General features: G+C 34.8%; 14 protein-coding genes across 15 annotated transcripts; 12 read left to right on the top strand and 2 right to left on the bottom strand.

Moving 5' to 3' along the window:
• Window positions 1-6,507: 6,507 nt before the first annotated feature.
• LOC113692167 (protein cornichon homolog 1-like) lies at window positions 6,508-11,667 on the bottom strand. Of its 2 annotated transcripts, none has more exons than XM_027210536.2 (4): window positions 11,380-11,667; window positions 10,222-10,403; window positions 8,266-8,388; window positions 6,508-6,926 (listed from the first exon to the last, which is right to left on the bottom strand). In XM_027210536.2, the coding sequence occupies exons 1-4, from the start codon at window positions 11,452-11,454 to the stop codon at window positions 6,857-6,859; spliced, it is 450 nt and encodes a 149-aa protein (XP_027066337.1). In that variant the 5' UTR covers window positions 11,455-11,667; the 3' UTR covers window positions 6,508-6,856. The 2 variants fall into 2 exon arrangements, with proteins under 2 accessions (XP_027066337.1, XP_027066336.1); XM_027210535.2 differs by lacking the exon at window positions 6,508-6,926 and adding an exon at window positions 7,896-8,175 and having other exon boundaries at window positions 11,380-11,650.
• Window positions 8,819-9,541, top strand: LOC113693864 (fatty acid desaturase 4, chloroplastic-like). Its single transcript, XM_027212612.2, has one exon. It carries the CDS (start codon window positions 8,819-8,821, stop codon window positions 9,539-9,541), a length of 723 nt encoding a protein of 240 aa, XP_027068413.1.
• Window positions 11,668-14,255: 2,588 nt separating the features above from the next.
• LOC113691497 (OVARIAN TUMOR DOMAIN-containing deubiquitinating enzyme 4) lies at window positions 14,256-20,072 on the top strand. Its single transcript, XM_027209645.2, has 6 exons — window positions 14,256-14,754; window positions 16,115-16,739; window positions 17,347-17,468; window positions 18,324-18,364; window positions 18,648-18,746; window positions 19,682-20,072. Exons 2-6 carry the CDS (start codon window positions 16,193-16,195, stop codon window positions 19,851-19,853), a joined length of 981 nt encoding a protein of 326 aa, XP_027065446.1. The 5' UTR covers window positions 14,256-14,754; window positions 16,115-16,192; the 3' UTR covers window positions 19,854-20,072.
• A 4,061-nt stretch (window positions 20,073-24,133) lies between these two features.
• Window positions 24,134-28,881, top strand: LOC113694320 (receptor protein kinase-like protein ZAR1). The gene is made up of 2 exons (XM_027213235.2): window positions 24,134-25,786; window positions 28,115-28,881. Exons 1-2 carry the CDS (start codon window positions 24,358-24,360, stop codon window positions 28,744-28,746), a joined length of 2,061 nt encoding a protein of 686 aa, XP_027069036.2. The 5' UTR covers window positions 24,134-24,357; the 3' UTR covers window positions 28,747-28,881.
• An 8,727-nt stretch (window positions 28,882-37,608) lies between these two features.
• Window positions 37,609-40,524, top strand: LOC113692070 (transcription factor bHLH130). The gene is made up of 6 exons (XM_027210410.2): window positions 37,609-38,439; window positions 38,972-39,309; window positions 39,394-39,561; window positions 39,801-39,866; window positions 39,950-40,018; window positions 40,124-40,524. Exons 1-6 carry the CDS (start codon window positions 37,887-37,889, stop codon window positions 40,193-40,195), a joined length of 1,266 nt encoding a protein of 421 aa, XP_027066211.1. The 5' UTR covers window positions 37,609-37,886; the 3' UTR covers window positions 40,196-40,524.
• A 2,722-nt stretch (window positions 40,525-43,246) lies between these two features.
• LOC113692525 (ras-related protein RABA4d) lies at window positions 43,247-46,733 on the top strand. The gene is made up of 2 exons (XM_027210945.2): window positions 43,247-43,840; window positions 46,049-46,733. The coding sequence occupies exons 1-2, from the start codon at window positions 43,611-43,613 to the stop codon at window positions 46,494-46,496; spliced, it is 678 nt and encodes a 225-aa protein (XP_027066746.1). The 5' UTR covers window positions 43,247-43,610; the 3' UTR covers window positions 46,497-46,733.
• A 696-nt stretch (window positions 46,734-47,429) lies between these two features.
• Window positions 47,430-48,252, top strand: LOC113693017 (2-oxoglutarate-dependent dioxygenase DAO-like). Its single transcript, XM_027211608.1, has 2 exons — window positions 47,430-47,761; window positions 48,147-48,252. The coding sequence occupies exons 1-2, from the start codon at window positions 47,430-47,432 to the stop codon at window positions 48,250-48,252; spliced, it is 438 nt and encodes a 145-aa protein (XP_027067409.1).
• Window positions 48,253-51,033: 2,781 nt separating this feature from the next.
• LOC113692199 (protein POLYCHOME) lies at window positions 51,034-54,385 on the top strand. Its single transcript, XM_027210566.2, has 3 exons — window positions 51,034-51,168; window positions 51,541-52,004; window positions 53,523-54,385. The coding sequence occupies exons 2-3, from the start codon at window positions 51,552-51,554 to the stop codon at window positions 53,907-53,909; spliced, it is 840 nt and encodes a 279-aa protein (XP_027066367.1). The 5' UTR covers window positions 51,034-51,168; window positions 51,541-51,551; the 3' UTR covers window positions 53,910-54,385.
• Window positions 54,386-62,243: 7,858 nt separating this feature from the next.
• LOC113694074 (cytochrome P450 93A3-like) lies at window positions 62,244-64,066 on the top strand. Its single transcript, XM_027212927.2, has 2 exons — window positions 62,244-63,183; window positions 63,335-64,066. The coding sequence occupies exons 1-2, from the start codon at window positions 62,272-62,274 to the stop codon at window positions 63,983-63,985; spliced, it is 1,563 nt and encodes a 520-aa protein (XP_027068728.1). The 5' UTR covers window positions 62,244-62,271; the 3' UTR covers window positions 63,986-64,066.
• A 3,681-nt stretch (window positions 64,067-67,747) lies between these two features.
• Window positions 67,748-69,970, bottom strand: LOC113693016 (uncharacterized). Its single transcript, XM_027211607.1, has one exon. The coding sequence runs from the start codon at window positions 69,968-69,970 to the stop codon at window positions 67,748-67,750; it is 2,223 nt and encodes a 740-aa protein (XP_027067408.1).
• Window positions 69,971-76,561: 6,591 nt separating this feature from the next.
• LOC113694073 (cytochrome P450 93A3) lies at window positions 76,562-78,409 on the top strand. The gene is made up of 2 exons (XM_027212926.2): window positions 76,562-77,488; window positions 77,643-78,409. Exons 1-2 carry the CDS (start codon window positions 76,577-76,579, stop codon window positions 78,294-78,296), a joined length of 1,566 nt encoding a protein of 521 aa, XP_027068727.1. The 5' UTR covers window positions 76,562-76,576; the 3' UTR covers window positions 78,297-78,409.
• Window positions 78,410-87,173: 8,764 nt separating this feature from the next.
• On the top strand, window positions 87,174-89,624 carry LOC113691516 (cytochrome P450 93A3-like). Its single transcript, XM_027209675.2, has 2 exons — window positions 87,174-88,220; window positions 88,755-89,624. Exons 1-2 carry the CDS (start codon window positions 87,288-87,290, stop codon window positions 89,394-89,396), a joined length of 1,575 nt encoding a protein of 524 aa, XP_027065476.2. The 5' UTR covers window positions 87,174-87,287; the 3' UTR covers window positions 89,397-89,624.
• A 9,792-nt stretch (window positions 89,625-99,416) lies between these two features.
• Window positions 99,417-102,163, top strand: LOC113692185 (cytochrome P450 93A3-like). The gene is made up of 2 exons (XM_027210554.2): window positions 99,417-100,465; window positions 101,397-102,163. Exons 1-2 carry the CDS (start codon window positions 99,557-99,559, stop codon window positions 102,033-102,035), a joined length of 1,548 nt encoding a protein of 515 aa, XP_027066355.1. The 5' UTR covers window positions 99,417-99,556; the 3' UTR covers window positions 102,036-102,163.
• A 14,275-nt stretch (window positions 102,164-116,438) lies between these two features.
• LOC140008639 (3,9-dihydroxypterocarpan 6A-monooxygenase-like) lies at window positions 116,439-117,192 on the top strand. The gene is made up of 3 exons (XM_072053475.1): window positions 116,439-116,762; window positions 116,814-116,945; window positions 117,100-117,192. Exons 1-3 carry the CDS (start codon window positions 116,439-116,441, stop codon window positions 117,190-117,192), a joined length of 549 nt encoding a protein of 182 aa, XP_071909576.1.
• The last annotated feature ends 2,294 nt before the right edge of the window (window positions 117,193-119,486 follow it).

The raw sequence follows: 119,486 nt of genomic DNA, 5'->3' as shown, positions 1-119,486 counted from the left end.
ACGTGTCAACTGTACAAATAAGAGACAGAGGGGACAGAAACTACTTTGGGAATAGAAGATTTGAAGCCCGCACAATGATGGTTATGGTAAAAAGAATTTATCAAGCAAAACTTCATATTCTTGAGATCCTACTAAATGATGTGAAAAAATAAATGTAACATATTGTTAATCATAAATTTGATCAGCTTATGTACCAGACAATTGTAGTTAAGTGGACAGATAAACAAGAAAGATTTGCACTATACATACGATACATTTTTTTTTTTTGCAAAGGTTTTTCTATCACATATAAATGCGTTGTCAGTTACCTTAATGACAGTATTTTCATCTTTTATATATCACATCAGAAAAAGTGTCACTTTTATGACTGTATTTTCATCTTTCATATATCACATCAAAAAAAAGTATTACATATTAATTTTTAAAAAAAAGGGTTTCTGAATAATCTTTTATCCAAATTACAAAACCCATTTATTGGTTTATAAAGCAGCAGATTTTTCAAAAGATTTCCAAGTCATGACAAATTCTGCATTTAACAATGCGGATTTCTTTTCATATTTATTTGTCTTTTTAATCATGAAGAAGGATTTTTTGATTAAGTTAAATTTTCAATTATGGGTGTAAGTTTTAAGTAGTTGGACCAGAAACCCACATTTTCTGTCCCATAATAAGATATGAATATAAAAGATACTACCAGAAAATATGTTTTTCTTTTTAAAAAAAAAAAATTTTTTTTGGGAGCTGGCCATAGTAGTGGTCCCATTTGATTGTGCCCTTCACATGAGCATGGCCCCTGTTGTCGACGTACATGGTATTTTCTACTGTGCAACTATTCATGGCATTGCATGCTTTAAAATGACCTCTTAATTTCCTCCATCGATATGTATGGCCAACAGGCAACAGCCATTACCCATTCTGATCTTCCTTCACCAGGCGCATCAATAAGAGGATTCTTTTCTCTTTCACCCTTACATCAATCAGGGCTTCTGCCTGAAACCTGAAGGGTGTGTCGTCTTCAGGTTTCAGCAGAATTCTTTGCTGATATCTTAAGTTTTTTCCGCAGTCCAAAGTGCACAAAATCAAATTAATATCTTGGAGTAGTTACCCCATTTTGAGTATCAATTGTTAAGGATCAAATGACTTGGGTTCTTCTATTACACATCTCCCTGGTGCACTTATTGCACAACTTCTTCTTAAATTGATAAGTGTTACGTTGTTGATCAGGAGAAATGTTTCTAAAAACTTGTAAATGGTTGGGGTAGTCCTCCTCTTAAAATATGAATTGGGAAGGGGATTTAGATTCCTAATGTGAAAGAAAAATCATATATTAAGCGAGATACGACATAAGAGATGGAAATAAACTAATGAATAATTTGTGATTTAGAGTCGCTTTTTATAGGCGAACTCAATGTGAAATACATGTTTCATGAGTTTAGCTGCAAAATGCAATTTAAAATCACAACATTCTTAAATGATAAACACAAATATAGAATCCTTAACATCAAAAAAGTGAGTCATCTGTTAACTCTAAATGATAGACACAAACATAGAATCTCTAAAATCAAGGAGGTGAACCATCTATTAATCTATTACTATTGCTTAAGTTGTATTGTTGCTTAGTATAGGATTTTTCATAGTTCATTATAGGCTATACATGCAATGTGTCGAGCTCGTTAATTGAAAAAACTAACTGTTTATAAAATTTTTCCATATCAAAATAAATAAATAAATATACATACATACATACATACATATATGTATATATATATGCATATATATATACACACACAGATATATATATATATATATATGTATGTAAAAACTAAAGAGGGTACAGCTCATTAGATGAAGTTAGGTATTAATGTTTATAAAAAAGTTGAGTTAAATTGGAGAATTGTGTAAATGTGAACGAGGGTGATGATTGCAAGCGTGTATTTATATTTATACGTTAGGCTGTAATTCAGGTGTATTATTGAGTATATGCCACACATTCGGTGAAAAAATTGTTTGACGATAACCCCCATTTGGATTGCATTTTCTATCAGTTTTTATGGAAAAATACAGTAGTGATTTGATGTATGTGAGGGAAAAAGATAATAGAAAAATGTGATCACGAAAAACGACGCAATTTTTTGACAGAAAATAGCAATCCAAACAGGGCCTTTGGCATTCCTATACAAAACAAAATGAAACTAAAGTCGCAACAATTCATTACAATTCCTACTATTTTGAAAATGACATTTCACACTTACATGTACAACTAGTATGGATGAGGGGTTTGGAGGCAAAGTGAGAGAAAGGAGGATCTATTATCATGTTTGGATGTTTTAATGGATGAAGTAAAGAAAATTAAAAGGGAATTGAAAGCTTTCTCCAACGAAAAATGATCTAGTCGATATAGTACTCATTAACACGGTAAGATTAAAATGGACCAGATCGCACCATGTGCTTGGCTATGCATGTTAAGGATACTAATTGCAAAAGATATTAGTTACTAGACTATGAAAATAAAAATAAAATAATTGATGGCAAAAAATGAAAATTTATATTTTGTGAATATATTCTGAAAAAATGGAATAGAAATAAAATAACTCTAAATGTTCTTGACTTTGAGGAAATAATTTGAAGAAAAATAAATTAAGCGTTTCTTTTTATATTAATTAGTAGCAAATTTCACATGACATATTTTTATGGTGCAAACTAATTCAAGAGAGTGCTTATTATCTTGATTAACTTAAATAATCGGATGATTCCATATTCTATATTGTTGTGCTTAAATCATCAGCACAATTTACAATGTGATTGCATACTGAACCTACTTTTTTTAATCCAATGAGCTTAAATACTTGTATTAATTAAAATTCAACTAGTTACTGACTTGCAGAGTCACCACTACGCCTGCCACAAACTATTGAATTACCAACGATTGATGTATAGTACTTTTTTTGGGGGGTCTTAATTAATGCTAGCAAGTTCATTTATTTAAACATATATACATGTATAATATTTGGCTTGTAATCCTTATGAAGAGGTTATTTATTTATATGTCACAAATATAGTACTGCAAGTAGTAAGAATATAACTGAATCTAATCAAATTAAACATTCGAGCGTTCAAACTTACATATTTTTTTTTTAACGAACTTAAAATTGTGCTCAAAATTGACTTGTTCATTTATCAATTCGAATTCAAATAAGTTTTTATCGAACTGAGTTCGTGTAGTTCGAACGAAGTCGAATAGAGCCAAGTTAGATTCGAACATTGAATAGTTTCATTCGTTTTTCATTTTTCAGCTCTAGTGAATAAGACGCAATAATTTTTTAAGTAGTATATTTTGACCACGTATTTGCAAAGATATACGTGGAGATGTATTTGCAAAATATAAATGGCTTTTTGTACCCTTTAAAAGTCGCTATTATGAATGATGAACAACAGCTGTACAGTTGCATCGGAAGATATCTCATGGATATTGTTCCAACGGTTGGGGCCCATACACTATGACCCATCGAGTACGATACCAACTTTTAGAACACCCAACACAAATTAATGATATCGGGCAACTATGACCCACATTGCAAACAGGAAGAAAACTCCTGTCCAGTTCAGGCCCTGACAAGGACCCAACATGATGTAGAGAGGGCCAAGGACCAAACACATCAAGAGGGATTTAAAAAATCCAATCGCAGGCCCCATTCCCCTATGTACATGGCCTACAATTAAGTAGGGCCTTCATTGTTCTACAATTAAGTACAAATGTTTAGCCTATAAGCACCATCTTGTCGTCCTCTTACTTTAAACCATTAAAACCATGGGATGGACATGGTGTGGAACCACTCGAGTCGTAGTAAAACTTACTTAAAACCATTAAAACCATGGATCGCTATGCGCGTGTTGTAAGGTTTTCGAGTTTCAAACTTTATAATGGCAAATTGGTTACATAATGATCTTAATGGTTTTCATAGTGCAGAATCACCATCTTGGGTGGTGCCTACCAATATTAATAGATCATATAGACCAATGTGGGCTATTGATTTCTTTGTGTGTTGATTTAGTAATATTCCTTTATATGGTTTGTGGCTTCTTCAAATTTAACCCAAACAAATGGGTGTTAGTAGGGCCCATTGAGCATTATGAGATGACAAATAGGCCCAATCGGATTCGTTATCAATTGTCACTGAAATTTGACTTTCCAAGAGAAAGCCACCGTACCAATGTGTTTCAGGGGGTTAGCCCATCCTCTGTCGGGTCAGGCGGGACGTGCCCATTTTGACAGTTGTCAGATAGAGTGGGCCCAAGTGATGAGAATCTTCACTGTTAATGTGGACCTGTACGATTTTTGGGTCCAATTTTGGAGGGTTTGGAGGTCACCTAAGGGCCCGATATGGGATCTGGGATCTGGTCCTTTAAAATCAACCTGTTGCAATTTACAGCACCTTGTTTCCATTTTTTGAATGCCTATGGTTTGGTTTGTTTCGGTTTCAGTAGAAAGTTTAGGCAATGTTTTGAAACCAGCGAGGTGTTGGGATCAATTGGTCGGACCGGTTCAATCCTGATTCAATAATTTTTTTAAAAAAATAATTTATATAAATATATATGTACAAAATAAGATATGCAATGGACTAATTTAAGACTTTATATGATGAAAAATATAATATTTTCAAAGAACTTGGATTTTAATAAATAAAAATTTAAAATTAAAAGTTGCAACAATTAAATTTTATCTTAATTTCAATTGTATCTACCAAAAAAAATCTTAAATCCAACCCAAAAATACCACAATATTCTAAAATTATACAAAATTCACATCCATGGGAATTAGACATTGTGAGTTTAAATTTTTAATTCACGTTTTTGGAATTTAGAAATTGCAACTAACAAAAAAAAAAAAAAGTTTGGAGGAAGTTAGGAAAATAGAAAATAGAGATGCAAACTTCATAAAAGGCAAAAAATGAGAAGAAAATGAGTGGATGTGGCATTTAATAATTAGTCTTTAGGGTTAAGAAAAATCTATTCTTGATATATATATATATATATATATATTTCAATTTAATAGACAAAAACGAAAAAAATCGCTGGTTTAACGGTTCAAACGGTTCTTACCGATTTTTAAATCCAATCAACCCGAGATATTTATCGGACCGGAGTTATGACCGGTTTGCAATCCGACCAATCAAACTAGGCGGTCTGGTCCAGTTTTCAAAACAATGAGTTTAGGTGACCATGGTTAATGGTTCAACTAATATATTAATTAGTTTGAAGATTTATTGGGTAAGTTTCCAAAATATAGGTTGGATAATTAATTTTTTGTGATAAAATGACACCAAGACCTAGTTTAATAATCTAGTTTAGCATTTAAACTTAATGTGTTCAGATCTTAACATACTCCAATGTATTTGATAATAAAAAATAGAACATTTAAATTAATTAAGTGACACTAAATTTCCTAACAAAACTTGCTCCAAACAATAAGTGATAAACTATTCACTTATCACTTAATATGATATACATTCAAATGTATCAAATTTAGTATTTAGTAATTAACCTAATGAATTCTAGTTTCAGACTTCATATTTTAGTTTTCAAACTTTAATTTTATCAAATGTACCCCAAGTTTTAAGAGTTAAAATACTAACTCGATAGAATTGTAAACGAATCGAATCAAAGTTTTGAACTGTTAGGGTCGATTAGAAATTTTGATCTTGAATCCTATACGAATTTAAAATTTGAGTTCGACTTCGATTCGATATAGCATTCAACAAGTTCAAACTTGCTCAAAATTTTTTATTTTCTTATGTTTATCATTAATTTATTAATAATACATACATAATCCTTATATAACAAAATAATAAATAAATACATATTTCTGAAAAACATAAAAAAATTAATCGAATCAAATTGAGCCTAAATAAGTTGAACATGCATAAATTGGAACTCGATTCAAAACATTGGTCGAATCTTAATTCTTGTTCGAGTTTGAGTTCAACCTCACCAAAAATCGAACTCGAATTAAACCCTTAATGCGTCTAATCTGAACTATTCATTAAGAACTCGATTCTTTTACAACCCTAGGACTCACTAATTCTTTTTTTTTTTTTTTTGGGGGTCGCGAGAATAAGGTTCCATTGGAAAGAAATTGCGTAATTACAACTTTGCGAGGACAGTTGTATTGCAGGAAATCAGTGAAAACTAAAAATTATCATGCTGTGCTTCTGCATAAGGGGTTAACCAGATGGTAATGGTTTCTCAGCTCCGCAGAAACAGTGAGTGAGATCAGAACAAATCCAAATAAACCAGACCGATGAGGCAAATGCAACAATTTCATGGCTATCCTATAGAAACAAGTTGTCCAAAAATCACAATTTGATTTGGGCTTTGACCAATTTTGGAATCAATTCTCCCTCAAAAGTACGAAAAGAAAAATTGATTTATTAGATGGTTGTGTACATTAAGATTGACCTCCTGTATGTAACTGGTTTTTGAACTTCTGTAATGCATGACAAAGGTTCGTTTCGGCAAAGAGGGCAAGGCAAACGCCATTGTGTTACGCACTTTAATAAGATCAAGTGCACCCACTCAAAGTCAAGATGGGTAAAAGAAATGATTATGCTGAAGTTGCCATCCACATCGGTAGCTCTAATACCTATAGGCGGTTCCTAATCCTACATGCTTCGTGTTATGCATCATCATGCAAATAGTAATACGAGAGGGTTAATAACTCCACAGCCATCTAGAAAATTATGTTAGTAACTTGGATTTGAGAGTTATGTGTTTGGTTGGTCAGACTCCAAATCCAGGTTCACAGATGTTTCTGCCCAGTAGGAAGGGAGATAAATCACATCACTAAAGCTGGAAGAGTTCAGAACAGGCCAAAAAGGTGAGTAGCTTCACTTTCATCCACTGCAGAATTGATGGTAACAAATACAAGCCTGCAAATTAGTTTAGTAATTAGAATCCTCACAGAAAAAGGTCGAGGTCTGCTTCAGTTGAAGCATGCACATGTCAGGCAACAGCAATTAGAAGGCATCAGTCCAAGTTTAGAAAAGCACAACACCATCACACCCAGAAAACCTTAAAAAACTCTATCAATGAACACCAGAACTTCGGAAGAATGTGGTGGCACGATTATAAAGCACCAACAGCTAACAAAGATCACAGATAACGTTTAGCAATTACCGCTGTACCTATGTTGCACATACACTATCTTTACTTCGGTCCTAAATTTGACAAAAACAACAAGCCTGATAATAAGCTGAAAGTTATGACGACTTAGACCACTTTAAACCCAGTTGATGATACCAATGTGCCAACAACAGATGAAGCCAACTTCTCCGTACTGTGCTTGTTACTCTAATTAGTATCTTCTTAAGGCCATTGACATTCTCAGGAATCTCTCTCTTTTTTTCCTTCACTTGGTCAGTAATTTCTAGGTCATCACCGAAAAGATTACAATTCCTTCATCATCCAGTGCATCTTATCGGTGATAAGTCCTTCACTAGCATTTCTTTTTCCTTTGTTTCTCCTCTTCTCTCACCTTAAGAATTGCCTTCATCATCTTTAGCCTCTGGCTTACCTTTTCTTAATCCGTTCCTTCGGAAGTTACACCACTCTCCAACCCAAATTTAAACCAAAGCATTTGTCAACCTAGCTTGGGGATATACTAGGCTTCTTGAATATGTATGGCAGATTTGAAAATCATAAAAGACTTTAAGACTCATTGTATCTCTAGCAAAGCTATAGTTAATCCCAAAGATGATAATACTTCTGAAATTTAGCTTGCAAACGTGTTGCATAAAGTGTTACATAAGAAAGCTCACTGTCTACTCTAGATACGCTTCAAGTTTCCTGGGTAATACCAGTAAAATCATACTATGCAAAAGAAAATAGAAAATGAAAAAGGTCCCAAAAAGAAGAATACAAGATGAGAATAACTACTTGCGTAACTTGTCCTCAGTTTACATCAAAACTTGACATTTACATCCATTGAAAGAATATTTTCACGCAAACAGTTAATCATCAGTCCCCTAATCATTCTAAGAAGAATTATTACAATATGTAGAGCTAATATAATATCAAAATTTTCCTCAAAATTCCAGAATGGAAGATCGAATATCTAATTCTTCATTATCTGAATGGAAGACGGACATCACAACAGAAAATGTCCCAGCAGCATATATTCTACAAGCAAACACCAAGTCTTTAAGCATAATTAAAAACAAGAAATGCATGCATCCCCAGCTTCCATGAAAAAAAAAGTTTGGGGCAAACCTGGTCATGACAAGTACAAAGAGAAGTAAATAGAATCCCAGCTTGACTACCCGAAGCTTCTTCTCTACACTAAGGACTCTGAAAACTTCAGTTACATCAATAAGATGTTCTCTCTTCATAAATCTGAAACACAAGAAACAACATAAATGACAACAAAGAAAAAATTTGGAGTTCATTGCACATAAATCAAATGGCTTCATGAAACAATAAAGGGAAAATCACCAATTTAGTCCTTGAACTATTTCACTAAAGCCGATTTGGTCTCTTAACATTTTATCGCATGCATTAAGTCCTTTAACTAAAATTTTTGTGCCAATTGAGGACCTATACGGTGTCACCACCCAAAACATATGTTTCTGTACCCAAACCAACGGCGAGGCAGGTGCTTTTTTGGAAGTAAAAAATACGATTTTTCCACGGGAAGCAAGATTTTCTACGGGAGTTTGAGGACTAAATCCAGCCACAACTACCATTGCACTTGATGACCCAAGCTTGCAATCAACTGATCCACCACCAGTACTGAAAACCGAGCTCCCCAGTCACAAGCACTTCTATGCTCAAAGATCCAATCTTGAAATCAAAATGGTATCACCGTGCATGGGTGGCAAGTGGATGCACGACTGTGCTAGTTTCTCTAGCCAAGTCGGTCACTGTTGCAGCTGATTCGGGCATATGGCTACAGCCCATTTTAGCAGGGCTAGTCGGCTACATGCTGGCAGACCTTGGCTCTGGAATCTACCACTGGGGCATTGATAACTATGGCGATGAAAACACCCCGGTTTTTGGTAGTCAAATTGAAGCATTTCAAGGCCATCACAAATGGCCGTGGATCATCACAAGGCGCCAATTTGCTAACAACTTGCATACTCTAGCTCGAGCTGTTAGTTTCACAGTTCTCCCTATAGACCTTATCTTCAATGATCCTGTGCTGCATGGTTTTGTTGGTGTCTGCTTAGGCTGCATCATGTTTAGCCAGCAGTTCCATGCCTGGGCTCACAGTACAAAGAGCAAGCTTCACCCATTGGTGGTGGCACTGCAAGATGCTGGAGTGCTGGTATCTAGATCAATTCACGGAGCTCATAACCGTCCTCTATATGACAGCAATTACTGCATCGTAAGTGGCGTTTGGAACGAGCTTTTGGATACATACAAGGTTTTTGAAGCCCTTGAAATGATCTTGTTCTACAAACTGGGAGTAAGACCACGGTCCTGGAGTGAACCTAGTCCCAGCTGGACAGAAGAGACAGATACCTCATCTCTAATTGCAGAGTCATAATTCAATTTTTTTTTATTACTTATTCTTTTCTGCATGCTTTGGATGAAAGCATTCTCACAGCAAAATGGCTGCTGTTGATGGATCCTTCTCCACTGTAAAGTAATTATTGATTAACCAAAAAAAATTAATCAACCACAATTCAATTCTCTTGAAACACCATCCCCCTCCCACCCCCCTTCGCGGGGCCTTCTTTGGAAAAAAAAAAAAAACTTTTCCAGCTGCATCAAACACCCTGCAATGGTATCTTGCTTCCCGTAGAAAATTGTACTTTTTACTTCCAAAAAAGCCCCTACCTCGCCGTTGGTTTGGGTTCAGAAACATATATTTTGGGTGGCGACACCGTGTAAGTCCTCAATTGGCATAAGAATTTTAGTTAAAGGACTTAATGCATGCAATAAAATGTTAAGGGACCAAATCGGCTTTAGTGAAATAGTTTGAGGACTAAATTGGAGATTTTCCCAACAATAAATGATGACAAAGCATATTTGGCTCAACAGAGAACACCTTTCATGGGACTAAGTTAAAAAAAGACAGTCAGTTCGCGTAAAGAAAACAGGATAGGATGGAATAAATGCAGAATTACAGAGAGTACAGTTCAGATTATAAGTTACAACTCCAGCATATGCATAAACGGGCCAGACAATCAACCAATCTAGAACCTGATAGTTTAAAACCCTTACTTCCTCAAATTGATGTAAGCTGCTGGAAGAGTAGCCAGGAAGAAGAACCAGTGCCCTGACAGAAGAAATAGAATGGAGAATGCGCCATGCAGCAAATACTCAGGAATCACCACATGGTTGATGCGAGATGATGATTCATATGGGTTTAAGTAGTCAGCCTCCAAATCTGATAAACTCACAATCTACAGAAACCCATTACAATATTGAGATACAGGCATAGATGCTTAATAGCAAGAATATACAAGAATGTAACTGGAATCTGTCCAAGAATGGGCAAGCATATGAGATGTTCAACCACTTAAGCACAAGATATAGAAAAACAAAATGCGGATAAAATGAAAAATTGCCTTCATAGCAGAGTGTTTGAAGAGGTAATTTGCAAGTGTGTCCTCCACTGACACGTCTTTTGATTTGGATACCGATTTGTAGTAATAACAAAAGGCAGCATCACTATCTCCTATCAGGCTTGTCTTTTAACTAACTTAAGGCTTCTTGTCCTTTAATTCTCTCAGCAACATGACAATTGACAACGTACAGTATGTAAGAGGTAAATAGGAACTAACAGAAATCCAGCCTTCCCCTTTCTTTTAGTTTATTCTCTATAACTGCTTTAACCCCGCATGCATTTGTCGTAATCACAAGATTTTTAACTTTCCCTTAAACTTATCGCTGAAAAGGACACCTGATCACATCAAAAACCAAAAAACTTCTCCCTTTTTCTCTCGAATCAAATTCGTTTGGAGGAGAAGAAAAGCAACAAAAACCGGGCCAGGGACAAAGTACAATCTTCTATAGCTTACATTTTTATATTCTTCTTCTTATTCTTCTATTTTTCATTTTTTCCCCCTTGATCTCTTTACCAAACAAACAGAAAGTAATGCTACACCAAAACAAAACAAAAATTTAAAAAAAAAAGGCTTTTGAGCATCAGAATTTCGCAGAATCGATCTTTTTTTCCCCTTCTATTAGTGGTGAGAATTCTTATCGTTAAGCAGAAGAAAGTAGAAAAAGCAACAATGGCATTGCCTTCCTCCCAAAACCACAATAATTTCTCCAGTAATATTACATGAAAACAGTGTGAATGAGCATAAGGAACATAAAGGGCTTACAGGGGTTTCCTTAAAAATTAAGGAAAACAAAAGGAAAAAAAAAAGGTACCTGGTAGAGATTCAATGCGATGAGACCCATATTCATGAGGAAAAAGATAATCCAGAGAAGGGGTTCCAAATCCATCGATTCTTCTTAAACTAGCTAATCACTCTCGTGCTGAAAAAAATAGAAGAAGTTTGATATAGTAGTACTCGATGGTAAATGAAGGAAGCTTTCGAGGATTCTTTGCAAGGGTTTATGAGTTATCACTCGGCACTAGCTCAGTTTAAGCCTTAAAGGTTACGAATCGAACTAGGATACTTCCATTCCCACCTTTTTCATTTCTTCCGTTTAGGTGATTTCCATTTTTCTAATGGCTGTGCCTAAAAGGAAAAGGAAAAGGTAAAATTAGAATCATTAACGTAGGAAAGGTGACTTCTTAATCCCTAATTTTTGTTTATATAATTTGTTTGGATCGTGAATTATTTGTAAAATTTTGTCTACTTGCACATTTTTTAACATTTTTTTTTATCTCACATGCATTATATCAAAAAAATATTACTGTACTTTTTTTCCCAATTTTTTTTTCAAATAATCTACTATCCAAGCACACTGTTTATCTCTCCCACAAATTGACAAAAAAAATTTTGCATATTTTTTATCTTCTAATTATTTTACATTATTTAGATAATTATACTAATACATTTAATTTACATAATTATATTTACATAGTGATAGTATATATACTTTTGTCATTCGATGCGTGATTCATATACAAAATTTATATTTTAAACTTAAATTCAGATGTCATGCAACAAATGGTAATAGTGTGTATGGTATCAATGTATGGAAGATTAATCTAATATATTTTATGTTTAACGGTAGGAATTTTTGTAATTGAGATTATGTAATGTATATTGCTATGATCAACTTGTATTTTAATACTAATTTTTTTGTGCAAATGTTTACTATTTTGATTCATACGTCATCTACGGAAATACGAAGTTCTCATATTTATTGAAAGTCAAAGTAGTATGGTTACGGCATTGTTAAGACCAAAAAGCCCTTGATTCATGTTTTCGATTCAAAATCTCCTATCAATTTAAAGCTGTTAATCGAGCCGAGTCGAGTCGAGTATTTGGCTGCCGAGCTCGACTCGATTTCGTTAGGAAAACGAGCTTTAAAATGTGTTCGAACTCGCTCGTTAAATGTATATGTGACTCGAGTTCGAATTCGTGCAAATTAACCTTAATAAAAACCTATATTTTTTAATTTTTATAATTTCGATTTCTAAAATGACAAATATGATATTCATTAACGAGCTCTAACAAGCTACTCGAGTATCAAACGAGCCGACTCGACTCGTTAACTAAACGAGCATGTTTCGAGTTCGAGCTCGACTCGTTAACCAAAATTAACGAGCCGAGCTCTAACGAGCTTTCGAGCTACTCGATTGACTTAACAGCTTTACCTATCATTGCACTATGCGATGATATATTTATTTTTAGATTATAAAAGCATTACAAATACTATACCTTTTAAAGTTATAGATATATGTACATTGTACAGCTCCCTCTTTCAAAAGTTACTTTGATTTGGCCATTATTTTATATTGCTCGCTAAAGTGTCTACAAAAGAAATGTTTAAACACCTGCACAAGTTGATGCGACCCTGATATAGTGATCTTGACATGGTGACTAAAGTTAAGATTTCAGAATTGTTGAGCTGCCTATTGATGATACTGGAGTCAGTAGTATTTTGGATGCGAAGCTGGGAAGTTGAGTGATATCTTGTTTACTTTGATTTGGTTGCTTGAGGCGTGGCTGAGTAAAAGTATATGCTATTTCAAGAATTGGTCTCAAATGGACATTTTGTATTATGGTTGCTTGCAAAAGATGCATGGGACCAGTTCCTAACTTCTTGAACACCTATTATTCTATAGAAAAAAGAAGAAAACTCAGCTTGTTATCCTCAGAGATCCCAAAACTCTGCCAGATAATAGCATTCATCTCAAGGGAAATTGTTCTCGAAAGTTACTCATAAATATGCTAGTGCATAATTGAAGTAACTCGATCTCCAGTGGGAGTCATTAATGGTAGGAACATTTTTAAGGGGTTCATTATATAGCGGATAGCATCCACGACTTCATTTTTGTGCCAACGTAGATTTCACATTTTCACGTCCTACTGTAATTGTATGAAGATATATATATATATATATATATTGAGAAGAAATCACGGTGAGGAAAAAATAATATTGAAACTTTCAAAGGCAAAAGGAAATAAAAAAGTGTAGGACGAATTTGGCCATTTTCCCATTCTAGAATATGTTCATGCAAGAGCTTTCTGTTTTTGTCTTCTTCGTTACAAGATCAAAAGCTAAAATGGAATCTTGAAGCCCAAAAAACATATAAAGATGAAACAAAAACAACTTTGACTAGACATGCCCAAGGCTCTACAACCGATGGTTTCGGTTTAAAAATCGATGGATTCAATCCTTTTGAAACGTGGAATTTAAATTGAGTCTTATAGAGACGGTTATAGTTACGGTTCTTGAATTTCTAATTTTGATTCCAATTTTTTTCGATTACGGTCCAATTCTTTTAGTTATGTTTAAATACTTGTTCTTATAAAATTGTTTTAAAAAAATGATGATGAATGTAAAAAAAAAAAAAAAAAAAAACTTAATTGTATTATCATGCGCAAGGAAAAGTAAAAAATAATGCAAATTCTATGAAAAAAGTCTTATTATTGATTACATTAGATTGATCTTGAATTTAGATTAATTACGAGGTATAGACTTACTAACGGGATCGGGATGGGACAATAGATTGTAGCGTCTGAATTGAAACTGTCCATATTAGATGCTTATTATTATTGATAATAAACTCTATACTGGCAAATAAATTTAAGTAGCAAATGTTTTATTTAGATGATTTGAGCTGATCATAAATCACTACTGATTCCGGTTTCGATTCAAAATTTTGGTAAACCTGAGTTTGAACCTTTAGTTATGATTATGACTTCGATTTGTTCCAATTCCGATTTAACAAATTCCCGGATCAAATGATCAATTCCAGTTCAAAACTGAACCGTAACCACCCCTAACTCCGGTTTGTTTACACCCCACAGAAGCGTAAAACGGCCACCGACCAAAATCCTCCGAGCCCAATCGCGTCACAAAAAACTGATCGAGTCAACGACGACGTTTGATACGTGTCATTTTGCTCCAGTTCAACTGAAATTTCGCTTCAAAAACATCCTAGCTCTGGGCAGACACCCAACTCCAGAGCAAAGACTTGAAGAAGATTGAAGAAGCTTCCAAATTAGACCATTTTCTTTTCATCACAATTCAACCGAAACCTAACTTGTGCTCTAGCCTCTAGTTATACTTTTCTTCTTCTTCTTCAGTAAAATCTGGAATGTCCAAAGTATCTACTCACTGGTAATAAATCAGCAATCCTTTACTTCGATATGCTTCTATTCTCCACTTTTTTTTGTCTTTAGCTTGTCTTTTATTCCAATCACACTGGCAAACTCAATTCATATGCATTTCCTGATGTGGGTTCTTCTCTATTTTCTTTTGCTTTTAACAACTGACTTCTCCTTGGTTTCTTGAGAAGGTTTTGTGTTTTATTTCTTTTTTCTTCATGCTCGTTTCCTATACTCATGTTGGCTTCTGCCTGTTTCCTTGCATAAGAGTGTAATGATCTTTTTCAATATTTTGTGGATTTTTTTGATGTTTTCTATTGTTCATTACTTCGCGGGATTAAGGTTTAGATGTCATGAAACACTAATGCATTTGACATTCTTGTCTTGGTGTTGGTGTTTTGTTTGTAACTTCTCATTGATATATCTCATACCTCGGTTGATTCCCCTGGTAGTTCATTTGGCTAGGCTGGAATTATTCTACTCGTCTATCGGTTTTCTGGTATTCCTGGTAACTGATAACCTGACTTTCTAGAGACTAAACACTTTTCAGCTCTAAATTGTTGCAGTGGTTAAATTGGTGTTTGATTAGCTTAGATAATAAGACAATGTGGTAAGTCCTTTTAAATATAAGTTTCTTAATGACTTGCATCCAATTAAATGGCGTATTTTAGCAGATTCCTAGTACGGATATGTACGGTACTCATGTTTTGTTTCTCATTAACTAAAGAGTTGAACTTCAAGCCTATTGGATGTGTTCAACAAACTTTCTTACTTTTGGCTTTGATGGGAAGTCATTATAGTAAGTGATATCTTGGCTTCAGTAAGAGCTAATTTCCCCAGATGATCTGTCATTTAATGCATAGCCGAGCTTAGTGCTCCATTGCCGTTAGATGCAACTGTTAACTATATTTGATAGTCAACTAGGAAAGTTTACTGATGACCTGAAGTGCAAAACTTTAATGTTGAAAGGTGGATCTGTTTGGGTATCTGCTAACTCTAGCAAATCATCTTTTCATGAACTAGAATCTAGCTGTAAGCAAAATACCTTAGATTACTTCTTCTTACATGGAACTTGGAGATGCTATACTGCAGAAAAGGGTTGCAATAGCAAGAAGATCCTCTAAACATGTCTGTTCTTGTCAACTTGATGCATACATACCTGTGCTTGAAATGAAACTTTGTTACAACAGTTTATTGTTCTCAAATGTACTCTCCTATGTGCCTCTTTGGTGCTTCTAATGAAATACTTTGAATTCTTAAAGAGTGAAAATGGTATCTCTCTCAGGGAAGTAGACTTCGATTTTAAACTCTATGTGTGTTGGGAAGAGTATTGCAAGCTAAGCAAGAAGAGTGACTAAACTTTTGTTTTCCAGGTGACCGAAAATTGGCCGTAGTGTAGTCTTTGACACGGCCTTTCTTGTCATGCTTGCTTGTATGCCCATGTGAACATCATGGCTCGTTCTTCCATCAGCATATATGTGAGAAACATGGTCCTTCCCAGTGGGAGTGTCCACAGTCAGATAAGCAACAGTTATTGCAGTGTCACCTTGCGTGCACCGTCGAATTTGTGCTTTTTGCATGTCTCTACAAAGCATCCAAAACTAAAATTATCAGCAATCATGCCTCTACGAAGGACAAGCTCATATTCATCTCCTGTTGGATTCCAAGCCTCCCAAAGAAGCTGTTTTGGGTCTTGCATCTCCAAGCCGCTGAGCAAAGGCCATTCCTTAACAGTTAGAAGCAGATATGACCATGGATCTTTGGTGAAATCATGCCTTGACATTTCACTCAGGTCCCCAAAATTGAATGTGCGGCTTCTGGCTCCTTGTCAAACCAGAATCCAGTGGTCACAGCGCTTAGCATCTGCAGGGCTATTCATTGGATTGGTTTGTTGTTCGAGTTCTGAACCTGTTCGTGCAGATGCACTTGAGGCTAAGCAGCACCAGGAAGCATCTTATTCTCACGGGAAAATAGTCTGTAATGACTATTCTGTAATTGGTGAGCTGCAAGTTCTTGTTGTCTTCCTTCTGAAACTACTCAATAAGAGTTCAAATTGTAGGTCGGGTTGGCAGAATCTCCTTGTTACTGGGCTTGGAAATTCCCAAAATCATACTATTTGCAATAGAAAAGCAAAATAATGGCTGATTTATACAGCATTGCTGAGATAGTATGAAAGATCACCGCTTCTTTCACTTCTAAGTTGATGCACTACCAAGCGTCACTGTTAGGATTGTCTAGATCTGGTAAAAATTTGTACAGAAAATTTAGTTGAGCTCCTTCCGGGATTCTTCCACATCCTTGGGCATGAATTTTGGGTTGAAAGAGAGTTAAGGGGTGCATGTAGTTGATTCTTCATGTAATTTGAGTCTGAGGATCTGAATTACATCTCTGATTAAACTCAATTTCCGAATTGCAAGTGAATAGAAAGTGAAATGAAATCTCAGTTGTGCAGTGATCAGTGTGCTGACCCATAATGATACTTTCTGGGAATACATAAGGAATTAGGTTGTAGTTTTCCTTTTTGTGTTATTTGATTGCCTAGCTGATAGAGGGTGATGTTAGTTGCATTGGATCCGTCATAAGACAAATGCTCCACAATTTGCAGGCATTCCAGGAGATGGGAGATGCTTGTTTCGTTCTGTTGCCCATGGGGCTTGTTTAAGAGCAGGAAAGCCTGCTCCAGATGAGAAATGTCAGAGGGAACTAGCAGACGAGTTACGAGCCAGAGTATATTTTCTTTCCTCTTTTTGACTGCATAATTGATGTAGAATTTCTTTGCCAAAATCAGATAAAGGGCTGTAGTTGTGTCCAAGTCAACCCTTGAGTTGGAAGAAGAGTTGATTTCTGCTTTTCTTATTGACCTTGTTCCCGATAAAAATGCCAAAAATTTTCATCCACTTTTTGATTAACTAAATATGAGTTTAAAAACCCTATTTTATTGCTGGAAACCATCGGCTGCTGAGATATTTCTGATATAAGCTATTCAGGGGGGTGGTGTTAAGACATCTGTAGTAAGTAGATTCTGCAGGTGGTTTGGTGAACTTAAAACTTCAGCATGCATATTCCGTTGAACTTTCCAAAGCTTTCGACATGATCTGGACATCAAACTATATTTTAGCCTTAAGGTTCATTAACTCCAACAATTAACTGTCTTCACTAAAAGATGTAACCCTAGGATGTATGAGTAGTTCATCTTCGAGCTTTCATCTTTATATCTTGCCTCTAATGCATGTATGTCCATTCATATCTTGCACAAGAGTTGAAATACGTGTATTAGCTCAACATCAGTATTTAAGAGCTACAAAACCACATACTACTGGCCTATTTTATAGCTTAAAACATGTTAACATCATATTGTGTGTTTCTTGTATTTCTCTTGATCATTGACCTCTCCTTGGGTAAACACTCTCAAGCTTGTATTCATTGGAAGTTTGTTGTTAGTTCCTGTTTATAGATGGAGGACTTAGGGGTTAAAATTTTGCTGAACTATATCAGTTACAATCTGCATGTCTCTTTCGAGGTTAAACTTTTCAAACACATTCCATGGACACTCTTATGACTTTGGATCTGCTGATGTTGTAGGTGGCAGATGAGTTTGTCAAGAGACGCAAGGAGACAGAATGGTGAGCAAAATATTTGTACTTTAATTATATGACTTGACTGATTTTTCCTTCCATGCGGGTGTGTTATACATTTTTCCTACAGTTGAGATCATGCCTACTTACTGGCATGGAAGTTGCATGACTGTATTTAACCATATCTGCAGTAATTGTTATGATAAAAAGGCATCATTGGATTTACTTCTGCATGATTGTGTCATTCTATCTACAAGTAACAGTGTATTATTTCTTATCCTTCGTGTCTACATTTTTTAGTTGATTAATCACTGTATAACTCTATTTTCAGGTTCATAGAAGGTGATTTTGACACCTATGTTTCAAATATGAGGAAACCTCATGTATGGGGAGGTGAACCAGAATTGTTGATGGCTGCTCATGTTCTGCAGTGAGTACATTTTTCTTTCTAGTTGTACCATGTAACTCTGCGCGTCTCTGTGTGCATCTCATTTGCCACTTATCTTTAGTGTTAGATCTAGTCGGCCTTCACAGTTCACATTGTGAGATTCTTAATTACGGCAATAATGAGTTTTGTGCTTATTCTAGAAAGTCTGGCATGCCTTTTGGCTTATAAGAGTATTGAAAATTTTTTTTTTTTTTACCTTTCAAAAATAGAGAAATATTGTGGGTTTTGCTGGGGCTCCCAAAATTGAGAAATCAACGTCTAGGAAGTCAACTTTTAAGGCGATCTTATAGAAATCTACTTCTTGTTTTTACTTTTTTTCTCTGTTTCCCCTTTCTTGAGTGACTGTTTTTCTTTTTCTTCTCAAACTCCTTCCACTCCTCCTCAAGTCTTTTCTCCCGTTCTTCCAACCAAACAGTGAAAGATGCTGGGGGAGGTGTGTCTCACATGATGTGCTGTTTGGCTGGTCTTCTACTTTATTTTTCCCTTTCCATATGTCAATAGAGAATTTACTGAGAAGACGAGAAGAGGGGGGGGATCAAATGAAGCAGAAGAAAATGGATAAATAAGAAGAGGAAGAAGTTAGATGTCGCTATGTTGGGAACCCAAGTAAAACCAACAATATTTCTTTAATTTCCAATAAAGATATCAATGTTTGGGTAAATAACTTCACTCTCCCCACTTTTCTTTGATTTTTGTTTTTTGACCTTTTTTTTTCACGGCAGTTTAATTATCATATTGATGATAATGTGACGCACAGCAGAGATTATTTTAAGTTTCTTCCAATGCAAAATCCTGTTCACACGTTTTTTCTACCTTTAGATAAGATGAGCTTCTCATAGTTTGTATAGGCCTTTAGGAGTTTGAAAATTTCTAGTGCTCTTCCATAGCTATGAGGTGAATGTTTCATGTGAATTCAGGATGCCGATCACGGTCTACATGCGTGACCAAGACTCTGGTGGTTTGATATCCATTGCCGAGTATGGGCAAGAATATGGGAAGGATGATCCCATTAAAGTCCTGTATCATGGCTTTGGTCATTATGATGCTTTGCATATTCCTAGGAAGACTGGTGCAAGATCTAGACTTTAAACTCTTCTTCTAAATGCTACTAATTAAATTAGATTTGGTTCATGGTCGATTGCACTTCCTTTTCTTCACACCATAAAATTGGATGGTTTCTTAGAGCAGGTTTTTCCCATATTGTCATTCTAACTGTTGCTAGAAATGAATGAGTTCAGCCTGTCATGATCTGTACCATATTCTTTGTGACCATATAAAGCTTTTTGCCATTGGTGCTTTCATTTGGAATTTTTCTGGTTAAGTCGACTGACATTAGACATTGAAAACAATACTGAGGAGTCATGCTAAGGAGATTTTGCTGTTATATGGCTGTATTTATCTATTCCTTTGCATGCTCAGGTAAGTAGATGTACGTCAAAGCTTGTAGAGATCCAGGTTGAGGGGAATGAGATCACAGGATCTACATAAACTAAATTGAATTATTCGTGAAGTTAGTAGTCCATGCTTCTTTACAAAGCTGTTCCAAGATCTACTTCTGAATTTTAAGCAGTATATATAGACTGCACGAGAAGGTTTACTATGGTCAATGAGTAAATATCCAGCAACTAATTGCAAATGATTGGATTCTCAATTAAATTGTGTACTTTTATCACATGGGATGCAATGTATAGTCCTTGCTAGTTGCTCTACTTGATAGACATGTTAAGATGTCTCTGTAAGCTGGGCTTGGGTCATAATTGCGAATTGAATAGTAATAGTGGGAGCATGTTTCTCAGGAGTGTAGGATTTGTCAGTAGGACCCAAAAAAATAAAACAATAGTAGAGGATGTCTAACAGTATGCTGGATTATAAATGGGGCACCTATATGATCTGCAATCTTTCAAGTCCTCCAGTGGTGGTCCATCATGTTTAATGGGGCAAAGTTGCCTGCAATGATTGCCTTTTCTCACTGTTTCCTTTTTAACAAACCTTAGATCAAGGAGGTCGGGATTCGAATTCACCTGCAGTGAAAAAAAATCTAAAGGAGGTGGTAGAGCATTTCTTTGATCTAGTCAGGTTTGTGCACCTGCTGCTAACTTTTTACACAGTCTCTTCCCGTAGAATACAATAGATTAGGTTATAAGAATATTATTGTTTCGGCCAAAAAAAAAAAAAAAAAGATCAAGGGGACTGGGGTTTTGCTTTGCTAATAAACAGTTAGAGATGCCCAATTCAGCTGATAGGGACAAAACTTTTAAGTTGTTTGACTCTCAAACACCCTAATTTTCCCTTCTAATCTGCAGAATTGCTTCTGTCCCAAATGAACTAGGATGAATTGCTCCCATAGTCACATGAACCAAACAAAGGTTTTTGGTATCACCCGTGAAGATGATCATTTCTCTATGTCTGTACCAATCATAACTATCACCACTTCATTGTGACTAATTAACATGACTACAAAGTTTTCATCATAACAAATTAACAAGAAAGGTAATATGGTGTTTATTGGTTTTGTGATGGTATAGAACTAATGATGTATGAAATAACTGTGACAGAAAATATGGACATAGTAACTAGGATGAAAGAAGGTAGATGAATAGTCAAAGTCAAATTTATTGTCCAGCTGCAGGTGCCTGCAGCGAGAAATAAAGGAGGTGCAGTTATTTCACACCCCTGTTGTAGGATTTTGCTTGACAATGATCCCCCTCACTGAATATTAGTTCGGCCCATGTTGCTTGCAGAGAACTATTCCGCGCTGTTTTTGGACCCATTCGTCGCCCTTAACGGTCGCGAGCCTTAAAATCGGTAAATGAAGAGGCCCTGCGGTTAAATGGACCAGGACCACACCGACTCATCATGGTCCACTGTCTGAGGCTTGCGCTGTTTCTGCAACCACTGAAAGAGAAACCCAAGCCTTGTAGTTCTAATCTATAGATGACTTGTTTTAACCTGGATACTAAGGCCGTGTTTGGATTATAGTTTTTCAGTGAAAAATTTTTACGTTTTGTTCTGTGAATATATTTCTCATTCATCTTTACTTCACACAAATCAAATCGTTACAGTAAATTATTCTACAAAAACTCCTAAAAATAGCAATATAAATAGGTCTGAGGAAAGTCTATATAATTGGACAACAAAAATTCGACAGCCACTAATAAACTCTTTAACTCTTTACTTCCAATTTTTTTTTAACCATATGTATTATACTAATACAAATTTTTAGTTAATCACTGTAGTAACATCCACACTACTCTTATTCTAATATACATTAAAAGCAGGCCTATCTGCGTCAAGAAAGATCAAAAGAAGAAGACTCACTTTTGAACAATTATTTGAATCCCACCTCTAAACTCACTTTTGAACAAATATTTGAATTCTTACGTGGTGTTTGGATTGCAATTTTTCTTTGAAAAATTGTTACGTTTTTCATAAATATATTTTTAATCACATTTTTATCTCACTTATATCAAATCGTTATAATATTTTTTTCTACAAAAAGTTTAAAAAAATGCAATTCAAACAAAGTAGTACTGCATCGTATGTTTTTTTTTGGCAATTATAATTTTAGTGCAAGGAAAATGTTTTTTCCATATTTGTTTGTCTAGAGTTTTTGGGCATGTTTCTCTTTTGTCCTTTGTCAAGATACAGAGTGAAACCAAACGCCGAGAGAGAAAATGCTGCGTAATGATTCTAGTTGTCCTATTGGGTGGATTTTGCTTGTGTTTGGCAGATTTACCGAAACACCCCTCTAAGTGGAAACCGGTGGTACTCTGAAAAAGAGTGGATCTGCAAGTGCCCTGTCCTTTTATTTTGAATCATTTTCTGACAAACTTTATATGAAAGTGGCTTTAAGATATGATGTCTCTTATGGTAAATGACAAACTAGTTCTTGCAAGCATGCTTCCATATTCTTTTGTCTATTTTCAGTCAAAATAATTGATCTCTGTGCCACAACATGAGTTTGAAATTGCTCATGCTAAATAGAGAAAAAATTCAAAAAAAAAAAAAGAAATTCAATCAATAGTAGTGCTAATTAGACTTGTAAGTTTACTAAGGAACTCCACTAGAAATTGTAGTAAGTGGTCATAATTATTAGTAGTGCTTAGGAAGCTCGATTGTATTGATATTTTTAGAAGTTTTTATAAAAAAGTGTACTGTAATGATTTGATGTATACGAGGTAAAAAGATATTTAAAAAATATGTTCACAAAAAATATAAAAATTTATTATAAAAAACAACAAACCAAACAAGATGGTGTCGAAAAATTTATGGTTACATAGAAAATTATCCTGCTAACAACTACGATTAACCAATCTAAGAAGTCTTATAAAAAGATGATTTATTGAAAAAATATATGGTACAGCCATCTTGGAGAAGACCTTCTCAAATTGTTGAAATCTTTAAGCTATATCTTTTCTGAATATTTGGAATTTTTTTATTTAGTTGATTTTAAAAGAAATTTATTTTATTTGGTTCATTGTTGTGAGGACTTTTTTTTTTTTAATTTTCAAAATTTGTTATTTAGCAAGGATTTTTCATTTTTTTTGAGGACTAGATTAATTATTTGAAAAATGCCATTCAGAAAGACCATTACTTAAATTTAGAGAGTAGACACAAGAGAGGTGATTACTTTTAAATGCCATCGTCTCCTTTTTATAGGGAGTAATTTTACTATTGCATTTAAGAGAAAGGGGAAAAGATAGGGTGAGTTGTTTGTAAGTGAAAGGTGGAATCCCCCCACTTATACTTAAAAAAAAAAAAAAAAAAAGGAAAGCGTTTAAATATTTTGTTCCAACTCATTGCAATAAACCTACACATATTCAAGTGGTCTGCCTGCTTTTTATTCAGGTGCTTTTACTATTTTGTAGTTAAGTAAACATTTAGTATAATATTTTACACTATCTTGGGGTTCCACAAAAGGTGACTAGCAGTAAAAAGGTGTTTGAGATTCAAAGTCATATTAACACTTATCTAATTTTTGTTTGAAACATGAAAAGGTATTCTACATTTTAGTGTTGTTTGAATTGAAATATTTTTAACAAAAATTTTTTTACATTTTTATAAATGTATTTTTAATAATCTTTTTATTATATATATAGATATATATATATCAAAATCATGAGGATACATGTCTTCTGAAAAAAATTTCAAAAAATACGTAATTCAAATTGCACCCATCTTCCTTTGGTAATTTGACTAGTAACAGTTGTTCAAAGTTCAAACCACGTTCAAACAATAATGAATCAAATAAATCAAAGATACTCTCATGCTACTCCTTTGCCATTCTCCATCCCAGTGTAATCCTCATTGGTTATCTCAAATCCAGAAAAAAAAAAAAAAAAAAAGAGAGAGAGAGATCTGTCAACCAGAATAATTACATCCATAAAATAATCCATCAAACAACTCCCTAAGAATCCTGCCAAACCTTACATTAGCCATTAAAAAAAAATTCAAACTTGTATAGCCACTTTATATTTAGTCCACCATTCATAGCTCCTCCTTGGGAAAACCGACCCAAGTACAGTTCAAATCAAACTCAAAACACCGGCCCTCTTCCTCACAGACAAACTTCTTCTGCAACTCGTGTTTGCAGATGCCATGCATGCATACTTGTTTGAAAGTAAAGATTGAAACTTGGCCATTATTATTCCGTAGACTCCAAACCATGAAGCTAATTAGTAGAAGTCTGCTGGTAATTGGCTTTAAGCTGGTTTATTTCTTCACATTTTCCATTTCTTTAACTTCTTCACTCAATTCAGATGGTATTTCACTCTTAGCTCTCAAAGCAGCCATAACCACAGATCCAAAACATGTTCTTTCCACCTGGAAAGAATCAGACTCCACCCCATGCAGGTGGGCTGGGATCACCTGTGATCAGACCCACCAAAATGTCGCCTCCATTTCCCTCTCCAACAAAGGCCTCACCGGCTACATTCCCTCTGAGCTTGGTGCACTTTCGTCACTTTCTTCCATCACTCTTTCCTTCAACAACTTCTCCAAAATTGTCCCTCTTCACCTCTTCAATGCTACTTCACTGAGCTCGATTGACCTCTCCCATAACAACCTCTCTGGACCCCTGCCACACCAGATCATTTCCCTCAAGAACCTCACTCATCTTGATCTTTCCTCAAATCAGCTCAATGGGTCCCTCCCTGAGGCCTTAAGCAGCTTGACTAAGCTTTCAGGGACTTTAAATTTCTCATGCAACAGATTTTCCGGCGAGATTCCGGCGAGTTTTGGCCGGTTTCCGGTGATTCTGAGCTTGGACCTCCGGGAGAATAATCTGACTGGAAAGATACCTCAGGTGGGGTCATTATTAAACCAGGGCCCCACTGCTTTTTCTGGGAATCCTTCCCTTTGTGGGTTTCCACTGGAGATTCCATGCAGTACTCAGCCTGAAGCTGCTGAAAATCCAAGAATTTTGCCGAACCCGGAAAAACCGAGTCTTTTATCAGATGGGGTAGTGGCGAAAGGGAAAACGAAAAGTGGGTCGATGGTGATTCCCTTAATTTCTGGAGTTTCAGTGGTGATTGGGGTGGTGTTTGTATCAATGTGGGTGCTCATGAAAAGGTTGAATCTTGCGGAGGGTAAAACGGGAGGAGAAAAGTTCGAGAAAGAGAAGGAGATGGAGAGGGATATTGGTTTTGCAGGTGGTAGTGAGGAGGGGCGAAAGGGTAAATTTGTGGAATTAGATGAAGGGCTTGGGTTGGAATTAGAGGATTTGTTAAGGGCATCTGCGTATGTGGTGGGGAAGAGCAGAAGTGGTATCGTATATAAGGTGGTCGGAGGGGGGAGTGGTGGGAGGAGAGCTGGTGTGGGTGGTTCTACTGTTGTTGCTGTGAGGAGGTTGAGTGATGGAGATGGTATATTGAAGTTCAAGGAATTTGAAGCTGAGATGGAAGCTATAGGGAGGGTTCAACATCCCAACATTGTGAGGTTGAGGGCTTACTATTATGCTAGTGATGAAAAATTGCTGGTTTCTGATTTCATCTGCAATGGAAGCTTGCACAATGCCCTTCATGGTAAACTTAGATTTTTAATTCGTTTTCAAAGTTTTGGAATCCTTTATGTAATGCTACGTGATTGCTGACTTTTGGTGATTATGTTACTATTTTAACTGACTAACTTGTTTGGCAGTTCTGCACATTACCTACCATGTATTGTCTATCTTGTAAAAATTTGTATCCACCATAAAGCCAAGGTTCACTACAAAATCCCTGCTTAGTGTATTGTGCAAAATCCCTGCTTAGTGGCCAAAGAAAAGTTAAATAAACCGATGTTAGGATGTGTACATGGCACAAACTAGTCTATCTTCTATTAATTAGTTAATCAGATAATTAGATGTGTTGAGCTTGGAATGTGGAACAATGGTTGAGGATTTGATTAACAGTGAGCTCGCACGTCACATTGATTGGATACACAGAATTGCTGACAAGAGTGGTACAGTACACCAAAAATTGGTAGCAGAGATAAGTCACAAGTGACTGTTGGTGAAGACTGAAGGGGGAGCTAATTTGCTTAGGAGATTTGGTTAGAAATGTTAGACATAGTTATACTCAGGTGTTAGCTGATTTCAGAAAATTTGCTTGTGTTTTGCAAAATCATGAAATCATGCTTGTGTATTGTGTATGTCAAACAAAAATGAAGAATGCAGCTTAAAACTTGAGGATACTAATTATGTTACCAGACACTGGTGATTTGTATAACCATGAGTTTGTATCGTCGTCTCATTTTGTGGCGTTATTGACATGGCATCACGCATTTGGTGAACACACGAGTGATGGTCATCCTAGTATCCCACTGTTTTACTGGTGTTTTATAGAATGATTACTCTTCAAGTTCTAAACAGTTTCATATGTCCTAAATGCAAGTACGCCATTGTTGAGGTATTATATGTTAAGTCAACTCTGATTTACTTTTATAAATTGTGTCAAGAAACATTCTATTGCGATCATGCATGCAAAATAAGATATGATCTACCGTCTTTAGAAAAAATTACCTTTCGGACAAGGTCATAGTGAAGATGATTGAAATACTACAAGGGACATACCAGAAAAACTAGTAGCTTTTGGATTGTGGTATGTGCGAAGTCTAAGCTCTCTCTGACATAGTTTTCTTCCCATATTAAGATTCTTTAGCGTATTAAGTCATGACAACCTACCTCTGGGATCCAACAGCTTTGCGACTCTCCTTTCAATGTACACACGAGGAGTACACCACTTGTTCCTAGTACCAACACCCTTCTTTTGCCATCAAAGAAAGGCAGCAGCATACATGACACCAATCTTTTGAGCACTAACTTCTGATTCATCTTGAAATTTTACCAGTTTTCTTTTCACCATGCGGTTAGTATGCTGAATAGTTTGATTATGGAAAGCATTCATGCAATTTTAATAAATGATTTTCTCCAACCAATTTGAAGCTGAGACCTTCAAAGCTACTTGATTCACTAAATTGCATTTAACAGGGGAGAAAACTTTCAGGTGCTCTTAAAAGTGGACCTTCTAAGTTGCCAGCAAATGAAAGTTGAAGTCTTGCCTGTTTCAATCATTTGGATTGTAATTTAAATAAGAGCTAAGTTATTTTGTGACACATTTTTGTACCATTTGATCTGTTACAGTCATGATGTAGGTGATCTGCACTTATATTTTTTGCACGCATAAGGGTTGCGTTTTATTAGTAACACTTCAGCAATCTCTTTTCTTCTATCACCCTACTTTAATTGTTTGATTTCTCTCCTCAATTTTCAAGCCTTCACAGTCTGTCTTATATTCACAAAAAGCAACAATAATTTTAATGCGTCTGGCATCACAAAGAGTTTATGGACGTGAACTCAAAATCTGATGTAGTGACGTATGTAAATTGATGAAATTTTACACATTTTCACTTTCTATTTCTGGAACTTGATGTTTATAGCTTTCTTCACTCAACAGTGGTTAGCTGCTTGAAATTTTAACACAAGTTAGCAACATGAGTTTGTTTTTCAAAAATGTTATCTGGGTAGACAAAAGTTTTATCTTCTTAGAATCCTCCATATATATGCCTTCTCACTGGTCTTTTGCCAAGTTTTTGTGTTGCCCCTTGCTTTATATTTCACTGCGTTCTTAGCAGAAATGTCTACAACTTGGAACTAACTATTAAAGTGTGCAAATAATTGAAGCATCTGTGCATCATATAAGCTAATTGAGCAGATCTTCATATTGTGAGGACATCTCTCATTGCTTTCATTTGTCTAATCCCATTCAGGGTATGAGTGGTTGTCCTTTTTTCCTCACTGTTTCATGTAACTATTCTGGTTGAGTGGCACCAGCAACTAGTAAACTTAATTCTTTGTGCTTTTGATATTTCAGGAGGGCCTGCCAATTTGCTGCCACCATTGTCATGGGCAGCAAGATTAAGAATTGCTCAAGGTGCAGCCAGGGGACTAATGTACATTCATGAATGCAGTCCTCGAAAATACGTTCATGGGAACATAAAATCCTCAAAAGTCCTTTTAGATGAAGATCTGCAGCCTTATCTCTCTGGTTTTGGTCTGACTCGTCTGTTATCAGGCACGACAAAATCCTTGAATGCTGCTTCCAGAAGGCAGAGCTCCAGCCAAATCACGGTGAGCCCAACAAGTTCAGCTCCCTCATCTGTCATGTACACAGCACCTGAAGCTCGAGTACTAGGCAGCAAGTTCACACAGAAATGCGATGTCTACTCCTTTGGAATTTTGCTTCTGGAGATTCTAACTGGTCAATTGCCACATGGTGGGCTGGATGACGATGACAAGGGGCTTGAGAGCAATGTCAGGAAGGTGTTCCGCGAGGAACGGCCCTTGTCTGAGATTATAGACGCTGCTCTTCTTCATGAGGTTCATGCGAAAAAGCAAGTACTTGCAGCTTTTCATATTGCGCTCAATTGCACAGAACTAGATCCTGAACTTCGACCCAGGATGAGAATGGTTTCCGATAGTCTTGATCGGATCAAGTTGTCATAAAGTCAAAAAGGGGACAGATTTTTGGTGTCATCTCAACTTTGTAGCTAGTGTATTGCTGCAATATCTCCTAGGATGTAGAATAGTTTTAATTCCTTGTGAATATAACTGTGCCTCTTGGAAGTTTTTGCTCTTGAATTCTTTTTTCCGAAACGGAATAAACTCATACACACACAATTAGATTAGAAACACTTGGAAGTTACGCTGTTAAATCTAAGTGGACCTCACAGAGAATTCACGTCCAGTCAATTGGTGACAGGACGAGGCTCTCGAGGAACTGAAGTCTAGGTTGAAGAATCCACACACGAGTGATGTGGGACGGAAGCCTGGACACCTCCTATCCCCCCTCCCCCCTCCCCGAGCACACCCTCGCCAAACATATATGTTTGTTCATGGGAGCACACTCTCGCCAAACATATATGTATGTTCATTTTTTTCGAAATGGAATAAACTCACACATACACACAATTAGATTAGAAACACTAGGAAGTTACACATTTTTTGCTCTTGAATTCTGATAGGTAGGAAACTGGAGAGTGGTAGCTATTTCTTGATAGGTTACCAGATCATGAGGCCAGACTAGGTGACACCCCAAATCCTGATTTGTCAAATTCCATTGTTATGTGGTCCGTGGCTTTGCATATTTATCTTTTTCTAGCCACCAGATTGGATACCATGGGATTGAGTCGTACAACTTGGTGCAGCAATTGCTAAAAGCCCTTTTCAAGTAGTAGTCAAATTCATATGATCGATATAACAGTCCCTGCCGGAAAGTAAAGGTACCAGTTTACTGCTAGGAATGGGTCTACCAAATCCAAATGCCACTACTATTCTACAGGCAATTAAAAATGTTCTTTCCCTACTCATACTGACAATTCCACCAAAATAATTGGTTTTGATCTAAAGGTATATCCAGGGGGCTCCGCCGAACTCCCCTCTGGATGACCATTAGCTAGAAATCAATTCCCTGCTTATTATCCTTGGACCTTGATCAGGATTCAGGGGTTTTAAGTAGTATTTTCTTGGTGGTTAATTGGTATGAAGTATTGCTCGGTGATCTGGCTTTAAGCTAAAGCTGACAGGTTTGTCTAGGCTAGGACGAGGGGCCTGGACGGTTGTCTCTGACAACCGTTCAAGGCAGTTCACGGCCTGGATGAGGTCTCAAAAATTTGTGCAGCTCAGATCACGTATTGTAATTCGATTTTCACGTCGTGTGGGACCCACAAAAATATTGTTCTAATGTTACTCGCTGTTGTTCTATTGTTACACTTTGTACAGATAATGTTACACTATGTACAAATGGTGTTACACCTTTCGGAGCGGTTGTCAGAACAACCGCTCCAGCCCTGCGTCCGGCTAGGTTAGCGTTGGACAGTCTTAGGGCGTACTTAGGAATATGCATCTATTTACACAACTTATTCAGATACCTAGGTCCCAAACTTTTTTTGGATTGTTTACGCTTTTCGTGAAAATATTTTTTTATTATCTTTATATTTCAGATATATTAAATTGATACTGTACATTTTTCTAATAAAATACTAAACAATAGCAATCCAAATGGGTTGCCCCATTTATTTATATATCCCCATCCTGACTAAAACACGCTTAATTATACTAGAAATTTGGCTGATTTTTTTTTTTCATTTTACCCTCTATGGCCGATTATAATCATTTTAATTAAGAATGCAAATCTAAACACCGATGTGAAACAAGCGGTCGAAACTTGTTAGACGCTGCAAGATTGTTCAAAGGTGATCAGCTGCGGTGAGAAGAAGTCTAAAATGCATAACAACTTTAAATGGTCAATGGTAAATGCAAATCTGAACACCAATGTAGAACAAACTGTCCAAACTTAATTGAGTATTGTAGGATTGTCCAAAGATGAGCTGGGTGAAAAGAAGTCTAAAATGTATAACAAACTTTAAATGGTCATAACTCAGTTCTTGAAATACGCCATAATGTGTTATTGACCAAAGATGGCAAGATTATTGTTTGTCTTCTCCTCTTTGTTGCTTCACGTCCAACACCCTAACAGATTGAAGCATAATGTGTTATTAAGAATGGAAAATAAACTATGGCATGAAAATATAGAAAAATGTTATTCGCACTTTCATTTTTATTGATCATACTTCCATTGTCATTTTAATCATATAGTTTTTATTTATTACTAGTAACAGTTCACCTGCTTTGCATGTGATTGTAATATCTTAAAATATATTATTCTTCAAATACTAAAATTTTTTATGAAATTTTGATCACCAACATAATAATAGAGTATTTTTATGTTATTTATTTTTTTAAGCTAGTTACTTTTAAAAATTTTATTAAATAAAAAGAGATAGAAAACATTCCAATGTAGTTGACATGTCCCTTAAGATTGAATTTGGAATCATGAAGCAAACACTTTTTGATTTATAGTTTGAATTCTAATATATCAAATATTGATAATATCATGTTTTATCAAAATTATTGTATATTCATGATTCTATTATATTTAAACCACAATCATCACAATTTTTTATAAACGAAGAATATAATTGAGTTAGAAAAATAAACATAAGTGTAATTTGAATTCTTCGTATTATGTTAATTCTATTTGTGTCAATAATGGAGTATAAATGATCTACCAGGTAAATTTTTTTGGCTTGCACATTCTGACAATTAAAATTTTATAGATAGAGATAGCTGGAATTTTTCTATTTTCCTTTTCTTTTATTCATATTATTAGCAAAATATCCAATGCAAAGCAAAAGCAAAAAGTCTACAATATTTTTGGTTTTAGTATCAGTTTTTTTTATCATGGAATTGGAATGAGAATTGTGGCTAATTAACAATTTAATATTAATTTTTTGTATATTGCAGTGTTTTATTTTTAAATTTTCAATTTTTAATCCATAACCACTATTATTATTATCAATTATTGGAATGCACTAAATCTATCTAATTACAATTGTCACCATAAATGAAATGTACTTAATTTTAAATCTTTTCATTTCATAACCGTTTCCATTATTCACTAATATTACAATACAATAAATATATGTAATCATTAGAAGAATAAGGGTATTTTGGACATCACCAAAAACAATTTGGATATCATTTTCATTTTATCATTCTTTATTTCATTTTAAATGTACTATTATTATAATTCTTATTTTATCATTGGAGATTGCTTCTGACTTGATGGATGGATTTGATTTGCTCAAACCAATACAAATAAAGCATTACTATATTTGTCTTCTCCTGGATATCAATAATTTGAATGTTGTCTTTGATATTATTTGAATTTTGTTCTACCTTTTTAATTCATTTGCTATTTACTTTATGTCATTTTATAATAGTTTTCAAAATTTTTCAATTTTTTTATTTTGATCTGTTGCTATTAATAATAATATTGGTTTGTATGGTACTTTTTCAGATTTCTTTTTTCCAATTTAATACTGCTATTTCAGTTATAAAGATGTCATCATTTTTTGTATATTGAAATTCCATCAGGTGCAATATGAAAAAATTCTTCATATTGGTAAAAAGTGCATAATTGTAAATACTCGTGATATTTGTATGAAGATATACATATGAATAAGAGTTCTTTTGTCCTTGTATATTTCTCCATTTTCTAGAGAGTATCTATTTTTTGAAATTCAATTTTTTTTTTACAATCTGAACTACTTTCTATTGAGAAATTTTTCATACTTCAATTGAGAAATTTTGATACGTATAATAATTGTAGATGGAATCGAAGGGCAAGTAAACAGTTTTTAAAGAGCAATTTTTAATTATAATTACCAATACTATTAAGATGTTATCAATTGGAGTGTTTTATTTCTTTTAACTAGTGCCACATTAAAATGCAATAATTCTAATTAAAAGACATGAAGTTAATTTAGAAATAACAAAAATTAAAATAAAAAAGTGCTTACACTTTCAGTCCCTAATACCAAGATTTATACTTTTTATATAGTAATGATAATGATATTATATGATACTTAAAATAAATGGTGGGAGTGAAAAATAATAAAAAAGGAAGTGCAAATAAAATCTTTCAGAATATAACACCAACCTAAACTAAATATAATATGTATATCATTGGCCTACTCTGATCTCTATTTTAGCCTAAAAAACGGAATCCCCTTTGTCAATTGAAGCCTTAAAAAAATTTTCAAGTCCCGCGGGAATGGAACAAGAGGAACAATCACATTAAAGGAGGAGTAAATCTAGGTAGTTGATTGGTGCTATAAATGTACAGATACCCAAGAGGCAAGAAGACAAAAGAAATGACAATTGCTCAAGTCTTAAAAGGACCACAAAAAGAAAAAATACACTAGCAAATATTAGGGAGTTCTATTGGTTTTCTGGTCCCCCATTCCTATCTTTCTTACGGACACACCGAAATAAAACAAAGTGGTTGCAGGAAATTCAGTGCGGAGCCTAATACTCTACTCTTCCAAGTCTTCTTAGCTTCACGTATCCGCATGTACGTTGGATATACCTTCACACATCCCTTCTGGTATATTACAGCCCACCTTTTAAATTTTCATTAGGTATAGAGATTTGAATAGCTGATCCGTAGTTAAATGAGCATTTCATACTTTGCTTGGTGGCCAATTTACGGGGAGTTGGTTCTTACCTTCAAATAGAAGGTCATTACTTTTTGACCTTTTCCGTTATTAGGCCTCTCAATCGGGCCTAATAAATTGGAATTTCATAAGTTCAAATTCAACATATTTAATTTGTAATACTTTCGGGTTTTGTGATATGAGATTCAAATTAATAAATGTGAAATTCATATTTAACTCACATAATATTCAAGTGGTGAGCCCTATTCGAGATTAATCTAAACTCACTTATTATTCAATCTTCTTAATATAATTGTTATAACTATTAAGTTGTAAAACTAATTTAACATTCACAAGACTACAATATTAAAACTAATTATAAACGAGTAATAGTTCTTAAAAAGTATATAAATCAAGAATTTTTTCAATAATATTTATATTTAATTCGTTCAAAGTATATAGAAAATAGTAATAAAATATGTGATCATAAGCCAATATATTTTCAAATATTGAAACTTCTTCATAGCCTTGTAACTTGAATCCAAACATGCCAACACAAAAAAAAAACAATCAATATTATGCCAACACAAAAATTTACTCAACGAATAAGAAAAAATTTACTCAACGAAAATATTATATAATTGGATATAGAATTGATTAATTGTATAAAATATAATACCAAAACATAAATATTATATATAATACCTATATATAATTATATTACCAAAATATAAATATTATAAATATTACCTATATTATATTATATTAATATTATATATATATATATATAGGACCATGTCTATATTGGATTTGAACCAAGTAAAACCCAAACTCGGCTTATATTTAATGTGAATATGAGCCTAGTTTTGAAATCCAAGCTCAGCCTGACTCATTAATATTATAAGGCTCATCAAAGTTTTTATCAGGTCGGATGGATCGGGCTTGACTGGCCCAATCTTATTGACAGTCCTATCCGTTATGCCTGTCGATCTCCAAATGCAGAAAGGGAGAAAAAGAAAAAGAAAGAGAGAAAGAGTGAGGAAGAAACTAGACAATTAACAAGCTTGGTTAGAACAAGGGCATTGAACCAAATGTTGCCTCACGTGTTCTTGTTTCCCACCACACAAACACTGCACCACTTTTAATTAGGGATGTAGTACTAATATCGTCAAGAGTAATGTGAATGCCTCTGTCTAGTATCTTTCACTACCAGCCCGTACTATTATTTTCCTTTTGCCATGCTGACGAATGGACTATTAATATTATTTGTATTTGTAATTCACTCCGACTTAATTCTGCAAGATTGTTTTGGAGGGACCACTCCACACTAGAATTGAAGGCTCAACCAAGAAAATATTTTAATAATTAAAAGTTCGATTGATTTTGACTTCGATCACCATCCACAAGCATAATTCACCAAATTGGGAATTTAAAATTATAATTTTTTTTTTTAAAAAATGATCCGTCTTTATCGATTGAATTAATACAAGTTAAAGATTCAACAATTACGTAAAAATAAATCTCTAGGACGATTATTTTCCACATGTTGAGATCACATTCCCAAATAGAACATTTCAAGGGTAATAATGTACGAGTATTGTAATTGAAGTGTTGACAGGCTGAGGCCCTCCTAACTCTCTACATCTTTGAAATGGATCTTTTTGGCCTTTTGCAACTTTTTGCAAGTTACCCCAAGCGCCGGGTGCAGCCATGTCCGTGCACGCCCGGCTTCATCTCCTAATCATCATGAGTTTGACTGATGGCGCAGCCATGTTCCTCATGCTTCTATAATGCTAGTGCTGCTGCATGTCTGCATGATATCGACTTTGTAAAGATCCAAAGGGAGGTGGGGAGACGTGCCATTGTTTGGATTCCGGGAAAGATCAAACGGACGTATTTTTTAATCATCTTTTTATTTTAAGAGATTCGACGGATAATCTATAAGTTAATAGGCACGCGTATTAAATCTGAATAACGCGGCTCTCACTTTTTTTTGTTTGGTGGGAATTATGCGTACTATATGTATAGTTCAACTAAGAAATGGAAGCAAATGCTAAAGAAGTTGCAAGCCAATACTTCCCAACTTGTGCGTAACGAAGTTGCAAGCCGATTTGGATACCACATGTTTCTAGTCGAACAATTATCTTATTCGCCTAATATTTGTGCTTATCCACCGGGGAATCAATCAATCAATCAATATAGTTTCTATACTCTCCTTATTCGCTTGTTTTTCTTCTCATCCTCCTGATCCAATTCTCTTCTGGAATTTGTCTACCAATTGGAACACTGACATATTAATTGATGGTATGGTCCCTGACTACCTTAGTTAGCCTTTATCCTTGTCGATTTCATCTTCGAAAATGTCCTAACAAGTCAACCATGTGTATGGGAATCTAAGCACAAATTCCTGCATGAATCGATCCCATTCCTTGATCAAGAACTACTACTTGTTCGTTTATTTCTTGTTTCCTCTTTTACGGTCTATATAAAGCCATTTGTTCATTCCCCTCCAACAATATTTTTATTCTTTATGACAAGAAAGCTATGAAATTTGTAAAAGGATTTCGAGGGCATACGCCATAAGTATTGCACTTTGTAAGATTCCACATGTATGTGAAGAAAACGCGAATCTGAATATCAGAATCCGACATTCTCCCAGGATTAATTTAGAGGTGCAAGATTCTCCTCTTTCTTAATTTGTTGGGGGCATTAGCCAAGAATAAACACACTTTCTAATCCACGTACGACAAAACTCAAGTACGCTGATTAGTGAAAGCTTGAGTTGCCTTCCATTGAACTGTCTTTTTGGACCGCAAAGTGGAAGAATTAATGCCAAATTACTAGTAATTGTCAGAAAAAAAAACTATTGTAGAAGTATGGCGTATGCACGATGGACTTGGAAATCTGGAGATAAGGTACCACGGGAATAACGAGGATAATGCAATCTCTTCTTGACTTTGTCTCCTCTCCTGTTAATTATTTAGGTTTGGTCCCTCTATAAAAATTTTTGCTTGTCCATGAGCCATCTAATGATAAGTTTGTCAATTTGATACTCTATGCTTAAACAAACCCTTCAAAGAATGAAAATTAGAAGAAAAAATTTAACACAGAGGGCCGATCAGTTCTTCCCACCCCATGCATGAGAATGGAAGATCGAAAAGGATTTACATCTAAATGTTGAGTTTTATGTTTTACAAAAAGGTTCTTAGTATAAATTTGACAAGAGTGGGGATTGGATTGGACGGTAAGACGGGAGGAATTGTAATTAAGATATTTTGGATTAAAATCCTCTCATTTACCCCCAAAAAAAAAAAAAGGTATAAGTTTGATATTCTTTTGCACGCACTCTCACAACAACAATATGTCCATTCTTATGTGTATCGAATCTCAGAATAATTTTTGCCATACGTGATCATCTCATAAATGAGTAAGAGGTACATGAATATATCCATTTCATTGTGGCACGTGGCCTTTTACCTGATATAAAGTCACTTGAAATGGATATAGGTATCAAAATGGTACTATTTATATATGCAAGGGACGAATTTCTATCATTTTATAAGTGAAGGACTATAAACACACATATGCAATATGCTAGAGGCCATTTGCATCATTTTCCTTTGGGATACTTTGAGTAACCTCCCTTGAAGTTTTTGACAATTTCACCTAATATTCTTGAGATTTTCAATATTACACTTGCCTCCCTCAACCCTATAATCATAATAACCTTACCACGTCAATATTTTTCATACAATTAAACAATATACTCCTAATCTTGTGCGTACAAATGCATTTTACACAATTAGACTTTAATGAAAATAGAAACAAGATTCACTCATAGAATAACTAATTATGTTCTAAACATAATTTTAACATTACAAATTAATTTTGGCTTTAGTCAAGCATTTGGAGATGAATAGGAAAAGATGGTCATGGAGGGGCTAATTGTGGTGATGGTCATGGAGATAGTCGTACTGATTTCGGATATGAGAATATGAAAGATTTAAAAGGGTAGAAATGAGAATTGAAATGAGCTTATGATGTTGTCTATGTTTCAAGTTTTTAAAGATTTTGATGAAAAAGTAAAATGAACTTCACGATTTCACGAGGACATGAAATTACTAAAAACCTTGGGGGAGTTTCTTGAAATTATCCCTTTTGCTTTTTTGGCAGGGATACTTCACTTGGTTCATTGCCTCACTAGAACAGAGTGAGGACACATGTACCTGCTGCTGGTGTCATTATCACTTCAAAATTGAGTCACTCCCTACTTTCCATTCTCTACTTAATAACAAAAGGGCCCTCAAAGATCCCGCTTAATTAGCACACCTTCCCTCATTCTCCACCATTATCATCCTAACAGGCCTACACGCTCTCCTCTCTTTTCCCCTTTGAGGCCAGAAAGCCCCACAAAAGTGGCCAAAGATCTATGTATCTAAGCCTCTTCTGCACATACAAGTGATAAGGAAAAAGAACCAATATATCCTCAGTTGCTTCTACTACAAGACTGAACTTGAAAAACTGCTTAACAACGAAGCAGATTTCAAGAAAAAGACCCCAGAATTTTCTTGAAGAAACGCTAAAGGAATGTATGGCGATTCCCAAGCATTATCTTCTGACGACAGCTCTATATTTCACTCAAGCTGGAATGCTAAAGAAGCCTTATTTGCACAGAGCAGGGAGTTATTCATGGACTCTGTCTCTGCTAGTAGTACAAACTATAGTAGTCTTGAGTTCAACAACCAATATACTGGTGCTAATCAAAATAGTTCTGGGCTACTAAGATTTAGGTCTGCTCCAAGTTCTCTGTTGGAGAGCTTAAGTGCTGCTGATAAGATTGTGGAAAACAGTGTTGAAAATCGAGGGTTGACCTCAAGATTCAATAGTTCCTGTGAAGCACAGAGCAATCAAGTCTCTCATAGTAGTAGTACTAAAGGTTACACTCTGAAATCACAATTACCACCTCAGTATCCGCGGGCATCAAGAGGAAGACTTGCTCAACTGGGCTCTGTAAATGGAGTGTATAGAGTTCCAGGTTCAATGGCAATGGATCATCAAAGGCAGCCCAAAATGAGTCCTACTCTTACTAGGCAAAATAGTTCACCTGCTGAATTGTTCTCACACCTCACTGCTCAATCTGGTAATGCTTATATGTTGAATTCTTGGATTTATCTGACATAAATGATTTGTTTAACAAAAAGTTCATGGATGTGAAATAAGTTCATGAGGCCTTTTCTGTGGGATTTATTGGCAATTCCAGCAGGCCTTTCTAGTTGTCCGTGTTTCAGTTTTTAGTTTGGATGATGTTTTCGCTTTTTCTTTGGCTTTTTCCTCTTCTTCAAGGAATTTTCATGAAATTTATCAAGCCCCCTTACTATTGTTTGCAGCTAATGATTGTACCTTGACACCAAAATCTCAAGTTAATGCTCATCAAAATATTGGTGAAAGATTGATCAATATCTATCACTCAGTTTCCTGATTAGTTGTCAAATAAATGATGAGGGGAACCAGGTTGAATAAAATGAAGTTGAAGGGGAAGGTGGCATATTGAGCTTCACCTCATAAAAATTACTACTGTGTGATCTCAGTGCTACTGTTTTCGTCTTGCTGCTTCTTTAATGAATTTTTGTACTCCTAAAACAAGCTACTTTAATTTTATCAGCAATATGCAGGCTATTCCACAATGAGAGGTGTTGGAAATTATAGACTGACAAATGGAGCTAGTGGAGATTTGAGTCCATCTTCAAATAGGTTCAAGGGACCGATGAGCTTCTCATCCGGGAGTCCAACGACGTTAGGGATGTTGTCTAGAATATCAGAAGTTGAGAACGAGACTGGTGGTGCTGACGGCTCTAATGATGACAAACTAGGAAATACCAATGGGGATACTCAATTGTATGGCTCTGGCTTCGGTTTTGGATCTTGGAACAGTTCACCAAAATTCGCTGAGAACTTAACCGGCCTTAAGAGAGAAATTGACTCTGATCAGAACTTATTTCCTGATAGTCAGGTAACAATTTCTGTTGTGTTGTGCATTGAATGTGATATTTCATCGATAGTTTTGATTTGTATTAGAACTTTTGCCTGCAACCAGGGTGGAGAGCCTAGAAATCGGCCTAATATTTTGTCCCACCACTTAAGTTTACCAAATACAGCTGAACTTGCTGCTATGGACAAGTTAATGCAATTCCAGGACACAGTTCCTTGCAAAATCCGTGCCAAACGAGGTTGTGCTACTCATCCACGAAGTATAGCAGAGAGGGTAATTTGTTCTCATATTTGATTTCGGTTTTGATCTTATCTTCACTTTCAAAAACTGTTTTTTTGGACTGTCTTGAACCTAATCCTGCAACAAAAGTTCTTTTTTTTTTTTTGGGTTCTTTTCAGTTATTCTTTAGTACGTGTGCCACAACCCACAAGACCACACAAGAAGTTTAAGATACCTTTGATCGGATAATGTGATTAAAGCATGAATTAAAAAAAATACTACTGTTTTTTCAGGTAAGAAGAACCCGGATCAGTGAAAGGATGAGGAAATTGCAGGATCTTGTTCCAAACATGGACAAGGTAAGATTTTGTACGCCTCATCCAATAGTCTCCAAGCACTATTTGGTTGCAGAAATAAAAGTTGTGGTATATCTTGTTGGCAGCAAACCAGCACAGCTGACATGTTAGATTTGGCTGTCGACTACATTAAAGATCTCCAAAAACAGTACAAGGTATCAAGGGATAGAACCTAGTATTATGCTAATATACTGTACTAAACCAAATATTCCTATTCATCAATGCTACACTTTAGAGACATCCATCTTATCTATCTGCAGACACTCAGCGATATTCGGGCAAATTGCAAATGCTCAGCCATGCAGAAGCCAGTTCCAGATCAAATGGTTTGATTGCTTCTGTACAGTAAAAAACACTACAAAGGGACTAGATGGAGAAGCAGTTCAATCAACTAATAATTTTCAATTTCTTTTGAAGCACCAAGGATAGGAGTATCAGATACTACTGTGATTTTCTAGTATTTTTCAATTCTAAGATTCTGATGTATTGTAGACTAGTATAACCAAGGTTCCCTACAGCAAAGTTGGGTTAGAGAAAAAAAAAGAAGAAAAGTATAAATCAATTGTACAGGGCATGTGAAAGTTACAATCCTTGTTCAATGTAATAATCTTGTTTCTCATTAACAAATCTATGTGAAGATTCTCACTCTGATTAAGCACCAGTATTATTCCTATGTTGGAGGTTAGATTCTTCTTCTTTTGTCTATGTTTAGGCCAACCAAGATATAGATGTTAGATTTCTTGTTGGTTGATTGCTGCAATGGTCAAATAAATATCTCTGGAATCCAAAGCCCACATGATTCGTTACGCTGCAACGTCCTTTCTGGTGAATTTTGTGTCAGTTCCTCCTATAATGGGAACCTTATCTACTTCCCTATTCTGCTTCTGCTTATTTAAGTTGTCATCGTCACCCATAGAAAGATATTTTCTTTCTCAACGGTTCATCTGTATTTTTATCGCAGAAGAGGAAGAAATGGCTAGTTGTGCAGTCATGTGGGGTTTGGTTTCTGAGGAAGTTTCAAGAAAGCAGAATTTGGTCCACAGCAGTTAGTGTCTGCCGGAGTTGCAATGGACCGGGTTCTTCCACTTTTAGACCGCGGAAATTAAATTAAAAAAAAGTTCATATATATGCTTTGCTTTGTTTGGATTGCCATTTTCCTTTGAGAAGTGTTTATGTTTTCTGTAGACACATATTTCAATAAATTTTTTACCTCATATATATCGAATCATTACGGTATATTTTCTAACAAAAACTTCAGAAAATAGCAATGCTCTCTTCCTTCCTTATTCTATTTATTTTTAGGTGAATGCCTATATGATTTACAACATCTTTGGAACTTTAAGTAAAAAGGTACTACATTTTATGCATGTGTAGCACTTTTAAAAATCAAATAATTTATATTTGAAAGTCAATTAAAAATGTAGTTATTATACATAAATTTCTTGCCTAATTCTTGAAAAATAGATATTTATCACTTTAACCAAAATATTGATTTCTTTAATTGCCTTAAAAATTTAGTACGTTGAGAAAATATTTCCTTGTTAGTGCCATCATGTTTGAGATTTTTTTTTTTGTTAAAAATTTGAGAAAATGTTATGTGGATGCTTAGATCATTTACTTTAGTGAAAAGTTAGGGACAAAATGTATAAAATTTAATGTCAAGTGCCATAATTCGATTGGATGCTTTTTAAATGAGTATTGAATATAATAGTAATTACGTATTCTTGTATCAATGTCCCTTCTTTTTAAATGTACTGTCTTTCTACTTGGGACAACGATGGTACTCTTTCATGAACTTGTGCAAAGGGAACCTGTTGCTACAAGCTTTTGGCACTCCTATTGCATTACTTATTTACTTATAGGGATCGGCTTCATCAGTTGATTTGGCTCAATTTTTTTAAAATAATTTTTTGGCATAAACTTATGCAACTTTGATATAATCATGAATTAGTTGTGTGAGTTGATCAAATATAAATTGTAAATTAATTGTACAAAAAGCAAATTATCTGGATGGTCATTGAACTTTTGGAATCGTCGAGTTTTGGCTACTGAACTATTAAAAGTTTAATTTTGGCTATTAAACTATTTAAAGTTTAGCTGTGTGAGTTGATAAAATATACAACTTTTGGCCACCGAATTAGTTGTGTGAGTTGATAAAATATAAATTGTAAATTAATTGTATAACAAGCAAATTATCCGGATGGCTATTGAACTTTTGGAATCATCGAGTTTTGGCCATTGAACTATTAAAAGTCTGATTTTGGCCACTGGACTATCTAAAATTTAGATTTCGGATCATTTCATCAATTTTAGTTGTTAACTATGAGTTTGTTTGGATTGGGCTTTATTTCTCAAAATTTATTTGCTTACATCATCATTACAATTTCCAATACACCTTTTTACCTTCCCAATTACTTTTTTATCTCACATACATCACATCACAAAAAGTGCTACAGTAAAAATATCTCTAATAATTCACAATCCAAACAGACCATATGTCTTTTTCTTCTATCTCGTGAATCGTGCAAGCACTCGGATTTGTCAAATTTACCGATTAAATTCAATGGAATCGCCTAGAATCTAAAATTTAGATAGTTCAGTGGTCAAAACTAGACTTTTAATAATTCAATGATCAAAACTTGATAATTCCAAAAAATTTGGTGTCCATTCAGATAATTTGCTCTTGTATAATTTAATAAACTTCACGATTATGCTACACCAAATGTTGTATGAATTATATGACTAGATGGAAGTGGACAAAAGTTCAACTAGAAATTAGAAAGATTCCCGATCTTACTTCTAAACGGATTTCTAAATTTTCTTCATTTCTTTTAAAAAATGAACTACATATAACAATTTTCGCTTCTTATGGCTGCTTCAGAGTCTACGCTTCTTAATCCCTCTATATTTTTCCCCTTCACTTTTAGGTTCACGCTTTTAACAACAGTGGGAGACTGAGTTTACTATGTTGAAAAAACTAAACGCAAAATCGAAAAGCCAAAACTTGAGGGAGGGAGTATAAAAGCCTTTAAATGCTAGCTGATCCGGTGAATATATAGCCTTTAGCCTGTAAGGCAGTTGAAATAATTGCGAGGAAGGGAATCAGGTATAAAATCACATATTGACGTGAACGGAAGGCGTGATCGCCTGACAGCTTCCAACAGCGCCAGATCAAGAAAACTTTGCTGCTGAACCACGCCTTCAGGCTCGAAATGGATCAATCACCCCACAGCACCACAGCTCTGAGAATAATGCACCAAAAGAAGTTCCCCAGAGCTACACGTGCAATAATGAGAAAATTTCTTCTTTTCTAATGCTCCAACGAAACTGTTGATTGGGTCCCACACTAACCGTTGTCCTTCCTAAGTTTTCTCATTCGTCCAGCTCCCAGAAAACTACCTTCGAACAATCCCATGTCGAAAATTTCTTCCTCTTTTTCTTAAATCCGGACAACTCGATGAGCTTATACTATTAGCCAAAATCTGTTGGTTCCCTTGATCAACCCACGTTACATAATGTCTCTAATCAGAAATGGTTATTGTCTTTTTCTCTAATGTATGGGTGCACGAGAAATCAGCATTTGGGTCATAAAATTGGTTTTTTTTATAACGATCTAATGAATGCCACTTTTCCTTTTTCTGACGAATTTTGGTTCATGTAATAGTGATTTCTGTGTAAAATCTGTACGACATTGAAGGGTTGTGCTTGAAGAGGAGAGGCTGCCAAGATTTGGATTAGGAATTCCTAATGATGTCGAACTTGTATGGAGATTTTAATCAAAAGATTGATTATGTTTTCAAGATTGTATTGATTGGAGATTCTGCAGTAGGGAAATCTCAACTGCTAGCTCGTTTTGCAAGAAATGAATTTAGTTTGGATTCAAAGGCAACTATTGGTGTTGAATTTCAAACAAAGACTCTGATTGTTGATCAAAAGACCGTCAAGGCACAGATTTGGGACACTGCTGGCCAAGAAAGGTGTGTTTTACGTCTTGGCTTTTCATCTTTATTTGGCAAACATGCATCTTATTAATATTTTCTTTTACTTTAACATAATCACCTGCTGTAGCTTAGTTATTCATGAAATGTGGAGTCAATTGTTGTCTACTTGCCGATCAACCGATATTGATATATAGGTTGCAAGCAGATCTTGTTAAAAAGGGCTAGTAAATAGATGTAGATGATTGGTTTTGATTAGTATTATATTAGTCTGTTTAAGCTTCGGTCTATAGAGTGAAATGTTGATCATGGCAATTAGGAGTAAGCTTAAAGGGAACCAATGGAGGTCCTTTGAGTTAGCTTGATGCTACTTCTCTCCCTGCAAATCAAACGATTTGACATATCTTTGTTTTTCCACTTTTTTATTACGGATATGAAGCAGTTTATTTTGGTAGTTACCAATTAATGTGTATGAAGCAGTTGATTTCATTTGAAGCAAAACTTAGCAGCCTGGTTCTTGAAGACTATTTGTGCTTGTAACATGTGAGTTTATGTTTCTGCTTGGTTAGTGCTTGAACCACGTTTTACCCTATACATTATTTAGTGTGCCTAACAGCATGTTGTATAGGCTTGTGGTTGTCTTTTTCCTTTATTGTCTGTGATCCACTTAAGGGTGTTGGATTGGGTTATTTTGTTTTCTTATGATCAAGACTAGGATTACATGATGAAAGATTACTAATAAAAATGTTGTCCATTTCCCTGAATTGTGACAGCCTTTAAAAATGTCAGTAGAAGCTCCAGCTTAGAGCTTGGTGTCTTGCAAATGGCTTTCTATCATTATAAATGATATTCTTAAGTCAAGAAATCAACCACATTCAAGAACATTATCATCATGAAAAGCGCTGAGTTTAGGTGACTAACAACTTTTGGATTTGGAAATTCTTATTGGATGTGAAGCATCAAGTTGTGATCTAGTATTAATTTATTTCACCAAGATTTTGAAGAGAAAATGCTCATGCTACATTGGTAAGGATTTGACATGGTTGTCTGAGGTGCTGCAAGCCTGCAACCATAATCTCTGATGTGTAAAATCTGAAGCTTTAAAATCTTCTGTCATGCATATGGTCATCATGCTACTACTCTTTGAAGGTCTTGCCGGCTTTTAAAGCAGCTGACTGATTGACATTCTAATCGTGTAAATAAGAAGACAACTTTAAGACAGATAATTTGTTCATAAACTTGTGTTGGGGGATTATCCTATAAAATGCTACACAATCATCTCCAGCTTCTGTTGAAACAAATGAACTTGATTCCTAAGAGCCTCTATAAATTTTTTGAACTTACAAACCTTTTCCCTTCTGCTTGGCTTTATATGATGAATTAGTACTCTGATCCTGAAACTAAAGACAAAAGAAAGTACCTCTGTTCTGAGTAACGAGTGAACATAATGTTCCTATGTTGGCCTGCTCAGTGCGAGGGAACTGTGTAATACTGTATCAGTTAAAGTATGGGCATTACAAGGTTCATTTTACCTTGAAACTCTGCCTTAGATGCATGGATTTGTCAAGATTAGTTCTCATTATCATTGACATTTGTGGTTGAACTTATGCCAGAACTTTTCTGCACGATGCTCAATGTGAGGATCCTCTTCAAATGTAACAGGTGCATAGTCGGCTGAAACTTCAGAAAGTGAACTTCTCTGAAATGATTTCATTCTACCCTAGGGGTTGGGGCTGGATAGAAGTTGTTGAATCCTATGTTCTGACGAAGCAAGCTTCTATCACAATTTACGATAGCATACGTTCCATCTTTGCACATATTAGTGCATCAATAAGATGAGAATTTTCTAAATGACTCAAAAGCATCTCAAGTTATTAGTTGTACAAGGATGTGCATACCATATTATTTGTTAAAAGGTTACTTTCATGCCCAGTTTACCCTTCATTGACAAGCTGATATGAGATTTACCAATGATAAGGGGGAGTCTATGGGATATTGACTTATAGTTTGTGTCTCTCAGAGAAAGTTAAGAAGTGATTTTACCTCATTAACAGTATTTTTTTAAAGGTCCTAGCTGTAGGTAAATGAACTAAGGATTGGACCAAAAGAACACCTTTGACTGTCATTTTTTGCATGTTCTCAGTGACTCATTGTTCAGCCAAGATTTGTTTTATATTGTTTAAAAAATGCAGTTAAATGGTTTTCTGGGCATCTAACCTGTTGTTATCCTGCATTCTTCTCCTTCAGGTACCGAGCGGTGACAAGTGCCTACTATCGTGGAGCAGTTGGTGCAATGTTAGTTTATGACATGACAAAACGGCAATCATTTGACCACATGGCTAGATGGCTTGAGGAACTCAGAGGCCATGCTGATAAAAATATTGTTATAATGCTTATTGGTAACAAATGCGATTTGGGGTCTCTTAGAGCTGTACCAACTGAGGATGCTCAAGAGTTTGCTGAAAGAGAGAACTTATGCTTTATGGAGACATCAGCACTTGAATCCACAAATGTCGAAAGTGCATTCATGACAGTCCTAACCCAAATATACCGCATCATAAGCAAGAAAACACTAAATGCAGCTGATGGTTCTGAATATGAAAAGTCAGCATCTTTGAAAGGAACAAAGATCATTGTTCCTGGCCAAGATTCAGATCCTGGTGGTAGAAAAGCTGGCTGTTGCAGGTCCTCATGATTGTTATACTTAGAAATGCTGAACTTTTATCTTTTCTTCACTTGCCGCTTCAGATTTAGTTGTTTAGGTAGCAAAGCTTGTTTTGACTGGAAAGTCAAGGTGTAAAAATGATATTTTAGTAACATATAGGATGAAAAGTGTAGCAGTAATTGGATCTGCCTAATTCTATGTATACAGTAATTAACTGCCTAGGGAAGGCATCAATAACAACCAATCAAGATCACATTTTTCCAGGACTGTGGCATGGACTCTAGACAGTCTAGTGTTATGCCGTAAGTAATTTATTTTCATCTGCAAGCATTCCGGGGCATCAGCTCTTGTGATTTTCAACTCCCAACTTATAGTGATGAAGAAGAGGAACACATTAAGATAAATTTTGACACCTAATTCTACTGAAGTTTGCCCAATTAGAGAGTATTTTCTGTTATTGTGAGAGTAAAAATAGCTTCTCTTGCATGATTTGTAAGCTTGTATTACAAATGTTTCATATAATTTGGACCCTTGCAGTTGACAGGTTACACCATTACAGCTGATATGAACACATCTCAAGTGGCATAAATCCAAATTAACCTTCATTAAGCAACTGGTCTAATGCAATATCTAACGTCAGACCAATGTGCAACCATTCATGATTCAACTTGATGCTTTTTTCTTGGTATTATTTTTCAATTTTTCTCTTAAACCGGGGCTAGAGCCCAGATTCCCTTTAAAGGTCAACTACGGAACTGGAGACCCGCACAACATAATGAGGCACAAGGACAAAAAGAATGCAGTTCCATATTTGATTCTAGTAGCTTAAATTAACCATAACTTTCACTGTTGGTGGCAAATAAGTACGACTGAAATGCGACGAATTCCTGTGATATAAAGGGAAAGGAGACTTCAATAGCAGCAAACATAACAGAATCGAGATCTTTGTAGAGATGAAACAACATGGTTAATTCTTGTATTCCGGTTCTTGATATGCAAGGAATATCAGGGCAGCTTGACAAAGTTGTAAAAGCATTATGGAGGTGGGGATGCTTCAGACTCTTTGATCATGGGATTCCCTCAACTTTGATGTCTGATATGAAGGCAGTATCGCTTTCCCTTTTCGATCTTCCTCTTGAAATCAAGAAAAGGAATGTTTATCCTCAACGTTTGATGGGGTACATTCCTAGGAACACTATCAATTCATTCTATGAAGCCCTTGGAGTGTATGACATGCTCACACCTGAGGCCGTGGATCAATTCTGTGATAAACTTGATGCTTCTCCTCATCAAAGGTAATCCATATCCACCTTTAGTTGGCAGAAATCATTAATTTCAAGTCTATGATTAAAACCTCAAGAGAATCTAGTAGCGGAATTTACGAGTTTTATACGGAAGACACTTGAAAATGTACAGAGGTTAACCTAAGAAACTCTGGAATTGGCATGCAAAATGGACTTGACCTAAGAAACTCTTGGATTGACGCATAAACTTACCATTTTGTTTGGATTGCGATCTTTAGTACTCTTTTGAAGCATTTTAGAAAAATAATACTGTCACACTTTTTAAAATATGATGTAGAACGATAATAATATACTATTAACATACGATGTATGTGAGGTTGCAATTAATTTTGAAGTATGTTGTATTTGGTGGACTAACTTTCTTGATTTGTTGAAGGGAAATAATGCACGAGTACTCTGAAGCTATTGATGCTCTTGTGCAAGAACTTGGGCGCAAGATCATGGAAGGTTCTGGGCGGAGTCATCCAAAATTTTTGTATTGAAAAAAAACCTTCAAAAACCTCAAGGAAGCAATTTTACGTTGTTTCATTTGTATCTAGTCGTATGTGTCGTGCATGATAATATTTTCCTTGATTCACCACGTAAAGCAATGTGTCAATCCAAAGTTGCTGCACATATTACTAAAAAAAAAAGATTTTTCTAAATTTGTGTCCTAAGCATGCAAAATAGGGAGGTGGATCCACTATAAATTTTAGATATTATTATCAACCCTCTCGGTATTGAAGAAACTTTAACAAGGAAATTCAGACTTTTATAAAATAGGGGAACCCAAAAAAAGGAAAAGAATAATTATGCATAAAAAATTACCTTTTTTTTTTATTTAAAAAGAGGACCATCAATAGTGATTTCCCAATTCGTGTGACCTCTCGATTACAGACGAAGTATTTTAAAAAATTTACCATTTCGCATACTATTATTCAGTCAAAAAAATAATATTTTCAAATAAAGATCTATTTTCTCCCACGTGGTAGCTTTGGAGCAATAGAGGGCTTTTGCATTGTGAAGCATAGAGTACAATCTAGGGAACCAAGGGTACAAGCCTTAATTGCATATTTTGTACTGGGACGAAAGGGTGGAAACACTTGTTGCATTATTGGTGGACAGTAATTGCCACAAGTAAAAGAGTAAATACAACCAATGTCATCCATAAGCAGATCAGCTATATATAGGTTTAAATGGATTACTGCAAGATACGTGTGCAGAGCCGAATTCATCTAAAATTTTTTTTTTTGTATAGTAAAAAAATTATTGCAAGGTCTCTTTTGAGGTTTTATAGTGGGAGTGTTTGGATACACACATTATTCCAAATAATATTTCGCTTGCATCATAAATACATTTCCCAACCCACCTTTTTATATTCCCAATCAACTTTTTATCTCACATACATCACATCATAAAAAGTGCTACAGTAATTATTTCAAATAATATTTCAAATAATACCCTATCCAAACAAACCCAGTACTATGTTTGGATAGCACAAATATTTTAAATAATATTTCGCTTGTATTATAAACACATTTTTCAACCCACCTTTTTATATTCTCAATTATCTTTTTATCTCGCATACATCACATCACAAAAAGTGTCACAGTAATTATTCCAAATAATACTCTATTCAAACAAACCTTTTTTCAAATAATATTTCAAATAATGCTCTGTCCAAACAAACCAATTAATAATACTAGTGTTTCTTTAAAGATGAAAAAGGCTACTCCTTTATATTAGTAAATAGAAGGCGTTCAGGAAGGGGATTTATGTTTGAGTAACAAGGATGATGAAACGTTTTCACCCAATTTTACAAAAGTATTTTAACATAGTGTTTAATTATTTAGAGTACTAATAGTAATTTGGAAGAGACTTAAAATGATACAATTGCTCAAGATGCACAGTAATGTGAAGAAATATAGTGTTTCTGTTAATAATATGTGACAATTTGCTTTGATTTCTTTGTCTTTCAATAGTATGTAAATGTTAGCACTTGCGAGGGCTAAAATATTATTGGTTTGGCGGAGGTAAAAAATTTTCATCAGTTAACTTCTTTTCCCTTTTTTTTTTTGGTCGATTGGCATCTCCTACCTAGGGTTGCAAACGAACTGAATCGCTCGAGTCAAGCTCGACTTGAGTTCGAGCTCAAAATATTAAGCTCAAGTATATATATATATATATATATATATTATTTTTATTTTAATAGTAAAATTACATATATGTCCTTTATATTTTATTATTTATTAAAAAAATATTTTTTTTATTTTTTAAAAAATAAAATAATTATTTTTTTTTTCGAACTCGAACTCTTTAAATTGCCAGCTCATCGAGGTTGAGCTCGAGTTCGAGTTCAATAAAACTAAATCAAGACTCAGTTCGATTAGGATAAAACTCGATTCGACTTGACTCGTTTGCAGCCCTACTCCTATCCTAACCTATATCAAAGGAGGGTCCAATTCTAAATCAAAGGAATGCATTACTGTACACCTTTTGAATATTGGTGCAAGTACAGAAGTTTAAACTCCTAACTTGCAACCAGACATGTACCTTATGTTTCATCTGGTGACCAACTCACCGTAATCAGAGTTGGTTAGAATTGTTAACCGGCACTAAGAAACCCCATAAGACACTTCCAAGAAAAAACTGTGTAACCAAAATTAACAAAAACTCTATACAATGTCATTAGAACAAACCGTTTTAGCTCTCATCAATCATCATCAACCTGATTCGGATTTGTCTTTGAATGGATCATTGGATAGAGTATTATTTGAAATAATTACTGTAGCACTTTTTATGATGTGATGTATGTAAGATAAAAAAGTGATTGAGAACGTAAAAAGATGAGTTAAAAAATGAGATATTTTTGCTATCCAAACACTCATATCCAATTGCCATTCGTCCGAACCGAATAGGCAAAGAAAACGTGAAAGCCCAATAACAAGTAGCACAACAGCTTTTCAGGCTGTTATGGGCTTAAATTCTGGAAAAGGTTTAATTACGCTACTAACTACCGAGCTGAAACAGGGCCTAGGTCGAATCCTTTTGGCAGTTAATTCCAGCAAGCAAAACCGTAAAAGGAATGAGGTCAACCCTCCCTCCCATGACCAAAAATTTGAAATTTGAAAATTTCACTTTTCCCGAGCCCACGTGTTCACCCTCAAATTTTCATTTTCAATTTCGCCATAATTTTCTCAAAAATTTTCCAGAAACTAAAGCAGTTACCAGTATAAAGTACCGCCCAAATTTTCATTTGAAAAATTTGCCAATTTGCCCTATCTCAAAGCTTTCTCTCTTCATTAACCCAAGAAAAAGAAAACAGCCCCACAGAGCAAAGCCACTCACATTCATCATCTTCATCATAACCATTGTGAATCTTCATCAGAGCTTCCCTAAAATCCACAAGATTCCTGAAGGTAGCTCCATTTTTCGACTTTATTTTTAATAAGCAATTCATTTTATGTATGTAAAATGTGGTTATTTTTCCATTTAATCGTCTTTATACCTGAAATGTGATGTTTGTGTAGCCGGAAAATGACTGTTTTTTACTTGGGTTATCCGAAAATGAAGTTTTTTCATCTGGGTTCTCCAAGAATTTGTTCCTTTCTGCCTAATTTCTCATCTGGGTCGTTGAGAATATTCATTTTTGGTCAAGATTTGATCAATGAGTCGCCGGAAACTACAGGTTTTCGGGAGTTCGTTTCTGGAAAATCAAAGAACATCCATTTTATTGTTTCAGCTTGGGTTCCCCTGTTTTTATTTACTTAATTTGTTTTCTTGATTGAAAGGTTTTGGTACAATGCCGGAGGCCAGAGACAGAATATCTAGGGCAGAGGACTTGGCGGCCATTTACACTCGTCGACGACAGTCAATAATCTCAGGTGGAAGCGGAAATGGCAATTTAAGTGGCGGAGGAATCAGTGTTTTAGCTGATGAGGCAATGGATGTGAGTCCCACCACTCCGTTCCGATGGGGGGCAATGGCTATGACGGGAACTCGTGGAGGAGGAATGGGAGTGGCCGATGGTTCTGTTGGAGGTGGATTTGAGAGGGGCAGTCTGGGAACACCAAGAATTTGGCGTGGCAGGCATTTGCAGATGTCTTCAGTAAGAGTTATTGGCAGGCAGAACATGTCTCCTACGGTCAGAGGTAGCCGAGGCCGGGTTAGAGGTCGAGGCAGGGGTCGTGGTGGTAGTGTTTTGCCCAATTGGTACCCCAGAACTCCCCTTCAGGATGTCACTGCTATTGTGAGGGTAATTCGTCTTTAACTTTTCTTGATATGAGAGAGAATTCTTGGTATTAATTGTAATGAATATAAATTGCTGTTATATTTATTATTGTTTGTCTAGCCTTGATGATTTAGTAAGGATTTACGATAAAACATTGTATTTTATGAACTTGTTCCATTAGGAAATTAATTATCTCGTATATGAGATAAAAATGTGTTTTTACTTATTTCTGTATCTTTTACTCCTAGGAATTGGCATTTGGTTTATTTCGTTGTAGGCTTCGGTCGCCCAATTTCTCAGTCACAAACTGAAAAGGAAGATATGGAAAAATCTTGAACAAGATATATTAGGCGTATTTTGGTTTATTTGATTGTGCAAAATGTAGAAAATGGTCCATTTTAAAAGGTTTCTGATGACTCAACTATTGTTATCTCTTGTGCAGTTTTGATCTATTAGAGGGTTTTGGTAAAATCTTGGATGAAGTGGCTGTTATATTATGGCATTCTATGTTTCCTATGATTCATATCCATCTTGTTAAATCACACTTGGTTTACTAAGTTGTTTGTAGCACTATATAACCGTCTATGCCACTAGATGACTGAATGGTTATAAGTGTAAGATGATCTTTTTTGGTGTAAAACCCCCGGTGTATGACTGTAAGATCTTCTATGGAACATAATGAGCTTATTGAATTTATAACATCACATCAAATGCATCTCTTTTGCTGACCTTTTTGTAGCAATAGGCTTTTGGTCCTTTTACTGAAAACTAACTTCTCTCAAACGAGTTTTTTACCATACCAAACTATTTAAATGAACTTATCTCAGTTTTAAATAGTTCTGCATCTGCTGGTTCAATCTTATCTTGGTCAACCAACTAATTTTCATTTGCATTGGCATTTCCATTAATTTAGCCAACTTTCCATGACGATGCTCATTGCCTACAATTTATGTACCCTGGTTTGTTTTTTATGCTCCTGAAATTGCTCTGATTAAAGATTTTTCATGTGAATTGATAACCTAAACTTTTACATATGTTGGACTTCATTCTAGTGCTAATGCCATTGATTCTACTGTGTCTTTAAATAATAACTGCTACCAGTCACCTGATGTGCTTAACTCATTAGCAGTGTATATCTGTGGTGGTATCTGAAAGGGTAGAGATGAGTTCCATCCTTCCAAATGCTGATTGAATACCTTAAACTAACTTGAAGTTCTCTTGAACATGTCCAGACCTGTTGCCAAGTGCTCAGCTAATGTATGTATTCATGTTGTCTGTTAGAATGTAGGCTACAACTACTGAAATTCTTGTATGCCAGTTGCATCTTGGTTTTTCACTTTGAGGTGCTTTTTGGCAACCAAGTAATTAAGTTAGAAAGTGATCATTTAGGCTTACCTTCTTCAAGTTCTGAGTTAGATGAAAGGGTATAAAAATCAATACTTGGCTCTTTCCCTTTTGTGGTTCAATTTGCAAATAGCTGGGGTTCTCCATTAAAAGGTACTGTATTGGATGGAGCTGAATTCGTAAAGATCCTCTTTACAGGCTATTGAAAGAAGAAGAGCTAGCTTGAGGGAAGGTGAAGGCCATCAACTTGAGAGTCCGATCCCCCAGGAACAGACTGTTCATGATCCTACTGTGTCTACATCAGGTGCTCAACTCGAGCACGATATTTCTATGATCACTCCATATCCAACAATAAGAAGTAGAGCCTGTCCAGTATCTGTTGGTAAAGTGCCGAAAATATTGCTCGATATCACCAACCAGAATGCTGGAGAGACAGCTTTTCTCACTCCAGAAAAGAAGCTGTTGAACTCCATTGATACAGTTGAGAAAGTGGTAATGGAGGAACTGCACAAATTGAAAAGGACTCCCATTGCAAAGAAGGCAGAGAGGGAAAAGAAAGTTAAGACTTTGATGTCAATGCGTTAAATAGGACCATATGGTTTGCATTCAAGCTCAATCAAGGTTGAGGATACAGAGTCAAGGATTTGGAGGAAAGGAGAATGAACAACTGACCTGTGTGGCATGGCCGATCATCTCTTGATGATCCATGGTCTTCTCTTGTTGGTCCATGATCATCTCTTGATGATCGAGTTCTCAAATTGATTTTAGCTCGGACAACCAGTTCTATTTGTTGCTTTTTTTTTTTTTTTTCCTTTTTTCTTGCATATATGACTTGGGTGTTAACCTTTAGCTGAATGCCTGAGTTTAGGCATGTCATAGTAGTTTCATTTGTTGAAGTTCTTGATGCAGTGCCAGAGCACAGCATTATTTGTTTCCTGTCTCGTGCAGGAATAATTGCAGCATTTTAATCTGATGTAGATAATAGCCATGCAGTGTTGTTTCCCATGTAAAAACCTCCTTTGAAATGATAAAACGTGCAAGTACAATTCAGTGGAGGGCAAGAGATTGATTTTTGTTGCTAAGGCTGGGCCTGTTCATATGTATGTTTTTTTCTGTCTATCAGTTCACATGTATTGTTGTATCAGTTTTGGGCTAAAACAAAAAAGAAAGAGCAAAGGTAGTAAGAACTGATTATTGCGTGCTCTTTCAGCCACTTCAGCTTTCAAATAGCTATTGCTTCCAATTTCAAAGACTTTCACTTCACCATCTTCTATCTTTTGAAATTTCAACGACAAAACGGGTTCAGAGTCATATTTGTCAGGCAATATTAACGTAGGAAATGTTTCGACGACTTCTTTATGCCCAAGAATTAGGTGGTCACTAACTCACTAGCCAACGGAGGATAATTGTTTGGTTTTTCAATTTTCAACAAAATATTTGTCTGGTTTTTCAACTTTCAGCGATATTTTGTTGGACAATGTTACTTATTTGCCCCATGACAGATAAAGAATGCCCGAATTTGTTTGGATAGAGTATTTTTTGAAATATTATTTAACATAATTATTGTAATACTTTTTGTAATGTAATATATGTGAGATTAAAAAGTGATTGAAAATATAAAAAAATGAATTGAAAAATATGTTTATAATGCGAAAAAAATATTATTCAAAAAAATTTTGTTGTCCAAATCAGTAGTGTGTTCTGATAGTAGATAATTTAGAATAATTTTTTTAAAAAAAGAATATTGTAACACTTTTTTGATGTAATATGTGTTAGATAAAAAATATAATTAAAAAATGCATTGACAATGCAAACAAATAAAAATTAGCAAATAAATAACAGTCCAAACAAATCTTATGCCTCAACACACAAAGACCAGCATCATTTTGTATTCTATTGGGCAGTGAAAATCTCGAAGAGTAAATCATTTCCTTCACGTAAACAATAATGTGGGTGTGCCTGGATAGGAGATTATATGAAAATATTATTTAAATATTACTCTAATATTTGTTTATGAGATGATGTATGTGAGACAAAAAGTTTATACAAAAATGCGTTTGTTATACAAAAAAAGATTCTTTTTTGCAAATTAATTTTTTTTGTAGTTTTTCTCCAAAAAAATTCTTACATTTTTCATAAATACATTTTCTAATTATTTTTTAATCTTACATATATTAAGTTCTATAGTATATTTTTCTTCAAAAATTTTAAAAATTACAATCCAAATGAGCTCTTAGTCAAGAGCTTTTACATCTAATGTCAAGCAATCCAAATGGGCTCTTAGTCAAGAGCTTTTACATCTAATGTCAAGCAGTCTAAAGAGACTGTGTACAAGAAGTTAGTAGGGATTAACAGGTATAAGAACATGACTAGAAATTCTGTACAAGGAGCTCGTAGATAGGTGGGGTTTGAACCGCTAATCTATAGTCCAAAGATCTTTGGTGACGATCGAATCAAAGCTCAATGGTTATGTTTGAAGTTTCTCGACAAATATTGTTAGATAGCTAATTGTACACTTAATTTGTTAATGTTTTCCCTTTTATTTTGCTAAAATATGAGTTTAATTCCTAGATTATACTTATATTTGGATTTTGACGTCATTTCTACGAATTTGTGGTGAAAAGAGAATAAAAATTACATTAAAGGCTGAATTTTCAGAAGGCTTCATTCTACCAGGCGTGAAAACGTCAGTGCATTTAAAAAGTCCATATTTTGCGGGACTGGATTTCTGATTCATTGCTTAAATGACCAGGCACCATCCAATTGATCTCGTTAATTGGGAAAGAATTTAGATTCCTTATTGGTCCGGAGAATTTCGATTCTATCACAAAACCAGTTGGCTATATCTTATGTTGATAGGAAATAGAATCATTGTTTTAATATTATTCTTTTTCCTCTTTTTCTCTCCAATAAACCATAGTATTTTCTTGTGACAGCGAATTCACCGTGAGGAGTGGCTAAACTCTATCTCTAGTTGAAGGGTAATTGAAGCTTTGGTTCAATAATACTGTGAGATCTAATTTGATTTATTTATTTTATTTATTTATGAGTATTCATATATTTCCTGTTCATTCATGATTATGATTATTTTATATGATTAAATAACTGGCCACTATTTAATTGTAGGAATAATCTACTGTCATCTAAAATATTAAATCCATAATTATTTGATGGTTTTAGTGTTTGTGGCCAGTGATATAATTTGATTATAGAAAAAACTTTTGAATTTGTGTCACAAGAATATGTAACCTAGTTTAAACGAACCGAGCTTGTGTGTTTGTTGGTTAGAATTGGTAGTTTCTCTAATTATTAATGCTGTTAATAGGTTAAATCCTAAAATCTTATTTAGGATTGCTTAATTGGTAAGAGAAATAGTGACAGAACTTGTTGTAGTTATCGAAACAATAATAAGAGGCAGATTGTCAGAGTTCGTTGACAATCATAACCAATTTATTTATGAATAATTGATTTTACCTTTGTATCGATAATCAGTTAAATGAACCAAAGTGGAGATTAGACATTTGACTAGAGTATTGCCTTTTCTTGGTTTAGTTTTATTTAATTTTGTGTTATTATCTTTTTATTTTTATTCAAGTGAGCTATTTAGTTAATTTCTCATAGTCCCCTTTTTTATTTATTGTTTTCATAAAGAAATAAATCACTAAATTCCTGTGAATACGACCCTACTCATCACTGCATTCAGATTCATATTTTTAGAACAGAAATTTTATTTTTGCTAGTTTGGCAATCCAACAAATACATTTTGTTAAGGTAGGAAATATTTCGACGACTTTTACGCCCAAGATTTAACGAGGTCACTAACTCGCTATCCAAATTCCAACGCAATTTGCAGGATAATTCAGGTTTTTCAACATTCAACGATGTTTTGCTGGACGAAGTGACTTATTTGGCCCCACGATAGACAAAGAATGCCCAAAACGATAGGGTTGTTGAGATATCTTTCCTTCCCCAAACGCTTGAGTGGATGTGTCCTCCATTTTGCCACACTATCTCAATAATTCAAGAATTGATAGTGTGATAAAATTTTAACCATATAATCTACAAGATCAAGCTAACCCAAGTTTTTGCCTTTTCCCTGTGGTTGAATGGCAAAAAGTAATCCAGATTTTGGGTTATTTTAACTTGGCTGATTTTGACCCAAAGTTGATTGATGATGAAGACTAAAGTAACATTAATCTAGTGTTGGACAATTAGTGCTCATTGTACACTTGTAGCATTCCTCCAGCAAAGTTGGCATTGGTATATATAGTTCTAGTTGGTGTTGGTATATATTATACTTCTAGTAGCAATCATTTGTTTTATTTTTCTAATAAAGTCTCTTTTAATTTTTGTTAGTGAGAATTTTCTGTTTCTTCTAGAAATTCCAAGTGAGAAATTTCTGTTCTCCTAGGAATTCCTATAGATATTTTGTGTTCAAACAAAATAAGCCAACAGCCTTTGGGCAGTTGGTCATCACTAAGAAAGTCTTGGTGTGGTACGTGGGATTCTTGACCTCCTGCTTTGCTACTTAATTGTGACTGTCACTTCCAAGTGACTACCTCCAATAGGATTCTGTTCGATAAAAAAAGGACTAAAATAGAAAATTTTGATTTTGACTCCTTTTTTATATGGGATAATTTCGGAAAACTCCCATGAGGTTTTTGACAATTTTACTGGGCTTCTCTGAGATTTGAAAAATTACACCTACCTCCCTTTATTTGATAGTTTTAGTAACAAAACCTTAAAATAATATTGACTTGGTCAAATTTTTAAATGAATACCCAAAAGTGCCCTTGTGTAATGAGTTTTAATTTATTTTTCCATACAATTATAAGATTATCTAGTATAATTATAAGAAAAGGTGCCAAATTTTTCATGTTCATACCTACTATTTGATAAACAACTATAATAATAATAACTTCATCACTACGATAGAATACTTTGATGGTATTTTATTATGAATTTAACTTTATAAGATAGAAAAGAAAAATGTTGAAATAATTCATTTAGAATTTATGAATTTTTCGAGTAGTGAGATTATCATAATATAGTAGTGATTTTAGGCAATTTCCTGTTGATTATTGTTAATTTTAATACCAAAAATAGAAAACAAAGATCAGCAAAAACATTGGATTGCACATAAAGTTAATTCATCGAAAAAATCACCGGTTCGACATTTGGTTACAATAGAAACTAGAGGTAACAGTGGTAGTTCTACAAATTTATTGGCAAAAAAAAAAAAAATAAAAAGGAAAAAGAATAAAAAATAATTTAAAAAGTCATTCTAAGTATAAACATGCCAAACAAGTGAATTTTATTAAAATATTTAAGGGTAGTATTGTCATTTTAAATGACAAGGGAGTTATGTGTAATTTTTAAAATCTCGAGAGAGCTAAACGAAATTATTAAAAAACTCAAGGGAGGTTTCTGAAATTATCCTTTTTTATAATGGAAAAAACAGTTGTTCTTCTTTTAATATAAAATACTACCCAAATCAAACAATATTTGAACAATACTACTACATGAGTATATATTTCGGAAAATTTTTCTCTACAAAAGCTTTTATGTAAAGCCACATGTGGACGGGGACACCATGTTATGGGCCTGACGGCACTGGAGATGAGATGCTTACTTTACTCAAGTAATTTTTTTTTTTTTATACGACAAAGTTTGAATGGATTCGATTCCGATTATTATTATAAATTTAAATTAGGCCATGCTCCTAAAATCATAAGTCGATACAATACTCGTAGCGAAATAATTGTCCAAAGTTTTTTTTTTTTCAAGTATTCAATTGTCCATAGTGTGTTTTAAAAGTCAAACTTGTACAAAATGTTTGGTCTTTGGAGAAAATCGAAATAAAACAATTTTGACCCTTTAGATAAAGCCTATGAACAAGAGCGAGGTGTCGACACTCCACAATTCACAGTTGGAGCAAAACGAAGAAAATTTATCTTGAAAAATTTGTTATATTAGTTTCAATCTTCAATTAATGCATCTCGTGCATTCGTTTTCTCAGTCAAGAATCCTTTCGTCCTTGTACAGTCAATTGCTAGAGAATCCGGCAATATCGCCCTCCATGATAGCTAAAGACCAGAAATCAACAATGTCCGCGCGTTGGCACATACATAATTACGTATCCCACATAGAACTCTGAAGTATCATGGCATAAGCTGGTTTGGTTTAAAAGATGTACTCCCAGACTTTCTTAATTTCATTGTGGGGTCAGTGTGTAAGATTAGATTAGCTACTAAAGATGGGCTAATCTTGGAGCAGGGAGGATTGTCAGGTCAATCGTTAACATTATTGTCGGTATAAATTGTAATTTTTTCTTAACAGTTTGTACATCCTTTTTTTTTTTTTAAACCATGTCTACTCTCGTGGTCAGTTTGTACGTCCTTACAATAGAAATATGATATTTTGTTAGTGCTCGTGTGAATCCTATGCATAATAATCGCATGTATGTTGTGAAGCATTACCGGTAATTCACGTAGAATTACAAACTGTTTAAAAAAATTTACACCGTTCAAGGACAGTTGATCTGACAAATGTGCTTTCTCAGTCTAGTGAAAAAAAAAAAAAATTACAAATGTGCTTTTTCAGCTTATATGTGGAGTTTCAACATTTGTTGTTTGATCTACAGTGACGTGTATGGACGCAATTAGTAGGAACTTTGATTGGTAGACAGGTTTTTTTTTAAAATAAAATTTCTAGAAAATAAGCAATTCAAACGGGATATACTTCTTGAATCTGGAGAATTTTCCGACATAAAGCTGCTACCGCTGATTCTATTATGCATCAAGCAATCCAGACCGCGAGGTTGCTTGCCTTATCTTGGAGGACGGTACCAAAGTCATGGGCCACGTGGGAGCTTAGCATAGCTTGGGATTTTGATCGACACATCTTCAATTTTGATAGAGCGCTTGTATAGTGTTTTTTTGGTTCCTTTTTTGTTTAGTTTAATTTGGTTATGTACAGGCACGTTGCTTCTGCTTGTGACTATTCCTTGCTATATTCATGAAAGTTATTATTTTCCCTAAAAAAAAAAAAAGAGAAGTAATTTGGGAGGCAATCTTTTAATTTACGTAAAAAAAAATTGTGAAAGAAGAGCCAATAGAAAAGTTTTACAAACCATACATTACATTAGCCTATAAGTTGGAAATAAATTGGATTCTGACAGAGAGAGCATAATAATTATTGGAAATTTTTAGGAAAAGAATAACTATTTATAAAATTTAAATGAATTTGTATGTGTAATATGCTAAAATTTTGTGATATAGAATGATTAAAAATGAAATTGTCAAAACTTTAGAATCACAAATAAATAATCAAGTCAAGTAATAGAAATAAAGCAAAGATATTTAGAGAAACTAAAAAATTGAAAACTATGCGTTGATTGATAAAAAATCAAGAAAGGTATCATCAACGTAAACGTATCTAAAGTAGGGAATTAATAGATTGATTGTAGTTTATTTTAAATAAAGAAAAATAAAAAGACAGGAAAAAAAGATAGTTAGTCTAAATTTTTGTAACAATAATGAACAATCAATCCAATAATAGAAATAGAGAATGTGCTTGGAGAGAATTAAAATAAAAAAGAAAAGATATGAGTTGATTAAAAAAAATAAAATAAGATACAATTAATACAATTGTGTATAAGATAGGTATTTGATAGTTAAAATTTACTCTAAATAAGGAAGTAAAAAAAGGACTGTATTTAATTATAACCAAAGAACAAAAAGAGTAAAAAAAAAAAAAAAGAATGAAAATCTACCAACAAACATAAAACAAATACAATTTTTTTTTTCAGTTGACAAAAACATTTTGTTAGTCTACTTGAAGAATGTGAGGACAGCTAGCATAGCAATCTATTAAAACGAAAGCTGAACAGTGAATATATATAGATACAGGAGCTCTTCTTGAGTGCAACTCCACAAGTGTTAGTTTAATCAAAAAGTGAAATTAAGTTAAGAAAGTGTGTGAATGCGAGAACTAAACATGACCATGCACGGTGTTGGACACCCAAGGACACCTTTGGTTTTTTACAATTTGATGCAAACGAGTTGAGCTAAGTTGAATTTGGTCTCAACACAATTTTATCAAATTTGAAATCGATCCCGATCGACCTCAAATTCGAGTCTAGTCGAACTTGAATTTGAGTAGACTCGAGCTTAAAAAAATAAAAAAAATAATTTAATTTTTAAAAACTAGACAAAAAATTCATTTTTCCTCAATAAATACTAAAATATTAGATATATATACATATATATATGTAATTTTACTATAAAATAGAACTAAATAAATAAATAAATATGTGTGTGTGTGTATATATATATATATATATATATATAATCGAATTGGTTGGCGAGTTACCATGCTGAACTTTTCTATGTTCAATTCGAGTTTGCTAGCTTGACTTGGTCTGCTTGACGTCAAGATATTGATTGATTTCGAGTCCAATTTTGACCGAATCGACTCGCAAATGACTTGATTCGTTTACAACCCTAAGTGCACACAGCAAAGTGTGGGGGCCTATATCGTTCTTTCCATGGGTAATTTTTTCTATTAGAGTGTTGCAATTTTTGCGCATAAGTGGTAATTTTGAAGTATTAATAGTCAACCATTTAAAGGATATATGCAAAATGATCCGCCAACAGAGATAATATATGGACCCAATCAATTAGAGTTATTAATTTTGACAATCAATCGTGTATTCTCCATATTTTGCTAACGTCAAAACAGATGAAAATCCTTGATCCACCAACATAGTACTGAGTGTCGCGTTTTAGTGTAAAACTGTAAATAGGAGTGACATCTACAGCAGCCGTGAAACACCAAACCCAAGTATGGTTCAGGATACCTCGACTTTTCCAGACGCGAGGTTTCTCTATAAATACGTTAGAGAAATTGAACCAATTTTAGGCAGGAAAGCCATCAGCAATCAACCATGGCCAACTCCTCAGATATTCTTTTCTACGGCCTTTTGTTCTTCATTTGGTTCGCTACCACCACCTTCTTCCGTTACGTTCTAAAGCAACGAAAAAACGGTTCTAAACAAATTCGACACCCTCCAAGCCCTCCATCACTGCCCATCATAGGCCATCTTCACCTGCTTGGCTCCGTAGCATCCAAGAGTTACCAAACCTTAGCCAATCAATACGGGCCGCTCATTCGGCTCCGTGTCGTTTCATCCTCAGTTGTTGTTGTCTCCAACGCTGCCATTGCTAAAGAGTTCTTGAAGAATAATGAGATGAATTTTGTGTCCAGGCCACAATTCGGGGCTGCAGATTTTAATATCTATGCTGGCTCTGAATTTGTTAACGCGGAATACGGCCCCTACTGGCGTTTCATGAAGAAACTTTGCATGACTGAGCTTCTTTCCGTGACACAAGTCAACCGGTTTGTTGACATCAGGAGGCAAGAGATGATGAAGTTGTTGAAGATTCTTGTTGGCTTTTCAGAAGAAAGGAAGGCTTGTGATTTGGGAGTGGAACTTATGACCACGACGAATAATGTGATTAGCAGGATGGCTATGAGCACCAGATGCACGCCTGCTCTGGATGAAGGTAGGCGCCTATGGGAGTTTGTCAAGGAGATTTTTCAGCTTTCGCCCAAATTTGCTTTGGGAGAATTATTTGGTCCTATAGGCAAACTTGATTTGTTTGGATATGGGAAGAGTGTGAAGGCCTTGATCTCGAAGTTTGATTCATTGGTGGAGAAGATAATGGTGGAACATGAGAACGAGTTGAACTCCTCTAATAAGGAAAGGAAGGACATGATGGATATTCTCCTGGAGATTCACGGGGATAAAAAGGCTGAAGTCAAGCTGAGTAGAACTGACATAAAATCCTTTCTTATGGTAAGTCTCTCTCCTTCTACAGTGTACATATATACCTTTTTTTGTAATAGAATTGGAGCATAACATAATTGTCAAATTTTTCTTGATTTTCTCTTGCTTAAGTTTGTAGTATGAGATTAATTTAGATCTAGCTTCATCGAAAAATGGACAGGAACTCTTCATGGCAGGTACTGAAACAGTAAGTGTGGCACTGACTTGGACGCTAGCAGAGCTCATAAATCATCCAAAGGTGTTCCGGCAGCTTAGAGATGAAATCAATACCGTTGTGGGATCAAAAAGACTAGTCCAAGAATCTGATGTTCCAAAGCTTCTTTACCTGCAAGCAGTTGTTAAAGAAAGCCTAAGACTACATGCTCCTGCACCCTTGATATTTCGTCGATGCGGTGAAGATTGCAAGATCAACGGCTATGATATCTTGGCTAATGAGAGGGTAGCATTCAATGTCTTTGCTATTATGAGGGACCCAAGTTCATGGGACAATCCGCTCGAATTTCAACCAGAAAGGTTCATGGTGGGCTCTAAAGGCGCTTATGATGATTACCAGATGGATATTAAGGGACAAAATTTCAATATTTTTCCCTTTGGGAGTGGAAGAAGAGGGTGCCCTGGTGCATCACTTTCCTTAGCAGTGGTTCATTCAGCAGTTGCCCTGCTTGTTCAGTGCTTTGATTTTACAGTGCAGGGAGGAGAAAAGATAAAAATGGAAGAGGGGTCTGGTTTATCTGCTGGCTTGGCTCATCCACTTATGTGCTATGCTACTGCACATCTTAATCCTTTGGAATTAGTTGTTAATTGCAGCTAGAAGCTGTCTATGTTATTAATTCACGTAATACTTAGATTTCTTTGTTTATAAATAAAGAATATTTGGTGGTGTTGTGAGTTTTTTTTTGTTTGCCTGCATGTTCCTCTCAAAATTGATACTCCCTTCGTCCAACTTTGATAGTTTTGATTTTTTTTTTCACACAATTTAAGAAAAAGTAGTTAATTTTGTTGGAACAATCAATTTAGGTAGCTATTTTTCTAAAATACTCTCATATTAATTAGAGTACAACTTTATGGAAACTTGAATTGATGATAAAAAAAGAATCAACTCTCATTAAATGGAGTAGATTTATAGTAACAACAATTTACATTGTATAAGGGTATTTTAGAAAAATTAAAATACAACTATATTTTTTAATTGGAAAGTGGATTATAATTTGAGACAGACGAAACAGGAAAACAGGACTATCAAAGTAGGACGGAGGGAGGGAGTAGCTTTTACTAAAACTTGTACGTTCGCAAAAATTCTTGTCTTGAGGCGCCCACCAATTTTTTGTTTTGTGCTTTTAAACTTTAATCGGACCGGTTGGTTTAACCGATTCAATCGTGAGTCGAAAATTGGGTTTTATTCCATTTCTTTCTTTCACAATTTGTTTTAGTTACTGATGCTTCATTTTTTGTTTGAAATCACAAAGGAAAAGTTTTAACAAAATAGCAAGAAAAGAAAGAAAAAGTAGATTTAAAAACTTATGATTGTCATCTTCCAAAAATCCATAATCTAAAATTAAAGGTAAAAGGAAATGAACAAAAGAGAATGAAAATAAAGAAAGAGGAGAAGGGTCTTACCCGTACGAAGACAGGGAATTGAAAAACCAAATTGTTGTGATACAGAACCTAAAATGGTGTTTGGTGAGGAATGTATCTGAAATGTGCTCAATTGATAAGAACACGAATTATACTCAAGCTGAATGGATTCCAGGAAACAATTGGACTTTTATTGAACAACTTCAACTTTCTTACAGAAAAGGAAATTGGCGGGAAAAAAGAAGAAGATGAGAAAGAATGCAGGAAAAACTTAAAGAAAGGATAACAGAAAGGATATTCTCCTTCTGATTACAATTCAGGAATTTTCTCTACCAATAACAATTGCATGATCGTAATATTTATAGTAATCTATCCTAACTAACTTGCCCACTAGCTAATGACATAGATATTGCGTGTGAGTGAATCTTCTAGATCCTCCTGTCCACTTGCAGCAAGAAGGACGTGAACCTAGAATGAGCGTGCTTCCTTGCTCGCGCCTTTGCTGTCTCCTGGCGCCTTCTCCCTTTTTGCTATCACGCCTTCATTTACTTCGTGTCCACTTGTTGTCTGAATTCTTTAATCCACGTCTTCTCTTCTTTCCTCTCTGCTTGATCGCGCTTTCCTTTGTTGCCACTTCACGCCTTTACTCCTTTATTTTCCTACTTCATTACAATACCTTCCCCTCCACAGCAAACCTTGACCTCAAGGTTGGAAGGTAGGGAATTGTCTTTCGATCTCCTCAGCATCCTCCCATGTAGCTTCTGCAGGGTCCGTACCCCACCAGTGGACTAGCCACTGAGTGGCAGCTGCATTTTTTTTCTTCACCATTTTTCTATCCAGTATGGCAATAGGCTCCACTCTCCAATGACCCTTTTCATTTGTTTCTGGTAAATGGAGGGTGGGGGTGATCTTGTCTCCCACCTTTCTTTTGAGCAACGACACATGGAAGACAGGGTGTACCTTTGAAGAGCTTGGCAGTTCCAGTCTATAGGCTACATTTCCTATTCTTTCCTCCACTCTGTAAGGGCCAAAGTACCTTGCTGATAACTTGGTGTTCCCTCTCAGAGCCACAGAGCTCTGTCTGTATGGTTGCAACCGTAGATACACCCAATCTCCTTTACAAAATTCTCGTTCACTCCTCTTCTCATCAGCATACCTTTTCATTCTCTCCTGAGCCTGCTTCAAATTCTGTTTCAGCATGTTATCCATTTGTTGCCTTTCTCTGAGGTATTCTCCTACTGCAGCTACCCTGGATTGCAGGTAAGGTCCCAGAGCCAATTGGGGAGGGGCTAGACCATATAGAGCCTCAAAAGGAGTCATTTGGATGGCAGTGTGGTGAGAAGTGTTGTACCACCATTCTGCCAGAGATAACCACTGATTCCACTTTTTTGGTTCCAAATGAGTCAGGCACCTGAGGTACATTTCGAGCACCTGGTTCACCCTCTCAGTCTGACCATCAGTCTGAGGGTGATAAGCTGTGCTGTAGTTCAATTTGGTCCCCAATGAATTGAATAGTTCTTCCCAGAATTTACTGACAAAAATCCTGTCTCTGTCTGAGAGCATGCTTTGGGGAATGCCATGTAGTTTACTGATGTAATCAATGAAGAGTCTGGCCACCTTTGGAGCATCAAAAGGATGGGATAAACTGATAAAGTGTGCATACTTGGTAAACCTATCTACCACCACCATAATAGTATTCCTTCCTTCTGATTGTGGTAGTCCTTCAACAAAATCCATAGAAATGTGGCTCCATGAGTGTTGGGGAATAGGAAGTGGCTGCAGCAATCCTGGGTAAGCCACATGTTCATCTTTACATTTTCTGCAGGTATCACACTCTAGGACTGCCTTCTTGATTTCCTGGTACATCCCTGGCCAATAAAATAGCTGTTTGGCCCTCATGTAGCTGGCCTGAATGCCTGAGTGTCCTCCAATTTGGGAATCGTGTAGTGCAGTAATTAACTTCCTCCTGGTATCACCTTGGCCCCCTACTACTAGCCTCTTCTTGAACCTGAGAATGCCATCCTGGTATGAGTAGTCAGGTGCTAGTGTGGGAGTCAATAACACCAGAGCTATGGTCTTCTGAGTCCATTCATCCCCTTTGTAACTCTCTATCACCTCCTGCACCCAGGTTGGCACTGCACATGATATAGCTGTGCACTCCCCTATTTCTTCCCTGCCCTGTCTAGACAGTGCATCAGCAGCCAGGTTATCCTTACCTTTTTTGTAATGGATCTCGTAGCTCAACCCCAACAATTTAGTGAGCCATTTCTGTTGGAGTGGGTAGTGATCCTCTGCTCCAGGAGATACTTCAGGCTTTGATGGTCAGTATGTATGATGAAATGGTGTCCTTCTAAGTAGTGCCTCCATTTGATCACAGCTGTCACCAAGGCCAGTAGTTCTTTTTCATAGATTGATAACCCCATGTTTTTCTGTCCCAGAGCTTGACTGAGGTAGGAGATAGGTCTTCTATTCTGCATTAGCACAGCTCCTATGCCAGTGTAGCATGCATCAGTCTCAATAATGAATGGCTGTGTGAAGTCAGGTACTGCTAGAACTGGGGTGCTACACATGGCCTCCTTCAGTTGCTGGAAAGCTTGCTCTGTGTCTTCACTCCAGTGGAAGTTGTCCTTCTTGAGCAGGTCTGTCAGGGGTCTGGCTATAGCCCCATACCCTTTGACAAATCTCCTATAGTACCCTGTTAGGCCCAAAAATTCCCTTAGTTGCTTGATGTTGGATGGTCTTGTCCAGTTTTTCATGCCTTCTATCTTCTCAGGGTCAGCCTGTACTCCCTCTGCTGAAATGATGTGTCCTAAATATTTCACCTGTAGCTGAGCAAAATAACATTTACTCATTTTAGCAAATAACTGGTGTTGCCTCAGAATACTCATTACCTCAGTCACATGCTTCACATGTATCTCCAGTGTGGGGCTGTAGACCAGAATGTCATCAAAGAACACCAGCACATGTTTCCTCATCTGTTCCTGGAAGACCTGATTCATCAGGCTCTGGAAGGTTGCGGGGCATTGGTCAAGCCAAATGGCATGACCTTGAATTCATAGAGTCCTTGATGAGTCCTGAAAGCTGTTTTTGGTATGTCTTCCACTTTGACCCTGATTTGAAAGTATCCTGCCCTTAGATCCATTTTTGTGAAATACTTAGCCCCATGCAGTTCATCTATTAACTCTTCGATCAGGGGCATGGAAAATTTGTTCTTCACTGTCAGCTCATTCAACTGCCTGTAGTCTACACAGAACCTCCATGTCCTATCTTTTTTCTTAACCAGTAGCACTGGGGAAGCAAATGGGCTGCTGCTGGGTTGTATGATGCCTAGTTCCAGCATTTCCTTCACCAACTTCTCAATTTCTGACTTCTGCACGTAGGGGCACCTGTATGGCCTCACCTGGAAGGGCCTGGCTCCCTCCTTGAGGACAATCTGGTGATCATGGCTCCTTGTTGGAGGCATCCCTTTTGGTTCTTCAAAGACATCCTTGTATTGATCTAGCACATGGTTGATTTCAGTGGGTATCTGTCCTGGTCTTTCCTCCTTCCCCACTGTCACCAGTTGTGCTACTGCCCCATATTCCTGCTTCCTTAGCCATTTTGCTAGCCTGCCTCCTTTGAGTATCTCCAACTTGGTGCTGATCTCCTCCCCCTTCAGTATTATTTCTTGCTTCCCCTTGAGGATCTTCATACTGAGTTCCATGAAATTGAACTCTATAGGGCTGTGTTTGGCTAACCAATCCACCCCCAGTATCATGTCACATCCCCCCAACCTCAGAGTGTTGAAGGTATGTTGGAACTGATGCCCTTGCATTTCCCACTGCATAGGTTTATCCAGTCCCTTGGAGTCCACCTTCTCACCATTAGCCACATTGACTACCAAAGTTGGCCCCTGTGTACACAGTTTCAACTCCTTTGCCAGCTGCTCATCCAAGAAGCAATGGGTACTACCACTATCAATCAGTGCAGTGACTTGCCTTCCCTTAACATAACCCCTCAGCCTTATCGTTTTGTGCCTTGCTCCTCCTGCCAAGGCATGAATTGATACTTCTATGTGTTCCCCTGCCAGACCTCCATTAATGCAGTCATAGAAAACTTCCTCCTCTGGTTCCCTACCCCTCTCCATGTCTTCATCCTCATCAGCCAACAGTAAATGTGCATGGGCTTGTTTGCAAACATGCCCCAAGGTATAAGGTTCTGCACATTTATAACATAGCCCCTTTTCCCTCCTGTGATTGTATTCTGTGGGAGTTATTTTTTTAAAAAAGTTCTGGTTGGAAGTGTGCTGATCAGGGGGTTTGTTGGTGTGTTTGGGGTAGTTTTGGTTCCATTTGGTGTGGGGTGTATTTTTGCTGTGGATTTTTTGGCTATTGAAACTGGTATTGACAGGTTTCTGCATTTTTTGGATTGCTTTGAGGTTCTTTTCTTGGAGTTTTGCTATTTCAATGGCAACAGCTAAGGTTTCAGGTTTAGATATTTTCACCATATTAACTATTTCCTCTTTCAGTCCACTCATAAAACATGCCTTATAATATGAATCAGACAAGTGAGGTAGAGAAGGCATTACCAGGGCTTTGAGCATCTCAAATTTCTCCAAGTATTCAGCCACAGATCCTGCATGCACCAGTTTATTGAATTCTTCGATGGCCTCTTCTGGACTTCCCTCTCCAAATCTGATGCATAGAGCAGTGGATAATTCTGACCAGGGAATAGCCTCCCTTCCATGAAAAACTCCATGGAACCATATGTCTGCTCTGTCTCTGAAATAGAGTTCAGCAACCTCAGCCTTCAAGTCCTCCTCTATCTCGTGTAGCTTGAAATACTTGTTAGCCTTCCTGATCCACTCCCTTGGATTGTCTCCATAAAAAATTGGCAGATCCATTTTTGGCAATCTACCATGGACTCTGGCCTCTCTCCTACTACCTGCTTCTTTTTGTGGCTCCATCCTGGATTCATTTGATCGATCATCCTTTTTTGAACTGCTACTGCCTTCTGGTTCCTTTCCCTGGTCACTGATCTTGGCCACCAACTGAGCCATCATGTTCATCAGGCCCTCATACTTCTGATCCAATCCTTTCAGCAGTTTTTCAGTAGCATCCTGTCTAAACTCCATTGACCTCATGGCCTGTTCTACTCCCTCACTTTTGTTGGCGAAGGTCCTGACCACACTCCCTAATTCCACAACCTCTCTTCTCAGATTTTCGTCCTGGTTTTTTGTCATCCCTATGGCTCGCAACGCAGCTCTGATACCACTGTTGTGATACAGAACCTAAAATGGTGTTTGGTGAGGAATGTATCTGAAATGTGCTCAATTGATAAGAACACGAATTATACTCAAGCTGAATGGATTCCAGGAAACAATTGGACTTTTATTGAACAACTTCAACTTTCTTACAGAAAAGGAAATTGGCGGGAAAAAAGAAGAAGATGAGAAAGAATGCAGGAAAAACTTAAAGAAAGAATAACAGAAAGGATATTCTCCTTCTGATTACAATTCAGGAATTTTCTCTACCAATAACAATTGCATGATCGTAATATTTATAGTAATCTATCCTAACTAACTTGCCCACTAGCTAATGACATAGATATTGCGTGTGAGTGAATCTTCTAGATCCTCCTGTCCACTTGCAGCAAGAAGGACGTGAACCCAGAATGAGCGTGCTTCCTTGCTCGCGCCTTTGCTGTCTCCTGGCGCCTTCTCCCTTTTTGCTATCACGCCTTCATTTACTTCGTGTCCACTTGTTGTCTGAATTCTTTAATCCACGTCTTCTCTTCTTTCCTCTCTGCTTGATCGTGCTTTCCTTTGTTGCCACTTCACGCCTTTACTCCTTTATTTTCCTACTTCATTACACAAATCTTCAAAAAAAAAAAAAAATGGATAACAATGATGAGGAAGGCTGGAAGCCGGGAACCGTCGCCTGAAGTTGCTGAAGACGAATGGGGAGATGAACGCTGAGAAGACGAAGGATAACAGGATGTTGCTTTTCGAGTTTGAAACTTTTTGAATATTTGGTTTTAACTCCCTAATGTTTTAAATAATCGTAAATACACTTCCAAACTTCTATGTGTAACTGTGACCCTTATACTTTTACAAATGAGTCTCAATTTGTTCATCCCCTTGAAAAATTTACAATGTGCATTTGAATCTTAAAAGCATTAACCAATTAATTAAAAAACTTGATTTTTTTTTGCTTTATTTAAAATTCTTATTAAGTAGTTCATATTAATTTATCATTTGTTGAGTTTACAATTAAGTTATCTTGTTATGAACTTGATGGGTTAGTGGGTATGATGGTGAAAATGAATTACTACTATATTTATAGTCATTTTTCTATGTTATTCACTCAAATAAAATTAATTTATGCATTTATGATATTATGATGATGTCATCCAGCTCTTGGACCGGGCCGATTTCTATCGAATTCCTTGATATCTGACCCTTGAGGTTGGTCAAGTCATTGTCTGGTTTAAGTTTTAAAACGTAATTTTAGATAGTAAAGAAGACAAATCGAAGAGTGGCTTGACAGGAAAAATCTTAAACGTTTCGTGTTACTACCAGGCATAGCCATGTGAACTTAAATGCATCAAAGCAAATCAAAGCCATTTGGATAGTGAGTTTTTTGGATATTTGTATAAAACTTTATTATAATTTACCGTGGAAGTTGTAAAAAAAATTTGCGAAAAAATTGAAATTTTTTTCCTTTTTTTTATTATTATTTTTTCTTTTTTTCTCCTCTCTTCTTCTTCCTCCTTGCTATCCCCATTACTTCAGTCATTAGCGGCTGACAGTGTGTTTAACAACCACATGCCCCAAGTCTTCAGCGTGCAAAGGGCGTTGGAAATTAGTTATGTTTAAGTTGTTAAGATTTTCCCACTCAATCCTTCATTCAACAGCTGTCACATGTGGTCCTTCATTCCCAGTTGGTTCTAGTTAGAGGGATCTATCCGTTTCTTTTATTTGGTTTTTAGGGAAATGGATATATGTGGTTTTTGTGGATAATCCATATAAATCCATTTAATTTAATGGTTTTATTTGGGTCAACCATTTAAAACCAATACCATAAATAGATAATCCAAATCCATTTAATTATGGATTATATAGATGGATAAATGGATTTCAATCCAAATTGCCACGTCTAGCTGACACCATTGTCGACAGCTCCTTTTTTTGTTTCCTCTTCTTTCATTCTCCTCTCTATCTCTCTCTCCTCCCTTCTTCCTCTTCCCCTCCACTCCCTTCCCTTACCCCTTCCTCCTCCTTGCCCCTTTCCCCTGCCATCCCCTCCGTCACTCCACCCCTTTGCCCCTCCCCACCGATCTAGTGACCACATATTAGGTGTGTGAGATACTTTCATGTCCAATCCTTTCTTTATTGTCCTCTAACAGTGTTTTCTACTACGTAAAAGCTTGTAATTTTTCTACTAACCATAGTGACAATTGACAAAAGTGAAAACGAATTTAAGTAGACAACTGTCATAAGTTGTATGATTTTACAACCAATCCAATTCAGAGATTAGCTCAATAATTTGTTGGACTAAGTACCTATACAATAAAGAGATAGTGCAAGTAAGTAATGTAATAGCCTATCTTTATGACGCACCTCCCCTTTTAGCAAATAGTAGCAGTATTGATGGCTACCTTAATGATTTTCCATCTTTTTTCACTAAATCCACTCTATGTAAATTGTATAACCTCCACTTTCTTTTGAGCCCAGAATATTAAACCTATATGGGTTGTTTGGTTTGATAATGTGATGTTTTAAGGAATTTATCCCACCAAATAGGCAATAATTCATGGATCCAAAATACCAAATAGAATCAAGAGAACCTATTAGGAAGGTACCATAATACATATTAATCTTAATGTTTATGCATAATCATACTTGCAAAAAATTCACAAAAATAATATGTTTACTTTTTCACCTGGTTAGTTGTCATTATTACATGCAACAAGGGTTCAAAAATCTCTTATTATTTATATCATAATAATTAGGAACTCACTTCATAGATGGAATATTTCATCATAACAAACTTCAATAAATTTCTAGCTCTTTTTTTGCTTCTATATGTCTATTCATTATGTACCAAAAGAATTACAACTTTTTAGCTAAACTTCTTGGAGGGCCTAAGCTGTGCAAGGCACAGCCATTTTCCTCTAGTAGTAACTAGAGTTGTTGAGAATTCAAAAAAAAAAAAAAAAAAAGAGTTGATGAGAATTTTTCCCTCGTGATTGAATGGCTAAAGTAATCTAGATTTTGGGTTACTTTAACTTGGTTGATTTTGACCAAAAGTTGGTTGGTGGTAAAGACTAAGATAACAAAAATGTGTTCGACAAAAAATGCTCATTGTAGTATTTCTCCAACAAAGTTGCTATTGGTGTATACTTCTAGCAGCATTTCAGAATGTGACATGTTCACAAATAAAGAATAATTAAAGCTCAGAGCTTTTACTGCAAAGTATGACATGAACTTTATTTTTTAGATAATCTTCATTTTCAATGATCTCTTGTACTGAAAGATAGTTTCCGTGCTACTTGTTCGATTAATTATTTTAACTAACTGAATCAAGTCTACCCTTGTGCTGCCTGTTGCTAGTTTGTCAAACTTTGTAAGATCTATACAGTAATTTTCAAGGACTTCCTTTTGGTGTAAGAAAATACCAATGGATCTTAGCTAAATTATATAAAAACGGATGGCATCTCAAATTCTAAAGTAGGTTTAGTGAGAAGTTGAACATAATTTTTGTACTTCTAATGTAGCCTTAACCTCTTCTAAGTTGATTTTGTGAAATTGCCAGGTAAGCAAATTATTTCATATTTACTTTTTTCCACATATCAAAAGATAGAAATGAAATACTGTTGGACAACATATAGTGTTGTTTATGTGAAGGAAATATTTACTCAGTGAGGTTTTCACTGCCCAACAGAATACAGGTCCAGTTTGACAAATGAGTTTTTTAATTGTTTGTCTAAAACTTTTACCCCGTTTGGCAGGTGAGTTTTTTAGATGTTTGTTTAAAACTTTGTTGTAACTTACTGTAGAAGTTTTTTAAAATTTTTTTGAAGTGTGTGTGTTTTTTTTTAATAATTTAAAGTGTATAGTTTAAAAATTTTGAAAATTTTTTTGAGGTTACTGTAGCTAAAATTTTTAAAAAACTTGTAACAGACAAACTTGGCAAAAAACTTATCTTTACTGTAACTTACTGTAGAAGTTGTAGGAAAAATTTTTGAAGTGTGTAAATTTTTGAATATTTTGAAATGTATAGTTTAAAAACTTTTAGAAGTTTTTTGAGATTATTGTAATTAAAATTGTTAAAAAATTTGTAACAAACAAACTTGACCGAAAACTTGTTTACCAAATAGTCCCACAAAATGATACTGGTCTTTTCTATAAGTATATGAAGTGCTAAATTGGCTGAAATTTTCATCGAGAGGCATTGTCAATCTCCATACCGTTTATACAAGTTTGGCTCTGAACGCTACCAAACATTTGTTTGCTCCCTCACCGAATTGTACTTAGTTATGACAGAATTTTCCTCTCAAATGTCAAAACGAGTTTTACCAACCTATAAGAATATTGTGTGAGATATTCCTTCATAATGGTGTTCAGCCAAGCAGAGAATCTAAAATAATTGGTTCTTCAACTACTTAATGTAACCAAGTCCAACCAATAATGTTGTTGACTGGCGGCTATTTTGAGTGTTGACTGATCGAACTAGTAGCCTAGCATCACTATCTATTTATCTGATACTTCTTTGAGCGTAAGATGCATGGAACAACTTCTCTGTCTGACCAAGACAAAGTAAGTTTACTTTGACTTATCAAACAATTGCTGAACAATAACACTGCATGAGATGGTGTGTATATTTCGAACAAAATTTTCTCTACAATAGCTTTTACGCTCAAAATGCAATCTAAACACTCTTTTTAAAGAACATTTTCAGTATCAATTCTTCTTTATTAAATTGAAAAGGATATGAAGTGTGGAAGCAAAGCTATCTGGGGACGAGAACAGCATGTTATGGGCCTCATGGCACCAGAGATGAGATGCTTACTCAAGTATTCAATTGTACAAAGTGTTTTTTTTTTTAAGTCAAACTCGTACGAAATGTTTGATCTTTGGAGAAAATTGACACAAACAATTTTGAACTTTTGGATAATTCCATCAACAAGAGCGGGGTGTCCACACTCCACAATCCACAATTTGGACCAGAAATCAATGTTGTCCGCGCGGTGGAATGCGTAAAATTGCGTATTCCACAGAGAACTCTCGGGGGATTCAATAGTCCAAAGGTGGACAATAATTCAATTTTGGTTTTCATTTTATTATATATCATAATTAATTGCCTTCATTGTACAATTAGAACAAGGGAGTGCAAGAGGCTAAGTGCCACATTCTTAGCTCTTTCGACAGGGCCACCACTAAGGGATTGCAACGAGCTAAATGTTGTGCAAGGTTGACTTATATTACCACGTTCAATGAGACTCACCTCTAGAACCTATAAGATCAAATGTCACATTGGATTGGATCACCTCTATGGCTCATATAAGCAACTTCTAAACTTCGAGTATGATCAAGTGGACAATTTGAATTGTGACAAGCTTTACGTCCTTATACGAGCCACCTCTAGAATCTGATTATGGTGGACTTTACAAGGATGCAAAGTCCTTAAGTGGAAGGGAGTGCAAGAAGTTAAAGTGTTGTGCGGGATTAAATGCCACATCTGATGCCGAAGCCAAGGGGGTGGATTGAGGGGGGCCATGGCTCCCCTCTCTCCCCAAGTTTTGAAAATTTTAATTCATAGTGTGTAAATATGCACGTAAAATGAAGTTAGCCCTCCTAATTTTTCACAATTTTAGTTTGCATTATGAGAGTTTATATGTATATATGAATTAGCCACTTTTGAATTAATTTTTTCTTCAAAGAAAGTTATTTATTTTTATTGTGCTAGTTATTTAACTTTCAAAAAGTAAACATATAATCAATAATCCATAGTAAATTGACCCAATTTGATATATTATAATAAAAGACCCAATTCATAATTATCAATGGGGGTAAAACAAAAGTAATTACTTTATTGGCTCACATACATACATACAACTTAGTCCAATTGATTAGACTCTTTTCCACTCTTCTTGTATCCACTATAACTACATAACGGGCATTTTCAATTATGAAGATAATCAAGACAAAGTTCCGAAACAAGATGGAAGATAATTTCTTGAATGATTGTCTAATTGCATACATAGAAAAGAAAATTGTTGAAAAATTGAGCACTGATTCAATCACAGATAAATTTACATCTAAAAAGAACGTAAAGTTCAATTTACTTTTAAGAAAAAAAGTTGAAATTTCAGTATGTTAACATAAATTTTATCTTTTTTAATTAAAAATAGTTATATTTATATTGCATAGTTATATATATATTTTGCATAGGCAACATATTGGAGCACCTTTTCATAATGTGTAACTTGGATGGTTTGTGATATTATAAGATATTTAATTAAAGGTTATTTTTTGTTTTAATTTTCGTTATGACTATGCTATATATTTATGGAATAAATATACCTTTATAATTATAGTTAATATTTGATATTTTTAGATGTCATATATTTAAATAGATGGAAATTACTCTGAATATAGCATATTAAAATAATTTTGTTAGGAAAAATCTTGGCCTCCTAGGAAAAAAAATTCTGGCTCCTTTATTGCCATTAATGATTTGGGTTAACCATTTTGTACATGTGGATTTCGCTCAAAAGTTCTTTAGGCCTTATAGTTTGTCTATAAATACGTTACAGAAATTGAACCAATTTACAGCAGTCAACCATGGCCAATTTCTCAAATGCTCTTTTCTATGGCCTTTTGTTCTTCATCTGGTTCGCAGCCACCACCTTCTTCCGTTATGTTCTAAAGCAACGAAAAAATGGTTCTAAACCAGTTCGACACCCTCCAAGCCCTCCATCACTGCCCATCATCGGCCATCTTCACCTGCTTGGCTCCATAGCATCCAAGAGTTTCCAAACCTTAGCCAACCAATACGGGCCGCTCATTCGGCTCCGCATTGTTTCATCCACAGTTGTTGTTGTCTCCAACGCTGCCGTTGCCAAAGAGTTCTTGAAGAATAATGAGATGAATTTTGTGTCCAGGCCACAATTTGGGGCCGCAGATTTTAATATCTATGCTGGCTCTGAATTTGTTAACGCGGAATACGGCCCCTATTGGCGTTTCATGAAGAAACTTTGCATGACTGAGCTTCTTTCCGTGCCACAGGTCAACCGGTTTGTTGACATCAGGAGACAAGAGATGATGAAGTTGTTGGAGATTATTGTCAGTTTTTCAGAAGAAGGGAAGGCTTGTAATTTGGGAGTGGAACTTATGACCATGACTAATAATGTGGTTAGCAGGATGGCCATGAGCACCAGATGCACGCCTGCTCTTGATGAAAGTAAGCTCCTGTGGGAGTTTGTGAAGGAGATTCTTGAGCTTGCGCCCAAGTTTGCTTTGGGAGAATTATTTGGTCCTATAGGCAAATTTGATTTGTTTGGATATGGGAAGAGGGTGAAGGCCTTGATCTCGAAGTTTGATTCATTGGTGGAGAAGATAATGGTGGAACATGAGAACGAGTTGAACTCCTCTAATAAGGAAAGGAAGGACATGATGGATATTCTCTTGGAGATTCACAGGGATAAAACTGCTGAAGTCAAGCTGAGTAGAACAGACATCAAATCCTTTCTTATGGTAAGTCTTTCTCTCCTTCTGCAGTATACATATATACCTTTGTTTGTCAATGAATTGGAGCATAAAATAATTGTCAAATTTTTATTGATTTTCTCTTGCTTAAGTTTATAGTATGAGATTAATTTAGATCTAGCTTCATCGAAAAAATGGACAGGAACTTTTCATGGCAGGCACTGAAACAGTGAGTGTGGCACTGACTTGGACGCTAGCAGAGCTCATAAATCATCCAAAGGTGTGCCAGCAGCTTAGAGATGAAATCACTACTGTTGTGGGATCAAAAAGACTAGTCCAAGAATCTGATGTTCCAAAGCTTCCTTACCTGCAAGCAGTTGTGAAAGAAAGCCTAAGACTACATGCTCCAGCACCCTTGATATTTCGTCGATGTGGTGAAGATTGCAAGATCAACGGCTATGATATCTTGGCTAATGAGAGGATAGCATTCAATGTCTTAGCTATTATGAGGGACCCAAGTTCATGGGACAATCCGCTCGAATTTCAACCGGAAAGGTTCATGGTGGGATCTAAAGGCGCTTATGATGATTACCAGATGGATATTAAGGGACAAAATTTCAATATTTTTCCATTTGGGAGTGGAAGAAGAGGGTGCCCTGGTGCATCACTTGCCTTAGCAGTGGCTCATTCAGCAGTTGCCCTGCTTGTTCAGTGCTTTGATTTTAGAGTGCAGGGAGGAGAAAAGATAAACATTGAAGAAGGGTCAGGGTTATCTGCTGGCTTGGCTCATCCACTCATGTGCTATGTTACTCCGCATCTTAATCCTTTGGAATTAGTTGTTAACGAGGCCAAATAACTAGAGAATTAGAATCTTGTTTTTTATTGCAGCTAGAAGGTGTTCATGTTACTAATTTCCGTAATGCTTAAATTTCTCTTTTTATAAATAAAGAATTGTGTGTTATTATGAAATTTTGTTTGTTACTTGAATGTCTCTCTCAAGTAACGTGGGTTTAAATTCCTGCGACATATACAAAATTTGACATTTAAATTCAAATTCGAATGATGTGGCATTCATTCAACCCCGTTAGTACTGACAGTGTAGGAAAGGTTAATTCTTTATTAAAACCTTAACATTGGCAAAAATTCTTGACAATTTAATGGAATTTCCACTCCCTCTTTTTAGCATTGATGGAAATGTTGACAAAAATGCTTGTCCAGAGTGGGCACCAACTCCATGAAGTGTTATTCTCGTACTAGCTTTGATATTTTATTTGGATTGCCATCTTTTACGAAAAAATCTCTTAAAAGTTGCAATCCAAACACCTTCAGTATGGAAGGCAAATCAATATGGTTGATGCTAGAGGGGGAAAAAATCTTAAACGTTTCATGTTAATACTTGACATCACCATGTTAACTTAAAATGAGTCAGGGCAAATGTATAATGACATTGGAGATGACGTAAGACTTGTGTCGAGATGTCATCTTGAGGAGTTTCTGCCTCTTTTAATGTAGGTGCTTCTTCCTTTTTGCTTCATCAATTAAACGTATGTGCTTTTAACCATTGAGCTTAGCTCAATGGCCACCAGGGTTCTTGGGCTGTAGGTGAGGATTCAAACCTCACATACAGCAAAAAAATTTAAAGGTAGTATCATAGCACTTTGGTCTCCAAACATTTTTGCTTTCAATTTTGTACGGCAGTGTGAGAGTCAAGTCTCCTGAGTATGATCAGGGAAACTTTGGCAGCCAATTGCGAATAATTTCAGATATGATAGCCTCTAAAGTTATGTTTAATGGGTAGTCTGTCTTCTTCATTTTCATTTGATGTATCGTTTCAAAGGTAATTTTCAAACTATAGCCAAAAAAAAAAAAAAATGTGACAGACTTTGTAACTCTTAAAACTGCAGACCATATGTTTAGTTATTGATTTTTTAAAATATATCATTATTCTATGTCTTTATTGTTTTTTAATTTTAGACGCTTTTATAAGTATTTAAAATCTCAAATGAGAGAAATAACGATTGAACGAATTTCATACATGTTTGTAACTCTTATCTATCGTGTTATTGAAATCTTATAGCAAAAACAAAGCAAAACCCAAAAAATACAGTCCGTCTATAAAAGGAGATAAAGCTCAAGCTCAATTATTCGTCATTTTCACTCTCTTGGAAGTGAAGTTTCTTCTATAGAGGGAAAAACAAATAATTATTGCTACAATTACAAAAGGTTAGGACGTCGCCAACTCAGTCGCTTTGTGTACATCTCCATTGATTGTGTATCAATATCGTTGAACATCAAAGTTGATTTTTTGAGTCTAATGAAGCGTAGTTATTCTCCATTTATCACTATCAGTGCTGTTTAGAATTTTCTTTTCATCTGTTAGTGCTGTTTAGTTGTTAGTTGGCATTAATTGTGAAGGGTTCCGGTCTCTATAAGCTGTGAATGTATTTGCTTCTGGTCGTGACTTCTGCGAGCAACTTGGTATTGGTTTGTCTGGATAGGGTTTATTCTTGGCCATCATTTTCACAACTTGGTATTGGTCATTGGTTTGTGTATTCTGTTCCACACCATTTTTTTAAAACAAAAATACATATAGGGTTCTAGTTCAACACAAATGCTTAAATAGTTAATTGAATAGTTAATGTGGTTTGTGTTATTTTCTAGTTCAACATATATAAGGAAAGTCAAATATGGTCGAAAAGAGAATTTTAATTTTGTTCATGACTAATATCACCTTTGGGTTTTGGAGGAGTGGAAACTTAAAAAGGCGCATATGTGGTCTATCCAATTGTTTTTGTTATTTGTAGTCAATAATACTTTTTTCACAATCCAAATTTCTATTAAAACTTTTAGTTTCTGAAAAATCTTTTGAGATCATAGAAAAGTTTTATGAACACCTCTTAAGGTTTTCGAAAATAGCAAAACGAAAAAGAAAAGAAAAGAAAAAACTCCTAGTTTGCTGCTTAACAAGATTTGATATCAGAGCGTACTTGGATAAGAGATTGTTTGAGATGATTTTTTGAAAAAATACTGTAACATTTTTTTGATGTAATATATGTGACATAAAAATGTGCTTAAAAAATATATTTATAATGTAAATAGATAAATTTGTATAAATAATTTGCTATCCAAACACACAGACATGACTTTTTCTCAAATATGTGTTTTCAAGGACGAGTGGAGAGCAATGAAAATAACTTTGAAAATAATAGACAGTTTACTTTGACAATAGACCTAAAAGTCTTACATGGATGGCCAGAAGAAATCTCCTTTGGCTTTTTCTTTCCGCTAACAAGAAAAAATGGAAGTTTCGAAAGTGAGTTAACAACGACCCGAATTGGAAAAAAAAACACAAACAGAAAGAGCTGACCTAAAGTTTGTGTCAAGATTTTCCTCTTACTTTGTCATTTTCCAATTTATTGTTCACTTGATAACCAAGTCAAAGAACGCTTCTTTTCTGCTTTCAAAAATAAACGACAAAATAAGGGGTTAGAAAAATAAATTAATTTTTTATATACTGATAATATAGTAGTAAATTTTTTTTTTTTTAACTTTAGCAGTTATAGATACATGTTGCATATGCATAGTTTCAATTTCAAATTTAAATTCATATTATGTACCATTCATAATATAGATTAACTAGTGTACACTGTGACAGTGTATAAAAAATTACTCTAAAAAAATAATCATGCCTGCTTGCAAGTGTATGTACGAATTTGGAAAATTCTTTTTTTTTTTAAATGTATGTATGTTTTTATTTATTTATTTCTTTATCTATTTTTGTGTACGCCTTATGCTTAACTAGAAATTGATGCAAAAACTTTTCAATGTTAGTCCAGATAGCAAGTGCAGTTGTGGAGTGGATGATTGCGCTTATTGATAAGTATAACCCGAAAGTGTTCAAGAAGCTTAAGCAGGAAAGTCTTAATACTTGTAGGGCTTGTAGGATAAAACATTTAACAGGGTCAGTTGAGAAATCAATATCCCCACCCTTCCTTACTTGCGAGATAGTTGTTAAACAAACAAAGCTTAAGGTTACATACTTCGCAAATGCGTAAGAAGATTGCAAGATGATCAGTAGGTATGATATTGGCAAATGACAGGACAATTAATGCAATCTACATGCCACTGTGAGGGATCCAAAAATTAAGGGATCATAAATTTTCGCAAGAATTTTGCACCAGAGACAGAAAGGGTCCAGAGATGAGACTTTCTATGATCATTAGCTTGTTAATGATAAAATGATTTAGCTTTGCCTTGGGAAAACGCAGATGAAATTGTTCTAAAGCCAAGGAAACCGTACAAGGTGCATGTAAAATCACACATCAAACGGGGAAATGCGATTGGGTCCGGTACATTTTGATCCACTTATTGTACTTTTTAAATTATTTGGTGTACAATTATATTATATTATTGTACTCGACAATTTGATATAAATATATATATGTTTACTACAATATTATGATATATTTGTAAACAAAAAATTTGAACATATATAACGACATGATGAAACTGCATAAAATACAATTGTACTGAATACTTGTCCCATGAAACTTGAAAGGGAGACCAAGATGATTTAAAAAGTCAAGACTGTTGCTAACCTTATGATATTTTTCGAGTGATTAAAAGGGAGATCAATATTGTTAGTTTTCTATTCAATATGTTAAAGCTGAAAATTAATTTCGGGACTTTTTTTTTTTGTTGGGGTGTAATTCCTAATTCACTTTTGGGCTTTGAATTAGAAGGACAAGTTGTGAAATAGCTTGCTTCTTTGCTAAATGATATCTCGAACTTTACAATCACTGACAATGAGTGGAAAATTTCTCACACCAATTATTTGGGCTTTACAATCTATTCTGGGTTGGGTTCTGTTGTGTTTTAGGACGGTCCAACAATATTACCAGTATCTTTTTTATTAGAATTCTTCATTGAGAATTCTAAATTTATTATGAAAATTAAAATTCATTTCACAAATAGCTAGGGTAACTGTAGCGATCACAATTTTTTCAGAATTTATGTCAGTTGTCATTGGTTGTATGAATGAACAATAGAGCTTTTACTCCAGTCCATCTTGGATCACTGAGGCCCAACTGCACTCGCATTTGGAAGCCCCATATTTGTTGGCCCAAAACAAAATAAAAAATGAACTATGTTCTTGTTTAATTAATTCACCTAATTATAAATTCTGATTTTAGATGATCAATTTTTTTTTTTTATAAAAAAAAAATCATTTTTTGTTCTAATTTTCTGCCAAAAAAAAAAAAAAACTGAAAACCGAATTCAGCCAAATAGTAACTTTAGCTAATTTTGATTATTCTTTATATTTAGTTTCTATAACGAGACACGAATTTTTGTAATATCTACAGCAATTGAAAACAAGCCATTAAAAATGCCTGTAACACATAGTTTATGGACCATGTGATTAACAATAATCTAGCAACTGTGGTGCAGTATAATTCTTTTATCAGAGTCCAGACAAAATTCTACTGTACCAAGGGATGAAGGCAAGAAGGTATCTAAATCCTTCTTTAATTAGGCCATAAGGCAGATTTTTGTAGTAATCAAGAATCTGGGCTGTCTTTGCTACAAAGATGCTTGATTGTGATTGCCGTCTTTCATGCTCAGTCATCGGCCAAAGATTGGGGACATCCATGGAAAAGGATGCTCAACTAACATTTGCAGGCCTCATCAAACTCATATAATAATTCACAAATTGATCAAGTTTCCAATACTGTATCCGATAGGTGGTTAAAGGTTGAGTTCTTAATTAATTAAATTCAGACCCAGTCTTCGATAATGCAGTAAGCGTACATTAACAATGGTGCAAATCCAAAATTTATTTCCGACAGTTCAAATGTCAATCATAGAATGCGTTTGAAGAAATTATTTCGATCGTGGCATGCCAACTTGTACGATAACTAATGGTCGCTTGATGAATTTCCAGTTTGCTCAAAGTGATGAAAGGCCACCGGCAATGCTGATTGCAGAGGTAAGATAATCTCCTTCAATTATATCAACCAATCAGCCAAGGAGAATAGTTGCCTTCTGCAGGCCCCAAATTTGGTGCATTGCAACTTGCTAGTCGGTATTGTGTTTTACCATCAAGCTGATGAGAACTTGAGACAAGGGCTTGGTCTTGTTTGGTGGGACTTGGTTGTCTACATTTCAGCCATCCTATGGAAATGTGACATCCAACTTCAAGAATCAACGACAGGGACAACTAAGCATCCTGGTTTTCTCTCTAGCAAAAAAAACAAGCTAGTGAATCTTTTGTGTTGCAAAGAAACTTTCTAATAGGGAACTTCTAGCCAAAGAAAGTGTCGTTTCTGAAAGTTAATGTTTATATGTGTATTAGGCTTATTGCCACTCTTGTTCAGTGCTTTGATTTTGAAGTCCAGGATGGGCAAAGGTTAAACATGGAAGAATGGACAGGGTTTTCTGGTGCCATGGTTCGTCCACTTCTATGCTATCCCGTTACGCATTTGAATCCTTTGGAGCTTGCTAACAAGATTTAGAAGTCTTTTCAGTTTGATTACTACCTGTGGGTGGGGTTCTTGAACAAGTTTGAATTGTGTGCTTAGTTAACTTCACTTATGAAACTCTTCAATGTAACATTGACCCTACTCTCTCATCTTTTCGTACTTTGAACTTTCAGTTTTCAAATGTCAATGATGCCATCATATGCAATTTTATCAAGTCGACCATCATAGTCAAGCATGCATGCTATATATGTTAACATTCAATTAACATGACGATGCCAATTAGCTATATCAGAATGGTTAAACATAAATGTTTTATATATTGAATTGGCATAGATCGATGAAAACATTGGCGAAAAAAAGTAGCATAACTTCAATTTTCTTAGGGGTAAATGGAGGCATCTGCTTGAGGGCAAAAACCGATACCGTAAAATGGTGAGGCATGGGTGGGATACAAAATGGGATAAATTTTCTTATCAATTCAAAGAAAGTAAAATGTAAAATTTACCAAATAGAAATATAATTTTAGCTAATTATGATTACTCTTTGTGGTCAATTTCTATTATCAGTTTCTGTAATATCTAAAGCAAACCAAGACGTACAAGGCCGTTAAAAATGCCAAAACATATGCCTTTTGATGGACAATGTGATTAACAATCTATTCTAGTACTACATTGCAATTTTCCGAAGTCTAGTGCATTATAATCGTGTTATCCAATTATTTTCTCTAACCTTGTTTCAATGTGGACCAGTCCTAACATTTGGACTTTAACATAGGGGTGCATTTAGTTCTTCATGCTACCAAGGAGCATGCCCGTTTTAATCTCATATATAAAGTTCGAAATCTCTTAAGCCTAAATTGGGAATAAAAATTATTGCATTTTTTTTTTTTGGGAAGGTAATTCTTATGTGGATGTTTTAGCTAAGATCAGCCTTAGTCTCTTTGACCGAAGAAAGAATATAGCAACACTTTATAGATGAATTCATAAAACAAATAAGTTATATTAAGTCGGACTATCTTTTCTATTTTAATTATTTATATCAAGATGAAAAAAGTTCTTCCACATTTTTAAAAGTTAAAAACAGCAACACATTTCTTTAATAGAAAAGAGGAAAACAATTATAAATAACTAGAATCTTTTGTTGTGGGAAATGTACAATTAATTATTAATTAAACTTACAAATAGTCTAAAATATTGTATTTGATTAAAGAGATTTATGTATATTAACTTGACTCAATTATTCTGATAATTTCAATATAAAGCTGGAAATAGCTTTCCCCGACATTTGTTGAGAATCAGGATTTGCAAGAAATAATATGAATGAACTTTCTAGCTTGGAGATTCCAACTCGAAATGAAAACATGATAGTAGAAGATACAAATTAAAAATTGAAATAGTTTTCCATTCTAGATCATTTCCACATACCAAACATAGGATTGTTATATTAGGTTTGCCACTGCAGTTAAAGTTGTTAAAATCTGGTAAGAGACAAATTTGTCCAAAAATTCATTTGCCAACACAGGCCCTAGATATGCTTGGGAGATTATGCAAGAAACATGTCACTTGACTACTTCAATCAATGCTCTAATACCAATGTCTTACACCAAAAATTTGACAGAATCCTTAGCATTATTGAGAGTGTATTGTATCCAAGAAATGTGACAAAGGATCAAGAGGAAAATGAAGTGCCTTGACACAGAAGTGGTTCAACTTGACACGACAAATGTCATGCAGTCACTTCATTGTCCGGATTGTGAAGTGACCGCATACCAAACGAATCCTATATGTCCGTTTAGATTAACTGTTTTTTGGAAGTATTTTTGAAAAATTTTGCTGTAACAGAGTTTTTAGAGTATATTTTGGAATACTTTTAGGAAATATTTTAGAATATTTAAGAGAAGAAAAGTTTCTAGAAAATATTTTGAGATATTTTTTTTAAATTTTAAAAAAATTAACTAATTTTAGATTATTTTTTAGAATACTTTTTAAAAATTTTTATTGTATTTGAAAAACACTCCAAAAACAGGGGATCCAAACAATGATTTGCTCTTGTTTTCTCCAAAGAGACCAACTCTTGTTGCTGGGCTTTTCTATATATGATATAGTTAACTATGGAGAGCTTTTCTATATATTAGGTTTGCCACTGTAGTTAAAATTGTTAAAATCTGGTAAGAGACAAATTTGTCCAAAAATTTATTTGCCAAACAGGCCCTAGATATGCTTGGGAGATTATGCAAGAAACATGTCACTTGACTACTTCAATCAATGCTCTAATACCAATGTCTTACACCAAAATTTTGACAGAATCCTTAGCATTATTGAGAGTGTATTGTATCCAAGAAATGTGACAAAGGATCAAGAGGAAAATGAAGTGCCTTGACACAGAAGTGGTTCAACTTGACACGACAAATGCCATGCAGTCACTTCACAGTCCGGATTGTAAAGTGACCGAATACCAAACGAATCCTATATGTCCGTTTGGATTAGTTATTTTTGGGAGCGTTTTAAAGTATATTTTAGAATATTTTTAGAAAATATTTTGAGATATTTAAGAGTAGAAAAGTTTCTAGAATATATTTTGAGATATTTTTTAAAATTTTAAAAAAAATTAACTAATTTTTAGATTATCTTTTAGAGTACTTTTTAAAAATTTTTATTGTATTTGAAAAATTAACTTTTGAAAAACACTCCAAAAACAGGGGATCCAAACAATGATTTGCTCTTGTTTTCTCCAAAGAGACCAACTCTTGTTGCTGGGCTTTTCTATATATGATATAGTTGTTTTCTATATTTTAGGTTTGCCACTGTAGTTAAAGTTGTTAAAATTTGGTAAGAGACAAATTTGTCCAAAAATTCATTTGCCAAACAAGCCCTAGATATGCTTGGGAGATTATGCAAGAAACATGTCACTTGACTACTTCAATCAATGCTCTAATACCAATGTCTTACACCAAAAATTTGACAGAATCCTTAGCATTATTGAGAGTGTATTGTATCCAAGAAATGTGACAAAGGATCAAGAGGAAAATGAAGTGCCTTGACACAGAAGTGGTTCAACTTGACACGACAAATGTCATGCAGCATTAATTTTGGTTAAAACTATTCCACCCAAAACTTGATATTTTTGATGTGATATGATAGGATTCGTTTGGTATGCGGTCACTTCACAGTCCGGTCCCCCTGCAACCGCAGGAGAGCTGAATCCTATATGATATAGTTAAATTGCTCTTGTTTTCTCCCAAGAGACCAACTCTTGTTGCTGGACTTTTGGGAAGTTAATAATTTGCGCCTATATATGTTTCATAAACTTCAGTTCATAAACTCGTACCAATTTCTGATATCTATCCGGATATACTTCTGGAATTTTAAATGGCTCTGATGATGGTATCAGAAATGTTTCTGTTCAATCCGCTTCTATTAATGTTTCTTTTGTTCTTGGCCGTCTCCCTTTTTCTTTCCCATGCAATAAAGGGGCGGATGAAATCTAAAACACCAATCCAACACCCTCCAAGTCCTCCGGCATTGCCACTCATTGGACATTTTCATCTGCTTGGTCCAGAAACAGCCAAATCCTTCCAAACCCTGGCCTCCCGCTATGGTCCCATCCTGCGGCTCCGGTTGGTTTCAAAAACTTCTGTAATAGTTTCTAGTGCCATGATTGCAAAAGAAATATTGAAAGACAATGAGATGAATTTCATCTCGAGGCCTGTAGTGGGATATTCATGGTTCAATATATACGACGGCTCAACGTTTGTGTTCGCGGAATATGGGACGTATTGGCGTTTCATGAAGAAATTGTGTATGACTGAGCTTCTTTCCCTAGCACAGGTCAGCCGATTCACTGATATCAGAAGAGATGAGACGATGAAATTGTTGGAAACCCTTGTTAAGTGCTCTTATGAAGGTAAGTCATGCGATCTTGGAAAGGAGTTTTTGAGACTCACAAACAATTATACATGCAGGATAGTGATGAGCACGAGGTGTTCCGCCAGTGAAGATGAGAGTAAGAAGGTCTGGGAGTTTATTAAAGAGATAGAAGACCTACTGGCCAAATTAACCTTTGGCGAGATATTGGGTCCTTTGCTGGGGAAACTTGATTTATTTGGCTATGGGAGAAAGCTGAAGACTTTGCTTTCAAGTTTTGATACACTGGTAGAAAAGATAATGAGTAAGCATGAGGAGGATATGCGCTTTTGTAGAAAAAAGGAAAGGAGGGATCTTATGGATTTGCTCTTGGATGTTTACAGGGATGAAAATGCTGAAGTGAAGCTAACCAGAAAGAACATCAAGGCCTTGATCTTGGTGATCTCTCACACCTAACTATAATTTACTTAAGCTGTCATTAACTGTAAAAATTGTTTCTGATACACAAAATTGAATTGTTAAGAACCAAGCAACGTATACAACTCATTCAAGTCATGCACCCGTTGCATATAGGTTCTATTGTTTGCATCACCAACTTCCATTTTAGAAAATTTGATACTGTAAAAGAGACAATATTATCTGCATGCACTTTTTTTTTCTTTTGGGATTTTAGAAAATTTGAAAGTTGTGAAAGAGACGGTATTCTCTTTCCTCAGAACTCCGAGTTAATTTTTGTCAAACAATTTGATGTCGATCCATTTGGATCCCTTTTGTTGTGTGATTGATCTCTAGTAACATCCGAGCTAGGTTTCATACGTTCTCTCAACCTTCCTGAGTATTTGAAAAGAATGCATGGAATTTCCGGGACTTAAGACTTAATCAAGAATTCTAACTAGCTCGTTCGTTCGTTCAACACACTAAATTTACAATCCGAAACAATCTAAGCTTGACGATTTTTTGAAACTTGAACAGGAACTTTTTACAGCAGGCACCGAAACATCAGCCAAAGCCTTAGAGTGGACGATTGCGGAGCTTATCAACCACCCTCAAGAATTCAAGAAGCTTAAAGAAGAAATTCATAGAGTTGTTGGTTCACAAAGGCTTGTTGAGGAATCAGATATCCCAAATCTTCCTTACTTGCGAGCAGTCATTAGAGAAAGCTTAAGACTACACCCTCCTTCAGCCGTGCTTCTTCGTAGATGCGTGAAGGATTGTAAGATCAGTGGTTATGATATATTAGCGAATGAAGGGGTATTATTCAATTTGATTGACATCATGAGGGACCCAAGTTCATGGGAAAATCCGCTAGATTTTCAACCCGAGAGGTTCATGGAGAAATCCGGAGGACATTACGATCCGTATCAAATGGATATTAGAGGGCAAAATTTCAAGATGTTGGCCTTTGGTACAGGAAGAAGAGGGTGTCCAGGTGCGTCTCTGGCTTTAGCTGCTGTTCATGGAGTGATTGCCGCACTTGCTCAGTGCTTTGATTTTGAGGTGGAAGGAGGGAAAGAGATAGACATGGAAGAAAAGGCTGGGTTGGCTAATGCAATGGCTCATCCGCTTCTCTGCTACCCCATTACACATTTCAACCCTTTTGCAGTTCACTCGTAACGAGAGTCAGAAATTTCTTCTCAAAATCTCAGGCTGCTATTCTGCTTCTCTGCTATATATCCCATACAAGAATTCCTTATTTTAGGTGCCAATTGTGTGGCGTTCACTTTTTCATGTCCTTGGTTTATGGAACCTATTTCACGAACCAAAAGCATGATGCTGAATCAAATTTTGGACCATGGAATAACTTAGGAACTAATTCTGTGCCGAGTTCCAAATTTTTAACAATTCACTCAGGCTTGCTATTAAAAAAGAAAGGAAAAATGGAAAAACGACTCAAACTGACTTACTTACGATTAATTTTTTCGGGTTTTATCTATTTGTGTCTTGGATTAACCATGTAAATATATAGATGAAGTTTATTTATAATTTATGTATGGTATTAAATGCAGGCCTATTTAATTAGAAAGCAATTAAACTAGAATTAATCTTTCCTATGCTGACAATGTATACACTATCAGCGTTGGATAAATGACAACTATGCAAAATTTGAATTTGAAATTTAGCTTTTGCATATATGTCATAAATCAAGTCATGATAATATATACACTATCAGTGTATATAAGATTTACTCATATAACTATACCATGTGTTTCAATTTGTATTTTAGGTTTTTTTAAAGATTTTTCCTATTGTTTGGGATTTAGGGAAGAAAACAATGACGAAAAAAGGTCGTGTAAAGGATAATTTGTATTATAGTATTAAAATCAAAGAAAAAGCTTAGCAACTATATGTGTAAATTAATGTGACCTTAATTATTTAGAAAGCAAATATAACTATATCATGCTTTTGAATTTGTATTTTAGTTGTGAATTTGTACTTATTGACGAAAACCCACCTCCTCCATTCTTGCTTCTGACAATAATGGAGGAGAAAGGTTACTAGCACCATTCAATAACTAGAGCTTGGCCATTTTGGATATCACAGCGCAAGAAAAGAATCGTAAGATTCATCTTTGGGGCTTGTACCAAGAATGATTACTTAGTTCTGTGCTGACTGCTGATTGTTGTATAAAAAGACAGGATCTTTTCTTGGGGGGAACTGATGCAAGAACTGTCAATGGCAGAGCTCTTTAATCATCCAAAGGTGTAAATGAAACTCCAAGAAGAGCCATATAAAGTCAGTTGTAGGACTTGAAAGGCTAATTTAAGACGGATCCTATGTTCCAAAGCTGCCATACTTGCAAGCTATTGACAAAGAAACAATAAGATTTCATCCATCTCAACCTTTAACGATCCCAAAATGTACGGAAAACTCAAAGCCAATGGTTAGAACATCGGTAACAATTCCAGGTTCGTGGTGAAGTTGAATGCCATCAACCGTGATCCAAATTAAATGGAAGACACTCCCTAATTAAGCCTGAAAAGCATATGGTCAGTTCTGTGGAGAATCAATCCATTCGATTCACCACGACTGTAAGGAAGGTACAAAAGTGCAGAATTTTAGCTATGTGTGCCGTGCCATTTGGAGTTGGAAGGTGAGGGTGCCCTGCTTCAGGACTTGCGGCAGCAATAATGATCCCATGCTGATTGGAAAATTAAAGGTGCTGATAAGATTGACATGGAAGAAAAAGCTGCAATCTATGCAGGCCGGCTTGGTTCATCCTTTTGTTTGTTAACCAACTATGTGTATTAATTCTCTGACAATTGCTTAAGTTTGTTTACCACTAGAACACATGTATGGTACTGGGGTAAATTACCAGCTTCAATTGAACTCAGAACTATGAACACATTCTGTTTAAGGATTCATAGATTAGTTCCATGCAATGTAGTACTACTCGATACTGTAGTCTATTATTTGTGAAATTTTATTTACTTGCATCATCAACACATTTTTCAATCATTTTTTATCTCACATACATCACATCAGAAAATGCTAAGTTATGTTTGTCAAAAAATTATTTCAAATAATCTACTATCCAAACACACTCCAATATTTTCTCCTTCGTGGCATTAAAACCACTAAAATATATTTCTGTCATATTTCATACTTTTCTGCTAATATAATAAATGTCATATTTCTGTCAACATATACGGTATGTACAAAGCATGAACAAGACAAAACCAGTTTCAGTTTTTGTTGGGATATCAAGTGTGAATTAATATCCCACATCGGAAAGAGATGAGTAGAATGAGAAACATATAAGTGGGAATTATTCATAGACCCAATACCTTAAGGTTTTGGGTTGGATGTGGTGTCAAATCCATAATTGTGGTTCCCATTCTAACTCATGGTTAAATTCTCCCCGAGTTTGGCTCTCTCAGAGCCCAACAAGTGGTATCAGAGCCGATGGTTCGGTTGGATAGTGACTTCAGGATAAAAAGCCAGTGGGAGTGGTAAGGTGTGGCTTGGATAAGAGCGGCAGAAAAAAAAATCATGTAGACCTGCAGTGAGGCAAGGGCATGTGGGCTCTTGAGCAAGAATCGTACACTCCAGATTGAAGTGGGCTTGATGGAGTGGATGGGCTAGGGAGAGAGGTCCGATGTGGAAGAGATTCACAATTGAGGGGGAGATTGTTGGGATATCAAGTGTGAATTAATATCCCACATCGGAGAGGTGTCAAGCCTATAGTTGTGGTTCCCATTCTAGCTCATGGTTAAATTCTTCCCAAGTTCACTATTGAGATGCAACATTAGATGGTGATACATTTATCGTTCATCTTTGAATTGAACTTACTATCGAAAAAGAAAAATTTTGCTTCTTAAATCCCTAACATTTAGTATTATTTGCACTTTTCCCTCTTCATATTATTTTTCCCTAAATTTTCTCCCCTTGACTAATGATTTAATAGAAAAACATTAATGCTCTCAAAGTAACAATTAGTATAATAATACTTGAAAAGAAGAGCCAATTATTATTTTTGTTTCGAGAGAATATTCTTAAAAATGAATCCTCAAATAATATCACAATAGAATATCATGTTATTTTGGCAACAAAAAAGTTTTTTATCGAAATTTTCAAATATCTACGATATGCATATGAGAGATATTTTACCATATTTGTATCTCATATATACTTATTGATGTTAATTTGAGGAGAATATTTTTTTATAATAGCAATGTTTTGAATTTAATTAACAGGTTGAGATTTTTAAAAAAAATAAAAGTGGACTATTGTGGGTACTTAGTTATTGCTTTTCTTAAAAGAAAAAGTTTCTTCATTTTAATAATTATTGCCATGGGAATTTCATTTTCTAGACCAGCTTTTATCAATGTAAAAGTAGTGTCATTATAATTGAAGTGCCGTTAACATTGTTCTATCCAAATGCAACTATTTAAACTTAGTATTGAAATAAATAATAGGTACTTTAAAAAAAGAATTGGGTACTTAATTACTCGGTCTAACCTGCAAATTCCTTTATGCATAACTGGTATATACTAAAATATATTTCCATTTGTTGGAAATCACCATTGAACATCTTTAAAAAAAAAACACATTTTCATTTTTGTATTGCAACTAAAACCACTTAACCCTTAATATGTATCATATATCGACTAATGACTAAATTATTTATTCCTTATATAAATCATATCTAAACTCATGATGAGATACCTATTGTATTTGCTCACCTTTATACTTGTACCTAGAGCTGGCAATTTGTCCCAAGTCCCAATGGGCTACCCATGCCCAAAGGAACTTTGGGCGGGATGGGTATTATAATTTGGTATTGGGTTTAAGTTGGGACACATCCCAACTATACCCATTAATGAATGGGAAAGGATGGGAAATACTTGGGTACCCATTGGGCTCAAATGGCAAGGGCTCCGTTTGGATTAGCTGTTTTTGGTAGGTGTTTTTGAAATATTTTATTGTAGCCGTGTATATGAAAAATTTTTACTATAAAATTTTTTTGAAATATTTGATATACTAATATGGATGGGATATTTCTTGAGTTATTGTATATTACTGTAACATTGTATTTGAAAAACTTATTTTTTGAAAAAATAGTCAATCCAAACGAAGTCTTAGATTCAAAAATTATCTTTAACAATTTTTATAGTCATACCAGCGAATATAATCTAGTAGTCTTTCTAGTCATTATCCACAAGAATTTCCAGCATTTCAGTTAGTTTAGACCTGTCATCCTTGGACAATGATGAGGATAAATATTCAACATCCTAAGGACCTTGGCCATCTTGATATATGTTGGAATATGGCTGTATATCTATCTTTTCCTTTATTTGTTAATCCAATTTTTGGTGGGAATCTTGAGTATAAAGCACTTGCATGTTTATTTAATAAAACTAAAAGAAATTTAATAAATCAAAAATATTAAAATTATATAAAAAAAATGAATTAAAGGAAAAAAATTATGTAGAAAATGAATTTGGGTATTGGGCGGGATGAATCTAAACCCATCCCAAAATGATCCCGCCCAAGTTAGTCCCAAAACACATATGGGTAAGGTTGGACCCAAATCCATATGACTCGGTTCCATCTCAAACCCAAGCAAATCCCGCCCATCCCGCCCATTTTGCCACCTCTACTTGTACCCTTGTCTTTTCTTTCTATTTGTTTTGTCAACGCGCAAAATTCTTTTCATTATACTGGTGAAAAAGAATACAATATTTTACAAAATTTTCCAGTTTATCTAGGAAATGTTCCTACTTTTAACAGAAACTATTGTAATGTAAGAAAGGTTTACTAATTTCATAGTAAACACAAGCACTATATCAAAAAGGCAAAAAAAACTTCATTTTCTCGTGCTTTAGTTAGGAGTATTTTACTAGAATGATGGGAATAGTGAGCTTAGTGCAAATTTTAAAACAACAAGCAATGTGTACTTGATTATGGTAGATCAAATCGAGGAGTAAGTTTTAGTCATTTATGAAATGATAATTTTAACCGTTTGTGTACCACTAGCCTTTAAACTTAAGATTGCTATAAGATGATATTTTGAGCAGATTACATAATATTTATCCATAAAAACTTAAGATTATTCTTATCAATCCTACAAATTCTTGTCATGAGTAAGCTTCACAAGTGTAATATTAAGTTTCTACAATATAAAGTAATAAGCATAGTTAGTAAAATATGGGATGGATATAATATGAAATATAATACATACCTCTATTATACATGATTAAAAGCTGAACGCAAAAGATATGTTGAGTTCGACAAAAAAATTGTATAAATCCATATGTGAATAATACGAATATATTTAAGAGTTAAGGATCTAAAATAATAGGCAAATTACTACGATTCTTAAAGATTATTTACATTAATATAAAAAACAAGCTTCTAGCTGATTGATTTAAAGATTATTTACATGTATGGGTATGGAGTTATTAATAAAATGTTATGATACGAGTATAATTGATGGCATAAGAAGATTTCATTTAAGGTAATCAATATTATTTTCCTTAATTTGGGTATGTGTGTATGTCGCACTTGCAATTTTTGTCTTTTTTAATTTCCTTTTTTTAAGGAAAAATTACATTTTGCCTCCCTGTGGTTTAGCTTTTTTTTACATAACTCCCCTATGATATCAAAAGCTATACATAACTCTCTCATGGTTTGGATTAAAGTGTCAAAGTGACGGAAATAATCATTCATAACGGAATTTCTAAAAATGTCGAAATTACCCTTACAAATACATGACGTATTAACCACGTATGATTTTTATATTTTATCATAAAACTTCCTTATGGTTAAATACTTTACCATATAGCACCTTTATGGTTTTTAAAATATACACATAACCCCCCTTGGTTAATAAATAATTTTCAACTTTACATAAGGGTATTTTTGACATTTTAGGCAACTCCGTTAAAAATAATCATTCCCGTCACTTTGACACTTTAATCCAAACCATGAGGGGGTTATGTATAACTTTTGAAACCATATGGGGGTTATGTAAAAATAAACCACAAGGGAGTAAAGTGAAATTTGTCCTTTTTTTAACTATCAAATCCATAAAAAATGGAGAATAAGCATTCAAAAAAATTGATGACAACCCCTTGATTACACCCATCGATCGAGTCGTACAGCATAAAGAATGTTCCCATTTATCTTGTGAATTCCTTCCAACGCCCATTCCCCAAGTCTAACTCTCCTTTATTTTCGGTTTCCTTGTTTCTCTCCAAATACGGGATCCTTTTTTTATTTTTATTTTTTTAACTATCCTAATGTAAGGAGAAACCAGAACAAGAAATCCATTAGTAATTGGAAAGAAAAGACTTGGAAGAAGAATCAGATATTGCAAAACTTCCCTACCTTCAGGCTATTGCTAAGGAAACACTAAGGCTTCATCCACCAGGGGAGGGAGTTATTCTGAGACAGTAAGTGAAGGTTGCACTGTTAAAGGTTATCACATACCATCAAAGACTGGACTTATATTCAAGTTTTGGGGTATTCCTCCTAGGGACCCTAAGTATTGGGAAAACCCTGTTGAATTTCAACCCGAAAGATTTCTCACAGAAAATGGAAGCCTAAAAGGCCAATTGGATGTAAGGGGACAACATTTATCATCTCTTGCCATTTGGCCTGGAATTTCACTGGCACAGCAAATTGTTCAAACAAGCTTCGCTGCTTTGGTTCAGTTATGTTTTGAATGGAAGATCGATCGTAAAAGAAAATAGCAAAATTGACATGGATGAGGGAAAAGGTGCAACTCTTCCTAGAGCTCATCCTTCGGCTTGATTATCAGTTGCAAGGTTCAATCTAGTCCCGCTCATTTGACCAATTGCTTTGCATGATCAACAATTACCTGTAACTTCACGCAATTTCGACTTTCCAATACAAAATAAGTGGAAACGTCTAATATTGAGAGATAGATTTTCACTGCTAAGTCCTCAATTTTGAAAAATTAGAGTTTCCAGTTTTTAAAATTAAAGCAGTACTATCAGTTTAGTCCACCACATTATCTTTTTAGCCACCTTATCCACACTATTAAGCCAACATAGCATGTTAAAAAAATTTTGAACAAAAAGATCCTTCTCTCTTATATAGCACTGTTAGATGGTCAATGTCACATGTCGCTTTATCCTCTCAAACAACAGTCCCACTATTAATTTATTAGGGATGACAACTAGGTTTTTGGGACAGAGGAACCCTACCCCCTGCCCCGTTATCATATAACTTCCCCCCGCCCCTACCTCATTCCAATCCCCTAGCGAATGCCCACAGAGGCACCTATTCCTAACACCTTTATTATTGGAAAAGGCTAATACTGCCACCACCAATACTACTAATAGTACTATTATTTGGAAAAACTAATATTAGAAGTACTAGTAATAGTTTAACCTAACACAATATGACAAAAATAGATGTATTAATAATTTAACATGAAAAAAGAAGTGTTAGTAATTATATATATATATATATATATATATATATATTTAGAGGACGGGGTAGGGAATAGGTCGGAGTTATGCTTCCCCGCCTCCAACCCCATTTAAGATGGAAGAAGAAAATTCCCCCATCCCCTTCCCTTCCCTTCCTTCCCCTCCCCCAAGTCCACATGTCTCCCTATGAACACTTGCTTCCATTGCCATCCCTATAATTTACTCTTTAGTGTTTTTCTTTAACTATTTTATCCCACTATTCAATCAACTTAGCATGTTGAAAAGTTTTAAATGAAATATCCTTGGGTCGTATATAATTTTTAAAAAATTAAACAATTGGAATGGCTATTCTTTTTTTTTTTTTTTACTCTAAGAGTACCAAGAAAATAAAAGAAAAATAATTTTTCTTCTTTCCTTTTTTAATATTATTCATACCAAGAAAAAAAAGAAATGGGTAAGAGAGACATAGAAAACTCAATTTTGAATAGGAGAAAAGAATAAAAGAATCCAATATTATCATGGTTTCAAGGTAGGTAAGAGTTGAGTGATGGATGGAAGAGTATGGAATGATTTTAAAATAATAAAATATTATATTCTTTCTTGTTCTTCTTTCTTTTTTGCAATTTTGTTATCTCTCTTTTCTTGTTTTTCTTTTAGTATCAATAAAAGTGCAAGGAAAAAAAGGGAGAAGAACACCTTTGACTTTTTTTTCTTGGTATTAAAAAGGGTGAAATAATAAAGGAGAAGAACCATTCTAAATTCTTGATTTTTTTAATTATAAAAGAGAGGAAAGTATCTTCTTCTAAACCCTTTCAACATGCTAAAATCACTTAACAATGATGTAAAGTACCTAAATAATAATATTAGGGGGTAAATTAATATTAAACTTATAGTTTATGGGGTAATGTAATAATAATTTTAAGAATTAAACATCTTTTTTCACTCGAACTAACAAACACCGTTACGTTAGACAATTAGTTTTGAGAGTAGAGCAACTAACAAAATAAATTAATGTTAACGAAGAAATTAATAGTAGTTCAAAACGTTAGGGGGGTAAAATACAATAACCCTTTCCAATTAGATTTTGCGTCGAAGAGCTTAATAAATTTTCGTTAGGGATCCTTCTAATTGAGTACTAATTTACTTTTGGATGAAAGCAGGACAGCGCCAGAAGAGCAAGGCTCTCTTTGCATTGTTAGCGAGTGGCCCAATCGGAAGACGGAGGATTGGCCCCGAGTTTAAAGTGAAGGGCCGAAGGCAGGGGATTAGATCTCCTGAGTCCTGACTTTGCAATGATTGATTTGGAAAAGTCTTTCTTGATAGCCACTGACGAAATAATTTGCGTTGATCAAGTAATTAAAGTCGTTGTCTCCATCCCTCCTCGGTTGATCGTTGGATTTTCGCTCTGGATTTAAGGATCATCAGAGCACTTTTCTATCACCAATTGACTGGATGATTATTTTTTCTGGGTTCCTTCTTAAATTGCTTTTGGACCGATTTAACTGTTAACTCTCGTGTTTAGTCTAATTAAGCAAGCCATAATTTGGTGAGGGTGTGCATGGGGGGTTGGGTCACCATTCCACATCGATTGATCGTGGGGTCTTCACTCTGGATTTAAGGATCATGAGAGTATCTTCCTGTCACCAATTGGCTGGACGAGTGTTTCTTATGGATCCCTCATTAGATTGCTTTCGGGCCGATTTAACTGTTAACTCTCGTGCTTAGTCTAATTAAGTGTGTGCGAGTTTATTTCAATTTCTGAAAAAAAAAAGTAATTAAAGTCGTTGTCTGAGGTAATTTTTAGTTTCTGCCCTGACTTGGAGTCTTGGACTGTAGAAAATTGAGGAGCAAAATTAGAGAAGAATGAAAACGACATACATGAAAAGTGAGTTGCATTATTCAACTACTCGTTTAGGGACAAAAATTATGACCAAGGAGTACAAACAGTAGCGATTTGTCTATTATTTCAAGAAAGTTTGCCGGCCAGAATGGATTTTCAGGAAACCAAAAGTGACATTAGGCAAGAGAATATGAATACTAGAACACTGACAAATTGTATAACAAAAAAAACTGAAGAATAGTAGGACGATACGTGAATTTTAACAACAAAAACATGCCTGGATTGAAAACCTTATATTGATTTGCAGAGAAATATTTAGATAGGATGAGCGGTTAGAAGCTCAAGTAGTGCAAACAAAATAGGATTCATTTGGATTGAGGGCGAATTGCATAAACATTGATTTTGGAGTGGAGGCTGCATTTGGATTGAGGGATTTGATGAAAGATTTAAAATCCTCCTAAATTCTTCTAGTTGTTTAGATTACTTAGTAAAATTGAAAAGATGTTAAAAAACCATGCAAAATTTACTCTATTCAGTTACAAGAATATACATGACTAGAACAGGCAACAAGTGTGAGGAACCACTGAGTCTGAAATCCATCACAACACGAGCATATCAGGAATATGTGTAGAAAATTCTATTTTTTTCCCTTTTTTTATAAAGAATGAATTATGTAAAATTGAATCAGGATTTATAGCTGATTCAGTAAGAATTCAGCTAAAAACTGCAACAAAATCTTATCCTTGTTGTCTGGATGCAATTTTAGAAACGGTCAAGGTGCAAGACAAAAGCAGCATGCAGTTGCAAAAAGCACAGGGTTAATTGGAATCTTTAAAAGATAAATATCGGTAAAATCAAAGAAGTGCAGGAAGGAGAACCTTGGAATATGAAGATTTACCAACTCTTCGCACCTCCGAGACAAGACAAAGGCTTTAACGAAAAGGAAACATCAACTGTGATAGTTTGATTATTCAATATAAGCAGCAACACTGGAATTTCAGCTTTACAAAGTCAGTTCACATTAGCATTCAATCATGGCCGGTATCCAGGGCTACATTTTTCTGTTCCTTATTTGGCTAATCCCCACCGTTCTCCTCCGTGTACTATTCACAAATCGAAAACTTTCTCGCCTTCCTCCAAGCCCGTTAGCCTTTCCGATCATCGGTCACCTCCATCTTCTTGCTCCAATACCCCATCAAGCTCTCCACAGGCTCTCAAATCGCTATGGACCTTTACTTCACTTGTTCCTTGGGTCTGTTCCTTGTGTTGTTGCTTCTTCACCCGAAATGGCGAAAGAGTTCCTCAAAACACATGAAAATTCCTTTTCTAACCGACCCAATTCTGCTGTTGTTGACTACATAACATATGGTTCACAGGATTTTTCCTTTGCCCCCTATGGACCTTTTTGGAAGTTCATGAAAAAGCTATGCATGACTGAACTTCTTGGAGGTCGGACACTAGACCTGTTACTTCCAGTTAGACGCAATGAGATAACGCGTTTTATGGAGCTGCTATCGCGAAAATCTAAAGCTGGTGAGGCAGTTGATGTTGGTGCAGAACTCATTAGGCTAGCAAACAATTTGGTATCAAGAATGGTTATGAGCAGACGATGCTCTGAGAATGAAAATGAGGCTGCAGACATAAAGACAATAATTCATGAGATAGCAGAGCTCACTGGGAAGTTTAATGTATCTGATTTTATCTGGTTTTGCAAGAATTTGGATTTGCAGGGATTTAAGAAGAGGATTAGAGATGTGGCTGAGAGGTTTGACGTAATGATTGAGAAGATCCTAGAGGAACATCAAGAGACAAGGACGAAGCGTCGGCATAACAATGATGCAGGTCAACAAATGAAGGATCTACTTGATATATTGCTCGATATATCCGAAGATGAAAGCTCAGACATAAGACTGACAAGAGAGAACATCAAGGCTTTTATCCTGGTAAAACTCATGGCAGCCTCCTCTTGTTTACTTTTACCTTTTATTGTCGCAGTTGATTTCTGCAACAAGAATACCGCATCTACTACCATCAGGGTAGTCAATACATCAGACACAGGATGTTCATCAAAATAGTCAAAGGTCGAAACTAGATGATTGTTCATTTGATCTGCTCAAGAAATATACGGTACACACAACAATTTTGCAGTTAAAGTATACTAAATGCCCTGTTTTTGTGGCAAGTGGAGTGAGAGTGCTTAAATTTTCTGCATGCTCCAGTGACTTAGGAACTTTTTCCCGTTTCCTTGCTTCCATGTCCATATCAGTGGCATGCTACTCTGTACCACAGGGTATTTTTAAATGAATGCATGCTTTGAAGTGCCGGCTTCCAAGTCCCAACCCCAAGTACCATATTCCTCGTCAGGAGAACATAAAAGAATTCAGAAGCTGTCAAACGTAATTAGGGGAGTTTTGGACTCAACATTAACCAACTAAATGAAGATTTCTAAGATGTGAACTCAGACATAGTACCGTGTGGGCCAACTTGGATTCTTGACTTCTGATTCAGATGATGTTCGGATGCTGATAGGCTTGCTTAACTTGCAGCAATTGGATTAAATATTTAATAAAAAAAAAAGATAAAAGAGAGAATTTGTTGCCCATGGATCACGGAATTCATGGATTTGTTTCATGGGCTTTTTAGTTAAACTTTTTCTTCACCTCAATCATCTTCCAAAGATCAAATTGCACGCTGAAAAGACACACCTAAAAAAATTTTTTGTCAAGTTCAGAAAATTCTTGGAGCTGGTTGAGAAACCCTCGTATTCTGAGTCAGTAAATATCATGTCTGTAGAGATCTCGTCCGATGAATGTGATAGGAAGTATGGCAGTTCAGTCTGATGATGAAATTGAAATCTGTTTCAAATTCTTGCAGGACATATTTGCAGCTGGGACTGACACTTCAGCCATTACACTAGAATGGGCACTGTCAGAGTTAATCAACCATCCACACATTATGCAAAAGGCAGTCCAAGAGATTGACTCTAACATAGGAAAAAACGGACTTATAGATGAATCAGATATTTCAAAACTTCCTTACCTTCAAGCTATAGTAAAAGAAACTCTGAGGCTTCATCCAACAGGGCCGATGATCGTAAGAGAGTCTAGTGAAGACTGCGAAGTTGCAGGTTACCACATACCAGCAAAAACTCGACTTCTCGTTAACGTATGGGCTATTGGAAGGGACCCCAATTACTGGGAGAATCCACTTGAATTTCGTCCAGAGAGGTTTGTTTTTGAAGTGGGGAATGTCAGCAAAAGCCAGCCAGATGTAAGGGGGCAGCATTTTCATCTGTTGCCATTTGGGAGTGGGAGAAGAGGTTGCCCTGGAACTTCATTGGCTTTACAAGTTGTTCAAACAAGTCTTGCAGCAATGCTTCAGTGCTTTGAGTGGAATGTTAATGGTGAAGGAAATGGTAAAGTGGATATGGAAGAAGGACCTGGTATTACCCTTCCGAAAGCTCGTCCTTTAGTTTGCGTCCCAAAGGCTAGGTTCAATCCACTTCCAATATGAAATTAACTAGTATTGAGAAACTGCAAATAATAAATTATGTTTGAGGAGGGTAAGGAAATTATATGTTTATGAAACTCTTCTCTTTTGTTTTGAATGAACTTTGATGAAATGCTTGTCATTTTGGATTACGTTCTTGTATTTTTTTTGTTTTGTTACACCTTAATAGGAAAGAATTATGCTTTGTTTTTTTTTTTTTTTTTTTTTGTATTTTCAGATTATGGCGAACAATTAGACCTCAACTTATAATGATTTCAGGGACAATGTTGATCATTTCTCGGCCTACTATAAAATGTTTTTGGTTGATGCTCGTATAAACATTGGTGAATCATGAGAAAGATCTCACGAATTTTTTTTTTTTTTAAAAGACATGATATTTATGACTTGTGTAATTAAAGAAGGCGTGTTGTCAAAGATTAATTCGTTTCACAATCTTTATTAAGTAATTGGATTTCTAACACTAAGATGTGCCTGAGATTACACCCTCGAACATATGCAATGCCTCTTGATAGTCATAATGTATATTTAGTACGCTTAACCTATCAGCAAAAAATCCATTTAACATTCCAAAAACGAAAGTGTATAATAATTGAACAAAGTTTGATACACTTATAGGAAGAAGGGTTTTTATCACTTTACCCCATTGACGTTTGGTGTCACTATTAATTTCCTCATTAACGTTATCTTTTAGTCACTTTATCCCAAGACCAACGGTCAAACTTAACGAAATTTGTTAATTAAAATGAAAAGACATGTTTAACCCTTAAAATTATTATCACTTTACTCCCATAAACTATAGTCTTATTATCAATTTACCCCCTAGGGTTATTTTTTAGACAATTTATCCTACCATTAAACCAACTTAACAAGTTAAAAAAAGGGTTAATCACATTTAATCCCCTTAAGATATACCTTATTTTTCAGTTTACCTCCTAACCTTTAATTTTGCTCACTTAACCCCCTATAGGACAAAATTGCTCTTGCATTATTTTGACTTTTTATTTACCTTGTTTTCCTTTCTTTTATTTTTTTCTCTTTCTTCTTTATTTAATTGTTCCTCTTTCCCACAAAAATTTTCACTTTAATGATTGAAATTAAAAAAGAGGAATTGCAAAGATTTATCTTCTCTTTAAATGATTAAAAAAATATTCAAATTTCTTTCCTAAAATACAATTTTTTTAACCTTTCAATTCTTTTAATTTTGGATTTTCCTCTTTCCTTTCTAGTTTCTCATTTTATTCTCAAGAAAATATTATAAAATGAAATTGTTTCCCTTTCTTTTATTTCTTTTTCTCTTTCTTCTCTCTTTCATCCTTCCCAATAGAAATTTCATTTCAACGAAAATTTTGTTTTGAGTTTGTAACTGAATATTTCTGGGTGAAAGTTTAAAAGGTATCAAAAACTAATTTTGATTTTTTGTATGATGCCACATGTCACAAAATTCAATTGATGATTATTAATCAGATCACAATTTCATCTTATGATATTTTCTTGGGAATAAAATGAGAAACTAGAAAGGAAAGAGAAAAACCCAAAATTAAAAGAATTGAAAGGCTAAAAAAATTGTATTTTAGGAAAGTGATTTGAATATTTGTTTAATCATTTAAGGAGAAGATAGATCTCTGTAATTCCTTTTTTTTAATTTTAATCATTAAGGTGAAGATTTTTGTAGAAAAGAGGAAGAATTAAATAACGAAGAAAGAGAAAAAGAAATAAAAGAAAGAAAAACAAGGTAAATGAAAAGTCAAATTAATGCAAGAATAATTTTGTGCTAAAGGGGGTTAAGTGAGTAAAATTAAAGGTTAGAGAGTAAACTGAGAAATAGGGTATTCTTTAAGAGGATAAAATGTTATTAACCCTTAAAAAAATAGAAAGATCGGAAGGGGAAGGGAGAGGGGGAGGGAGAGATAGAGAGAGAGAGGTCAATTCTTTTTTTAGAAAATACAAATAAAAAAGAATTAGATACTTTTATTATTTGAAAATTATTTCAATTTACTATTTATCACCATATTTCAATTCTAATCCCAACAACCTTAAATTAATACGATAATTTTAGACTTTTTTTTCTTTGTAAAATCTAATTTTCTGTCTCTTTCTTTCCTATCTCTTTTTCTTTTCATTGTATTAATAAGTGTGAAAAAAGAAATTTGAGAAAATCCTTTTATTTTTATATATTTTGATCTCTTAAAGTGAAAAAGAAGAATAATCATTCTAAATTTTTTATTTTTAATTATATATATAAGGGTAAATATATTTTAAAAAATTTTACCATAGTTGTTAGATTAATGATGAAGTAAAATGCCGAGAAAATAATGTTCGAAATTAAATCGATTATATTACTATAATTTAAAGGAATAAAGTAACAATAACAGTGTAGTAATGCTATAGAATAAAAGGGTATTTTTGTCCAAAATTTCTTAACATGTTGAGTTGAATTACTTATGAGGGTGAAGTGACTAAACAATAGCGTTAGGAGATAAACTGATAGTAGTGATATAGTTTAAGGGGGTAAAGTGATAATAACCCTTTGCTCACCTTTATACTTGTACCATTGTCTTTTGGGTTATTATCACTTTACCCCCTTAACGTTTGATGCCACTATCAATTTCCCCCTTAACGTTATTTTTTAATCACTTTACCCCCAAGACTAACGGTCAAACTTAACGGAGTTTGTTAATTAAAGTAAAAAGACAAGTATAGCCCTTAAAGTTATTATCATTTTACCTACATAAACTATAGTTTCATTATCAATTTATCTCATAGAGTTATTTTTTAGGCAATTTATCACATCATTAAATCAACTTAGCAAGTTAAAAAACTTTAGAAGAAAGTATCCTCCTCTTTGTATAATAAAAATAATAAAAAATTTAAAGTGGCTCTTCTCCTCTTTAGTATCAAGAAAAAAAGTCAAAATATTAATTTATTTCTTCTTGGCAATCTTATTAATATTAAAAAAATAGAAAGATCAGAAGGGAGAGAAAAAGGGGGAGAGAGAGAGGTAGAGAGAAAGAGCTCAATTCTTTTTTTTAGAAAATACAAATAAGAAAGAATTAAATACTTTTATTATTTTAAAATTATTTCACTTTACTATTTACCATTAGATTTCAATTCTAATCCCAACAACCTTAAATGAATACGATAATGTTAGATTTCTTTTTTTTTTTTGCAAAATTTAATTTTCTGTCTCCTTCTTTCCTATCTCTTTTTCTTTTCTTAGTATTAATAAGTGTGAAAAAAACTTTGAGAAAACCCTTTTATTTTTATATTTTTGAATTTCTTAAAGTGAAAAAAAAAGAAGAATAATCATTCTAAATTTTTTATTTTTAATTATATATATAAGGGTAAATATATTTAAAAAATTTTAACCATAATAGTTAGATTAACGATGAAGTAAAATGCCAAGAAAATAATGTTAGAAATTAAATCAATTATATCACTATAATTTAAAAGAATAAAGTAATAATAACAGTGTAGTAATGCTATAGAATAAAATGGTATTTTTGTCCAAAATTTTTTAACATGTTGAGTTGAATTACTTATGAGGGTGAAGTGACTAAAAGATAGCATTAGGGGGTAAACTGATAGTAGTGATATAGTTTAAGGGGGTAAAGTGATAATAACCCTTGTCTTTTCTTTCTATTTGTTTTGTCAATGCGCAAAATTCTTTTCATTATACTGGTGAAAAAGAATAAAATATTTTACAAATTTTTTCAATTTATCTAGAAAATGCTCCTACTTTTAACAGAAACTATGTAATGTAAGAAAGGTTTACTAATTTCATAGTAAACACAAGCACAATATCAAAAAGGCAAAAAAGCTTCATTTTATTGTGCTTTAGTTAGGAGTATTTTACTAGTAATGATGGGAATAGTGAGCTTAGTGCAAATTTTAAAACAACAAGCAATGTGTACTTGATTATGGTAATTCTTAAGGTAGATCAAATTAATATGATAAATTTATGCCATCGAGGAGTAAGTTTTAATCATTTATGAAATGATAATTTTAACAGTTTGTGTATCACTAGCCTTTAAACTTAAGATTGCTATAAGATGATATTTTTAGCAGATTACATAATATTTATCCATAAAAACTTAAGATTATTCTTATCAATCTTACAAATTCTTGTTATGAGTAAGCTTCACAAGTATAATATTAAGTTTCTACAATATGAAGTAATAAGCATAGTTAGTAAAATATGGGATGGATATAATATGAAATATAATACATACCTCTATTATACATGATTAAAAGTTGAACGCAAAAAATATGAGTTCGACAAAAAAAAATTGTATAAATCCATATGTGAATAATACGAATATATTTAAGAGTTAAGGAACTAAAAATTACTATGATTCTTAAATATTATTTACATTAATATAACCTTAACTCCTATTTTGGTGTCTCAGACAGTAAATTCATTAAAAACTTGGTGACCTCATTATGTTCATAGTACAAAAATTGTGATATATAGAAAAGTGATATTTCATATATAACTATTGTTATTGTTATCCAAATTTTCAAAATAATTGAATTATAATTCAAAAATTATTACATGTTTTATACGGTTATATGGAAAATATAAGTATTTTTCAGAGTAGCTTTAAAATGTGTTATAAAATATAATTTTTTTTAAAAATTATATGTACAATAATTTATTATATGGATATAACACGATTTATTAACTAGAATACCAAGTTTCATTCATTAATCAATTCTTTCTTCTACTAACAGAACTTGCTTTTCAATTGCAAAATCTTATCATTATTTCAAATAAACTTCCCAGTGCCAATTTGATGTAAGTTTTTCAAGTGGAATAGTAAATTTATGCAGTAAACTAGGAAGATTTAGTCACTAATCAAATTTACTATCTTATCTGTAAAATTTACCATTTATCTATAAAAGCATACTATTGCTTGAACTAAACTTACTCCTGATAAAATGGTAAGTTTAGGCTATAAAGTAATAATTTATTTCTTTGAAAAAGTAAGTTTTATATTTATTCTAATTTATCTTTCGAGACACAAAAGTTACTAATTTTTTTATGTTAACTTATTATTTCAGATGAGAAATTTATCACCAAATTTTTAGGCATTATCCTCTTTAGGTAGAGATGTTTAATAGGTAATCAAATGGTTAAAAACTGTCTCGTTATAGATACTGAAGCATTTTCCTTAAATGTGATCAATTGTTAGATGACGTCAAGTTTTAAAAGAATAATGGGGAAAGCGAACCGAGCTTAAAATACTGTCACGAGAAAGCAAATTGAAAGCGCCAAGCAACATAAATAGTTCCAACTTCATATATATGATCCATGAGTAGAGAAGAATTGACAGTACAATTTTCATCAAGTAGAACTCTGATCATCGAAACAAATCTTATCTGCAGTTTGATCAGTGTTAGAGCAAATCTCGTTTTCTGTCCAGTTTTATATGGCTTAAAGGGTGAGAAAAAGTTTTTATCCTGCAAGCAATACAATATTCAAGATCGAGAGTGCTTCTTGGAAAAAGAATACAAGGAGTTCTTTTCATATTATTGCACTTGACGGCATGCTACTGTTGATTGGTAACTCTTCCAAAGTACTAAATTAACAAAGCAATGGCCGCCCGAGTATGTTAACATCAGGGGAAATGCCTAAAAGATGCCTAAATGGTAATCGAATCTTAGTTAGCATTGTTTCAAAAATTACAAATGTCAACCACAAATAAAATTGTGTAAGGATCGAAAACAATCTAAGAGGGGGTGAATTAAGTTGATTAAAAATCTAATTAAGTTATGGGCACTTTTGCTCAATATGAAATTTATCATCTTTTCTAAGTGATCACACAATGAATCAATTAATGAATGAACAAAATCATTTGAGAGAAGTAGAAGAGATAAGCAATGTAAAGATCCCAAACATAACAATAAGTAAATAAAATTGCAAACCAATTAATTACCCAACTCCTCTTGAGCTTGTAGATTAATTCAAACAAACTTCTTTAAATTGATGAATTACAATCACTCTTGTGTGTAAAGGAATGTTCACTTCCTCCTTACCCCGAACTCCACTCGGTCAAGTTGGAAAGTTTTACTATCTCTCGGGACAACCCTCACAGAACTACACTCATGAAGTATTTACTCACAAATGAAAAGTTTACAATAAATTTCACATCACCAAAACCACAAATCTTCTTTGGAGAGTGTTTTCTCACTAAAAGTATTCTAGATCTTTTGTATCTTTAATGTGCAAAAGTTGTTTGAAGTTTCTGACCATCCACTATTTATATAAGACCAAAAAAGTGCTTCATTAATGTTTCCAACGGATAGAAAGTAACTGAAGAATCAACTAACCGTTGGAGTATCGGACGTCAGGTACTACCCAAGCATGCGTCCGACAGTGGGCAGTGACTTTGAAAATTTTTTTTCAATTCTATCGGACGTTCGAACCATGCATCCAACATCAGGCAATAAGTTAAAAAGAATATCTCAATTCTATCGAACGTTCGGTATTGTTTTTGTGAGCGTCTGACAGCTTTCGTCGAGTTTGAAAAATCCTATCGGACGTCCGATACTTGCGTCCGAACGAGGTCAGCGATCTAAGGGGAATGTTTTATTTCTTTCGAATGTCTGGTGGTGGAGTTCTTCATACGTCTGAAGTTGCACAATGATTATCGGACGTCCGATCCAGTCTTCACAAGCGTCCGACAGCTTTCAGCACCTTTTGTCTCTTTCAATTGTATTTAATTTTTGAACCTGATTTGTTTCACAGCTGAAAATGTTGACCTTGGTCGATCAATCCTTGGTTTTGATGATTAACAAATCAAAATGTAGATTTGGGTTAATGTTTTTATGTGAGTAATTTGTTAGAACAGATTCTTGTGGCATAAAAGAAGAAGCAAAAACAGGGCACTCATGTCGGACGCTATCGGACGTCCGAAAGAATGAAGAACATCAAGAAGGAAACTCTGTCGGACGCTCGTGAGGAAGCATCGGACGTCCGGAAGGATCGGACGCACGCCTCGGACGCACATCGATCGCATCGGACGTCCGAGAAATTTCGCAAAGATTTGATGACTCTCTGCCTACGTTCGGTTCGGACGTCCGACAGGTGGTTCGGACGCAGGGTTCGGACGTCCGACAGGTGGTTTGGACGCAGGGTTCGGACGTCCGACAGGAGGTCTCGGACGTCCGACAGGCCAACGGCTAGTTTTGACAGCATTTAATATTTGACCGTTGGAGAGTCTTTTGGAGTCATTTCTCACCTTCTATAAAAATTCCAAAGCACAAGAAGACAAGAGACTTTTGCCAACACAAAATACAAGCTTACAAGTGAGATTTTTGAGTAGAAAGATTCTTTGTTGGTTGTATAAGGGGTTGGGAAAGTTGGGTTGTGAGGTTGCTCAAGTGAAAACCTTGGTGAAGGTGAACCTATCACTTGGAGTGGTAAAACCTTGGTGAAGGTTGCCTCATTTGTATAAAATAGTTCTTAATTGGGTGAGTGATCTTTCAAGTATAGGTTGTTGAGGGTTAACTAGAATTGTTGTAAAACTCCTTGGCTCAACCAAAGAGTATTTGGGGTGAGGAAGGAGTGAACCTTCACTTGTACATTTTGGTTAGCATCGCCATCAATTGAAGAGGTTATTGGATTGATATTTGGTTTGCATTTCTTATCTTTTCTCTTTAATTAAGTTTTCTTTATTGTGCTTAAATTTGATATATCTTTGTGCATCATTGTGAAATTGTTTGTACTCATTGGGTTGCACCGGGCATTACAATTGGTATCAGAGCTTGGTCTCTTTTGATCAAGCTTAACCGCTTAGAGTAAAGATCATGGCAACCATAAAAGTTTCTTTTTTAGAAGGGCAATCTATTGATAGACCACCTATGTTTAATGGTTCTCATTTTAGCATGTGGAAACAAAGAATGATGATTTTCTTACAATCCGTTTATATTGAATTATGGTATGTGGTAGAAGATGGTCCTTATGAAGTTAGAATAGTTGACTCCACCACCAATTTGAGTAGATTAAAGACTAGACAAGAATTGAATGAAAAAGACAAGAGATACCTTTTTTTAAATGGCAAGGCCATGTGTATATTGTACAATGCATTAGATGTAAATGAATCTAGCAGGATTAAAGGTTGTAAATCAGCTAAAGATATTTGGGATAAATTGTGTGTATTTCATGAAGGTAACCAAGATATTAAAGAACAAAAGAAATCTTTGCTTGTTTCTCAATATGAATTTTTCAAAATGCATCCTCTTAAAAATGTTGATAAGATGTGTAGTAGATTTTGTGACATTATTGAAGATCTTAAATTGCTTGGAAAAGAATATTCTTTGGGTGAGAAAAATAGAAAGATTTTGAATGGCTTGCCAAAAGAATGGGAAAACAAAATAAATGCTATAGAAGAGGCAAAGGATTTAAATTCTATGTCCATTGAATCTCTTGTGGATACCCTAACCTCTTATGAATTAAAGCTGAAATTCAAAGTGCAAGAGGAAGAAAATGCAAGAATGTATAAGAGAGGCATAGCTTTTAAAGCATTTCAAGTGGGGGATAACCCATCCTTTATGGGTAATGAATTCATGGAAGTGGACAATGATACAACTCCTCACATCAAAAGTTCCAAGAAGACCTTCAACAAGAGATGCTCAAGAGGAGATTGCAAAATTACATGGGATGAATGCAATTCAAAAAGAGAAAAAGAAGAGTTGGCTCAAATGGCACTAATGGCCGTTGGAGAAGATGAGGTAAGTTCTTATCACTCTTCTTGTGATGAAGATAATGAAGATGATGATGTGAAAATTCTTATGATTAAAATGCATAAAAGTTTGAGAAAATCTTATGCTAAAAATAAAGATTTGAAAACAAAAATAAATGATTTGTTGGAAGAAAACTCCAAACTGTTTCAAGAAAACAAATGTTTGAGAATGGAAAATGATGATTTAAAAAATCAAAAAAGTGTTTTTGATTGCAAAAATAATTTGAAAAGGAAGTTAGAAGAGAAAACAAAGTTTTATGAAAAAATGTTGGAGGAACAAAATGTGTTAAAGAAAAGAATTAATGACTTGAACGAGTTTCTCCAAAATGAAAAACAAAAGTTTTCTCAAACAAAAGAAAGCAAATCTTTTCAAGGCACAAATAAGTTTGCTATGATAAGAAATAAGAAAATTAGTTGCATTAAATCCACCTATGTGCAAAATACTTCTATCATGTGTAACTTTTGTTACAAATTTGGACATATGCAAAATGATTGCTATGTAAAGAAAAATATGAGAAAAGGCATGAAATTCATGTGGATTGCTAGATCATGTCGTATTAACTCCCAAGGACCCTATAAAGAAAGGGTACCAAATGAAATTTCTCATATTTAGGCACATCATGATGATTTGATCCAAGAAGTGCTATATGGTTGTAAGTACAATTGAAAATTTTGATATTCAATATGGTCTTGATTTGAAAAATAAAGGGGGAGTTTGTTTTTGATTGATGCCAAAAGGGGGAGTAGGATTTATTGAAATTTCTTTGTATGTTGGCACTTTCTAAGGGGGAGCTTTATTTGAACTTATTTGTTAAAAGAAATCTTCATTTTGTTTGTCATCATCAAAAAGGGGGAGATTGTTGACCTTGGTCGATCAATCCTTGGTTTTGATGATTAACAAACCAAAATATAGATTTGGGCTAATATTTTTATGTGAGTAATTTGTTAGAACAGATTCTTGTGGCATAAAAGAAAAAGCAAAAACAGGGCACTCATGTCGGACGCTATCGGACGTCCGAAAGAATGAAGAACATCAAGAAGGAAACTCTGTCGGACGCTCGTGAGGAAGCATCGGACGTCCGGAAGGATCGGACGCACGCCTCGGACGCACATCGATCGCATCGGACGTCCGAGAAATTTCGCAAAGATTTGATGACTCTCTGCCTACGTTCGGACGCAGGGTTCGGACGTCCGACAGGTGGTTTGGACGCAGGGTTCGGACGTCCGACAGGCCAACGGCTAGTTTTGACAGCATTTAATATTTGACCGTTGGAGAGTCTTTTGGAGTCATTTCTCACCTTCTATAAAAACCCCAAAGCACAAGAAGACAAGAGACTTTTGCCAACACAAAATACAAGCTTACAAGTGAGATTTTTGAGTAGAAAGATTCTTTGTTGGTTGTATAAGGGGTTGGGAAAGTTGGGTTGTGAGGTTGCTCAAGTGAAAACCTTGGTGAAGGTGAACCTATCACTTGGAGTGGTAAAACCTTGGTGAAGGTTGCCTCATTTGTATAAAATAGTTTTTAATTGGGTGAGTGATCTTTCAAGTGTAGGTTGTTGAGGGTTAACTAGAATTGTTGTAAAACTCCTTGGCTCAACCAAAGAGTATTTGGGACGAGAAAGGAGTGAACCTTCACTTGTACATCTTGGTTAGCATCGCCATCAATTGAAGAGGTTATTGGATTGATATTTGGTTTGCATTTCTTATCTTTTCTCTTTAATTAAGTTTTCTTTATTGTGCTTAAATTTGATATATTTTTGTGCATCATTGTGAAATTGTTTGTACTCATTGGGTTGCACCGGGCATTACAGAAAAGATTTTTGAAAAGATATTAGTAATATCCATTTGTTTTGTCATCATCAAAAGATAGGGACCAATATCAACATTCTTCCCCTTTTTGATGATGACAAAACAATGCATGGAATGAAACAAAAATGAGTATAAACTCCCCCTCATTCATCGCATCCAAAACTTTTAAGTGTCAAACTCATAATCTCATAATAACTCCCCCTTGCATATAGCATCTATTTCTCCCATTTTTGTCATCATAAGATGAGAGTAAAAACCAACTATCATAATCCAACAACAATAACAGAGAATCCACTATAAAAACAGAGAAATGACAGCAATCACCAACATATCACAAAGAATTGATATCAAAAGAAGTATCAAACACATAAATAACAATCAAAATAAAAAATAAATCATCATTAGATCAGCATTATTCTTTTTTTCCCTTTAATTTTGGATTCTTGAGAGTTAGCATCATGTCTAACTATCCACATGCATTTCATACCTCTTCTCATATTTTTCTTCACATAACAATCACTTTTCATGTGACCTTTTTGACAACAAAAATTACACATAACTAAAGAGTTATTTATATGAACAGATTTAATAAATCTTACTTGTATCCTCTTATAAATAGCAAATTCATTTGTACCAGAATTTAATTTTTTCTCATGAGTGTCAAAATGAACCTTTGATTTATTACCTTGAAAACAGTTTTATTTTTTATGTTGGAGCAACTCATTTAAATTATCCATTCTTCTTTTCAAATTACCTTGTTCTTTTTTGAATATTTCACAAAGTCTTGTTTTTCTATCAAACTCAAAGTGTAAAATAGTCTCACTCTTTTTTAAGAAATCATTGTCAGTTTTCAATTTTTATTTTTTTGAAAAAGACGTGCATTATCCTGAAAAAAAAGTCAATTTTATGTTTTAATTTATTGTTTCTAGCATAAGATTCTTTCAACTTATCATACAATTTTATAATGAAAAATTCAAAATCATCTTCAGTTTCATCATCACTTTCAAATTGAAAGTTAGAAAATGTTATCTCATCATCTCCAATGGCCATAAAAGTTTATTGAACAGATTTTTCTTCCTGTTCAATTTCACCATCGGAGTTGTACTCATTCCATGTGAATTGAAATTTGTTGAACCTTGATTTTCTTCCTTCTTTTTTTTTTCATCATTGGACACTCACTCATATAATGTCCAAGTTGGTCACATTCATAACATTTGTCAGTTTACTTTTTATTGGTCTCTTGCTTTGTATTATTTTTTGCATTGTTGAACTGATTTAGAAATGTATTGCGAGATTCTCCTTTTCTGAATCTCGTTATGTTGAGAATTCTTTTGAAACTTTTTGTGATTAGAACTAGATCATTATCATCCATATTTTCTTCATCCAAGGAAACTGAATCATCATCATTTTGAGATGTTTTTAGAGTAATGTTCCTTTTTACTTTTGTATCTTCTTCTTCCTGTACCTTGGTCTTAAGTTTCAACTCATAAATATTAGAGAGTTTATAAGAGATTCAATAGGCATAAAATTCAAATCTTTAGCCTCTTCAATAGCAGTCACCTAACTCTCCTAATCCTTGAACAAGGCATTCAAGATTTTTCTGTTGTTTTCTCCTAAAGAGTATTTCTTTTCTAACACTTCTAAATCCTTAATAACATCATTAAATTTACAATACATTTTATCAACATCTTCATAAGGTTTCATTTTAAATGATTCATATTTGATAACTAAAATAGATTTCTTTTGTTCTCTCACATTCTCACTTCCTTCATGGATTTCTCTCAATTTGTTCCAAATCTCCTTAGCTGACTTGTAGCCTTTGATTTTAATAGATTCATTTGAATCTAAAGCACTATATAACACATAACCTTTGCATTTAAGGTGAGATGAATTCTATCCGCAGCAGTCAGTTCATTTCTTATTTTTGGTTTAGGTCTATGAGTATTTTCATCTATAACAGAGGCAACATATGGACTTTCACTAACAATAAATCACAATTCAATATCAATTGATTGCAAAAAGAATTTTTCTTTCTTTCCAACTCACATAATTTGACCCATTAAACATTGGAGGTCTAATCATAGATTGTTTTTCAAAAAATATGACATTGTTAATTGTCATTTTTACTCCAAAGTCGATTGAACTTAATCTCTAAGAGACCAAACGCTGATACCAATTGTAAGGATCGAAAACAATCTAAGAGGATATGAATTAGGTTGATTAAAAATCTAATTAAGTTATGGGCATTTTTTGCTTAATATGAAATTTACCCTCTTTTCTAAGTGATCACACAATGAATCAATTAATGAATGAATAAAATCACTTGAGAGAAGTAGAAGAGATAAGCAATGTAAAGATCACAAATATAACAATAAATAAATAAAAAAAATTGCATACCAATTAAATACCCAACTCCTCTTGAGTTTGTTGATTAATTCAAACAAGTTTCTTCAAATTGATGAATTACAATCACTCTTGTGTGCAAATGAAGGTTCACCTCTTTCTTGTCTCGAACTCCACTCGATCAAGTTGGGAAGTTTTACTATCTCTCAGGACAACTCTCACTGAACTACACTCATGAAGTATTCACTCACAAATGAAAAGTTTACAATAAACTTCACACCACCAAGACTACAATCTTCTTTGGAGAGTGTTTTCTCACTAAAATTACTCTAGATCTTTTGTATCTTTAATGTGCAAAAATTGTTTAAAATTTCTGACCATCCACTATTTATATAAGACCAAAAAAGTGCTTCATTAATGTTTCCAACGGATAGAAAGTAGTTGAAGAATCAACTAGCCGTTGGAGTATCAGACGTCAGGTACTACCCAAGCATGCGTCCGACAACAGGTAGAGAGTTTGAAAAATTTTCTTCAATTCTATCGAACATCCAAACCATGCGTCCGACATCAGGCAATGAGTTAGAAGGAATATCTCAATTTTATCGAATGTCCGGTATTATTTTTGTGAGCGTTCGACAGCTTTCGTCGAGTTTGAACGATCCTATCGGACGTCCGATGCTTGCGTCCGAACGAGATCAGTGATCCAGGGGAAATGTCTTATTTCCTTCGAACGTCCAGTAGTGGAGTTCTTCATGCGTTCGAAGTTGCGCAATGATTATTGGACGTCCGATCCAGTCTTCACAAGCGTCCGACAGCTTTCAGCACCCTTTGTCTCTTTCAATTGTATTTAATCTTTGAACTTGATTTGCTTCACAGTTGAAAAGATCTTTGAAGAGATATTAGTAACATCCATTTGTTTTGTCATCATCAAAAAATAGGGACCAAGATCAATAAATTGCAAATGACCTGATTACATTGCTATCTCAACCTAATGTGCTATAAAAAGTAAGGATAATCCTACTTGTTCATTGTACTATAAGCAGCATTAACTGCATAGTTAACCAAATTCAAATTTTCTGGTTGATAAATCTACGAGATTCACCAAGTTTTAATCATGGCTGATGTTCAAGGATACATCATTCTCTTCCTCATTTGGCTTATTTCAACCATCTTTGTTCGAAAATTAATTAGAAATAGAACTTCTAATAACCTTCCTCCCGGTCCACTAGCCTTGCCAATTATCGGACACCTTCATCTACTTTCTCCAGCACCTCATAAAGCTCTTCACAAGCTCTCCAACAGTTATGGACCCTTACTTCACGTATACTTTGGTTCCATTTCTTGTGTGGTTGCATCATCACCTGAGATTGCTAAAGAGTGCCTCAAAACTAATGAAATTTTCTTTTCCAACCCGCCTCAAATAGTTGCTATCAACTACTTAACTTATGGCTCACAAGACTTTGCTTTTGCCCCCTATGGACCATATTAGAAATTCAAGAAAAAACTCTGCATGTCTGAACTTCTTGGAGGTCGGACCTTAGACCTAATGTTTCCCATTAGACATTCTGAAGTAAAGAATTTAATACAATCATTTGCAACGTCTGCAAAAGCTAGCAAGGCAGTTGATATTCGAGCCGAGGTAATGACAACAACGAATAATGTGATATCAGAAATGATCATGAGCCAAAAGTGTTCTGGAAATGACTCTCAGGCCATGGAAGTCAGGAAGGCGATTCAAGAGGGTTCTGAGCTCTATGGGCAATTTAACTTGTCTGACTTATTCTGGTTATGTGAGAACTTGGATTTGCAGGGACTTGGAAAGAGGCTCAAGAAAGTTCGCGACAAGTATGATGAGATATTGAAAAAGATCATCTAGGAACACCAGGAGATTAGAAAGCAAAGGCAACCTGTTGATGGTGAAGCTGCCAAGGATCTTCATGACATTTTACTTGATATATCAGAAGACGAAAGCTCTAAGTTCAAATTGATAGAAGAGAACATTAAAGCTTTCATTCTGGTAATTTTGTATTATCTTGTCAATATTCATCTATATCAGTCATTAGTGACTACAAAATCATAACTGTAAAATGGACATCCGTCCAACTTCTCTGGTGCTATTTCCTAACATATTACTATCTAATTGATAATTTACTATGTTTGATCATTTACAGGATGTATTTACCGGTGGAACAGATACATTAGCTATTGCGGTGGAATGGGCACTAGCAGAGCTAAGCTTCCTTACCTTACCTTCAAGAAATTGATTCTGTCGTTGGAAAAGGTAGACTGGTAGAAGAATCAGATATTCCTAAGCTTCCTTACCTTCAAGCCGTTGTTAAGGAAACACTAAGGCTTCATCCACCAGGCGGGCCATTCATTTTGAGAGAGTCAAGTGAGAACTGCAGTATTGAGGGTTATCACATACTAGCAAAGACTAGACTACTAGTTAATGTTTATGCTATTTCCAGAGATCCCAAGTGAAGAAAACAGAAATACTGGGATCAAAAGAGATGATCTTTTCATTGACCTCAAAGGTGTCTTTATATACAGAGATAAGGATCCTACCTATATAATTTCTATATCTGTACAAATAAAGATTTCCTATACAATAGTAAACTACCAAAATTACATCCACTAATTTATTAGCTAAAGATCCTAAAATATCATCCCGTAAATTACTGAACTAATTTCTGCAATTTCCTAAAGTATCATTCCGTAAATTGTTGCACTAATTTCTGCAATTTCCTCAATACCCTCCCTCAAGTTGGAGCATGAAGATTAAAGATGCCCAACTTACTAAGAAGAAATTGAAATTGATCAGTACCCAAAGCTTTAGTGAAAATATCAGCAAGTTGTAAAGTCGTACGAACATGAGCTATTTCAATGTTCCCATTTTGTATCTCTTCGCGAATGAAATGACAATCAATTTCGATGTGTTTCGTACGCTCATGATATACAGGATTCGCTGCAATGTGTAAAGCTGATTGACTATCACAGTACAACCGCATGGAACTAGAATGATCAACACCAAGAAATAGCATCAAACCTTTTAACCACTTAAGTTCACAAGCTGCTGTAGTCATTGACCGATATTCTGCCTCAGCAGAGGAGCGTGAAACAGTCTGTTGTTTCTTGGTTTTCCATGAGACAGGTGATCTACCCAAGCAAATAAAATAACCTGTCAAGAAGCGTCTTGTCAAGGGACAACTTGCCCAATCGAAGTCACAATATGCATACAATTTAAGATCAGAGTTGGCTCGCAAAAAGATTCCCTGTCCAGGATTACCCTTCAAATATCGGACTACTCGTAATGCAGCTTCCCAATGGGCCTTCTTTGGTTGCTGCATAAATTGAGCAAGAATATGGACACAGTAGCTCAATTTAGGTCGTGTAATAGTTAAGTAAATCAGTCTGCCTACCAGCCGATGATATTGAGCAGGGTTACTGGCATCATCCCCTTCAACAAGTGCAAGTTTATGATTCTGCTCCAGTGGAGTTTTCGCTGGCTTAGCTCCCAGCAAACCAACCTCAGAGATGACATCCAAGGCGTATTTTCGTTGACAAAGAAAAATCCCTTCAGCATTTCTTGCTACCTCTATACCCAAAAAATATTTCAACTGTCCCAAATCCTTCATATGAAAATAGCTACTCAAATATTTCTTAACTCGCTGCACAGCCGTGGCATCATTACCTGAAATAATGAGATCATCTACATAAACCAGAACATGTATTTGCACATGCTGTTCACGAAAAGCAAATAATGAATAGTCTGAGCAAGATTGATGAAAGCCATACTTCTTCAAAGAATCTGCCAGCTTAGTAAACCAACAACGGGGTGCTTGATGCAAGCCATACAAAGATCTTCGTAGTCTACACATTTTCCCAGGATTTTTAGATTCACAACCTGGTGGCATTTTCATGAAAACTTCCTCATTCAAGTCTCCATGCAAGAAAGTATTCTGCACATCCATCTAATGTAGTTCCCAGTTCTTTGCAGCAGCTACTACAAGAAAAGTACATATAGTGGCCATCTTTGCAGTAGGAGCAAAAGTTTCATGATAGTCAATACCATCTTTTTGATTATTGCCAAGAATTACCAATCGAGCCTTGCATCGTTCAATGCTTCCATCAGAATTATATTTTATTTTGTACACCCACTTACTACCAATAGCCTTCTTCCCAACGGGTAAGTTTTCCACCATCCAAGTTCCACTCTCTTCCAAAGCTTGAATTTCTTTTCTCATAGCTTCACGCCATCGTTCATCTCTCATTGCCTCATTATAAGAAACTGGTTCTGAACCTGCAGAATGCTTGCCAAGAAGGACCGATATTGTGAAGAAAACCAATCATAACCAACAAAATTGGCTATGGGATAAGACATACCTGAGGAATGCGGTTGAAGCGGTGAACTCTGCGAGGGACTGAATTGCACATTATTTGTCACATAGTCCTTCAAACGAGTGGATGACTATTTAATCCTATGTCTACGACCAAGCTGATCTCCTACTAGTACCTCCTCTCCTGAATTTTCTTCCCTATTTTCAGCTGTACTGATTTC

Source organism: Coffea arabica, chromosome 6c (assembly GCF_036785885.1).
Source record: "Coffea arabica cultivar ET-39 chromosome 6c, Coffea Arabica ET-39 HiFi, whole genome shotgun sequence".
Classification (NCBI taxonomy): Eukaryota; Viridiplantae; Streptophyta; class Magnoliopsida; order Gentianales; family Rubiaceae; genus Coffea; species Coffea arabica.
Note: the sequence above shows the minus strand (reverse complement) of the source record. Positions and strands in the feature narration are given on the sequence as shown.

What these genes read in the sequence shown, in the direction of transcription:
- LOC113692199 (XM_027210566.2), top strand. Translation starts at nt 51,552, where the DNA reads ATGCCGGAGGCCAGAGACAGAATATCTAGGGCAGAGGACTTGGCGGCC. An exon ending in ATGTCACTGCTATTGTGAGG is followed by an intron (nt 52,005 to 53,522) that starts GTAATTCGTCTT and finishes TCCTCTTTACAG; the next exon opens with GCTATTGAAAGAAGAAGAGC.
- LOC113694073 (XM_027212926.2), top strand. Translation starts at nt 76,577, where the DNA reads ATGGCCAATTTCTCAAATGCTCTTTTCTATGGCCTTTTGTTCTTCATC. An exon ending in ACATCAAATCCTTTCTTATG is followed by an intron (nt 77,489 to 77,642) that starts GTAAGTCTTTCT and finishes AAAAATGGACAG; the next exon opens with GAACTTTTCATGGCAGGCAC.
- LOC113692185 (XM_027210554.2), top strand. Translation starts at nt 99,557, where the DNA reads ATGGCCGGTATCCAGGGCTACATTTTTCTGTTCCTTATTTGGCTAATC. An exon ending in ACATCAAGGCTTTTATCCTG is followed by an intron (nt 100,466 to 101,396) that starts GTAAAACTCATG and finishes AAATTCTTGCAG; the next exon opens with GACATATTTGCAGCTGGGAC.
- LOC140008639 (XM_072053475.1), top strand. Translation starts at nt 116,439, where the DNA reads ATGTCTGAACTTCTTGGAGGTCGGACCTTAGACCTAATGTTTCCCATT. An exon ending in TTGGAAAGAGGCTCAAGAAA is followed by an intron (nt 116,763 to 116,813) that starts GTTCGCGACAAG and finishes TAGGAACACCAG; the next exon opens with GAGATTAGAAAGCAAAGGCA. An exon ending in ACATTAAAGCTTTCATTCTG is followed by an intron (nt 116,946 to 117,099) that starts GTAATTTTGTAT and finishes GATCATTTACAG; the next exon opens with GATGTATTTACCGGTGGAAC.
- LOC113694320 (XM_027213235.2), top strand. Translation starts at nt 24,358, where the DNA reads ATGCCATGCATGCATACTTGTTTGAAAGTAAAGATTGAAACTTGGCCA. An exon ending in CTTGCACAATGCCCTTCATG is followed by an intron (nt 25,787 to 28,114) that starts GTAAACTTAGAT and finishes TTGATATTTCAG; the next exon opens with GAGGGCCTGCCAATTTGCTG.
- LOC113691516 (XM_027209675.2), top strand. Translation starts at nt 87,288, where the DNA reads ATGGCTCTGATGATGGTATCAGAAATGTTTCTGTTCAATCCGCTTCTA. An exon ending in ACATCAAGGCCTTGATCTTG is followed by an intron (nt 88,221 to 88,754) that starts GTGATCTCTCAC and finishes AAACTTGAACAG; the next exon opens with GAACTTTTTACAGCAGGCAC.
- LOC113692525 (XM_027210945.2), top strand. Translation starts at nt 43,611, where the DNA reads ATGATGTCGAACTTGTATGGAGATTTTAATCAAAAGATTGATTATGTT. An exon ending in GACACTGCTGGCCAAGAAAG is followed by an intron (nt 43,841 to 46,048) that starts GTGTGTTTTACG and finishes CTTCTCCTTCAG; the next exon opens with GTACCGAGCGGTGACAAGTG.
- LOC113693017 (XM_027211608.1), top strand. Translation starts at nt 47,430, where the DNA reads ATGGTTAATTCTTGTATTCCGGTTCTTGATATGCAAGGAATATCAGGG. An exon ending in GATGCTTCTCCTCATCAAAG is followed by an intron (nt 47,762 to 48,146) that starts GTAATCCATATC and finishes GATTTGTTGAAG; the next exon opens with GGAAATAATGCACGAGTACT.
- LOC113694074 (XM_027212927.2), top strand. Translation starts at nt 62,272, where the DNA reads ATGGCCAACTCCTCAGATATTCTTTTCTACGGCCTTTTGTTCTTCATT. An exon ending in ACATAAAATCCTTTCTTATG is followed by an intron (nt 63,184 to 63,334) that starts GTAAGTCTCTCT and finishes AAAAATGGACAG; the next exon opens with GAACTCTTCATGGCAGGTAC.
- LOC113692167 (XM_027210535.2), bottom strand. Translation starts at nt 11,454, where the DNA reads ATGGATTTGGAACCCCTTCTCTGGATTATCTTTTTCCTCATGAATATG. An exon ending in GCTTACATCAATTTGAGGAA is followed by an intron (nt 8,389 to 10,221) that starts GTAAGGGTTTTA and finishes CTTGTGTTTCAG; the next exon opens with ATTTATGAAGAGAGAACATC. An exon ending in TTTGTACTTGTCATGACCAG is followed by an intron (nt 8,176 to 8,265) that starts GTTTGCCCCAAA and finishes GTTTGCTTGTAG; the next exon opens with AATATATGCTGCTGGGACAT.
- LOC113693864 (XM_027212612.2), top strand. Translation starts at nt 8,819, where the DNA reads ATGCTCAAAGATCCAATCTTGAAATCAAAATGGTATCACCGTGCATGG.
- LOC113693016 (XM_027211607.1), bottom strand. Translation starts at nt 69,970, where the DNA reads ATGACAAAAAACCAGGACGAAAATCTGAGAAGAGAGGTTGTGGAATTA.
- LOC113692070 (XM_027210410.2), top strand. Translation starts at nt 37,887, where the DNA reads ATGTATGGCGATTCCCAAGCATTATCTTCTGACGACAGCTCTATATTT. An exon ending in ACACCTCACTGCTCAATCTG is followed by an intron (nt 38,440 to 38,971) that starts GTAATGCTTATA and finishes AGCAATATGCAG; the next exon opens with GCTATTCCACAATGAGAGGT. An exon ending in TTGTTCCAAACATGGACAAG is followed by an intron (nt 39,867 to 39,949) that starts GTAAGATTTTGT and finishes TCTTGTTGGCAG; the next exon opens with CAAACCAGCACAGCTGACAT.
- LOC113691497 (XM_027209645.2), top strand. Translation starts at nt 16,193, where the DNA reads ATGGCTCGTTCTTCCATCAGCATATATGTGAGAAACATGGTCCTTCCC. An exon ending in TAATGACTATTCTGTAATTG is followed by an intron (nt 16,740 to 17,346) that starts GTGAGCTGCAAG and finishes CACAATTTGCAG; the next exon opens with GCATTCCAGGAGATGGGAGA. An exon ending in CAGACGAGTTACGAGCCAGA is followed by an intron (nt 17,469 to 18,323) that starts GTATATTTTCTT and finishes CTGATGTTGTAG; the next exon opens with GTGGCAGATGAGTTTGTCAA.